This window comes from Acomys minous (genome assembly GCF_964271855.1).
Source record: "Acomys minous genome assembly, chromosome: 15".
NCBI lineage: Eukaryota > Metazoa > Chordata > Mammalia > Rodentia > Muridae > Acomys > Acomys minous.
Window position 1 is genome coordinate 99,702,401 of NC_140497.1, and position 116,622 is coordinate 99,819,022.

General features: G+C 51.3%; 7 protein-coding genes and 1 long non-coding RNA gene across 8 annotated transcripts in view; 3 read left to right on the forward strand and 5 right to left on the reverse strand.

Annotated features, from left to right (window-relative positions):
• Window positions 1–1,406: 1,406 nt before the first annotated feature.
• CYP27B1 (cytochrome P450 family 27 subfamily B member 1) lies at window positions 1,407–7,668 on the reverse strand. The gene is made up of 9 exons (XM_084759174.1): window positions 6,431–7,668; window positions 5,632–5,822; window positions 4,988–5,190; window positions 4,696–4,896; window positions 4,430–4,602; window positions 4,050–4,222; window positions 3,783–3,861; window positions 3,065–3,262; window positions 1,407–2,735 (listed from the first exon to the last, which is right to left on the reverse strand). The coding sequence occupies exons 1-9, from the start codon at window positions 6,623–6,625 to the stop codon at window positions 2,622–2,624; spliced, it is 1,527 nt and encodes a 508-aa protein (XP_084615300.1). The 5' UTR covers window positions 6,626–7,668; the 3' UTR covers window positions 1,407–2,621.
• Window positions 7,669–7,799: 131 nt separating this feature from the next.
• METTL1 (methyltransferase 1, tRNA methylguanosine) lies at window positions 7,800–12,544 on the reverse strand. The gene is given in 7 exon segments (XM_084759195.1): window positions 7,800–9,013; window positions 9,015–9,143; window positions 9,300–9,401; window positions 9,559–9,672; window positions 9,775–9,959; window positions 10,964–11,127; window positions 11,988–12,544. Coding segments are annotated over 7 exon segments (1,245 nt in total). The 5' UTR covers window positions 12,518–12,544; the 3' UTR covers window positions 7,800–8,992.
• An 11-nt stretch (window positions 12,545–12,555) lies between these two features.
• On the forward strand, window positions 12,556–23,073 carry EEF1AKMT3 (EEF1A lysine methyltransferase 3). The gene is made up of 3 exons (XM_084759232.1): window positions 12,556–12,849; window positions 12,973–13,084; window positions 21,006–23,073. The coding sequence occupies exons 1-3, from the start codon at window positions 12,673–12,675 to the stop codon at window positions 21,413–21,415; spliced, it is 699 nt and encodes a 232-aa protein (XP_084615358.1). The 5' UTR covers window positions 12,556–12,672; the 3' UTR covers window positions 21,416–23,073.
• Window positions 23,074–23,366: 293 nt separating this feature from the next.
• Window positions 23,367–31,882, forward strand: TSFM (Ts translation elongation factor, mitochondrial). The gene is made up of 6 exons (XM_084759208.1): window positions 23,367–23,518; window positions 23,630–23,806; window positions 24,542–24,670; window positions 26,177–26,299; window positions 29,691–29,775; window positions 31,142–31,882. Exons 1-6 carry the CDS (start codon window positions 23,465–23,467, stop codon window positions 31,552–31,554), a joined length of 981 nt encoding a protein of 326 aa, XP_084615334.1. The 5' UTR covers window positions 23,367–23,464; the 3' UTR covers window positions 31,555–31,882.
• A 124-nt stretch (window positions 31,883–32,006) lies between these two features.
• Window positions 32,007–52,862, reverse strand: AVIL (advillin). Its single transcript, XM_084759149.1, is given in 21 exon segments — window positions 32,007–33,727; window positions 35,014–35,139; window positions 36,725–36,793; window positions 37,294–37,482; window positions 39,083–39,227; window positions 39,622–39,767; window positions 41,385–41,414; window positions 41,416–41,565; window positions 42,232–42,390; window positions 42,481–42,509; window positions 42,512–42,617; window positions 43,078–43,178; window positions 43,275–43,428; window positions 44,124–44,222; window positions 44,323–44,401; window positions 44,967–45,169; window positions 45,432–45,542; window positions 45,629–45,737; window positions 46,578–46,774; window positions 47,732–47,806; window positions 49,127–52,862. Coding segments are annotated over 21 exon segments (2,457 nt in total). The 5' UTR covers window positions 49,193–52,862; the 3' UTR covers window positions 32,007–33,613.
• Window positions 52,863–52,954: 92 nt separating this feature from the next.
• Window positions 52,955–74,046, reverse strand: CTDSP2 (CTD small phosphatase 2). The gene is made up of 8 exons (XM_084759222.1): window positions 73,426–74,046; window positions 61,019–61,164; window positions 60,069–60,107; window positions 59,608–59,709; window positions 58,763–58,819; window positions 56,901–56,993; window positions 56,631–56,816; window positions 52,955–56,489 (listed from the first exon to the last, which is right to left on the reverse strand). The coding sequence occupies exons 1-8, from the start codon at window positions 73,487–73,489 to the stop codon at window positions 56,364–56,366; spliced, it is 813 nt and encodes a 270-aa protein (XP_084615348.1). The 5' UTR covers window positions 73,490–74,046; the 3' UTR covers window positions 52,955–56,363.
• LOC311585335 lies at window positions 63,090–73,160 on the reverse strand. Its single transcript, XR_014775192.1, has 2 exons — window positions 72,229–73,160; window positions 63,090–71,983 (listed from the first exon to the last, which is right to left on the reverse strand). It is a non-coding gene; the product is annotated as an uncharacterized lncRNA (long non-coding RNA).
• Window positions 74,047–115,798: 41,752 nt separating the features above from the next.
• ATP23 (ATP23 metallopeptidase and ATP synthase assembly factor homolog) overlaps window positions 115,799–116,622 on the forward strand; it is a 55,624-nt gene continuing 54,800 nt past the window's right edge. The window contains exon 1 of the mRNA XM_084759228.1: window positions 115,799–115,849. The gene's annotated coding sequence lies outside the window, so the exon portion shown is untranslated. The remainder of the gene's footprint in view (window positions 115,850–116,622) is intronic.

Consider the following 116,622-nt stretch of genomic DNA (forward strand, 5'->3'; position numbering starts at 1 on the left):
GAGTTGGTGGAAAGTGGATGCGGGGACGGAAAATCAGCAACTACTAAATTAGTGCTGGCAGGAGGGACTTGGATAAGACACACCTGGGGCTTCTTGGCCAAGCCTAGGATGTTCCTCATGGTGGCTCTTCATGGCAGCTTGGACGTAGACAAGAACACACACACATATCTATGTGCACACTCTAGGTCCCAAAGGCCAGCTTTCCCCTCACCTCCAGCACGGATGGAGGTCTCGGCTTCGGGCTCATGCGCATCTATCGATAGAATCTCTGTTTCCCTTTTCCTAATTTACACAGACTCTCACCTAGGAAAGGGGTCGTAGACACCACTGCCTCTTCAAAGTGGCATCTCTGTCTAGTCACTGGGCAGCACAGGAGGGCTGTCCTGTACTCGAGGCCAGGCTTTACTCTCTCAACTCAGCTCTGCTAAGGCTCAGGTATTTTATGTTCAAGTTCAACTTGGTGGTGGGTGAGTAGGAGACACTGAGGGACCAGAAGAGATGCGAGGAGGAGCGAGGAATGTACAAAACCCCTGCCCTCTGCACAAGGCTCCCAGCATGCCTTGCTTCTCCAGATCATGCATGGCTTGATCCCCATGGGGAGTAGGCCGCCTGGCAGTTCCTGTATGCAGGGAGCCATGTCTAGGCTGGGGCAGGGGAATTGCAAAGGAGAGTCTGAACCCAGCTAATTGGAGTGGGAGGGAGGGAGGGAGGGAGGGAGGGAGGGAGGAAGAGGCAAGTCCTGACTAGGGGAGAGCAATCTGGGGTACAGCAGGAGCTGCATAGAGTGCTGAGAGATGCATTTGGATAGAGGATGAGTTAATGTGTATACATCACAAGGGGTGTACTGTGTGCAGCCTCTGAGGGGGCCAGAGAATGCTGACTCAGGGAGCAGGCTCTCTTGGCCCGGTCCCATCCTCCTGCCTCAGTGCTCCAGGGCTCCTGGTCTGGATAAATGAGGGGCAGGTTGAATACGATTTATGTTTTGTTTTCACCCTGCCTGGCTGACTCTGTTTCCCTGCCTGTATCCAAGTCTTTCTTTGAAGGTTGGGCCGAATGGACATTCTAGGATGGATGTCGAGGTTCCAAAAAGATCTTCTCTCCTCAGGAATCAGGCCGCCCCTGGCCATCTCTGCAAAGCCCTTAGCGCCCAGACCCACTTTACAGCTTAGCTCCCACACTCACTATTCTCCACCACCCTCTTAAATCTCTTCCAGGAAGCCAGACTAGACTTGGCTGTTTCCACTACAGATAGAAACATGTCTGGGTTTGTCAGGAAACACTCTTTCAGATGGATCATCATCCAGACCTCCCATTGTTACGGGAGTTACTCCCCAGGAGCTGAGAAGCCAAGGTGAGTGACAGGGGTCAGGATCTTGCCAGGAGTAGGAGAAGAGTAAACCCAAAGCCAAGGAACAAATGTTTTATTTTTAAAAATAAATATTAAAAAAAATTCAATATGAAAAGAAGACAGTCTGGGAGAGAGAGAGGGGGGCAAACCAAAAGATAGGAAGAAGCGGAGCAGACCTACTTTAGAGTGGCTGAAGAGCCAAGGGGAGCTTTAAAAATACCATCAGCGAGGCAAGGACAGGCTCACTTTCCTAGGGGCAAGGTTAAGAGAGAAGAGGGCAGTCTGGCGAGTGCCCATCCCTCCTGCCACATGGTCCGGATTCAATCTGAGAATGCGTGTGGCGTTGCATACCCAGGGATCCAGCCTGACAGGAGATAGAAAGACTGGTGAAGCTGGAAGTGATAGTTCTGCCTTTGACTCCAACACTTGGGGATTGTGAGTTCAAGGACAGCATGGACTACATAGCAGGACTCTCTCAAAACAACAGTAGATAGCCTGGTAGACCAATGAGCATCACCGCTCTTCCTAAGGAGTCACAGGTTAGAAAGAGATGGAGCAGGTGCAGACCAGATGCATGCAGCTCGTGCTATGATAGATGCTTAGACAGCACATCAGTGAACACCATAGGCACCAAAGGAACAGTGTTGAATACACACACACACACACACACACACACACACACACACACACACACACCAGCTGCCCAGGGTTAGTTAACACCTGAGTTGGCCCTTTAAAGATGTGTTAAAATCTAAGCTGGGCATGGTGGCGCACGCCTTTAATCCCAGCACTCTGGAGGTAGAGGCAGGCGGGTCTACAAAGTGAACTTGGGCTCAAAAAAAACAAAAAACAAAACAAAAAACTGAGGGCTTTGGACCTTGAGGAAAGACCAGGAGATGTACTGAGCAGAAGGGCAGGCCCTGGTTCTGTGAGAACCTAATGAGTCAGGCCGAGTACATATTTTGCACTAGGTTAGGTCCTCCTTCCTGAAGTTTGCTCAGCAGACAAGGGAAAGTGTGCCTCTTGTACCTAATTAAAAAAAAAAAAGTTCTATCCAGGTGTGGTGGTGCACGCCTTTAACCCCAGCACTTGGGAGGCAGAGGCAGGTGAATCTCTGTGAGTTCGAGGTCTACAAAGTGAGTCCAGGACAGCCAGGGCTGTTACACAGAGAAACAAACAAACAAAAAACAACGAAGCAAAACACAAAAAGTCCTGTCTGGAGAGAGAAGGCCAAGGCAGATGAGGCAGATGACCATAGCTTCCTTCAGCTCGACTATCTGTCCACAAACTGTAGGTTGATGCTCCTCTCAGGCACCAGGACAGTCCGAGTCATAGGTTTGATTGGGAGAGCACCTGGCTCAGGCAGCACCTCAAAATGGGTCAAGATCTGGAGAGGGAGGAAGAAAGTTAGGTTTGTCACTATGGGTGGGTCTCAAATGGGGCCTTGATTGGCAAAGAACATTATTAACATCAGAATAGCCACTGTTGGGATGGCATCTATGGTCAGTAAGGGACTTCTTGGTCAGTCAGGGTAGGAGATTATGGAAGGGGAAATGATAGTTCAAATACCTTAGCTTATACTCCAGGCCTATAATGGGGTTCTCAGTGGGATATCCGCTGAGTCCTGATGTTTTGCTATGTTTGCAGCAGGTCAAGATGACCCATGCTTATTGGACCTTTCCAGTCAGGGGATTGTATAAGTTCTAGATCACTTACTTGGGCCAAAGCCATTTGTAGTTCAAGCTCTGCCAGGCGTCTCCCTATGCAACTGCGTTTGCCAAAGCCAAAAGGAAGAGATGCAAACGGGTGAGGGGCTGGACCCTTTCCCAGCCATCGAGCTGGATTAAAAGAGTTTGGCTCTGGGAACTGGGCAGGGTCCCTTGAAGTGGCATAGTGACACAGGGAGACCAGCGTCTGGTGGGAAATAAAAGCAAGCTTGTCAGTTCAGGAGCCACCCTTGCAATTCCAGCCCTCAGAAAGCAGAGGCGGGAGGGTTGTGAGTTCAAGGCCAACCTAGTCTATATAGTGGGACCTTACCTCAGCACTCTTGCCCTTCACCCTACCCCCCCCCCCCCAAAAAAAAGCTCAGAGTTACCAGTTTGAGCCCAAGAATGAAGGATGGGGAAATTGAAGAAGAGGGTCTGTGGCTTAGTTTAAAACTAGGCCCTGGTCTGTGGTAAAGAGCTTTCTTTTCAGTCGGGCTGTGGTGGCGCACGCCTTTAATCCCAGCACTTGGGAGGCAGAGGCAGGTGGATCACTGTGAGTTCCAGGCCAGCCTGGTCTACAAAGCAAATCCAGGATAGCCAAGGCTACACAGAGAAACCCTGTCTCAAAAACCCAAAGAGGGAGGGGGTGCTGAAAGGCTTTGGGGAGTGTGAGAGAATGCCTTGAGCGCACGGTGGTAAGGAGTGGCTCAGCAGCAGGGTTTACTCACCTTTGGAGGGATAATATAGTCACCTACGCAGATGTCTCTGTCTGGAACCCGGGAATTTCCAGGTACCACAGGGTACAATCTAGGTCACAAAACAAAAGATGGACTTAGGAGGCTGGAGAACACGCTCCTCATCCTCCTCGTCTCTGCCTTCAAACTCAGGAGCAGAGCACCAGTTTCCCCCCCCCTCTCTTACTGCTTCCTCAGCTGCCAGCTTCCCTGGCTCTCTAGCATTTCCCCCCCCTAGTTCTCGCTTTCTTTCTCCCTCACCTTAACACTTCCTTGATTACAGCCTTCAACAGGGGCAGCTGGGCCAGAGCAGTGGCTTGTGGGTGGGCACAGGAGCCAGGGCCCGCAGCAGCTGTGATCTCAGAGTGGAGTGCAGACTGGACTTCTGGGTTCCGGGAGAGCTCATAGAGCGTCCAGGACAGCGTATTGGATACCTGAGGGAACGGTGAGATCTGAGATGTTAGACATGGGGTAGCATAGGGGAAGAGGTCCTGGGGGGGGGGCGGGACCAAATAACTACTAAGGCTAAGCCTGGGGGTGGTGTCGGTGAGGGATGACGACGACAGGACAGGCACGGAGGAACAGACAGAGGGACAGGGACACTACACTCTGAAGTGGGACCAGTACAGAGAGAACCTCACCGTGTCCACTCCAGCCAGCAGTAGCTCTGTCACATTGCCCACAATAGACTGGACAGACAACTTTTCCCGAAAAAGGAAGTGGGTTAAGTGATGCCCAGACGGCACATTCTCCTCAGGCTTTCCCTGGTCCCTCGTGCCTGCTTCGCTTTCTCGCTGTTCCACGTGCCTCTGGGCTGAGAAGGAAGGCACACTGATGCCTCACTACCGTGGTGCAATTTTAGATACCCCAGGATCTCCAACCCCCACCACACACTTCTGCGCCTCACCAAAGGCAAACATCTGATCCCAGTCTCGGCAGAGGCGGGCCCAGGGTCCGGGTATAAGGCGGTGCAGCCAGCTGGGCATTGCCATAGTCAAGAGTGTAGACACAAACACAGAGCCCACAGCATGGATGAAGGTCTCTGTGTCCGGAGGGACTTCAGCCTCCAGACAGCCCAGACGCGAACCCAGCAATACCGCGCCTATGCCTAGCCGAAAGGGGGTGCAGTCAGTCATCGGGAGTCTAGGGCGCGGAAGGAGTCACTTACACCTGTCCCTAACTCTGTTTTAAGGACCCACCTTCTAGGCCGAATTTGTAAAACTCTCCCGCCACGTCCAAAACAAGGTCAGGTGGCCCAGAGCCACGTCCCCGCTGGCGCCTTAGTCTTCGCACAAGGTCATGGACTACGTTGTCCAGGCTTCCAGCATAGCGGGCGGCTGCTTGCGGACGGAGGAGTAGCGGGGCCAGGAGACTTCGGAGTCTCTGCCATTCTTCCCCATCACTGCTCGGGTGCAGAGAGGCCTCGTGAGTGATGTGAGCGTGTGTGAAGAAAGCTAGGGCGACCAGAGGTATTGCATCTGCTCCCTGGGGGTGTGGAAACCTGCTCCTGACTTCGCCCATCTCCCTTCCTCTTTACTCATTTCCTGCCCAGGCATGGGAGTGGGTTCCAGGGTAAGCTGAGTCACAGATGCGTACATCCAAATGCTAGTACCCTCGCCTGTCTCACGGATTCGTAGGATTCTGGCCTTAAGGGTGGGGCGTGAAGACTTGGCTCTACTTGAGTTTGGACTAGAGTACAGACTAAGTTTGGACTGGGTACAGACTGGAGAACCAGGAGATGCCAGAAGGTTGATGGGAACTGCGGACCTCCCACCAAGCCCGATTTAGCTGGATGTGGGGGTTGGGCCAGGGATGGGGAACTGGGGCTCAGGGGTCGACTCACGCCGTTAGCAACCCGCAAGCCCGCTGGTGGCGACGACGGTGCTCTGCCCAAGATGAGAAGCTGCAGCGCTCTGGACAAGGACTCTCTTGTCGCAGGAGCTGCTCCACAAGTGTAGGGGAGGCCACATACACTGTGCGAAGTGTTCCGAAGCTGGCGGACCATATTGGCCCGTAGCGCGCGGCGCCCTGTACCTGAGAGAACCAGCGCGGAGGACGTTTGAACACCTGGGCGAGTGACTCGCAGTTTAGCTAGTGCCAAGGCCAAGGGTATATAGGCTTGAGAAAAGGGGAGCTTTTCCGGTGCCAGGCTAGCGCACAGCCCCAATGTGGCTAACTTTTTCTTCCATCCCATAAAAGCTTGAGAGGGGATGGCAGAACAGAAGAACTTTGCATAGAGCGAACTTCAGGATTTCTCGTTAGTTATCCAGCTCTAGCTAAGGGGAAGCAGTTCCTTCAAGGCTCCTCTTCTGGGCGCGCTTCATCAAGAGCTTCCAGTAAAAGAAAGGGAACGCGCAGCTGTACGCGAGAGCTGTAGGACAGCAGCGCTCTCACTCCTCCCGCACTCTTGTGCTGGACCTACAGGGTTTCCTGCCCATAAAGTGAGAGTCCATCTATTTGCCGGGTGTAGACACAGACTCCCCGGCAGTAGAACCTTCTCTAGTCCCAGTGTGAGCTTTTATAACCCACAGGTACCCATCCTCACTAGCCCTCCTCCCTGCTCTTCACGGTGGTCTTTTCTGGCATTAAAGCCAGTTCTTCCACTTTGGTCCTACCACTGGCAAGGACTGGCCCCCTCTTACCTGCAGCTCATGAAGCCTGGACAGGCCCCCTTTGCAGAACAGGTCAGCCAGGAAGCATGGCACGGAGGGCCCAGGGATGTCAGACAAACTCCGGAGAACGGAGTTAGTGCCTCTGGAGCCCAGTGAGGCATCCAGCTGTGGAAGCAGGTGGAGTCCATGGTACACCCTGGAGGCGAGCTTGACCGCCCAGGTCATGTTTATGGCCAGGGAGTCTGCTCAAGATCGCTTCTCCAGAGCATCTTTTGTACTTGCCTGAAGCCCTATATAACCATTTGGTCCTGGAGCTGAGGACGCCCCTGCCAAGCTCTTCAGCCAATCCTTTTGCAGAGTGGAATGTGCTGTTCAGTACCCAGGAACAGTAGGCGGGGCAGACTCCCTGCCTCTTGGGCCTCCAGTTGCAACGACCCCCACAGGCGGGCGCACACTCCTTGCAGTAACGCCCTCCCTGGGAAAGCGAACTCCGTATGACTTCAGGAGCCAGTACCTGATATGCCCACCCCTTCCCTTGGGAGCCAAGTCCCTTCAGACCCATTCTTGTGAATTCTCCATCACCCCCTGAATGGAAACTAGGTAGGAGGTGCAGCTCAAGCTGTCCCCATAGTCTTGGGTTGTCCCTTCTCGGCTGTGGGGACTCACAGGCACTAGCTGCACCTTTCCTCCCATGGCTATAACACAAGGAAACACAGCAGGGGGTCAGCATGGCACTAGCCTCTTCACCTTCAAACTTTGTTTTGTATTGTAGCTATTATTTATGGGCATCCTTAGCGTACCTCATGTCTGAGGCCAGTGGATGTCAGAAGAGGGAGTTGGGTCCCCTGGATGTGAGCCATCGAGTGCTGGAACTGAACCCAGGTTCCCTACAAGAGCAGCAAGTGCTCTTCTATGTGTGTATGTGTACAGGGGTACTCGTGTGTGCATGAACACACAGTAGCAGCTGCCCAGAGTCCAGGAAAGGCCACCGAGTCTCCTGGAACTGGAATTGTAAGAAGTTGTGAGCCACCCATCTCGGTTGCTGGGAATTTGTTTCGGGTCCTCTGGAAGAAGACTGAGTGCTTTTTTCCAAGTCCTCTCTCCAGACCCCATCTTTGTTCCCAGGGGAAGGAGTCCCTTCAAGGATCCCCCTCCTTTCAGACATGGGGACTAGGGTTTGAGGGGGCAGAGATGAAGGAGTGTTTTAGGGCCACAAGGTGGTTCAGCAGGGAAATGCACTTGACACCAAACCTGATGAGCTGAGTTTGAGCCCAGGGGCCCAATCGGTGAAGAATGAAAACTGGCTCCATTGAACTGTCCTGTTACCCTCATATATGCACTTGTGTATACTGTCCCCTCCTACCCACAGACAAATGCAAATAACGATACAAAGGAGGGCTTTTGGTGGTTTTTTTTCTTTCTTTTTGTTCTTCATCAAAGTAGGTAAGCTTGGAGCTCCTATCTCTGGCTAGAATGAAGTCTAAGAGCATACTCTGAATCCCAAGCTGACCCTGTGGTCAGCAGCCTCTTACTGCTTTCAGCTGCCGAGTCCTCCAGGTTAGTGGCCGGAGAGCACTGGCTGCTCTTCCAGAGGTTCAGTTCCCAGCACTCACATGACAGCTCACAACTATCGGTAATCTAGTTCCAGGGGAACCAACTTCCATTTCTAGCCCCGAAGGGCACCAGGCTTATATGTGGTGCACATGCATACGTGCAGGCACTCGCTCACTTTGTAGACTGGGCTGGCCTCAAATTCACAGAGACCTGCCTGCCTCTGCCTCCCCAAGTACTGGGATTACAGGCGTGTGCCATTGCACCTGGCATAAAAATAATTCTTTTGTTTTGTTTCGAGACAGGGTTTCTCTGTGTAGCCTTGGCTGTCCTGGACTCACTTTGTAGACCAGGCTGACCTGGAACTCATAGCGATCTGCCTGCCTCTGCCTCCGCCGGGATTAAAGGCGTGCACGATCACGCCTGGCTAAAAATACTTCTTTAAAAAGGAATTTTCCAGCCCATCTCCTGCTCCTCTGCCTTCTCTCCTCCTCCCCCCACCCTCCCCTCAATAGGCACTACTATGCTGGGTCAGTCAGCTTGGAGATCCTGGAATCAAAGTCCAACATGGTAGAGACCCTTCTCTGCCCTCACGCCCTCTAGAGACTCTACAGAGACAGCAACAGATTGCCCAGGTCAGACGGTAAGCAAGGAGCAGCTGGGTGAGGCACGTGGGCACACACACACATTCTCCCCAGGACTGCAAGGTAAACATAGTGGAGGGCAGCCCGAGCCAAACACACAGCCTAAGACAGTGGGGCACTGCAGGCTTCACTCCAGCTACAGAAAAACCCCACCAAGAGGACAAAGTGCTGAGGGCGAACAAAATACCCACACCCTTCCAAACACCCGCTCTGGTCCAAGGTCCTCTGACCTTCTCAGTCAGCTTCATCTGCTTTCTTCTGACAGTGGAGGAGCAAAAAGACAAGAAGTCAGTGCACCCCAATTCTTGGAGAGATCATGGCCTCACAGCCCCGCCAGTCTGGGAAGGCCTGGGACGGGAAGTTGTTCTGTTTTCCAATCACTAGGAGAGGGGTCCGGCTAAGGCAGGGCGGGATTGGGGGGTCACTCCCTGGAGGATAGGATCCTGTATCCTTCGGAAGATGGCTGGGAAATTCTTTCCTCCATTGCGTAAAACTTTCTTTCCTTCCTCAGTTGAAGTGCCTAGATGTCCCACAATGGGGTCTTCACTCTGTAGAAAGAAGGTCCAGCATGTCCCCGCTCACCATTCAAACTGCCTCAGGGCCAGGAGGCTCCCATCCTCCTGGCTCTCAGATAAGTTCAAGGACTGGAGGGTCACTCTGAATGGACCCGCATTCTCGCAGTTTCCCTCCGGTGTCTTACTTACTAGTTCTTCCAAAGGCACACGTTCGAACAGTGGGTGCTCTTCGAAATGGGTGCACATCCATTCGTGTAGTTCGAGCACATCGGTGACGGTGTACACCAGGCCCTGTACAAGCAACATCATTCTAGAAAGGGGCTGCCGGCAGCTGAGCAGTGAGGTGACAAGAATGATAGTGCCTCTCACCCCACCCCCACCCCAAGATTAAAGTCATAGTGAAGAGGCCCCGGGTAGCGTACTCACACCACCTTCCTTCCCGACTCACCCCGACTCTCAGCACGTAGGCATACTCGGCCAGAAGAGTGGGGCTGATGACTCGCCATTTATGCTTCGTTCGCTTAAAATGTGGGTCGGGAAACAGGAAGAACATCTTCGCCAGCTGTGGGACAGACGCACGGCCAACAGGATTGCTTGTGAAGCCCGCCTTCCGCCTTCCGCCCTCCACCTGCCTCACCCACCCCGGCTGCTCCCCATCCTGCACCTGGCCCTTGCGGAAGAAATTAGGGAGGTGCTTCATGGCGTTACTGCGGAGACAGGCAATGTTCTGGAACCCGCCTCCAGGGGTTGCACGGAGGGCCCGAATCCTGTCTTGTACATAGTCTGACACCTTCACCCGAATCTCCAGACCCAGAATCAGGGTGTCTGGAAAGAGCGGTGACAGTGCCACTGGGGAAAGAAAGATCAGTGGGATCATCGGTGTCATATTTTGAGGAAGTACAAAGAAGTTAACACAGGCAAACAGTTTACATTTGTAGATATCTAAGTCGAGGGGGTGGGGGGGGCACGCAGCGATACCCCTGAAGGAAACAGGGCTGTGGTGGCTCATGCCTTTAATCCTAAGAGTTGGAAGTGGGGCATGCGGGCAGAGGCAGGCAGAGCTCTGTGTGTTCAAGATCCGCCTGCTCTATATAGGAAGCTCCAGACCAGATCGGGCTGCATAGTGAAACCCCGTCTCAAAAAAACAAAAACAAAACAAAACCCAAAAGACAAACAAACAAACAAAAACCCAAAATAAAATAAACAGCAAAGACTAGAATAAAAGGGCGGGAGCTACAGGTTCAGTCTGCATTTGCTTTCACAGTGACCACTACATCACAACACTCTCTGGTAGACTGCGAAGGTGGGGAAACAGGGTGGGTCAGAACTAACAAAGCAGAAAGCTGGGACTTGAGTCCAAGTCTTCAGTTTCCAGGAATCATGCCCCCTTCTTCTCTGTTACACTGTTATCTCTCTATAGGGGAAGATGTAAGCCTAGGCCAGTGGCTTGGCATGCATACTCTAGAAAACAGAGACAATGTAACAGGAACCCCAAAACAAGAAGAGCAGGAGAGGGAAGGTGGTGGAATCCCCAAGAAAGTCAGTTCAGGATCAGTGGCCACAGTGGACCATCTCTGACGCTTGTGCTGACCGGCTCACTGACCCAGCACAAGGCAGGCCAAATGGCTCATGTAGGGCCTGGAGCCAGACAGAACAACCCAGGTTCTAAGAAACAGTTGAGGCAGCCCCCTCCCTTCTCCAGGACAAAGGCCACACAGACCCAGAGTAGAAAAAAGGTGGTGGCTCTCCACACTGATGTCACTGGTGTCTAGTGCCAGGAGGAAAGGTCAACTATGGTCGCCTCCTCCAACCTGCTGAGATGGCAGAACCCCAGGGAAAGGGCTGGGCATTACCTAACAAACCACCATAGCCACAGCCTATGTCTGCAAACTCCACCTGGGGCCCAGATCGCTTTTCTTTTTTATCCTTCGAATCGTCATGGCTCTTGTTTTGAGTAAGCGGAGCAAAGAACTCTGGGTAAAGCTCAGACCAGTCCATCTCCTCTGGCTTCACAGGGCTATTGGAAAGAAGATATGAGATGAAACGAGACACTACTAGACCGTTGGGATACACCATGGCAGACGTGCTCGGGGAGGGGAGGGCGATGGTAGGTTTCTCAAAAATTCTGCAGCTGTGGGCCATGCAGTGTCTAGAAGGCATATGGAAAGTCCCCTGGCTCTGAGGGTGTGAATCACAGCCCCATCATGAGGCTATGGTTACTGATCTACCAAGCTATTTTTCTGGGTATTGATGTGTCAGGTAGTTCTCCTTTTCGGGACCCAAGTTTTCTCTCTCCCACAGACTGACTGCCTTCAAAATCAGGGCCACGGCTTTGTGTATTTTGTGTGGAGAGGATGGAGCAAGGAGTGACCAGGAGAGTGTATATGTTTATTTATTTATTTATTTTTATTAATAGAAAAAGCAAAATAGGAGAGGGTGTGGCGGCCCGCGCCTTTAATCCCATCGATCGGGAGTCAGAAGCAGGCCGATCTCGAGGCCAGCTTGAACTACAAAGTGAGTCCCTGGACAACTAGGGCTACACAGAGAAATCCTGTCTCGAAATCACAAAGCAAACAAAACGGAAATGACAGCTTGCTTTCGCTTCTTCTTTTTAGCGTCTGCAATAACTTTTCCCCCTCATCCTAGATCTGGTTGGCAAGTCCACGCAAAGTCTACAACGCCATGACCTCTCCTCGCCGGTCTACTCCGCTTTCTGCCAAATCTCCCCAACCCATCATCAACTGACGTGTCATCCGGACGACTCTCCCAGGTCCATTTCAAGTCCTAGCTCGGTCCCAGCATGGTCGCCTTCCCAGGCGGCTGCATGCGCCCTCCCTCCCTCCCTCCCTCCCTCCCAGATCCCGCGCGGTCGCTCACTAGCGCAGCGTATGGTCCGCCATGGGGTTAGAATGGGCGCGTTGCCGGTAGTAGCGCTTCTGCGGCTGGGGGGCCTCGGCTCCCGCCATGATGCTACACGATCCACGTGGAGGACTGAGACTTCGGGCGCAAGATGATGACGCACTCTGGGCTGCCAGCAGGCCCCGCCCCTTAAAGAACCGGGCGCCCATTCCGCTGAGCCGTAAGGAGAGGACCCTGGAGGGAGTTGGTGGGAGAGAGCCCTGCGCTCTGCTTGTCCCCAGCCTTGCGGCATGCCCAGTTCCAGGCACCCCGCCTCCTCTCCTGGCTCGCTTCTGCACTGTCTGGGTTCCCAAATGCCTACAGGCACCTGTGCGCCCCACAGGTGAGCGGGATGTGAGGGACCCGCCTCTGACAGTACAATCAAGCCTCATTTCTTTTCTCTCCTGGTGTCTTGAACCAAAGTCAGTCGGGTCTGACCTGTGTGGAGCTGCGTGCGTCCTGTTCTGTGTGCGCCAGGGACCCGGGTTCGGGGGACCATCCCCATCCATCTCCAGGAAGTCCAGCTGGAGGAAGGAGGGTGAGCTGGGGAGGCGGAGCCCGGTGCCTGAGAGCAGCCCATATGGCTGGCAGTCCCCCAGCCTCAACCCCTCCGAGGACTCGGATCTGAGCGCTGGCGGGGGTGCCCGCGTGCTCGATAAGCCTGATGGCCAGCTCTCGCCCGGATCCCGAACCAGAGCCCGAATCCGTGTTCCCACGCGAGGTCGGGCTCTTCACCGACTCTTACTCGGAGAGCAGCAGGTTCTACTTCTGTGGGCACGAGCTGAGCATCACGCAGAACTTTGGGTCGCGCCTTGGGGTGGCAGCGCGCGTGTGGGATGCGGTGAGGAGTGGGCTGCCCAAAGTGAGGGACCCTGAGAGGTCCACTCCTCGGACCTCACCCCTCCCATATGGAGCTATCCGTCGTGACAGTTTCCCACTTTCTCTTTCTTTACCCCCGTCGTAGGCTCTGAGCCTGTGTAACTATTTCGAGAGTCAAAATGTGGATTTTCGAGGCAAAAAGGTGATCGAACTAGGCGCGGGGACAGGCATCGTGGGAATCCTGGCGGCGCTACAGGGTACGTGAGCTGGGGTTGAGGTGGAGCTAGAGAGTTAAGTTAAGACGTGGACTGCTCGGGATGGGTAGGGCTTTTGAACTCAGCTCCTTTCTTGGTTTTTAACAAACCTCTACTCCTCTGCGAGGCTGACGGCGCTGATTGGCTTCAGAACACCCAGGATAGTTGTTTTGAGGGTGGCTAAAACAAATCAGAGAGGGATTCTGTGGAAAATGCTGGGGACGCTCTTCCTTAAAATGCTTATATGGCGGAGAGACCTGGGCCTCTTTGTATCTTCGTTATGTTAGGGCCTCTTAAACTTTCTTCCTTCCTTCCTTCCTTCCTTCCTTCCTTCCTTCCTTCCTTCCTTCCTTCCTTCTTTCCTTCCGTGTGTGTGGGGGGGAGGGGACGGGGGTCTGGTTGAGACATGCTCTATTGTGCAGGCTGGCCTAAAAGTCATTACGGAAAGGTTAGCCTTGAATTCCTGCTTCTCCGGCCTTAATTTTCCAAGTGCTGGAATTACAGGTGTGTGCCCTCATACTGCAATGCAGCCTTAGGTGTTTACTGCTCGAAGAAACAAGATTATGAATTTTGGAGCGCTAGGGTGTGAATCCGTATCATTCTAGCTGTAGGGTTGGTAATTAAACAGCTGAGACGTGGCAAAGAGTCAGAAAAAGTATGCTTCACTTTGAGCAAAAAAATAAAAAATTCTTTACCTTGTGCTCTAAGTCATGCAAACCAGGATGTCCCTATTTACAGCGACAGAACTAGGTCACATTAAGGGATGCCCTTGCAGAGGCAGACACTTATCCTTCAAGTCACTCGATCATACGTCCTCTGTGTTGCCAAGAGTCATTCTGAGGACTGAGGATTTGACATCAGATAAGAAAGATTTCAGCCAGACGTGGTGGCGCATGCCTTTAATCCCAGCACAGGGGAGGCTGGCGGATTGCTGTGAGTTCCAGGCCAGCCTGCTCTACAAAGCGAGTCCAGGACAGCCAGGGCTACACAGAGAAACCCTGTCTCGAAAAACCAAAACCAGGGGCTGGGGAGACAGCTCAGAGGTTAAGAGCACTGTCTGCTCTTCCAGAGGTCCTGAATTCAATTCCCAGCAACCACATGGTGGCTCACAACCATCTATAATGTGATCTGATGCCCTCTTTTTGCCTGCGGATGTACAGTGTGCATAATAAATACGTCTTAGAAAGGAAGGAAGGAAGGAAGGAAAAAGAAAGACCAAAACCAAAAGAGAGAGAGAGAGAGAGAGAGAGAGAGAGAGAGAGAGAGAGATTTCCTCTGCCTCAGGAGCGTGTGGTCTCTGAAGGAGGGACTGTGGGAAGATGCTGTGCACATACATGATAGTGAGGTATGTGGCATGGGTGTGCTCTGGCGAGCTACCGTGACTGCGGAGGGAATGTATTAATGGGACGCTCTGACAGAGGAGGAAAGTGGATGAATGAGAGCCAGAAAGTTCCATCACAAGGGAAGAAGCCAAGTGTGCTGGCATGTGCCTGTAATCCCAGCACTCAGGAGGCAGAGGCAGGAGGACAGCTGTAAGGTCAGGGCCAGCCTGGACTACCTAGTCAGAGCCTGTCTCAGGGAGGAAGGGCAGGAAGGGGAAGTGCGTGCAGGCACGTGCCCGTGTGTATGTGTGTACATGTGTGTGTGTGTGTGCGAACATATGCCTTTATTTACTGTCAGGCCAGCTGTTTCTCTTTTGGGCAGTGTTTAGTTGCCAAGTCCGAAATCTGGGTGTAATTTATTCCTTCACTGTGTGTCCCAGAATCAGCTGGCCCTGCCTCCTCCTCCTCTTCTTCTTCAAGATTTATTTATTTTGTATACAGTGTTCTGACTGCATGTACACCTGTACAGCGGAAGAGGGCGCCAGATCTCATCATAGTTAGTTGTGAGCCACCATGTGGTTGCTGGGAATTGAACTCAGGACTTCTGGAAGAGCAGTGCTCTTAACCACTGAGCCATCTCTCCCTGGCCCTGCCTTCTTAACACACAACCGCCCCTTGCTCCTTCCTTGTCCCACCATATTGAGTCCACTACTGATTCTTGTCCGGCTTTTCCTAAGCATCTTAAGGCTTCCCTGAAGCCTGCGAAAGGTTAGCACTCCCAAACTGACACTGTCATTGTCCCTTACCAAGCTTGCGTCTCCCTCAGGCTTTCATCTGCCTGGTGGGGAACATAGGCAGTACCTTGTCACATGCCTGCTTTCCAGGCTCATACCCTTCCTGTCCTGTGGGTTTTACCTCCTATAAACCTCTTAGATTTTTTTGTTTGTTTTTTGTTGTTTTGTTTTTCAAGACAGGGTTTCTCTGTGTAGCCTTGACTGTCCTGGACTCACTTTGTAGACCAGGCTGGCCCCGAACTCACATCAATCCGCCTGCCTCTGCCTCCCAAGTGCTGGGATTAAAGGCGTGCGCCACCACTGTCTGGCTCCTTCTGTTTTCTTGACTCCACTCCTGGAGCCGCAGCCTGAGCCAACACTAACACTTGCTCAGACTGTAATAAGTAGTCAGACTGGTTGGTCTTCTTGCTTTGAGCTCTGGCCCCCACCTCGATCCTGGCTCACACCACCCTACAATCAGAATGGCTTTTTTTTTTTTTTTTTTTTTTTTTTTGGTTTTTCGAGACAGGGTCTCTCTGTGTTAGCCTTGGCTGTCGTGGACTCACTTTGTAGACCAGGCTGGCCTCGAACTCACAGCAATCCGCCTGCCTCTGCCTCCCGAGTGCTGGGATTAAAGGCGTGCGCCACCACGCCCGGCTCAGAATGGCTTTTTCAAAATGCGGCTCTCATCACTATCATACCCCGCCCCTCTATGGGCTCTTATGGCTGTCCCTGTAACATGGCTTCCAGTGGCCTCCCTGTCTCGTCTCTCTCTTTCTGTGCCTCCCCACTTCCTGTTCTCCTTGTGTGTCTGGTAGCCCTCTGACTGCTCTGCACATTTGCTTTGTCTCCTCCCTGAAGGACTCTGTGGGGGCTGCACTTTCTGCTTGAAACAGTCTTACCTGGTTAATGCAAGTGTACTCTCCATTGCTATGCCAAGCTGCCCTTCCAAAAGAAGGCTTCACACACACACACACACACACACACACACACACCACATATAAACACACACAGCACACATACCACACACACACTACACACACACCACACACACCATGCACACACCACACACACCATGCACACACCACATACACCACACACACCACACACACCACACACTCCACGCACACACCACACACAGTACACACACCACACACACCACATCACACACATACCACACACACCACACATACCACACACTCCATGCACACAACACATACACACACACCACCACCACCACCACGACCACCCAGGCTGGCTCAAGCCTTCTTAGTATTCACACAGTTGTGCTAACTATACTCATTTTGTGCTGGTTTTCATTGAGCTCAGGTTTTTGTGTTACCCAACTAGGTTGTCACTTTTCCTTTGCTCATTTATTCTTCCTCTCTCCTAGACATCTGTTTCTTTTTGCTTTTTGTTTTTTGAGACAGGGTCTCTCTGTGTAGCCTTGGCTGTCCCGGACTCACTCTGTAGACCAGGCTGGCCTCGAACTCACAAAGATCTGCCTGGCTCTGCCTCCCAAGTGCTGGGATTACAGGTGTGTGCTACCACACCCACCTGACATCTGTTTCTTATTCTTCAAACTGTGCCATGACTCTCTCTCTCTCTCTCTCTCTCTCTCTCTCTCTCTCTCTCTCTCTCTCTCTCTCTCTCTTTAGTTTTTTGAGACAGGGTTTCTCTGTTTAGCCCTGGTTGTCCTGGACTTGCTTTGTAGACCCAGAGATCCACCTGGCTCTGCCTCCTGAGTGCTGGTACTAAAGGCATGTGTCACCATTGCCTGGTGAAACCTGTCTCTTATCTCTTCTGGGTCATAGGTACATTCTGTCTGTCTGTCTGTCTATCATCAAATACCTATATCTACCTACCTACCTACCTATCATCTATCAGTCATCTAGCTATGCATAGATGTGCATAGATGGTGTGTATGTATGTGCATGGTGTGTGTGTGTGTGTGTGAGATCCTACATTTCCTAAGTCATTTCTCTGCTGAGGAGAGAATACACCCATGTTAATGTCACTGCTTTAGTTCCTCGTTCTGGTTTTTTCTCTATCAATTGGGGTAGGTGTCTCCTCCTCTTAGTGGCTCCAGCTGAGATTGTGAACTTCACTTCCAAACCCATGTTTTGTTTTGGTTTTTTTTTTAAGATTTATTTATTTATTATTATGCATACAGTCCTCTGCCTGCATGTACACCTGCAGGCCAGAAGAGGGCACCAGAGCACATTAGAGATGGTTGTGAGCCACCGTGTGGTTGCTGGGAATTGAACTCAGGACCTCTGGAAGAGCAGCCAGTGCTCTTAACTGCTGAGCCATCTCTCCAGCCCCCAGCCCCCCTGCTTTGAACCCGGGAGTCAATTTGGCTCCAGTTGACTTAGCGTTTGATAGTGACACTCCCATCTCCTTGAAATGTCCTTTGCTTTCTGGGCCAACACATTTCTGGCTTCCACCTACATTCCTGGCACACTTTTCCATTCTTTTTTGTTGATTCCCTTTTATCCTTACAAGAGAAACTGAGTGCCCCAGTGCTCGGGAGCGGCCTTTGACCCCTTCTTTTTTCCTGGCTGTTCTTGCTCCTGAGAGGCCCATTGCGCTGTGGCTGTGATTATCCTTGTGATGGTGAGGACCATGATGCCCTCGTTCTGCAGCTGTGATTATCCTTGTGATGGTGAGGACCATGATGCCCTCCTTCTATATTAAGGCTTGTTTGCATAACCCACCGTCTACTCGGTATCCTCCTGTGATTGTCTGACAGGCATTTCAAACTTTGCTCACAAATGAAATCACACTCCCATTTCCCAGTCTGCCTCTCTCAAAGCCCTCGTCACTTACACAGTGGGCAATTTGGCCTGAGTTAGGCCAAGTGTTCAAAAACCATCTTGAGTCAAAAATCTCCCCCATTTTGTGTGTGTGTGTGTGTAAGAGAGAGAGAGCGAGAGAGAGAGAATCAGTTCATTGATGTTGACCGCACCTTCAGCATCTATGAAGGGTTTGATTACTTCTTAGTTGTCACTACGTGATTTCTAACCAGCATCATCGCTTCTCTTGGTCCTTGGAGTTGCTTCCTGACCAGTCTCACTGGTTCTGCCCTTGCCTTCCTGCAGTTTTTTGTTTCTGTGAATATTTAGTGTGTGTGTGTGTGTGTGTGTGTGTGTGTGTGTGTGTGTGTGTTCTGTCTGCATGTGTGTAGCACATGAGATCCTGGTGCCTGAAGAGGTCAGAAGAGGAACTGGGTCCCCTGGAACTGGAGTTAAAGATGTCTGTGAGCCACCGTGTGGGGGCTGGGAACTGAACCCGGGTCCTCTGCAAGAGCAGCCAGTGCTGAGCCTTCTCCCCAGCCCCCTTGGTTTTTTTTGTTTTTGTTTTTAAGACAGGGTTTCTCTGTAGCCTTGGCTGTCCTGGACTCGCTTTGTAGACCAGGCTGGCCTCGAACTCACAGCGATCGGCCTGCCTCTGCCTCCCGAGTGCTGGGATTAAAGACATGATGCTTCAGCACTGCCTGGCTCCCCCATGAGTTTTTTTAATCACAGCAATCAAAGTGCTTCTCCTAAGTCCTGAGTCAGTGTGTGCAGGCCTGGCCCTGTCTTCCCACGTCATAAGATCTGGCCCCTGTGCCTCCCACTCACCTGGCTCTTCATAGCTGCCAGGCACAGCTCTGCCACAAGGTCTCTGTGGCTGCTGACCTGGAGTCTGGTAGACTTTAGCCTGGGGGAGCCGCATGGTTTGCTCCATTGCTGCCTTCAGGTCTTTTCCAAGTGAAATGTGCTTAGTGAGGGTTTCCCAAGCACCTGGTAAAAGTGCGCTCCACGGCTTCTCCCTGCAAGGGTTCTCCTTGCTCTGTTGGTGCCTCACTGTAGCAAGCACTGTATTGCGTGTCTTATTTCATTTGCTGTGGTTTGGATTTTTTTGTTTTGTTTGTTGTTGTTGTTGTTTGGGTTTTTCTTTTTCTTTCTTTCTTTTTTTTTTCTTTTTTTCTGAGACAGGGTTTCTCTGTATAGCCTTGGCTGTCCGGGACTAACTTTGTAGACCAGGCTGGCCTCGAACTCACAGAGATCCATCTGCCTCTGCCTGATGGGATTAAAGGCGTGCGTCATCACCACCTGGCTTGTTTTCTTTTTTGAGACAAGGTCTAGTATAACTCTGGTTGACTGTCAAACTCCTAATATTCTTGCTTCCGCCTCCCAGTGCCAGGACTATAGCTGTGAGCCACAGGCCCTGTTTATATTTGGTTTGGTGACAATGTGTCTTGCTGTGTAGCTCCAGATGATCCTCCTGCCTCAGCTCCCCACATTCTGTGATCACAGGTTAGGTACCACCATGCCTGAATAGTTTATCTCTCTTGGTCATATAATCTTTTCTTGCTATTGTTCTTTTTTTAATTAAAACAAACAAACAAACAATCCATTTGGGTTGGGGGAGTGGTAGCACACAACTTGACTCCCAGAATTTGGGAGGCAGAGGCAGGCAGGTCTCTGTGAGTTTGAGGCCAGCCTGCTCTACAGAGAAGTTTCAGAACCGCCGAGGCTACACGAAGAAACCCTGTTCTGAAAAACCAAAACAAATTACAGTTGTTTAGTGAGGGTAATGCATTTGTCATGGCATGCATGTAGAGGGCAAAAGAACACTTTGTGAGGGCTGGACAGATGGTTCAGAGGTTAGGAGCACTGACTGCTCTTCCAGAGGTCCTGAGTTCAATTCCCAGCAACCACATGGTGCTGGGGCTCTCAGTCACTGAGCCCTCTGTTTTACAGCACTTGGCACTGTTCTGTGAACACCAGGAACGGTGTTCTCTGCCGTGTTCACTGCCGTGTTGCAGCCCCCTGCACACACACCTGTGATGAGGATGAGCGAGTGAGATCTTCCTCCTGTACGATAGCCATGCTGATGTCGTTTCTGTGCCAGGAGGCTGCAGTTGTGTTTTGCCTCCTGTTGTACCCCGGGCATCTAGAAAGCCCTCAGTGCACACGTTCGTTCGTTGTGCGAGGAAAGGGTTCTGCAATGCCGATCCGATCGTCCTCAGCTCAGGCTCCGCTCTTCAAACCCATTTCTTGGGCTGGGAAGGCAGCTCTTGCCGAATGCCGGCCTCGCGTGTGATCTCACGCTATCGAGCCTGGCTCTGTTCGCGGGCAATAGTCCTCGTTTTAGTCAATTTTTCCGTCCTCTAGACCAGCGGTTCTCAGCCTTCCTCATTCTGTGACCCCCTTATACAGTTCCTTATGCTGTGGTGACCCTCCAACCGTGAAATTACATTTGTTGCTACCTCATAGCTGTACGTTCTCTTCTGTTTTGAATCATACTTGTAAACCTCTGCGTTTTCCCGACGGTCTGCTGAGGTCGTGACCCACAGGTTGAGAACCACTTCTCTGGCGCGTGGCTTAACTATGCCATGACCTTTGCCCTGCCGGGCGCTTGTACTCCCTATTCCCTGCTCGGAGAGGCTCACCTGACTAACGTGTGCTTGTCCTTTTGGGCTCTGCTGAGGTCACGTCTTCTGAGTTTGTGTGTGTGTGTGTGTGTGTGTGTGTATGGGTGGGGGTTGGTAGAGCTCGTGCCCAGCTTGGTCTTGCCCAGGCTTTTGCTGACATCTGGTTGTTGTGTGCCGGCGAGAGAGGTTGAAGATTATCTCAGAGAGAATGTTGATGTTGTAGAATGCAGAGTAACGAGAGTGGCACCGGGTGACACTGAGGTCAGGGCAACTAGAAGCCAAAGTGTGGACTTGGGCTGTCAAGACGTGAGGCCTTAAGGTCTCTGGAGCCACCAGGCGGAGTCCTCATGAGCCCTTTCTTGTCGTGGTCCCTCTGACTTGGATTTCTCTTCCTTGCTCTCCCTCAGGGGGGGACGTTACCATCACTGACTTACCACTGGCCCTAGAGCAGATCCAGGATAACGTCCATGCTAATGTGCCATCCGGAGGCCGCCCTCAGGTGTGTGCCTTGTCCTGGGGAATCGACCAGCATGCCTTTCCTGGAAACTATGACTTGGTGCTGGGGGCAGACATCGTGTACCTGGAACCGACCTTCCCACTGCTGTTGGGGACCCTCCAACACCTGTGCGGGCCCCAGGGCACCATCTATCTGGCCTCCACAATGAGGGAGGGACATGGGACGGAGAGCTTCTTCCAGCACGTCCTGCCCCAGCACTTCCAACTGGAGCTGGCCCAGAGGGACGAGGACGTGAATGTGAACATCTATAGGGCCAGGCACAGGGCAGTGATGCCCAGTGGGCAGCGCCCCTCCTGCTGACCTCAGCGCCTGTCTCAGTGGAGGAATGCCATGTCTCCAGAGCCGTAGACGTCAGGACCAAAAGAAAAGCACGGATCTCTTGTCCTCTTTCTTCCCTCTTCCCTTTGTTTTCCCTAATAGTTCTTGGGGAATGCAGACTGCTCCTTAAGAATGGCAGAGCCCTAGACGCATTGAGTTTAAGGCACAAAGAGGGTGCCCAGCACTGGTCCTCACAGGAGAAGAAGGTATTCAGGGTACTCAGGAGTAAGGGAGGGTAACGGGGTGCAAATAGTAGCTGCAGAGAGATTGTCCCTGGCCATTTGGTCACTTTTAGTTCTTTAGCAGAATAGTTCTTTAGCAGAATAAAGACTAATTTATTTATTATTATTATGAATACAGCACTCTGCCTGCATGTACACCTGTGGGCCAGAAGAGGGCACCAGATCTCATTATAGATGGTTGTCAGCCACCGCGTGGTTGCTGGAAATTGAACCCAGGACCTCAGGAGGAGCAGTCAGTGCTTTTAACCTCTGAGCCATCTCCCCAGCTCTGCAGAATGGACTTTTAAAAATCACATTCTTTGATATTTTTAAGGGGGAAAATGAACATTAGTTATCTCTCCTGCATCTCCAAACATTTAGCTATCTAGAGGGATGGGTACCAAGATGCCCCTGAATACCTGTTTCTTGCCTGCTGAAATAAGACTGTCTCTAGGACAAGTCCTCCTATCCCTGAGCCTGGGGACAAGCAGCAGAACTGTCCATTTAGGCTATAGCTTCTTCATCCTTCGCAAAGTTCAAGACCTGATCACAGACATCATGTTGTACCAAATTCTGGATTCTTCTAATCTCTACTTTTTCCTTCCAAGGTCATTTTTTCCTTCTTAATTTGTCTTGTCTTGCCTTCTTGACTCTTTGCCTCTGGAGCTATCTGGTGAGGGCTCTCTTTCCTTCCCGTTTTAGTCACAACCATCTTCGAGGTGTCTGCCAACATTTTCTTTTTTTCTTTTTTCTTTTCTTTTCTTTTCTTTTTTTTTTTGGCCAACATTTTCTTAACCTCCAAGCCACTCTTCAAGTTCTTGCCATTTCCCCAAACCTGCTCTAATTAATTAGCATCTACTGCAAGCACAAACGTCTCTGCTTGGTTCTCAGCCTGCACGCGCATGCCCCCAAACTACTCGCATTTCCTACTCCGTTTGTATTGCACCTCTAGCCAGATTGCAAACTTTGCTACTCTTTGTTCGCTAACTCTATGCCAGCATTTCCAACTTCACTTCCTGACGCTCCCTGTCCAAACTCATTCTTTGCATCTGGGGGGAAAATCCCCCTTTTCCTGAGCTTTCCCTTTGGATGTGATTTGCTTGTCGGGAGATCTCTTAACTGTTTAGGGAGCCTTCTGTTGTCTTACCTGATTCTTACTTCCTCACCAATAGACACACTGGAGGACAGAGCTGTAGGCTATTCATTCCTAACTCTCCTGAAGCTGTCAACGGCTCCGGGTACACCAGTGCTCAGCAGATATTTTGCTAACTCCGTAATTCGGTTTGTAGAAGGAATTCCACCTCTCCAGGTGACCTTGGACAGTTTCCTGAGCCCACCCATCTTCCTCCCGTTTGTCCTGAGTCACAAAGGGACAATGAATATGAAAGTACATTGGAAATAAACATCAAGTATTACTTACATGTCTTGTGTTGTTGTTGTTTTTTGTTTGTTTGTTTTTATTTTTGTTTTGTTTTTTCCAGAGGGTTTCTCTGTGTAGCCTTGGCTGTCCTGGACTCGCTTTGTAGACCGGGCTGGCCTCGAACTCACAGTGATCCACCTGCCTCTGCCTCCCGAGTGTTGTTATTTTGTGACAACTTTATCATGCAGTTGTGTGTGTGTTGTTTTTTTTTTTTTGCCCCCGCCCCGCCCCCTTTTGTGAACTGTTTTAATAAGACAAACGAAAGAGGCGATTGCGTTCCTCCGGCCTGCAGGTGGCAGCATCCACGGCTCCACTCGTGCTGGGAGGCGTTTTGTCCCTCGCGCCACGCCGTAGGCCGCCGTCTCGCCTGTGCGCCGGCGGACCCGAGGGATGTCGCTGCTGCGGTCGCTGCGCTTCTTCCGGGCCGCGTGCACCGGCCACTCGGTGAGCGCCCTCCCCTCCCCTCCTCCCGACCCGGGCTCCGCTCCCCTCCCTCGCCCGCCGTCCTGCTCCGGCCGCTTCCCTCGGCTCAACCCTCCCTCGTCCTCCCTCCAGGCGAGGACCGCCCTGCTTCAGCCGTCGCAGCCATGGCCCACGTTTCACGCGGGCCCCTCGATGGCGTCGTCTTCGGCCTCCGGCAAGGAGCTGCTCATGAAGCTGCGGCGGAGGACAGGCTACTCCTTTGTCAATTGCAAGAAGGCTCTGGAGAGCTGTGGCGGCGATCTCAAACAGGTGGGAGGAGGCGCTCGCCGGCCGACGTGGTGCTGCGGCTCGACCTCGCACTCTCCTTCCCTGACCTGCTACTTGCCCAGCGTGGCTACGGCAGAGCCCAACGGGGAGAAATTTGGCCTCAACGCTAGCTTTACCCTTCCGCTTCATCGTCTTCCCTGGAAGCAGTTGACTTAGAAACTCAGCTAACTGTATCCCATGTTTCAGGGGTGGTGGGATATGCTGCCCGGAGATCAGTGTTTGGGTAAAATGTGAAGTCCGAGGCCCTCACACACACACACACACACACACACACACACACTCTGTAACTGTGGGCATTACAGCTAATCCTTTCGTGTTGTGTCAGTGTTGTCTGTATAATGAAAACCACGACACTCTCTCCCGTAGTGGGGTCATGAAGACTGGAGTTATGCATGACGCATTGTGTAGGGCACTTAGTGGTACGTGAGTTTGTTACAGGCTGTGGGGATGCAGAGAACCGTTGGGTTTGGCCATATCTTTTTTGTTTTGTTTTGTTTTTGTTTTTTCGAGACAGGGTTTCTCTGTGTAGCCCTGGCTGTGCTAGACTCGTTTTGTAGACCAGGCTGGCCTCAAACTCACAGCGAGCCACCTCCTCTGCCTCCTGAATGCTGGGATTAAAGGCGTGCGCCACCCGTTCGGTGGGTTGGCCATGTGTTAAGGCGTCATCCCTTTCTAGTTTCTGTGGCTGACTTTTTCCTCTCTGCGTTCTGTTTGTAGGCAGAGGCCTGGCTGCACAAGCAGGCGCAGAAGGAAGGCTGGAGCAAAGCTGCCAAACTCCAGGGGAGGAAGACGAAAGAAGGCTTGATTGGGTTGCTGCAGGAAGGGAACACAGCTGTCTTAGTAGAGGTGCGTCACCATGCTGGGGGAATTCCGCGTTCTAGAAACAGCTGTGTCTTAGAGCGTAAGGTTTGTAGTAGACCCTTTACCTGCTAAAGGAATCTGAGGACCGGAAGTGCTGGTTGGAGTTACGTTCCCAAGGCCTCCGTTATATGTTGGGGTTTAAGAAAAGAAATACTTAGGTGTCTTTGATGGGAAATGGCGTAGCAACCTAGACCATTTTTCCTAAATGTGAGTCCAGTGCAGCCTTGTTATGAATCCGTGGGCTTAACTGGTAGCAGGCTTCCTGAGACGCGGTGATGCGTGCAGCGGAGCTCTGTTCACTCTGCTTCCATCCTGACGCCCCAATGTTCGCTCCTGCTGAAGAACAAGTCGTCGGTCAGGCAGCTGCGCCACAGCCATGGCTTTTAAAAATACCGGAAAGACGCCCGTGGAGGTGTGGAGCCGTGGAACCCGAGGTGGCCGCCACTCAGCCAGTTCGAATCAGTGATGCCGCTGGAGAAGGTGTGTGCCGACTGGATCAGAGGCGCAAAGGAAAAGAATCTGAAAGTGAAAGGACCGGTGCGCGAGCCTACTGAGACACTGAGAATCATAAGAAAAAGGCCTTGTGGCGAAGGTTCCAGGACTTGGGAGTTTCCAGATGAGAATCCACAAGCGACTCATTGACTTACACAGCCCTTCTGAGATTGTTAAGCAGATGACTTCCATCGGTATCGAGCCAGGAGTGGGGGTTGAAGTCACTATTGCAGACGCCTAAGTCAACTATTTTAATAAATTGACTTAACCCTTAAAAAAAAATAGTAGCAAGGTGAAAACTGTGTTCTCAACACTTGGGAGGCTGAGGCAGGAGGATTACTGTGAGGACAGCAAGCCTACAAAATGAAATCCTGACCCCTTTACCCCTAAAAACCAAGAAAGTTAGTAGTTAATGGTATTGTATTACTCTGTGTATCAATGCCTAATAAGTAGAGGATTTGGAGGCGGCTGTGGGGTCATGTCTGGCGAGAAAGTGAGCACAGTAAGGCTTCAGTGAAGGACTGAGGAGAACACGTGATGGAAGTGGTCTGGCGGGAGGGCATGGCCGTGCATGGGTGTGATTCCAGGACTTGGGAGATAGGGGCAGGAAGGTCGGTTCAAGGTCATCCCCAGCATCAAGGCCAGCCCGGGACCTTTTCACAAACTAAAAAAGGTTTGGAGTTGGAAGAGAGTCAGGGCTGAAGTGATCTTGGGTGCGGCCACAGGCAGGTGGTGAATTCGTAGTGAGTCCTTCAGGGTGTTCTAGGATCCTCGTGGGTTTGCAGGCTGTGGCTGGCTCTCTGCCACAGCAACAAAACAGCTCTTCGTGTTTCTGCCTCCCCAGAACTAGGGACCTGCAGCTTTAAAGTCCCGGGCCGTTTGTTTCCGCTGAGTCTGCAGCTTGTTGAGGCAATATCACGGCTTCGTGTCCGACCTGAAGGCAGGTTTAGAAACTGTCAGTAAACAGCTTGTGTACAGCAATATCCATTTACCCCACAGGTAAACTGTGAGACAGATTTTGTCTCCAGAAACTTAAAATTCCAGCAGTTGGTCCAGCAAGTAGCCCGGGGAACCATGCTGCACTGCCGGAACCTGAAGGACCAGCTCTCCACGTACAGTAAGGTGGGTTAAAGGTCGTCTCCAGCTTGCTGAATTTGTCTTCCATACTTTAAGGGTTTTTGTTTTGTTTTGCTTTTTCTTAAATCTTTTTGGGGGTATGTAATGAAGGATCGAACCCAGGAACTTGTGCACATTCTACCAATGAGCTACACTCTTCTTTTTTGGGGAGGGTGGGGGTGGGGTCGGGAGAGAGGGTTTGAGACAGGGTTTCTCTGTGTAGCTCTGCATGTCCTGGAACTCACTCTGTTGGCCAGGCTGGTCTTGAACTCAGAGATCAGCTTGCCTTTGTCTCCAGACTGCTGAGATTAAGGCTTGCGATGTTCCTTTTTTTTTTTTTTAAATCTCTCTTCTCAGTTTCCTCTTTTGTTTAGATTTATTTATTTACTGAGCTTGAGTGATTGTCTGCATGTATGTGTGCGCGCTGTGTGCGTGCTTGGGGCTCGTGGAGGTCAGAAGAGGCTGTGGGATCCCTGGAACTGGAGTTCTATCACCTTATTCTGCTTTATTAACTGTGTGTGTGTGTGTGTGTGTGTGTCTGCGCACGCACACTTGAATGTGGAATCTAGAGTTGACACTAGATATCTCCCTCAATTTCACTCCATCCTCTTTTCTTTTTCTGAGGTGGTCCACTGCATAGCCTTGCCTGGCCTGGGACTCTTTGTAGACCAGGCTGGCCTCACACTCACCAAGATCCTCCTGCCTCTGCCTCTTGAACTCTGGAATTAAAAGCACGTGCCACTATACCTGGCTTCCACAGTATTTTTTAGGACAGGGCTCTGTGAACCTGGAGCTTACCCATGGCTAGTCAGTGAATTTCAGTGATACCCTGCCAAGTAGTGTGAGACTGCAGGAGTGTGAGACCGCAGGAGTGTGCTGTCTCTTCATGTGGTTCTGGGGATCCTGCCCACGCTGCCTTACTTGATGACCCTGAGCAAACACTCCCCAGGCTTCACTTCACTGTTGCTCATCTCTGCCAATCACCTCTTGGCCCAGCTGACAGCAGTAAGTGTTCCAGTAAATCAAAGCTTTGTGTTCATGGCACCCGTCTCTTGTTTATCACAGGCTCCTTCAGCCCTTACTAATCAGAAACCAGAGGCTCTTAATTCAAAATATCACATGAATCTAATAGTCTTTAAATAAATGATCAGGTGTGGGGAGGGAGGGAGGGAGGGAGTACAAGCTACACAGTGAGATCCTGTCTTAAAAAAACAAAAGAAACCAAACATACAGAGAGAGATCACACAAAGCTAAATTAGACAAAATACAAATAATGAACTAAATACATGTGCACTATTTCGCTGGGCCTGGTTGCACAGCAAAATAATCCTTGCACTTGATAGGCAGAGGTAGGTGGTTCTCTGAGTTTGAGGCCAGCCTGGTCTACAGAGTGAGTTCCAGGACAGCCAGGGCTACACAGAGAAACTCTGTCGCAAAAAAAAACAAACTAAAACAAAAGAACAGCAACAACAAAACCAGAACAGGCAAAAAAAAGGTAAAATATTTTGATAACATGTACTCGCTGGTGTGTGGGTGTGTACATGTATGCATGGGCAGGCATGAAGGTCACAGGGTGGCTCGCAGCAGTCTCTCCTGCTCTTTCCCCATGGCCCAGGCTGTCAGGCTTGCCAGCACATGCCTTCACTTACCACTGAGCTGTCTCTCTGGCCCCCTCTTATTCTATTTGAATCCCATTAATTTTTCCTATATAAATTTTTGTTTCATTTGTGTGCACCCAAGTGCCCACCAAGGCCAGAAGAGGATGTTGGATCCCTGGGGCTGGAGTTAAGGTGGTTGTGAGCTGCCAGGCGTGGGCGCTGGGGACTGAACTTAGGTCCTCTGCAAGAGCGCTGTGTACTCCTAACCTGCGCGCTCTCCCCTGCCTTGAGTCCCATTCTCTTCCTTTCTTATTTATTTGTTAATTTTTTGAGGCAGTTTCTCTGTGTAGCCTTGTCTGTAGTGGAAGTCACTCTGTAAACCAGGCTGGCCTCGAACTCCCAGATCTCCTGTCTCTGCCTCTGGCTAGGATTAAAAGTGTGTGCCACCACCGCCTGCCTTTTCTTTTTTTAAGATTTGGTTTCATTTTATGTGTGTGAATGTTCTACTTATGTAGTGCATCACACGTGTGCAATACCTTCAGAGGCCAGGAAGGGCGTTGGATCCCTTGGAGCTGGAGAATTGAACCAGGGTCCTCCAGAAGAGCAGCTGGTGCTTTTAACCACTGAGCCATCTCTCCAGCCCCTGAGCCTCATTGTTCCTTATTTATGTGGATAAGCAGGCTCCTGAGTATGGTTTTATCCTAACTTTATAAATGTATGTTTGCTTCAGGCCCACACGGTGACCTGTGGCGTGCTTTCTCACTCATCATGGGAACACTCTATAGCATTTCCTGCAGATCTCCCTTTGTTGAAACACCGTCTCATGCACACTTGGCCAGCCTTGACCACCTGTGTAGCCGTGGCTAGCTCCAAGCTTCTCATCTTTCTTTCTCCAGTAAGCCATGTTCTACCATGTTCCCCATCCTTTGTCTTTTTCCTAGCTGCATAATATTCTGTTGTGTGGCTGTGCCATAGATTTTTTTTTTAGCTGGTCTCCTGTGTTTGGGCATTTAGGCTGTTGCCAGAGTTCACTGGTTAGAAGTAATTGCTCAAGGAGTAATCTTATGTATACATGCTCTTACAAAAATTCATACTTTTGTGTCGTTGAAAGTTCATCACCAAGGACTGGAGAGATGGCTCAGAGGTTAAGAGCACTGGCTGCTCTTCCAGAGGTCCTGAGTTCAATTCCCAGCAACCACATGGTGGCTCACAGCCATCTGTAATATAATCTGATCTGGTGTCCTCTTCTGGTGTGCATGAAGATAGTGTACTCATATACATAAAATAAAATCCTTTTAAAAAGAAAGAAAGAAAAGGAAGTTCATGAAGCTGGCTGTGGTAGTGCTTGTCTGTACTCCCAGCACTGAGGAGGCAGAGGCAAGGAAGACTTCCAGGAGTGTGAGCTCGGCCTGGGCTACATTGTGAGTTCCAAGCCATTCAGGATTACAGAATGTGACCCTGTCCCCTCAAAACCAGCACTATAAGAGGGAATGTGTCCTCAGACTCCAGCAGTAGAGCTGGGGGCCAAAGGCGGAGTGCAGGCCAGCGTTGCTCTGTCCTTCCCACTGCGTGTGCAGCAGCACGCGCTCCTGGCATCTAGGAACCCCTAAGAAGGTCAGCTAGAGGATGAGCCGAACGCGCTGGGCTGCTGTGTGGCGGCGGCGTTACCAGTTTTGAGCGTCCTTGGCTTGCTGGAGGCTCTTCACCTACTTTGTTGTAACCAGTTTCCCAGACCGAGGCCTGGGCCTGCGCTCGGGTTTCAGCAGGGCAGAACTGCTCACACTTGTCTCCCTGCTCAGGGCTTCCTGAACTCCTCTGAGCTCTCTGAACTTGCAGCTGCCGACAGGGAAGGCTCGCTCAAGGATCACTTGGCCTTAGCGATCGGTAAGTATCTGAGGGTTCTGCAAAGAGGAGGTTACGATCTGCCTCTAAACCTGAGTCAATAGCTGTGATCTCCGCTCAGGAGGTGGAGTAAATAGGAAGAAATATGTCATGTGCATGTATGAAATTCTCAATAATTTTTAAAAGTTACAAGCTCATGTGTCTCTAAGGCAAGAGTATGGGAATATGGGTTGGCTTTTCTGGGGAGCAGTAGACACCAGAAAGAGCTAAAGGAGGCACCATCCGCAGGCTGTAACCACTTAGTATATCATCACTGTGTGACTAAACAAAGGCAGAGACGGTTGAGCACTTCTGTGTGTGTTGTGGGGAAAGGCGCGCTCCTGGTCACTGTGGGGGCCCCAGTGGGGATCTTGCCACCTTTTCACATGTCCTGATGGAGAGAGAGAAGCAAGCTGGATTGGAGTTGCTGGGAATTTTCTGTTGTCTGCAGCTGCTAGTCAGGGCATAGTTCTGTGTGAGCAGCCAGACCAACAGCTGTATTAAGACATCCTAGAAGAAATGGGGGTTTTGGCTTCGTCAGCTCTGGCAATAACTGTTGGGTAGAGTTCTGAACTATTTTTGTATTTACTTGACTTCTGGATCTTTCTGTGGATGGCTTCTAGCTGTAACTGGCTAACTCCGCATCTTCAGGACACCCTGCTGTTTAGTCTCCCGTCTTTTGGTTTCTTTAGGCTTCTCTTGAAAGGGAATCCTGGGGAAACAGGAGAAAATTAGGGTCTGTTTTTGCCTCTCATGAGGTTTTGTGACTCTCATCTTTGCACTTTGGTGAGCAGAGGGTGGGACTGTCAGGCGCCTGCAGTTGGCTTCCTGGTACTCTTGGTTTCCGACCTCCCCCAGGCACTGTGGCTGTGTGTCAGTTGTGCAAGGGAGTGATGGGGTTGGGGAGCTGCACTGCTTTGAGTTGTGATTTCAGCTCTGGCAGGTATCGCTGGGTGGCCGCTTGAATTCTCTCCGCCTGAGTCTAGTCTGGTGAGAACAGCTGGGTTCTGAGTGCCTGCTGTGCACGAGGCACACAGTGCCTTCCACTTGTCGCCTTCTTTATCTCTCCCAGTAACCCTGGGAGGAGGTAGTGTCATTTCCACTGTAAAGATGAGGAAACTAAGGCCCGACAGTTGATGAATGCCCAAGGTCACAGAGCCTCGAGGTGAGCCGGTGATAGCCAGCCTGTCTGAGTACTCCTGGAGGACTCTGCTCCCGTCCCTCCTCCCATTTCCTCCTCAAACTCAAGCTGATCTAGTGCAGGCACAGAAAGGTCACCATGCATACTTGGGCCCCTCTGTGCCACGTAGGTACCACCACAGTCATCACCTTCCAGTGGTCATTTTTTCCTGTTTTCGCTCTTTTATAGGGAAACTGGGAGAAAACATGACTCTTAAGCGAGCTGCCTGGGTGAAGGTGCCGTCTGGGTTCTACGTCGGCTCTTATGTGCACGGGGCGATGCAGAACCCGTCCCTGCACAACCTGGTGCTGGGAAAGTACGGGGCCCTGGTCGTCTGCGAGACCCCCGAGCAGGTCAGAAACCTGGAGGAGGTTGGCCGCCGCTTGGGGCAGCACGTGGTGGGCATGGCCCCTCTGTCTGTGGGCTCCCTGGAGGATGAGCCTGGAGGGGACACGGAGACCAGGATGCTGCCGCAGCCGTACCTGCTGGACCCTTCCATCACCCTGGGACAGTACGTGCAGCCCCAGGGCGTGACTGTTGTGGACTTCGTACGCTTCGAATGTGGGGAAGGCGAAGAGGCAGAGGCAGCGGAGGCTGAATAGGGTTTTGGCATTGGTGGAAATACTTAGTTTAGGTCTGGATCTTCTTATAAGAAGCCTTAATCCCAACACTCGGGAGGCAGAGGTAGATGGATCGCTGTGAGTTCGAGGCCAGCCTGGTCTACAAAGTGAGTCCAGGACAGCCAGGGCTACACAGAGAAACCCTGTCTTGAAAAGAACAAAACAAGAAAAAAAAAAAAAGGTATTTTCTAAGCCTCTTCAACCCTCATATTTTTTTTTGTTTTGTTTTTGGTTTATAATAAAAGTATATATTCATGGATAAAGTTATTAAATAGCTATGTAATAAAGCAGAACTTTTTCATTTGCATAATTCTGGACGCGATTTGAAATGTGTGTGCACATACACCAGGCATGTGTAGTAAGCACTTTTACCCAGTTGGCTGTCTCCCCGGTCCCCAGTGTCAGTTTATTAGGTTGTCCTGAAGTTTCTGGCACCCACTGTCTTATTCCTATGACAAAACTACCTCATATTCCTCTTTCATTCTGTCACATTTGGACCGTGTGTCTCCCCTGGAACTTCCCCAGCAATGTGTTTCCTCTAGTCTGGATTTCATATTTGCTGACCTTGCAGCGTGTTGGGGACAGGTGCTTCATTTGTTGGCAACTACAGCATGCTTTCTGTAGTGGTTCATACATACACTGATATGTACTCCTGAAGTGGCTGTGGGTGGCTGGGTCTGGGGATCTCCGGGATAGCTATGAGGCAGATTGTGACATTCTTGTGCCACAGACAGGAGTGACAGTGGTCCAGTTCACTATACAGCTGTCTCAACATTGCCATGCTCGTGCTCTGATGCTGGGCATCGGACCCAGGACTTCAGGCATACTGCTGAGCAAAGTGTGCTCTTTTCTTTTCCTTATTTATCTGTTTATTTAGAGACAGGGTTTATTTATGTAGACCAGGCTGGCTTTGAACTCACAGAGATCCATCTGCCTATGCTTCCTGAGTACTGGGATTAAAAGCGTGTACCACCATTCCTGGCTTTTTTTTTTTTTCTTCCTTGTTCCTTATTTTTAAAATTTTATTTATGAATGCCAGGCATGGTAGCACACGTCTGTAATCCCAGGACTCGGGAGGCAGAGGCAGGCAGATCACTGTGAATTTGAGGCCAGCCTGGTCTACAAAGTGAGTCCAGAACAGCCAAGATAACAGAAAACCCTGACTCAAAAAACTTAAAAAAAAATAAAATAAAATGAATTATTTATGTATTTATTTATTTGGTTTTTCAAGATAGGCCTTCTCTGTGTAGCCTTGTCTGTTCTGGAACTCACTCTGCAGACCATGCTTGCCTTGATCTCACAGAAATCCACCATATGGGGCCTGGGAACTGAACCTGGTCCTCTCAAGAATATCAAGTGCTCTTAACCTCTGAGCCATCTCTCCTGCCCTACATTGTGCTTTAAAATAGACGATTGAGGCAGAGTCTTCTAAGTCCCTCAGCTTGGCCTTGAACTTACTGTGTTACTACCCCAGCAGTTGGCAGCTGGAGTTACAGGCTTGTGAGCCAGGCCCAGCTTCAACATTGCCTCTCTGCTTCCTCAGCACCATAATAACTAAAGTCCCCATGAGAAAGAACCTGAAGACTGGCAGGAAAGCCTGTGTGCTCATGTGGCCTCTTTATTTGAAAAGCTGACCATGCTGTGGCACATGGCAGGCCTGGGCACTGGGATTCCAGCCTTCAATGAGTGTGCAAGTAACTAGTGCTGTGGGGGTTACAGGGTCCAGCTTAAAGCAAAGGTGAGTCCTGATGCACTAAATGTTGTAAGCTTAGTCTTCGGATTCCCGCCACCTCTCTTGATCATGCTTTCTGCTAAGGCTTTGGCTAAAGGGCCACGAAAGGTAAAAGCAACAGTCAGCTTCTCGTGTGCACCAACCAAGCAATGCCAGGATGGACGGCGAAGAGGAACATGCTGTGGTCTTCAGGTCTCCTGTATCTAAAGCAGCTGCATGTTGGATGCAGTTGGCAGGTGGGTTCTTGGGCGATGTTGGCACTGTGTGCTTGCGCTTTCCCGTGGTGGGACGGCAGACAGGTCCCTGGCGTTAGAAAAGGCCCCTCTCTTTCTTGAGCTGGAGCTGCTTCCAGCCAGGCAGAGCCATAAATTGCCCTCTTGTGAGGCCAAAAACAGACACAAAGTCTTTTTCCGAGAGGTAATTCTAAGAGAAAACAGAATTAGCAGTGAGAAGGAAGGCAGGGCGGTTCATCAATGCCAGCAGGTGAGGTGAGCCAGCAGGAGGGAAGGCCTGGGCCTGGTGGAGGAGCTGCACGGCTGTGTGCTTGTTGAGCATGCGAGGAGTTCTGTCTGGTTTTGAGCCCTAGAGCCCTAGAGTCAAGTGATAGGCAGGCCCTGGAAGAGGGGTGCTGGGTGAGTTTTCAGGAAGCCTGTGTCAGACTTAATCTGTTGACCAGCCACAGAGTACCATCCAGGCCACTGGATGAAGCCGACTGGGTTGTCTGCCTGATAGGTAGCAAATGGATCGTATGTTATGGGTGAATTATAAGCATTTGATTTTGCAAGGGGGGAGAACTGAATGGAGTGTTTTTCCTTGCCTTGTGCCCTTAACTACCATTGTCACTGAGTACTTATTCTTGGTGCTAGGGAGGGAACCCAGGACTCCGAGGAACCTGGGATGGAAGACTCAGTAGATTATACTAAGTGCCGTGCTGAGGTCATTGAGGTATGGCCTTTAGGTATTAGTGTCCTCTGAAACAGCATCTCACCGCAGCCACGCCTGTCAGAGAACTCCCTATGTAGCCCAGGCTGCCTTTGTCCCCATTGGGATTACAGTCATAAGCCACCAAGCCCAACAAGCCTGTGGCTTCTGCTTCTAAGAACACCATAGTCTAGGTGCTTGAGACTTGGTTAAAGAAGACGTTACGGAAAATTCAGTCCTTTAACCAACTCTTCCATGTTTTCATCTATCCTTTCAATATGAATATATTAACTCATTGAACTAAAAGCTAAGACAGGACAGTGAGGGAGTCCAGGAGGAATTGTGATGTGGGGAAGGGAGTGGTCACAGGAATAGAGCCAGGACACTGAAGGAAATCCAGCCAGAGCTCAACTCTAAAAGGCAAAGAGCTCTGAGGTAATTGTTTTGTTTTGTTTTTCTCAAGACAGGATTTCTCTGTGTAGCCCTGGCTGGCCTGGACTCGATTTCTAGACCAGGTTGACCTCGAACTCACAGAGATCCACCTGCCTCTGCTTCCTAAGTGCTAGGATTACAGGTGTGCGCCACGGTGCAGGCTGCTTTGAGGTATTTTAGGAGCAGAGCACTGACACAGGAATAACAGTGAGCGTAAAGACTCAGTGGCTGTGGTAAGCAAGTTCAAGGATAGAAAAGCAGGTACAGGCGGGGGGGGGGGGGGGGGGGGAGGAGACTGTCCGGAGCCATTTCCTGAGCTTGGTGCTTTGACCTATGGGAGCGCCACAACCACACACCTCCTTTTTGGCAGGGTTCACATCCTCGGGCAGCTCCTGGTCCTTACTTTTCAGTAGAACTTCTATAGGGTAATATTTTGGCTCACTCTCATTAGAATTTAGGGAGAAGGTGGCATTCTTAATGTCCTGGATAAGAGAAGAACACAGACACGGGTAAAGGCCAATGGTTACGTGTACAAGGTTTACATTTCGGCGTATACTGTTTCACTCTGTAGTCTTTCAGAATGGTGGTCCCCCCTGGACGCATGTCAGAATGACTTTGGAAAGCTGATTCAGCAGGCCTAATCTGAGTCCTTAGAGCCAGATCAGCACACATTGTGCTTAAGTCTTTCTATACTTATAATTGAAGCCAAGGCCTTGTGTGTGCTTGGCAGATACTCTGCCACTGAGCTATGTACCTCCAGCAAAAGCCTTGTTTTCCTTTTCTCCTCCTCCTCCTTCTTCTTCAGACAAGGCTACAACCAAGGGTAGCCTTGGTTGTCCTGGACTGGCTTTGCAGACCAGGCTAGCCTTGAACTCACAGTGATCCGCCTGCCTCTGCTTCCCTGAGTGCTAGGATTAAAGGCATGTGCCATTGTGCCCCAACCCGTTTGAAAGTCTTTTCTAAATACTATGATCACGTCCCTTCTCTTGGTACTTTTATTTAGGATGTTTGCAGTTGTAAAGTGCCTTCAGGCTGAAGTGACACTTAAGTACACTTTAAAGACACTAACTACATCCTGTTAGCTTTGGAGTCTGACTTTGGGAGCACAAAGGACAGCATGCAATGTTGGAGCACCCTGTGCCATACACCCTATCCTGAAAGGCAGAAAACGTTGAGTAATAAACTTAGGTGGTGGTGGTTGTTGTTGTTGTTGTTGTTGTTGTTGTTGTTGTTCTTCTTCTTCTTCTTCTTCTTCTTCTTTCTTCTTCTTCCTTCTTCTTTCTTCTTCTTTCTTCTTCTCTCTCTGTAGCCTTGGCTGTCCTGGACTCGCTTTGTAGACAAGGCTGGCCTCAAACTCACAGCGATCCACCTGCCTCCCGAGTGCTGGGATTAAAGGCATGCACCACCATGTGTTCTTCCTTTTTTATTTGTTTTGTTTTGTTTTTTGAGGTAGGGTCTCATGTATCCCAGGTTAACCCTGTACTCAATGTGTAGCCGTGGATGGCTTTTAAGCTCTTTATTTTGTAGATTATCTCTGTGGAAATATGTGTGCACACCAGTGCAGGTGCTCTGGGGGTCCAGCTGTAGTTACAGTCTCTTGTGAGCCTCCCAGACAGGTGACAGGTGCTTGGCATCTGGAAGAGCAGCACGTGTGCGCTCTTAACTGCTGAACCAGCTCTCCAGCCCCCAACCCCTGTTCTGGAATGCAGTAAATTAGGAACTTGGCTCTGATACCTGCGTTTTCCCGTCTCCTTCACTCCCCACTTTCTGTTGTTATTGAAATATGGAGGTCTTGGCTAGGCTGGCCTAGAACTTGCGATTCTCCTGTATTTCCTTCTCACGTGCTTGAAACCTGCTCTTCTGTTCAATTAAGATAACCTCCAAGGATGCGTTTAATTCTGAGGTAGAGCACTTAACAAGTTTGCACTCAAAACAAAAAGCAACAAAAAGCCCTTTGCATCCAAGCAGACAAGGAGCGGAAGTGGGAGAGCTTGCCCGGGGTTGCCTGTGCGGCCTCTGCAGTGCTCCTCTATGCCCCTGGGGTCTGGGGTGGAAAACCCTACTCACAGCGGTGATTCGCACGATCGCGGCTGCATCTCCCAGCTCTTTCTTTAACTGCTCATATGATTTTCCTGCCTGGGAAGAGACAGGAAAAACAGGATGAGGTTTTGATTGATAACAGGGAAGAGGCAGTGTAGGCCAGATGTGTATTTTCAGGAAAAGCAAAGTATGGTAGGCCATGGTGGAACCATGAAGCACGGGGTATAACCGAGGACCCCGTAGGGTCAGAAGGTCTGCACAGGTGACCAACGTCCTCTGGTGGCCAGAACCAGCAGGTGGCCGGCTGTCAGAAGCCTGATCTCTCCCTATTGGCCACTGAGTCTGCACTGATTGTCAGAGTTGTGAGCATGTGTGGACGGACAGTACACAGGTACTTTCATACTTGCTCACTGCCTCCTGCCGATGTAGCTGGGAACCATACACTGAGCCACGGGCCAGAGCCGGGTAAGGATGCAGTGGGAGGGCGACTGACAGCCTGCTTCTACTTAGCTCTTGAATTAGCAGCATCCCTCCTCCCCGGTGGGCTCTGAGCCTCCTGGCAGTCAGCAGAGCCTCCCCGTTCTCGGTTTCCTTACACTCCAGATGTGAGGGTCCCATGCCAGGAACCAGCCTGTGAAGGTGGGAGGCTCAAAGCCCTGTTTGACGATCAGGATCGGTGTGTCGGGATCTCGGCCACTGGGGTGTGTTGCCAGGTACTCCCGGGCAGTCGTCAGGGCCCCCTCCTTCTCTGTGGCGTTGGCCTCGGCCCCTATCCAGAGGAACACCTGTTGCACCAATTTCATACTGTTAGTGCATCCATGCTGGGGACTGAGTGCCACTGTGCACGCTGCTCTTCCCCTTAGCCAGTCAGAGCCGCAAAAAATATTCTCGGCCTCCTTTGTGCTCCTAAGATGAAGGTTCCAGAAGCAAATTGATTTTGTGATTTTAATTGCCGTGGCTATCTTCTAAGTTTTCACCCTTGAACCTTAACTACCTGAACTAACAGCCTACAAGATGTGCCTCATGCTGTCTCAGCGTAGCCAAATGTCCATCCATGGTAAGCCAGGCCATCCAGTCACATAGGACAGAACTGAGTCAGGTTCACATATCCAGTGAGTCACTGGACTTGCCAGTGTGACCAAGACAGTCAAGCTGTCAGCATCCCTTTTGTCCTGTTTTACTGCCTCCCTGCAGCCAACAGTTGCTCACTCTTTTTGCCTCTTTCTCGGCTCCCTTCCTGCTTTCTGATGTGATAGGTCAGGCTCACAGAGCCCATGGCTACTTCTCAGCTGTATCTTGGGTGTATCTTAGCTCTGTCTTACAGTTGTTGTTGTTGTTGTTGTTGTTGTTTGTTTGTTTAGTTTTGAGACAGGATCTCTCTCTGTAACCCAGACGGGCCTCAAGCGTACTATTTCCCTCTGTAGCTGAGGCTAACCTTGGACTCACAGGAATTCTCCTGCCTCAGCCTCCCAAGGGCTGGGACTGGAGGCATGAGGTGTTATGCCAGGCTTCTTTTATTCTCTGAGAGGATTTCATGTGTTGCTTTCCAGGTACCATTTCCTTTGTCCAGAGCCCTATTCATCCTTTGCCATTCAGCCCCTCTCCTCCAGGAGTCTTCTGAGAGCTCCGAACTGTACTGACTGCCCTACATACCTCATCATAGAACACTGATGCTCCTCTGCCTGCCTCCTCCCGCCCGCTGGCTAAGCTGAGCTGAAGGAAATGGCACACACAGGAAGACATCTCGTTCATATGCCACTACAAGACCCGTATTCCTTGGCTCTGAAATCTGTTCTCATCAATCCTCAAATAAAGGCAGGACATGGGCTATGCTTTGCTTTCCAGAGTGAGGTGAGAGAATTCCCAGGGTGGTGAGAGGAGTGCTTCGTGTTTGCTGGCTTTAGTTTTTGTAGTGTATCTATTTATTTCACATACATGGGCACGTGGGTGTGACAGGATGTAGGTGTGGCGGTCAGAGGACAAGCTGCAGGAATCGGTTTTCTTACACCATGCAGGTCCTGGGAATTGAACTCTCACTGCTAGCTTTGGTGGCAAGCACCTCTACTCACTGGGCTGTCGGTCTTGCTGGGCCGTTTTTAGCTTTTGAGACGAGGGCCCTGGCTGGTCTTAAATTTTGGATCTTCCTGCCTCCCTGGCAGCTGCTTAGATTCCAGGCACACGCCAGGATGATGCTGGCTGAAGGCTGGTGAGTCTTAAGATTTCTTTCTATTCTGACATGAAGCAGTAACCCTGGGGATACCCGCCTTAGAGAGTTGGTCCAGCACTAGCCTACTTTCATCCTGGGTGGGGGATATGCCACGCAGACACCAGCCCGGACTGTGGAGGTGTTTGCCAGCTGTCCCGAACCTTGCGGCTGTGTCTCACCTGGTCCCAGGTGTCCAGGAGCATCACATCACCTGGGTTCAGGTCGTCCTGGGTGAAGTCTGTGACCTCAGTAACAAGGAATCGGCCAGTCTTATTGGAACATTCAAAGAGCCGGACCTGGACGTCCAGGGTTTCCTGCTGCAGCCTGCAGTAGTCATGTAGAGGACAGAGCTGCACAGGAATCACGTTTATTGTGTGGGTTCCCGTGTGGGTTCGTGCATGCGTGTACATATGAGGACAGCGACGGCTTTGGACAGCTCCCAAAGCTCTCCACCTTAGATTTTGAGACAGAGCCTGGAGTACGGCCAGCAAGTCTGCAGGGTCCTGCAGCACCGGGAGTGCAGGCCTGTGTTGCTGTAGCTGGTTCTGTCTGTTTTGTTATATGCATTCTCATGGATGCTCACACAGGGACTTTGCTGACTAATCTGTGACCCCAGCCTGGAGGTCATGTTTAAAAACATGAGGGATCTTAGGATATGCACAGCTCACAAGCCTAGAGGCCAGGACAGCCAAGAGGGTGGGCTAACGTGTCCACATACCTTTTGTCATTAGCATAGGGTGTTTTTCCTCCCAGAAGGTCCCAGAACTCAGGTGGCTCCTGGCCCTCAGCCACCGTGTCCGCGTTGCCATCACAGAGAAGCTGGACCAGCTCCTTAGCCATAGCCCGCTCGTCCCCACTAGACCCCTGAGTTGGGTAAGGAGAGCATAGGTGTTAGAACACAGGCCACAGTGATAGGATGGTCTGAAAAGTGGGGAGGGGGAGAAAGGGAGGGAGGGAGGCCTGCTGCCAAAACCCACAGTGCTGACAAGCAGAAGTCACTTCCCCTCGCTGTATATACTGGTACTCAGCCTGGGTCTTGGATGTGCACATGCACAGCACATGCTCGGCCTCTACAGCAAGAGGCTGTCCCCAGGCCTAGCATGTAGTTTTCATTCTTTTTGTTTTGTTTTTGTCATTGTCTTCCTCCCACCCGCCACCCCCTTAGGGTTTTTCTGTGTAGCCTTGGCTGTCCTGGAACTTACTTTGTAGATCAGACTGGCCTGGAATTCAGAGATCCACCTGCCTCTGCCTCCCCAATGCTGGGATTAAATGTGTGTGCCGCCACCCGGATTCTTTTCTTTCTTTCCTTCTTTCTTTCAGATTTATTTATTTAATAAATTATTAAGTAAGCAGGGCGTGGTGGCGCACACCTTTAATCCCAGCACTCGGGAGGCAGAGGCAGGTGGATCGCTGTGAGTTTGAGGCCAGCCTGGTCTACAAAGTGAGTCCAGGACAGCCAAAGCTACACAGAGAAACCCTGTTTCGAAAAGCCAAAATAATAATAATAATAATAATAATAATAATAATAATAATAATAATAATAATTTATTAAGCATACAATGTTCTGCCTGCATATACACCTTTAAACCAGAAGAGGGCACCAGATCTCATAGATGGTTGTGAGCCACCATGTGGTTGCTGGGAATTGAACTCAGGACCTCTGGAAGAGCAGCCAGTGCTCTTGACCTCTGAGCCATCTCTCCAGCTCCATTCTTATTTTTTAAATGACAGTAAAATGGCTTTGGTTGGACTCCTCAAGGCTTAAACACAGGACTCTGTTCCCAGGTGCAATTACAATGAAATTTCCCGAGTCCTCCCCATCTCCTGCCTATCTGGAGTCAAGCCCTGAGTCCTGACCTCTCGACAAACATTAGGCTGCTCTCCATTAGAACAAGCTTGCCATTTCTAAACTGTCTTAAGCGGAAGCGTGTAATGTGCAGCCTTGGAGACTGGCTTCTTTCACATAGCATGATTGGAGACTCTCCCATGTTGTGTGCACGCATGGCTCTTTGATTTTTATTGCTGAGTAATATTCTATTGAATGAATATATCCATGTTTATCTATTTTCCAGATAGCTTTTAATTTGAGGGGATTGTGAGTAAATGTTTGTACATGTGGGTGTGTACATATATGTGAGCATGTGTGTGTGTTTACGCTGGGGTTACAGCTAGCAGCTCCCGCTCTCAGCTTTCACTGTGTCTGGGGATCTGAACTCAGGTGCACCATTCTATCTTTCACCCTGCTGACAGGGCTGAGGGTGGAGCCATGGGCTGAGGGGTTGGAGCCATGGCTGAGGGTGGAGCCAGGGCTGAGGGTGGAGCCAGGGCTGAGGGTGGAGCCAGGGCTGAGGGTGGAGCCAGGGCTGAGGGTAGAGCCAGAGCTGAGGGTGGAGCCAGGGCTGAGGGTGGAGCCAGGGCTGAGGGTGGAGCCAGGGCAAGCATGAGCTCCAAGGGGCTGGTGGGACCCTCGAGCCTTCTCACCTTGCCGTACCACAGGTAGTGCTCCTCCTGGAGTTCGCAGCAGAAAGACGTCGTTAGAGTTGAGCGAGGCAGCAAAGGCAGAGACTTCCACTGCTTTGGTGTTGGTTCTGTCATGCCCTTGGATCTGGAAGAGCCTTACTGGAGGGTCAGGCTCTGCATTTCCCTTCCTGGAAGTCCCGCCCTAGAGAGAAGAAACGTGGAGTCCCGATCTACAGAGTACCAGGTGGGCTGGCTGTTTTGGCCTGAGATGCTCTGGATATGAGCTTTACCCCTCAGGATCTCCTAAGCTAACTGGGGATGACATCCCCCGATGCCAGGAGCTAGAGCTGGGTTGTCCACCACTCGCTGACCTCAGGGTGACTCTATGAAGGAGGTGTTACTCCAGCGTGCGCACTGAGATTGGGAAACAGGCTTATACGGCAAGAGGACTTGATGTCAGACTTGTGTGACAACTATATGTGACTGTTTATTGCCTGCCCGTGCTTCTGCCCGGGCTCCATAGAAACGGGCCTTAGACTCTAAGAGAGGCACAGAGGGCCAGTGCAGTGTCAGAAAGGGAGTGGGGTGGGTGACTGATGCTACTGTCCCTGTGCAGGTGCAGAAGACCGTGAGCACTAGCTCGCTAGCAGCTTGGACTTGAATGAAGCCTAGGCACTTGAGATTTCCCTGTTGTTTCATCTAAGCTTGTCCTCTGTCCCTTCCAGCTAAGCTAAGCCCTGTTCCTCCCACCACGCAACACCCCCTTAACACCACCACCCCTCACCCCTTCTCACACTGGTGGCTCTTTACTGGCTTCTCAGCCCTGAGCACCTCTGCACAGGGTGAAGTGTTGACCGTAGGTCCTCACCTCATAGATAACCAGCTTGCCTTTGAAGATGGCCATGAAGTGGCGTGGCTCCTTCCCCATGCTCACCCGGACCTGCACAGGGGCACCATCAAACTGCTGATCCACCTCCACCGCCTGGTAGGCCGAGGCTGCCAGCTCATCCTGGGAGGCATGGCGGCCCTGCAGTGGTGAGAGAGGAGTGAGGGGCCTCAGCCCAGTGGCCAGGGAGGCCTCTGGGTCCCAACACTGAGAGCTCGCGCCCTCACCTACCTGCCAGATGTACAAGATGTAATGGGGTTTCCGTTTACGTCATATGTGTAGAGAACCAGATAGCAGTCTCCCCCATAGAAGAAGCCATACCACTGATGTTCCACAGGGACCAGCTCCAGGTTCTCGATTCTCCAGACCTGAGCACAAGAGGAGACACAGTCACCAGAGAGGGGCACCCTGTTCAGGAATCTCACCTGAAGGGAGCAGGGCAGAAGCCAAGCTGGGCAGAAGCCAAGTGGGGGGTGAAGTGCTAACATTCATCTCAAGTGCCCCCGCCCCTTCTGGGTCTTCTCGGCTTTGAAGGCCCATCATCACATTTGCATGCTTTGAATCCTGAGAACGGTCACAGTGGCCCAGTGCCTCCTATCATGTGACCCAGGTCTCAGATGGCTTAAACATATCTTCCAGGTGATAGCCTCTTGGGGGACCGTGTCTCATTGTCCTGAAGTACACTATGGGGGAAACAGCCAACTCCGAGCCTCTTAAAGAATATGGAAATGTGAAATAGGGAAAGAGAACCATGCAGAACAGGCTGCTCCCCCGACCCCCGGCATCAGGAGCATCCCACAGGCCTAGTGTTGCCCTCACGGGGCTCACCTCAACTTTCCCACTGCCGTCATCCACCATCCTCTCCTGAGCAGCCACTTCTGGCTTGGTGTGTAGCAAGGTCACATCAAACTTGTCCTGGAAATGTTTAGCTGCAGAGAAAGGGGTGGGAAAAGCCACGTGAGCAAGCAAGACACTCGTGCCTCTCCCTAGGCTCCCAGTGGAAGAACACACGTGGGAAATCTCACCAATTTTACTGATGCTGAACGCTTTTCCCAAGCCTGTGGTCTGGTCCTTCACTGACCATTTCTGGAACAGCTGCTTGAACATGGCTGACTCCGCGCCATCGTTGACGGCCTCCACGTTGGTGCTGCTGGGGTAACCCTTCATCTTGATGAAATCCTGCGGTCCCCACCCCCCCCCCACAGGAACGTGTCAGCCAGGATGTGTACTGTTTGGTCACCTGGCAATTCACTACCTGAGGTCAGGTGGTAGGATTCTCCCCTCCCTGTCCCTGGGAATCATTCTACGTCACCCCTGAGGTTCCAAGTGGCGTGCCACCAAAAGATACAGACACTTCTGTGTCTCCCCATTGGACTGCCACGATTATGGCCGTCGTGGACTGGTTCTGCAAGACCCACCATGGCGCTCTGCAAACTGTGTCGTGGTTATTTGCTCATCTGTTGCTCTTAAGCACATCACACTTTGGTCATGTGCAAGATCTGCAGAATTCAGCAAGTGCCCCTTGAGGACAGAGCCCCTGACATGGACATGCGATCCCTCCTTCAATAGTGACAGCAGGCTCTGCGTACCAAGTATGGTTCTGAGTACTTCATAAGTGGGTTTTATCTTTTGGTGGTTCTCGGAGACTGGGATGACCCTGTTAGTTATCTCTCAGGGAACTGGAGCTCAGTGGTCTTGCCCAGAATACTCGGCCGGAAAAGGTGAGACCTACACTTGTACCCCAACTGGTTGGTTTACTTTGAAGGCCCCGTATGTCGCCGTTCTGTGCTCAGGGGCCTGGTGTGTTAGGGCGCACGTGTCTATAGGGATACTGGCAGAATATTCTGGTGGTATCACACATCTGCAGCTCCTACCAGGGCTTTGGACATGGCTGCCTGTTTCTCAACCTTCGTGGCTCCTTTGCCTTTCCACACGTAGATCTTGGCTCCGCCTTGGTCCAGGATGTAACAGTCCTGCGTCAGCCAGGGATGCAGATGGTTACTGACACTCACGATGGATGATTTTGCCCAGGGCCTGCCTTCCTCAAGCAAAGCCCCTTCCAGCTCAACTTACATCGTGGTTCAATAGGTCCTGGACCAGAGGCCTTGCTGCCACCTCTGTGACTGACAGCTGCCCAGCTGAGTCGGAGACCCTGGTGAAGGGGAAAGATTAGCCTGTGCCTTCTCCTCTCAAAGCACCCCAAAGCTAAAGTGGCACTTCTAGGGTACTTACAAAAGAGGGAGTCCATTACTGAACTACGATTCCACTGGGACTTGAACCCAGGCAAAACAGACGTGATAACCACTACACTATAGAACCCCTCGAAAGGGGCACTTCTGGACAGAGTTTAACTTCTTGAGATAGACACGGCTTGGATACAGAGGGAGACTGTCTCACTCCCAAACTACCCTGTCCACATCCCTAGGCATGGACACACTAGACTACAGGAAACGTCTCACCCACAGGCCAGGAGATGTCCTAACAACAGAGGATACTGCCTCCTCAAGAGGGGCTACTCCTGAGCTCCTTGTAGGAGGCACATTTAAAAGGGATGGACCAGCCGGGCATGGTGGCGCACGCCTGTAATCCCAGCATTCGGGAGGCAGAGGCAGGCAGATCGCTGTGAGTTCAAGGCCAGCCTGGTCTGCAAAGTGACTCCAAGCCGAGCACCTGGTGTTCTAGGGGACACCCCTCCACCCCCAGGCTTAAACACTCACTGATACAATATGATGTTTGATTTCTGCTGCTGATCCACGACTTCATCAGGAACTGCAGGCTTGATAACGGAGCGCTGGCCGAGGGTGTCCTTCAGGACTGTCATCAGCTCTGGGCTGGCTGCCTCCTTGTCTCCTTCAATCACCCCAATTTCAGCACGGCCCCCTCGCTCCCTGTCCCGAATGTCCCTTGCCAGAAGCATAGCCTGCCAGAGAACACAAACGAGGTTGCTTAGCCATGCCTTTCCTTCCTAATGGCTACCGTGGATGCTACCGGGACCGCAGACAAATTACCCAGATGCTGAGGAGCGAGCCATGCCTTTGGCCTGCCTGTAAGACAGGGTCTACTCTAAGGCAGGGGTCCCCCTGGACTCTTGGGGGTCAGCCAGCATCGGAAGGCAAAGGGAGAAGGCACCCAAGGGAGCCCTGCTCGACCACTGGCCTGGAGGAGAGGAGACGGAGCTGGACCTTGAGACGTTCCCCGCTGTTGCTCTCCGGGCCGTTCCACTGGACGATGACCATCCCAAGGTCCAGCAAGAAGACATCACCTCGGTTGAAACTGTCCCAGCTCATTTCCACCTGCGTGTGAAAGGTCGGTGCCGTTGAGGGGAGAGGTCTGAGGCGCAGGGGCAAGAGCATTGGGACAGCCACTGTGTGGGACTTACCTCAGTGGCCCTGATGTTTCTTTTCCCCTTCACATGTAGCAGCCGCTTCACAGCGTAGGTGTTCGTCTCCACGTGCCTCATCCCAGAGGCCACACCCCCCTTTTTATAACTGAGGGAACATCGATCCGGTTATTTGTTGTGTGCCTGCTACGTGCAAGGTTCTGGGAGACTACTGGGGATTAGATACAGTAATAACATACAGGCATCGGTCTCTACCCACGTGGATTGTAACAACCAGGTGAGCAAAGTAAACACAAACACTGCACCTGCTGCCCAAGGGTAGGTTCTGTGACCTGAGGCCGGGGTGGTCATTATAGTGACAAGTCCCAAGAACTGGAAGAGCGGTGCTGCTGGCAGAAGGGACCTCGTAGGCTGAGATTACAGGCGTGTGCCTCACCCCTCGTGTTAAGCGTCCACGCATTCTGGCAGTCTGATGTGCCCCCTTCATTCCAGTAAAGCGTGTCCTATGGCCTGTGTGCATGACTTGCACACACAGACGTCTTTCTGTTGTATAACTCAGTCTGGGCTCCTGTCCCTGTGTGCTAGGAGGGTGTCTGATCTGCTGCTGTCACCAATGCACCAATACACATGTGTATATCTACATGTGTCCGTGGCAGACACCTACGCTGACCACAGGCGCCTCCCACCACTAACGCTCTGGGTCACCGGCCATTATGGGCCTGGGGGTTTTGAGTTCTGAGAAGTGGGGTTCACAGCTTGTAGTCCCAGTCATGCTCCAAAGTGCAGTGCTGTCCCTCACCCCCTCCAGTGGGCCCCATACAGCTTGGCTCGAGGCCCCACCCGCGCTGATTTGCAAGGCTCCGATGGGTGCAAAGGGACAGCCTGCCTTGCTTTGCATCTCTCTGGTTACTCGTTCGAAGGCATCCTGACCCTTTCTCCTCTCCCGGAAGTGGCTTTGTCTGTCTCTGCTCTGCGCACAGCTACTCACATGATGCCCTGCTTGAAGTAGCCACGGAAGGTGTCAGACTCATGGTACTGGACCTCGCGGTGCTGCACAGGGCTTCCTCCTAGGTAGTCATCCAGCTGCGTGGTATAGATGGCAGCGCAACCCTGCTCGTCCTGGGAAGAGTCCTTCCCGATCCAAAAGTGGATGTTCTGGGACAGAAGACTGCCCACTCTCCGTGTCTAGGATGTAGCCAGGGAGGCAGGGTCAGGTCTCAGCTCACCTTCGCTGTTCTGCTGACTTCTCTGGTGTGGGAAGGCTCCAGTATGCTCTGCCCTACAGGCTACAGGGCAAGGCCCCCCCTTCCTTATCCGTAAGTGGGTGCTTGAGCCAGCAAGACCCATTCACGGCCCTGACAGCCTTAGTTCCCGCCCACGGATGGGGAGTTGACAGCTGTTGTTTCTATAGTGGGGAGTCCCTCCCCAGCTGGATTTCAGGTGCCCAGCACTGACCCAACCGTACAGCTAACACTGTCCAGGTGGCGTTATTTCCTCCACTAGAGCTCTTTTTTTTTTTAAGTTTTTTTTTCTTGAAACTGGTTATTGTTTAGCCCACGATAGCCCAAACTTTTCAAGGTTGGCTCTAAACTCCTAATCTTCCTGGTTTCACCTCCCAAGTGCCGGGATTATAGGTGTGTGCTGCCGTGTTCCACTCTTTTGGATTTTGGTGACAGAATATTTGCCTGTAGCTCAGGCTAGTCTGCCTGTAGCCCAGGCTAGTCAAGAACTCATTATGTAGTCCCGGCTTGAATGTGTGGCTTGAACCCTAAGAGGGAGAAATGCTTGCTCTTGCTCTGTCTGTCTGTCTCTGTCTGTGCGTCTCTCTCTCTCTCTCTCTCTCTCTCTCTCTCTCTCTCTCTCTCTCTCTCTGCCTCCTTCTCTCCCTCCCTCTGTGTGTGTGTTTGGCAGCTTGAGAAAGTTCAGACCAAGGGCCCCATGTTCCCCATCTGACATGCAATCATAACCCAAGGCCCTGTGGTGGCCGTTCTCAGTCTACTTGAGACCAACACTGCATGGTGTGGGGAAGAATCTTACTTATACTGGGAACCCCACGTCTCTCCCCATCAGGGTTTCCATAGCTGGGAGCTGCCTGCTGGGGTGGGGGTGGGGGGCATGTTGGTTGTGGAGGACGTTGCTCACCGAGAGGATGATGTAGCAGTCTCCCTCATAGAAGCTGCCATGAGCACTCAGGGGTACCAGCGCCAGCTCCATTTTCTAGAAGGATTAGCAGAGAATGCAGCAGGGGTGTGGGGGTGGGGGAGCAGCTTCCCTCCTGCCTTCCCCTCTCCTCTGTTGCTGGCACAGGTGGCAGAGATGTCTCCCTGTCCTCACAAGGAAGGTGGGGGACACAGGATGGGCTGCTGCTCTGGCTTCCAGGGGCTCAGCCCGCATCACTCTGCATCTGGGTGCTCGGGTGTCCTTGTTTACGGCCTGCCCATGCTCCACTTGGTTTCATCACCAGTACTCTGGGAAGGCTTGTGAAACCCTGAAGCCTACAGCAGGGCAAAGAATAACTCAAGTAAAAGCCCCCCCCTGAGCTCTGTGGGCTCTGGCCTGTGTCCTGACCAAGCAGCCAACTCTCTGCTCCCCACTGACCACCAAGAGCCACCAGGCTGCTCCAAAGAAGTCTGGGAACTAGCAGTGACAGCAGAGAGAATGCCGGTGGTAGCGTGTGGCACTCCAGACTGAGGGTCCTGCATTCAGCGTCTGGGTTGGGGCTCTGATTTGCTCATCCCAAAAGAGCCAATTCACATAGCTCCAGATGCAAATGACACTTCCTCCTTTCCAAGTGAGGCTAACCTGTAGCCTTTTTTGTGTAGGTTCTATCCAAAATCGGGATGTTAAGTGTGAAAAGATTAAGTACATTTTATGAGTCCAGTTTAGTGCCCGGCCATTACAGTCTTTTACATTTATTTGTTGTGTGCCACACTGTGCGTGTGAAGGTCAGAGACAGTGTGGGGTCCTGGGCTTGCAGTCAGGGCCATCAGGCTCAACACCCTTATGTCCACTGAGCCGCCTGGCCAGCTCTTCCTGTTCACTGTGAAGTGGGGATCCCTGAAATAATGGGCGTAGACTGGGAGTCTCACAAGCCTTGGGAGGTCTGCCAGAGGGCTATGACTCATGCGTTTGGGGTGGGGGTGGGGTGCTATTTGCAGGGTTCATGCTGCAGCAACTGTCTAGGTAGAAGTGGGTGAGTCCTGATAGGCAGGTGCACCCAAACCAGAGCTCAGAGCCACCCAGAGACCAAGCCCACAGGTGAAGGGTAAGGCGGTGGCTATCTGTGCAGCTTGCTCCGCCCTAAAGCTGGTAGGAACCAGACAGGGTCGTTTCTCTGGCCAGTAGCCAAGAATCTCTAGGTAAGGGACCTGTCTTTCCAACATATTTACTGGAGGTGTAGCCGTGCCAAGGACAAGCTTGGTTCTGCTTGGTGACCTGCACTGAGCATGGGGATGTTCGAGGCCGGAAAACCTGCTCTTTGATGCTACAGGATCAGGTCCCAGCTGTCAGGGTGGGTGTGGCTCCCACTTGGTTCACCTCAATTCTCCAGGTGATGATCCCAGGGTCATTGCCCACGGTCCTGAAGGCACTGCTCAGGGACATGGTGTCTGTCTTCCTGGAACTGAAATATCACAAAGCTGGTGGTGACGCCCCTCAGAGTGGAGAGGGGACCACCACTTCTCCTACGGCACCTGCCTGTCTAATCGGCTGTCATGCTGCATGCCCTTCTGGAATATTCCCCCACCCCCAACACCACACCACTTCACCATGGTAGTTCAAGCTCACACAGTGAACTGGCTGGGCCATCCCTAATCCACAGGTTTGTTTCAGCTTTCTTGGTTAAGAGCTCTGGTTAAGAGCCAGGCATGCTGGCGCACGCCTTTAATCCCAGTACTGAGGAGGCAGAGGCAGAGGCAGGTGGATCGCTGTGAGTTCAAGTTCAGCCTGGTCCACAAAGCCAGTCCAGGGCAGCCAGGACTAACGGAGAGAAACCCTGTCTCGAAAAACAAAACAAAACAAAACAAAAAAGCTCTGATTAAGCCAGGCACAGTGGCACACGCCTATAATCTCAGCACTCAGGGAGGCAGAGGCAGGAGGATCTCTGTGTGTTGGAGGCCAGCCTGGTCTACAGAGCGTGTCCAGGGCAGCCAAGGCTACACAGAGAAATCCTGTCTTGAGGGTGAAAAAAAGCAACCATTAATAGCAATAAGTTTCCTTTAAAAAAATTATGTGTTGGTGTGTTAAATTCCCTGAAGCTGGAGTTACAGGCAGTGTGAATCAGCCGAATCACTGGGAATCAAAGTCAGGTCTCTGGAAGAGCAGCCTCGGCCATCTCTTCACTGGGAGCCAAGTAACACGTATTCCTGAGAGTGATAAATGTTAAGCCTGTGTTGACCGCTGCATTCATTCTCGCCCTCTCAGCTGTTTTCCTCCTGTCACCTTGTAGCACAGACAAGGCTTGGGCACTAAATATCTTGTCTACGGGCACACACTAGAATGAGCTCTGCATCTTAGCTGTTGGGTGTTTTCTTTTTGTTGTTTGTTTGTTCTTGTTTTTTTAAAATTATTTATTTACATATACAGTGCTCTGCCTGCATGTACATCTGCAGGCCAGAAGAGGGCATCAGATCCCATTATAGATGGCTGTGAGCCACCATGTGGTTGCTGGGAGTTGAACTCAGGACCCCTGGAAGAGCAGTCAGTGCTCTTAACCGCTGGGCCATCTCTCCAGCCCCTTGTTCTTGTTTTTTGAGACAGGGTTTCTCTGTGTTGTCTTGGCTGTCCTGGACTCACTTTGTAGATTAGGCCTGCCTCTGCCTCCCAAATGCTGGGACCAAAGGCGTGCGCCACCATGCCCGGCTTAGCTGTTTGGTTTTATTTTACTTTATTTATCTAGGTTTTTCCAAGAAAGGATCTCTTGGCTCGGACATCCAGGCTGTCCTGGAACACAGAGATCCACCTGCTTCTGCCTCCTCAGTGCTGGGATTGAAGCCCACCACTGCTGGCACATTTTTATTAACACAGGGTCTATGCACATAGCCCAGGCTAGTCACAACGCCTGCCTCGGCCTCCTCAGTGCTGGGATTACAGGCTGCTACCACTAGGTCTAGCTCCAGACTTTTTGTTTTCATATCTGACCTTAAAAAGCCTGTGTTTTAGCCACCTTTTCATGCTGCTAACCTTCCCCAAACTAAGTTCAGTGGCTCATAGAGAGGAAATCCAGTCAGAAAAAGTATTTCCAAATGAAGCCCTATTCTCCCAATTTCTTAAACTCTTCAGATTCTTGGCAAGATCTTGTCACCACCCCACACCCTCACCCCAACCCCTTTTATCAGCTTTTATCTTTAATTTTGTAAATTATCCTAGAACAGTAACAACCCCTTAACGTGAATAATGTATTAACTGGTCTTCAGGAAGAAAAGGGAAAGTAGAATGGCCTGGGACAAAGGGCTCTGGGTGCCAACAGGGAAGGTGGGTGTGGCCTCCCCGCCTGCACCTCCTCTGTGAACTAAGACTCAAAGCAAGGATGCAATAGATGGATTTATGAGAAGTTAAAAGCCAAAACTGCCTGGGGGGCTGCGTGGCCCTGGGGGGCTGTGTTTGGTATCTGGTGATATACCCTACTTGTTAAGTGTAGAATGTCTGGGGGCTGTCATCCTCAGCTGTGCTCCACCCTTTAAAAAAAAAAAAAAGGAGAGACTCTGGTTTGATCATTCTTTTCCTGAGTCTTAATGGATAAAACCAGGTCCCTTTGTGTGCGCTGGCAGGAGACTAAAGCAGAGCTACAATGCAGAACTGCCAGTGTTTGAGTATTTAATTTGGTAACTTGTATTGCCTCCACCCTGCTTAGAATCACCAGGAAATACCCAGGTTTCCCTCAGACCCCTCAGACTTTGAAGTCTAATGCATGATCCACTCAGGAAAGGAGAGCAGAGCCAACACATTTCTATTAACCGTAAAGCGGAACCTACCGGCGTTAGCATGGTGAGTCCCATGTCCCCACGAAACCTCAAAATCCAGCTGACTAGAGACCCGAAATTCAGTAACTGCCACACCCAGAAAGCCCAATTCTACCCTACCACATCAGAGACCCCTAAACTGGGTCTCTCTTCCCAGGTCCTAATCATCAGCACTTTTGGATCCTGAGGGCTGCAAAGACCACAGCACAGGGCGTGGTCTGGGGATTCCAGGCTAAAAGCTAGTGGCTTGTAACCTACTGGGGTTTAAGTTTCTCTCCGGCCCCACTGAGAAACAGACGAGAGGGGTCCTGGTCCCCTCAACACCTGAGCCTTGAAAATGTGCCCAACCTACTCAGAGTGGCTCTCTGTAAATTCTCTTTCAGTAAGTTTGTAAAACTGGCCCCAAATTCCTGGCTCTTACCTTTCAACATTCATCCCAGAAGACAAAAACAAAAGATCCAACTTCCCTCCCTTCACTTTCTGCCTCATCGGCGTTTGACAAGTACATATACAGTAACCTACCTGGACCTGTGGTCTTCCAGCAAAGCAGCAGGTGAGGTACTGATGAGCTATCCCAAAGCAGAGGCCTCGGGTCCTTCCTGCCACCTCAGGTCCTGCCGCCTCCTTTCAGCAATGGCCAAAGGCAGGCACCAGGTTATATTTGCTTGTGTTTGCATCATAACCACATTTTCCTAGCTCTGGCCAATCACAGGCAAGCTGGCCCTGGGCTTGACTTATTCAAACCAGAGGGGAAAGCTTTATCTGTTCCTATTCAAAACAGCAGAAACAAGATGAGCTTTTAAAGGCTTCTTTTAACTCTAGCTCCACGCCCTGGTCTATTGATTTTTTTAAAAGTGCACGGCCCATCAATAATTCAGCAAGAGGGAGGGAGGGTATGAATTTGCCATATTGTAGATATGAATGTATTATGCTGATGACAAGACACTAGAGCTGCTCACTGTGTGCCTGGACATTCAGGATGGCAGGCTCTAGGAGGATTCTGGGTGTTTTTCAGGGATTCTGTAGTGCCAGGACGGCTGTGTTTCTTTGAGTCTTTACTAGTGATCCTACTATGTGCCAAGAAACCATGCTGAGCTCTGATCTCAGGGCTTCTGGCTTGGCAGCACCAGGAGTGTGCGCAGGAGCCTCCAATTCCCCCGGGCTTCGGTCTGTGCACAGCAGTCAATAGGACACCGAACATATGCTTGTTAAGCACCTGGGGGCAACTGCGCTTGTCCCAATCCGGGCCAGAGCAGAGCTAAGGTAGTGCCCCGCCAGTGACCTTGCGTTTGTTCTGCAGGGTGCTCTCTAGCTTCATGACCAAAGGGGTCGTAGGAGAAGGACAGTACCCACCCAATGGCTGAATGAGCGGCGCCAGGGAAGGACGGCAACTCCCACTCCTGGAGAGGTTTTTAAACCAGCCTTTATTAGCTATTTGTAATACAAATATTCCAAAAATATAAACAGACTCTTAACAGCATCCTACAGTTCAAGTTTCTGAATACAACAAATGTATCAAATTCTTAAGCAAGGTGGCCAAGGCCCCATCAGCCCCGTCACAGTGGGAAGCAGACCCCACCCCCATGGCATCTCAAAGGGGAAATGGGCAAATCTGGGTAATTACAGGCAAAGAACATCACCAGCCTACGGTGCGGTTGTCCCAGGAGCTGACCCCACACTAAGAGAGAGAGACCTCTTCTCCCCTGCATGTGCATTTACTAATGATGTTTTCTAGGAAGGATGTAGCTCAGCTGGTACGCTTGCTTATCATGCAAGAAGCTCCGGGTCGTCCCCAGCACCTCAGAAACCAGGATGGTGGCCACACCTGTAATCCCAGCACTCAAGAGGTGGAGGAAGGAGATCAGAAGTTCAAGATCATCCTTGGCTACACAGTGAGTTCAGGCCCCTGCCTGGGATTCATAAAACCCTGTCCAAAAAAAAAAAAAAAAAAAAAAAAAAGAAAGAAAGAAAAAGAAAAAAAGAAAAGGGAGCTGAAGATCAGCCTGTGGCCCACAGGGAGCCGGGCTCACCGTTCTCACACACTTAGCCAGGCATACACTGGATGCAGATACACAGCGTGACAGGGCTGTACTGCCAAGAGGCCTCTGGAACAGGGCAGGGCACGGCTGCCTGGAAGCTCCCATGCTTTCAGTACAAAGCTTTTCTGAGCCACTGTTAACAGAGGGGCTACACATTTACACAAAAAAATCTTTGGGAGGCAGGAGAGAAACAGGTCCCTGGCTAAATGAAGGCAAATTCACTCAACTCTCATTAGGGACCCATGGGCCTGCAGTGTCCCCTCTACAATGTGCAGAGTGGAAACCCTTACCTGGCCCTTTATCAAACTGGTCCTGTGTCCAAAGCTCCCCCTATAAGAGGGACACGAACATCAGGCTTTTGATTTAGAAGCCCAATCAGAGAGACACACTGTGTCCCTGAAGAGGCACCTTAAAGAGCTGAACCTGGCAGTGGGCAGATTCCTGGCATGGCTGTGTGGGTGCTGACACCTGGCATGTGGTCTATTGACTCCTGAAGACTAGTCTGCCCTGGGGAAGGCTGGTGGCAAGCCAGATGACAGGCTAGAGGTGAACAGGCTCTCCCAATCTTGCCCTGCTCTCAGTGTCAGCCTGTGTCCTCTCAGCAGCGCCTCCCAAGCACCACTTGCCCCAAGACACAGAAGTAGCAAGGGGACAGGTCAGCAAGGAACAACCTCTGGCTGGCTCTGGCTCACTAGGACAGGTCCTGTTTTAAGTTTGGAAAGAGGGGACCTGGGATGGCATCTCCGTATCCGAGTGGAGGTGGCAGTCAGGCCTGGAGAGCAGGGCCTCCCACAAAGCTACACTGGGCTTTGCTCAGACTCCAGTCTTGCACGTGCCTAACGGCAAGTGGAGGAGCACAGACTCTTCCTCCACAAGGTAAAGCACAGAGACCCAAAGGGCCAGCAAGGGACCTTAAAGTCCAGTCAACTCAGACTCTTATTGCTTAGCAAGGACTAGCCCGCAAGGGCAGCCTTGCGAGAGGATGGTAGAGACCAGGACCTGAAGCCACAGCCAAGCTTCCATGTTCCTGGCTAGCACCTGGAGCCCCACCCCTCCCCCAATCACCTTGGCAGGACCCCACAAGCACCAGCAAATGATGCTGGGGGAAATGGCAAGAGCTTGGGGACTCTGTTCCATTCTGTCACCAAAGAGAAATGGCCACAGCCCTGGCCTAGGAGAAGAACTGTACAGCCAGCTTCCACTCAGAACACTGATCCCACTACTAGGCTTTCTTGAAACTGGTTAGGTCCTGAGGCAGGACCTAGAACGTATCGCATGACACCTGAGTGGGTGGTGACCACACCTGAAACAACTCACAGAGGCGGACACCTGCCTCTGGGTACACAGAGCCAGGACTGGAACCCCACCCACCTCATCCAGAGGGAGGAGAACCTACCCAGCCCTGGGGCAGGCCTCAGCTAAGGCAGTGATGCTGGAAGGGGTGGGGTGGGGGAAGCTCTTCTCAGGGGCCCCATGTGCTCCCAGTGGTGGCAGCACCCCCCTTATTTTCTACCCTGGGGAAATTGCATTCTGTGACTCATTTTAAAACATTCAAGATTTGAGAACTCAGAGCCGAAGGAGCACAGGCGTTGTGAGGCCCTCACCTAGTTCTATTACCAGAGACAGGAGGCGTCTGCCCATGTGGCAAATAAGTAACAGCAAGACCTACAACTCCTCAGTCCTGGAAAAGGAGTTCTCCCAAGGCCTGTAGAGGAAGAGAAACAGCCAGGACAGGACCCTAGGGAAACAGGAACAGGCCTGCCGGGTGGCAGGAAGGCCAGGTAGGACAGCCTAGCAGCTGGCCCCAGCCTTTGGAGCCACTGGCCTTGCATCAGCTAGCACAGAACCCCCTAAGAGCACACTTCAGGCTCTGTAAGCCAGGAGACACACATTCCACTTTGGATATGTGTTTTCCCTGCACCTCAGCACCTCCCACACGCATCTCAGGCCTAGCACTGCAGCTCAGCCGGATACAAAACACTCCATGTTTAGAAAGAGAATTTTAAAAGAGTTAAACGAACAGAAATAAGCTGTCTGTCCTCTTCCAGGGCAGGGAGAAGAGCTCCTTCCCCATAGGAGTAAGACTATCATGGCTCCAGAGTGAGAAGGCTGGCCTGCTGCTGGAGCCTGGGGAAGCACAGGAAGACCACGGCAGGCACTCGGCCAGAGCCAGGCGCAGCCTATAGGCCACAGGGACCTGGTGGCTTTGAGTAATGGTTCTGCAAACATGCTCTCATCTTCCCAGATGTCTGCAGCTGCTGGCTAGGGTTTTGTTTTAGAGAGGTGTGTACCTGGGCATCCAAAAGCTGCCTCTGGCCTCTCCTTATCCTTGGCACAGGTCTTAGGACGCTAAGGCCATGGTTTGGCAAGGGAGCCTTTCGTCGCTGTGAAGCTCAGTAGCTCACAGGATAGCAGGAAGAGGGACCAATGACCCGGGGTGAGGCTTCATCTTTTAGCTTCACCCACTACTGGAACACTGGGCACCCTGGGCCATAGTTCACCGGGCAGGCACACACACACACACGCACGCGCGCGCACACATGCACCCAGACACCTGGGAACCAAACACAGGGTGCAGACAGCTCTGGACATCAGTCTGATTTGCCTGCTCTGCACCTAACCTGCCCTAAAGCTCTTGTCAGCCACTTCCTGGCTACTTCTAGACCCTTTGGCAAGGTGCTCCAGCATCTGCTCAGTTTGGTCAGTCAGGCTGATCAGAAAGGCACAGTTAGCAAAGTCCCCTACTGGGATGGCTGTTTCTTGGTAGCAGGAAGGCTAAGGGGCCCGCAGCTGCCCAAGGCTGGTGTAGACATCATCTGCTCCACTCAGCTCTTCAAAGATTGGAATCAGGTTCAGCAACTCTGTATCCGCCATGTCATCAAACCAGGACTGCACAGGCACCTGGGGCAGGAAAGGTAACGTTAATCTGACTTCTTTCCCTGAAGCTGCTGGGCACAGTGGGGTGGCACTCCTGCTGCTGGGCACAGTGGGGTGGCACTCCTCTGGTGAAGCCCATAGTCCCAGTCCCCAAGGAGCACTCACTGCATTCTCTGGGTGGAAGATGTAGGATGCAGGTGAGTTGTCCAGGATGAGAGTTTTCCTCAGGTCCCTTCCCAGGCGGCTGAGGTCCTTCACGTAGCAGCCCTGGTGGAACACACAAGACTCCCGGAACAGGCGGGCCCGGAACACCCCACACCGGTCCAGAAGGTCTGTCACAGGGTCAGCATACTGGAAGATGAGAAGAGACCTTAGCTTGGAGGTGGTGCTGGGTCCCCTGTGGTTGCCCCATCATCCCCTCCTGCCACCAGGTACCTTGGCCAAGCTGGCAGTGAAGAGAACACATTCAAAGAGCTCCCCCATCCGTCTCAGAAACTCATCCACGTGAGGCCTCTTGAGCACATAGACCTGGAGAGGCAGAGCGGACTGTTGGAGGTCCTCACGAGGCACTGCCCCTTCTCACTGACAGGAAGAAGCTATCAGGCCCAGATGCCCATGCCAAGACCCATCAAGGACAGCTCCACATGGTCAGCAGGCTTCTGCTGGCCCAACAGGCTTAACCCTAACTGCCAGGAAGGAGCACACAGTGTCCCAGGAGCCATCTTCATTCCGTGGGTGGACCATTAGCTGCCTCCAGAAACAAGTAATCAAGAATAGGCCTCACAGATGGAGACAGCCTATCCTGGATTACTTGAATCCAGCCACAGCCTCCATAGCAGCTTCCTGTACCGGACTCCAGCAGGACAGCCTGTGTAGGTCCCCACCTGGCAAGGGGTCCCCTCCGGGATCTCCACACCACCACCGTTGCGGGCCATGCTGTGCATGTTCCTAAACGCTTCTTCAGCTACGCGCCATCACCCAGAGAGTAGCTGCTGCTTCAGCCTCCACAGGGCCCCTTCCGTCATTTCCTTAAAGCTCCTGTTGTCAGCACCACACCCTAGCACAGGGTGTGCCAGCCTCAGTTCCCTCCTAGCCCTAATTAGCCACCAACCCAGCAGACCCCTCCCAGTCTAGCAGCTGAAACCCTCCATGCAGCCAGCCGAAGCTGCTCTACCAGCCTGAGCCCCTGCACCTTACCAGTGAGCCCACCCTCAACAGTTACTCTCCTCCACTGTTTTCTTAGAGCCCCTCAGCAGGCAGCCCTCCTCTACTCTACTCCCATCACTACCTAATGCATGCCTTTCTTTATCAGGCAGGAGTTCCCTGCACATGGCTGCCTGCGTGAAGGCATGGCCCATGGACTTTGCACATTTCTATTTCCTCATTAGACAGCAAGGGATGATGAACCTAGCAGAGAGCCACAGCTTTGTGGCACTGGTACAGAAAGCCGAGCCTGTGAGGGAGATGAGACTATGACGACAAACCCATGAAGGCCTCATGCTGCACTTTCCTTATGAGTAACTACCCGAGCAGTCCATGAAAACAGGCACCATGCCTGCTCTAGCACTGCACCTGGTCCCTGACTCTCAGGCCTTCTGGGCAAGAGCTCTCTGATCATGTGGTCTCTCACCAATGCCACACGGTCCCTAATTAGCCCCAGACAGCAAGGTGTGTATGGCTAGAGCGCAGGCTGGAAAAATGCAATCCTCTAGCTCTTCACTGGGCACGGGGAGGCCTCCAGGCCGAACACCACTACTTAAGGAACACAGAAAACACAGTGAAAACCCTGTTTGGCAGGGATGGTGATTAAGAAATGATGGCTATCATCTTTTTAAGGAGCTGGAGAGACGACTCAGTAGTTAAGAGCACTGGCTGCTCTTCCAGACGACCAGAGTTCAGCTCCCAGCACCCATAGGGCAGCCCACAACTGTCTCTAACTCCAGTTCCAGGGGACCCAACACACACAGACACACAAGCAGGCAAAACACCAATACATATTTTTTAAAAAGTCAAAATAATGACTATTATTTAAAAATGCAAACAGGTTAAGAACAGTGCTGCATGCCTTTAATCCCAGCACCCAGGTGGATCTCTGTGAGTGTGACACAGGACTAAATAAAGAGACCCTAACTCAAAGAAAAATGCAACAGTTCCCAAACAGTCTGACTGCACAGAGAGAAATGGCGTGCATGCTAGAGGGAGTGATGGCAGAGTTAGGAGACTCAAACCCTAACAGAGACAGTGTCACAAAGGCCATTCCCTGTTCGAGGCTGGGCCTAGGCTGGCAGACAGCTCACCTGGTGCGTGGTCCCCTCAATCTCCACAGGCACTATGAAGTCAGCATTGCTGATTGGCTGGAAGGCAAAGGCTGATGGTCAGCGCACAGGGAGCTCCCACTATCCCGAGACAGCCCACCACGCAGGCACAGCACCGTCTCTCCAGTTTTCCCTTCCCCTTTGTTGCCCTTATCTATCCAACCTGCCAAATTGTACCAGAGAAAGGTTTCAGAATTCTTTTGAGATGGGGTCTTGCTATACAGTCCAGGTGGCCTCTATTCCACGTTCCCACTAGTGGCAGACTTACAGGTGTGCACACTATACACACAGCTTCTGCAAGGCAAGCTCTTACGGTGCAGCTTGGGCTATTCTGGAACTTGTGACTTCCCTGCCTCAGTTTCCCAAGTGCTGGGATTGTGGAAGTGCCTCCACACCCAATTTAAATGTTTTGTTTTTTTGAGACAGACTTTCTCTGTATAGCACTGGCTGTCCTGGACTCACTTTATAGACTAGGCTGGTCTCGAACTCACATCTACCTTTGTCTCCTTGAGTGCTGGGGTCCCCGCTCCTGGCTCAAGGCTTTCTTTAGTTAGTAAATATACTGGTCAGAAAAGCAAATGTGCTAAAGGCAACTTTACTACTTTTTCCATGTTAAGTGGAAACTGACACAGCCTTTACGTAATTATTTGTGATGTGTGTTTGTACACGCACGTGTTAACATTCTTTAGTATGGCCTCTCCGATACCTGTGACTCCAGGGTGGTCTGGGACCCCCTCTATCGTTTCTACTTCATCTGTAGACCACCTTGTAGCACCTGTTGCGCAGTTCACAGAAGGCCCTGAAGGGCGGGCCACGTGGTGACTTACCTTAAAGGAACTGTGCACAAGGGTTTCATCCAGGTCAATGACCACACAGATCCTTCCTTGATCTTGCTCTGTCACCTCTGGGAGCAGGCAGGTCCCAGGGATCTAAAATCAGAGCCAGGCTGAGATGTGCCCACCAAGAAGCAAGCCCAATCGTTCCCCTCAGCAGAACGCTAGGAAGAGCCAGGCTGTGTGGAGACAGAATCATCAGCCCAGGAAGGCCCTGCTTAAAGGCAGAGAACAGAGGCAGCATGGTCTCAGGAGATGTTAAGGCAGCAGCAGGATTATTTGGTGTCAGTAGAGGCTGGTGTGGAACACTTAGCAGAGAAGGGCGGCCCCACAGCTTTACAGGGGGCCCTTGGCAAATACTTAGCACAAAGGGTCAGGAAGTGAGCAGGACAGTAAAGTTATCAGTCTGCCTGCCAAGCTGGCCAAGCTCTGCAGGGCCAGCCAGATTGACATACCTGATAAAACTGGTACTGGAGACATTGGAGCAGATCCGACTGTGGGAAAGGAAGGAGGTGGTAAGGGCCGATTCCTCAACTGCACCTGCACTAACCAAAGCCCCATCCCGCTGTTCCAAAACCCAGCCACCTAGAAGGTCCCCACAAAAGCAGCCTTCCTTGGGAGCTGGGCTCTCCATGAAGTGAGCACAGGACCCCAGGCACTCAGATCTGAACCCCGCCCCCAGGGCCTCCTGCTCTGGGGGCACATGCCATGATGCCCCACACTGAGCACACCACAAGACACTACCAGGGGCGTCCCAGAACCTGAACGTGAAGGGAGACGGGACACACACAGGTCACAAGGAGGCAACGTTAAAATGTTTCAAGAAGTACTAAATGTTCCCATTGTAAATATTGGGGGAAATTAATATTGTAGAACTTAGGAAAACCTAAGATTGTCATTTGAGCATAGGCTATCATTTTATCATGGTAATACATATTTTACATTCTGCCTTTAGCAGTGCAGATAAGTATTTCTTTTTTCCTTTTTGGTTTTTCATGACAGGTGTTTCTGTGTAGCTCTGGCTGTCCTGGACTCCTTTGTAGACTAGGCTGGCCTCGAACTCACAGAGACCCAACTGCCTCTGCCTCCCAAGTGCTGGGATTAAAGGCTGCGCCACCACACCTAACTGTAAGGCAGTTTTGAGTGTGAGACAATAGTAAACCTAGACTTCAGAGGCAGAGACTTGAGTTCTAATCCCACCATTATCAATGACTATAACATGGGGTACACTTTCTGTACCTGCACGGTACCTTTCAGGGGTGCCAGAATCTAGTGTTTGGACAGCCTACCCCACAGGTGAGAAGTATTAGAAAGGGCAGAGTACTCAGGGAAGAGAGCTAAGGGCCACCTGGGCCAGGGACCCTCATGACAGCAGGCCAGGCCAGAATGCCCACCCCACGGTTACCTTAGCAATGGTGTTGGTCTCCTCCCTGTATGTGAGCTCAGTGGAAGAGCTTGAGTGGCTACCATGCTGGGTGTGAAAACAGCAGAAAAGGGCCTTGAAGATGTTCCGGCCACGAGGCTTCTTGGGCGAGGACTTGGAGACTAGGCCTAGAAATGGCAGACAAAGGCATTAGCTACAGGGACACCAGTGTCTATCAGCAGCTACCACATGCCCATACGTCCTGAAGTCCAGGCCTCCCTGGGAGACCTGAGCTGCACAGATCACTCCTCATACTATGGAGTCTCAAGGTAGGCTGGGTATTCTATGGTGCAGTAGGGTGCAATGCCTCCTAAAGGAACGTGTGAGGCCCTAAGCTCCCCACAGTGGTTCTAGGAGTCGGCTCAGTGTCGGCTTCCTGACCCCCTGCAACAGCAATGGAACTCCATCCAAGTTGCCTAAAATCTCAGAAGTTACCAAGCGCAAAAACCTGAGTTCCATCCCACATAGTGGAAAGAAGCAATCCCTGCGCGTGCGTGCGCGCGTGCGCACACACACACCCTAAACTAAAGAGAAGGGAATAAATCCTCCCAAACCTCAGCTCCAGGGAAGAAGGAACACTGTCTCTCTCTCATGATCTAGCTATTCTTAATACTTCCTTGCCCGCCTGCCAACCCTCCTCTGCAGCCCCCACCCCTGCCCACCCTCCTCCTCTGCAGCCCCCACCCCAGGGAGCTGGTTGGGAAAGAGATGGATTAAGAGCCTAGGCCAGCACACAATGCAGTCTTCAGTCCTAGGATGAAGATGGCTTCATCATCTGGGCTTTGGAAATAAAAGTCATTTTAACAGGAAGCTCAGCAAGGCAGTCCCAGAAGCAATGGGCTTCAGATCACTGTGGCCAGGAGGTGGAGCTGCACAACCAGTTATGGAACGGTACCCAACAGCTCTCTGCTGGGGTCTGAGTGAGACAAGCTGGTCTCAAGCTCTAAAGCACTGTGCAGGCAAGTGAGTGCCAGAAGAGCCTCCATGAGGGAAAACAGAGTGACCGGGGCTCCCTATGTTCTTCCTGAGGGATGGAGCCAACAGTGGTGTGGGCCCCATAGGCAACTCTTGCTCCCTCTGCTGTGAGAGGTCCCTGATTGCAGTAGGTAATGGCATAGCCACACCCACTGACTGGGCTGCCTGAGACCCCAGGGAAAAGAGAAAAACCAAACAGTTGCCCAGGTCAAAGGTGGAGAAAGGGCCATTCTACAGCGGTCATCAAAGTACTGATCAGTAGTACAAAGGGTGGAGGGCCTCTCACCTGGACAGCTAGGCCCTCCCTAGTGGGTGATGTAAACTAGACTTTTCTCCCCTCCTGGGTTATGCCTGGGGTTACCCTTAATTTTGGTATGGCCACAGGGGACCTCTCCGACACTAACTTCCAGGAAGTTCCCTTAAAATCTGGGCATCACTTATACACACACACACACACACACACACACACACACACACACACGTATATGTGTAATATTTATTTATTAGACCGGATGTGGTGGTGCACGTCTTTAATCCCAGCATTTGGAAAACAGAGGCAGGCAGATCGCTGTGAGTTTGTGGCCAGCCTGGTCTACAAAGAGAGTCTAGGACAGCCAAGGCTACACAGAGAAACCCTGTCTCGGGAACAAAAACCAAAACAAACAGAGGAAGGGGCCGCCCCTCCCTACCTCCTGTTGGCCCACACCAGGGAGAGATGCAGACACAAAGCTTCACGACCAAAGCCGAACCTTTTCCTTTGGTTTATGGTTTCTTCATGCACAAACCACAACTGAGACTTAACCCGGGCAGAGTCTTTCTTAAAAGGCTACACAACCCAGGCCTTTCCTCAAGAGGCCACATCAGGAGTGTGCTCGACATTGTAGTGACAGGCACGCAAAGCTGAGTGATCCCAAGAGGCAGCTGGCTGGGGCCACGAAAAGGCCTTGCCTGTGCCAACCGCAGGACTCCCAGGCACAAGGGGCCTCCAGGCCTCTGCATCTCAGGAGATCGCAAACACACTGACCTTGAGGGCAAGCTTCTGAAGCAAATACCCAACACCCACAACTTTTTAAAAAAGATTTATTATGTACACAGTACTTTGTCTGCTGTATACCAGAAGAGGGCATCAGATCTCTCTTGTTGTGAGCCACCATGTGGTTGCTGGGAATTGAACTCAGGACCTTTGGGAGAACAAGCAGTGCTCTTAACCTCTGAGCCATCTCTCCAGCCCCACACCCACAACTTTAAGGCTAGCCCACCTCCCCTCCCCATCCCTCTCCCAGGCCCCAACTTGACAGCTTTCCTCACTTTTAAAAACACTCCTGAGGGTCATCAGGGCAGGATTCAGCTTCCCTCAAGATGGCTGCCTCCCCACAAGGCCAGCAACGGTCTCACCTATATTCTACAGCCTTTGGCCTCTGTATGGCAGGTGCTTAACAATTTCACCAACTCACTGGCCAAGTAACTGCAGGGCCTCTTGGGTCTGCCGCTCCTACAGAACCTCCATGAGAGGGAAGGTGGTACTAAGGGGGCGGAGTGACTAAAGGCTTTCTGGGCCGCAGCCATGTTTAAGAGAGTGCAAGAGCTAGAACACCGCCATTGCCACCTCACTAAGCCCTGAGCAGGAACTCATCTGTAGGTCCTGCCCCCAATCTGCAGGAGGACACTGAAGCAGACCGGCTCATCAGCTGCTGGGGTCATGCGGTGGCACAGCAGCTATGACAGCAGAGTGAGAACCTGAACCCCAAGCCCAGGCCCCCTGGCATTCCCCAACAGTCTCTCAACAGTTCAGACGCTGGGGCGCTTGTCCACGCAGCATGTGAGGGTTGGGCACACACATTAGTCCCCTCTCCACTCCAAGATGAGCTGGTGAGATCAGTTTGGAGCCCCACCCCTCACTCCCTTGCATTCTTGGGCAGGTCAGAGAGGTACAGGCGGTGACAATGACACGAAGCTGAGACTCAATTCTACTCCCTCCCAAAACCTTGTGTCAAAAGCCTTCCCATGGCTCCTCTATCTAGTCAGTGCTCTGCACCGCATCCCCAGCTAGAGGGCACCACAGCACCCAGGGCACAGGGGATTTTACTGTTCTGTCTGTCCCTGACAAGATGTCCCCACAGAGAGCTGCCCTGCCTCCTCCTCCCTGTCCCCAAGCCAGCCTCCACACTCCTGTCTGCTGAGATGCACCTGCTCTCCTTGCCCCAAACCTCTGACCGTCCAAATAGGGCAGCAAAGGCACAATGGGAGAGCCAGCTCTGAGTAGAAGGAAGGGAAGGGGACTAAGAGTAAAAGGCAGCACCCTTCCGCCAGCCCTCCGACTCAAGGCTGCTAGACTTCCTTCTGAGGCGGACTATGGACAGAGGCAGCCAGGGAAGTATTCCTCCACTTGGGGCTGTCTGGGCTGTAGTCTAGGCTCTGCCAGCTACTGATTCAACCATGCAGCCTTAGTTTCTTCATCCATAAATTGGGATGATAGCAAGACCTTACTCAGGATAAACAGAATGTGTGAGTAAGGTCCTGGACACCTAAAACTACACTAACTGCAACAGCCTCATTTGTAGGCCTCAATGTAGGTCACTAATGGACATAAGTCTCATTCCAGGAGACCAGCAACAGGGAGTTCAAGTTCAAGGTCAGACGAGGGCTAAGTGCCTGGAAGAAATCTCACACCTGCTCCCCAGTCCACCCAAGAGTCCATACCCACTCTCAGCTCCCCTAAATGACAAGCACGGCCTCTCCCCCGTGCACCCCACAGCCTCAGCAAACACCAGCAGGAACCTCCACTTCTAAGAACCATGGGCTGCACACACAAATGAAGCCTGGCCTGAGCAGATGACATTATTTTTAACCTTCTGAAGGTCAGGTCCAGATGTAACGGTTGCCAACAACACAGCTTTGTATCCCACTAGAGGAACTCCTCTCAGGAAATCCATGCAGCCCGATGGACCGGAAGAAGACAGCTCCTTGGACTAAGGGATTTTAACAAGACCATTCACAATCAAGGATGCGTTCTTGGTTACTTCCCCCAACATCCGTATCCCAGCTCCCATCCCCCCACAGCCAAGGGCAGGGCTGGCTCCCACTGTAAAATGGCCCCTCTGAGAGACCTCCCTCCCCTTTGCTATCGGAGGAAGGAGAGTATTTGGAGCATTTCCGGCCCTTCTTGGCCAGCTGCCTGGGCCCTGCAGCCAAGACACATCTGACTGGGGCTCCCTGTGGAGAGGGCTCCCTGTGGAGAGGAGTGCTCCCAGGTTGTCATCAAGAGGCATCTGTGCCTTGGCTAAGGGCAGGCACTAAGTGCCAGGGATGGGATAGAAGGGCTCCTTGGCCCAGCAGGCGAGTGGGCAAGACCACTAGAGGGTAGGAGATGCACAGGCAGCGCGAACGGTGGAAGGTGGGTCTCGCTATCCAGTGCCCAGCCACTGATGTGCTCTCCTCTGCTATCCAAGGCGGCAGGGCAGAAGTACATCTGTGTGAATCTGACTGCGTGCGCTGTTTTTTGTTCAAAAACCAGTTTGCATCACAGGATTTGGCTCCCACCCGCACGGCCTGCGCTGGGCTCCGCAGTCCCCTTCCTTGGGCAGGACTCCTCTTTTGTGTGCGTGCAGTTGAGGCAGCCAACTCCATGTGGCTCAAGCCAGCTTCAAACTTCCTGCCTCAGTCTCAGGATGGGCCAGTCTTACGCTACCATACCTCATAGCCTGCCTCAGTCCTCTCAGGGTCTTGAAGCTCAATTTTAGGGGCTTTCCTTAAAAAAGACATTGATTTTGGAAACAAGGATTCCCAGGCAGCCTGATTTCAGAAGGGTCTCTAGTTGGAGTATTAGCATAAAATATAGGCAGCCTCAATATTTAAAAATAATAGGGCCAGGCATGGTGGTGTATGCCTTTAATCCCAGCACACTGGAGGCAGAGGCAGGTGGATCTCTGTGAGTTCGAGGCCAGCCTGGTCTACAAAGAGAGTCCAGGACAGCCAAGGCTACACAGAGAAGCCCTGTCTCGAAAACCAAAAATAAATAAAATTAAATTAAAAAACAAACAAACAAACAAACAATAATTTGGGGCTGGAGAGATGCTCAGCAATTAAGAGCACTGGCTGCTCTTCCAGAGGTCCTGAGTTCAAGTCCCAGCAAACACATGGTGGCTCACAACCATCTATAATGAGATCTGGTGCCTTCTTCTGTCATGCAGACTCTATATTGCAAATAGAGTGCGCATATACATAAATAAGTATTAAAAATAATATAAATTTAAAGGTGCGCTGGAGATGGGGTCTCCAGGAACAGCAAGGAAAAACCTGAGAAGCCATTTGAAAAACTTCCCACCGCCGTCCCCCCCCCCCCCCCCCCCCCGAAACAGGGCTTCTCTATATTATCATGGCTGTCCTGGACTCACTTTGTAGGCAAGCTAGCCTCGAACTCACAGCAATCTGCCTGCCTCTGCCTCCCCAGTGCTGGGATTAAAGGTGTGCGCCACTATGCCTGGCCATTTGAAAAACTTTTAAGAGCTGGATCCTACCTTGCTGCACACAGTACCAGCGAGAGCAGGGGCAAAATTGTCAGGTACTGAACACCAGGCACATCAGCTCCCTCTCCCTCCTCCTGAGGTGCTGAGCAGACTCATGGGGGGGGGGGGGGGCGCACTAACAGAAACCCTGCAAGGAGGACACAGGCACCATCTGGATGGCCATTTAATGCTGGTCGGGATCTCTGCCCTGACTTCTGGACCACCTGAGCTTCACAGAGAACCAAAAAGAATCCAGGTCAAGGAGGCACCGGGAGGAGCCAGAGGATAAAGCTACTCACTTGCTCTGGGGACAGGGTTGTGAAGCACAGGTGTATGACTTTGGGTTGGGTTTCCATCAGCAAAAAATTAAAATAAGTAATTCTGGCTTTGGTGCAAGTACCAACTGTGGCAGGAGCCTCAGTTTTTCTACCTGTAAAATGGACAAAAAATGACTATCTCATGGGGTGAGAACTTAAAGGCTTTAGTGTGCCCTGGCCTGATGAGAGCTCCGTCAGCTGCTAAGCATTAGGAACAGGCACTTTCCCACTCAGTCTCAATCTCAGAATGGTCACACTACGAACATCACTGAGATTTCTTATTTCAAGACAGCACATAGAACCAGTGGGTCATGACAGGCCTGGGAAATGGCCTTTTCTGGGACTGCACAAAACCAGCCTGTGTCTGCCTCTGAGGCTGGCCAGTCTGCTCCTTCCTCAGCTTCTGGCCTTTGTAGTCCTGCCCTGCCCACTTCCAGGACTCCTGCTCTCCTTCCCACTCGCCCCTACTAGACCTGGCCAACAAGAACACTCTTGTGCCCTGAGCAGCTTCCCAGCAGCTCTGGTTAGTGCACAGGCCAATGGGGAAGGCCTTCCTGTGGGTTACTCGAGGTGGCTTCAGAGCACAGCGGGAGAGTGCAGGGCCTGGCAGGGGTGGCCATCATAGCCCAGGTCAAGCACAATGCTTCAGCAGGCTCCTCCTCCATCTGGCAAGTGGGAATAATTTCTCTCACATGCGGTTGCTGAGACAACTCTCACCACAGCACACTACCCATGGTGAATGTGCTGTAAATACTGGCTGTGACTGTTACTGAGCACGCAAGGACAATTACTTTATCCATTCACTCAGAAAACTCTAGGCTCCCCTAGAAGAAGAACCACAGGCTCTCGTAACTGAAGTCAATCTTGACCCTGAGGACAATCTTCTGCTCAGGGCGGAATAGGCAGTTGGCGCCTTCTGCCTGGCTCCTCTCCCAGGACACCTGTCAGAATCACAGGAGCATTTGGAACACTCACGCCTAGTCTACCTGCAGAGCACTGAGTCAGCGAGCCCTAGGTGTGAGGGGGGGGTTATTTTTACTGAGTGTCACAGGAGATTCTGCTGTGTGTCCTTGGCCGAAAGCCACACAAATTCTAACCAACCCCTTCCAGGACTAGAAGGTGATTCTGCCAAAGCCCACAAGTCCCTCTTCCTCAGATCTGAGGGGTTCCGACCCTCAGGCCTGGGAGCGGTTGGTTTGCCTCTCCAAGGCCATTTCCTAAACAAGACCAAATTTGAGCTTGCTGTCTGTCTCTCAACTCCGTTACTTTGAAGGAGGGGCCTTCCTGCCTCTGTGTGAGCAGAGGTGTAATGCTTTGTCCCTTTCCCACAGATCTCTGTCACACAGCCTTTTTCTCACTGGAGTTGGAGCCATGTTTGCTCCCTAGGAACAGTGCAAGGAGGAAGAGCAAATTCAATAGGGTGGGAGAGTTTGTCAAGAGCCTAAGAGGCTGGACAAGGTGGCCCTCCTGTGGTCCCAGCACTGAGCAGGAGGCTGGAGCTGGATAAAGCTCAGAGTCTCAGAACTACACGACCAAGGATGAAGGGTAAGGGGGGGGGGGGGGGAAGAGTGTTTTTGTGTTCATTAAGAACCACTGGAGGGGTTGGGGATTTAGCTCAGAGGTAGAAAGCACCAGCAAGCGCAAGGCCCTGGGTTTGGTCCTCAGCTGGGGGGGGGGGGGGAGGGCGGCGAACCACTGGAAAGAAAATATGCAGTCCACTCAGATCAGGTTCAAGGCTAGGGAAGAAAAGCTAGCCAATAAAAAGAGAGCACACAGTCCCGCCCAGAGGGAGGCTGCGGGGTTCACAGGAGCCACGCTGCAGGGAAAGGTCTTGGTGAAGCTTGCTCTGACTGGAAGGGCAGCCATGTACTCTCCCGAGCTCATTCTACTCTCGTGCTAAGCCCTCCATTCCAAACAAGTCCACCTTTCCCCCTTTGATCCCTACTGGTTTCTTCCTAAGATCTGCATGTAACATGTTCATCTCATGCCAGATGGGTACGAACTTTCAGTTCTGAACACGTGGAGAGCCGTATTGCAGCCACAATCCTTCCCTTCCTCTCAGACAGACATGTCAGCTTGAGACATGATGAAAAGCAGCTCAGCACTCTCCATGGGCTCTGTCCCACACCAAAAAACCATCAAGGAGGAGTTAAGAACACTGACTTTCTGCCACGTGTGGTGTGGTGGTACACACCTGTAATCCCAGAGATCTGCAGAGGCAGGAGGATCTCTGTGACTTCCAGGCCAGCCTGGTCTACAAAATGAGCCCAGGACAGCCAAGGCTACACAGGAAAACCATGTCTCGAAAACAAACAAAAGACCAAAACCTATCTATTTCTCTACAAAACCCCCCTCCTCCTTCTTATGAAGAGTTCCTAGCTGCATGGTGGTGGCACACTTCTTTAAACCCAGCAGAGACAGGCTGATTGCTCTGAGTTCAAGGCCAGCCTGGTCTACAAAGTGAGCCCAGGACAGCCAAGGCTACACAGAGAGACCCTGTGTCTCAGCAAATGCACACAAGCCCCTGACCTAACCCACCCAACTGGGCACTGCTTATACAGTGGGCCCTGGGGTAGGGGGAGAGGTGGGCAGAGGGGCAGTCAGGCTGCATGCAGGAGTGACACTGACCTCCACCCTCCTCAGGTCTACACTGCAGACAGACGGCACTACTCCCATGTCACAGCGGAAGTGCTCAGAACCACAGGTAACAGCAGGGGCTAGAGAGTCCGAAGCAACCAGTTTTGCTCCTGCCAACAACGGACCCTCTAACTTCCCTACGTAATTGTTGGTCCCACTTCTTTACCAATCCAAAAATCAAACACTCAAGATGGAAATAAGACAGTGCCCCAAACTTCCTCAAAACTAGCAGGAAGAAAGCTGAGGGAAACCTACATCAGACTACATATGTTAGTGCGTGAACGCTCACGCACAACCCCCACGTTTATATGTTGTCTCTTTCCCATACTGAAAACAGTTCTCCACAGAGAGGCAAGGAACATCAAATCCTGTTGTTAGGAATGTGTCTTTCTCTAGCATTCCCCCTTCATAAAATTCACTAAAGGAAGCCAGGTGCTGTGGTGGACGCCTATGAGTTCGAGGCCAGCCTGGTCTACAAAGTGAGTCCAGGACAGCCAAGGCAACACAGAGAAACCCTGTCTTGAAAAACAGAAACTACAACAACAACAAAAATCACTAAAGGGCTAAGTGGGTACCTTGTTTAACTTTCCCACCTTGAGCAGCTGGGAGGAAGGACATGGCCTACCCAAGCCTCTGCCATCCCCAAGGACTTTTCACCTCACGCTTAAGTCCTGCTTCATTTACTGGCTCCAAGTCAGCTCCCAGGCTTCAGGCTCTGCGCACTGTGGTGAGCAGCCCTACTCCTAGGCTCTTAAGAGTGAGGCAGACACTGGCTTACATGGCCTCCTCGCTGGCCCACTCAACCTAATTCCAGGATGGGGGATAAACCCAAAGACTGAGGTGAGGGAGCAAGACAGAGGCTGTCAGCGCACACCTATGCAGGCTGCCTGAGGCGGGCCCTACACACAGAGGAGCCCCTTTCAAAGCTTTCCCTGTTAAAGGCTTAGCTGCAGCTACAAGGAAAGCTGTTTGTTTGGACTCCCAAGGAAAAAACAGCAGAACTTCTCCCTTCTGTGGAAAGCAAGAAGAAAAACTTGTCACATAGGGGCTGGAGAGATGGCTCAGAGATTTAGAGCACTGGCTGCTCTTCTACAGGACCTGGGTTCAATTCTCAGCACCCACATGGAGACTCAGGACCATCTAACTACAGTCCCAGGGGATCAGATGCCCTCTTCTGACCTCTGCGGGCACCAGAGACCCACGTGGTACACAGACACACCCATGGAATAACAAAATCATTCTACGCTTTAGGGGTAGCAGTCTTTGAGAAGAACCCTGAGTAAAATTAGCCATCAGACCCCGCCCAGTTCCAGACGTGAGGCGAGCAATCTGAAGCTTAGTCATTCTTTTAGAAGAAAGTAGGCACAGGCTCTCTCCCATAACAGAAACTTCGGAACTGCCACCCCCCACCCCCAGTCTCCACAGACTGAGCTGCAGGAGGCCCCGCCCCCATCTATTGAGCATCCTTTGCTTTCTTTCCGTCATCTACGCCCAAAGCAGGGCACCACCTCCCAGTACCAGGGTGATGCCCTCACACCAGGCTGTGTAAATTCCCTTCTTGCCAATGTCATACTTTTACTTCTGACATTATACACAACCAGCTCCTTGCTGTACCAGGCAGCCATGTCCCCCGTCTGCTTGGAAAGATGATCCAACTTTAGTGCTTTATCGTCAGTGACTTCAGCGACTTTGTTCTAAATTACTTTTGAATCATCAACATACTAGGCAACCATGAAGCTCAGAGAATGGAACGATGAAAAAAATAAAGTCAGAATAAATCTGCATTGGTAAACAACTTCACCAAGCAACCCCTGAACCGAGAGGCAACGTGCTTCTTCTCAGAAACCAGCTGTTTCACACTCCTCTTCACTGTCCCAAAGGTGGACAAGGGTTGAGGAGGGGGGGTGGTGAGGGAAGGGCAACACCGGCCCCTCCACGTGTGTTAAGTTCCTTAGCTGGCTTGGCTGCTGGGAGCCCAAGCAGCTCACGCCTTCCCTTGGAATGCAATCAAATTACAACGGGAGGGGGAAGAGAGAGACCGAGAAGCTGCTGGCTTGGGACTTCGGATTCCTCCAGGGGTAAGTTTGAAGGACAAACCGCATACAAAAAAGAAAACAAAAATTTAACTCCAAGAAAATGCACCCAACACCAGCAACTTGACACTGTCAGGAAGCCAGCTGCCTGCTGTCCGCAGCCTGTCACTCATCCTACTGATAAACTTCAGCAGCCTCGGCACAGTCCAGGCTCCTCTTCGCCCCCAGGAGACCCCGCGTGCGATCACGGCTGTTCCGACTTATCACTACCCCCTTCTCTTACGTCCCTGCCCATCCACATTTCTTCACCTCTACCTGAAGCTTCGGTCCTTTTCCTGGGATGAGGCTGTCAAGGGAGTAAATCATCGACACAGGCAGCCTCCCTTTGCAGTGCTCAGCACAGCTGAGAGGCCAGGAGAGGCGGCAAAGCTGCTGCTTGGATCACACAGCTGGGTCAGTGATGCAGTAAGAACAGGGCCCCTGGCAAGGAGGAGGGGCAGGCAGGGTTTCATCTCCCCTCGGCACAGGCTCTTCAGAGGGCCAAGAAAAGCGCGCTGCTCCCTTCCCCCATCCCACTAAGGAATTCCAGAGAGCCTGGGACATCACCCCAGCTGCTTTGCCCCTAGGCTAGGCAAGTTGGGCAGACTCCTTGGGAAGTGAACCCCCCCAAAAGTGACCTGCTGTTTAATATTAATTAATACGGGGGTGGGGGACTGAGGACCTACATGCAGGCCCCTCAGCTGGCTGCCTTCCAGGCTCTGGGCCTCAGTCTACTCAATTGTGGTGGCACGGGCCTTTTACGCCCCGTTTGAGTTGAAAGGGCTGCAACGATTGGTCCCAAGAGCGTGTGCACTCCATTCAGCCTCGGAGCCAAGTGGCCACAGTCCTGGGGAGTTCTCTTGGGGAAAAAAGGGGGGAGGGGAGCGGGACAATTGCGGAAATTTCTACCAGCTATTTTGGACACAATGCTCAAGGCCAAATGAACATAGGGGAGAAGGAAGAGTTTCAGGGGACCCCACTGTGATCAAACCGAGCGATTCCATCTTCCCGGCCCCATCCTCCTCTCCGCCCCCGCGGGAGGCCGAGGCCTTCGCTCCAGTCCCCAAGAACACCCCCAGAGAGAGCCCTCGACGTCCCTGTCTTCTCCAATACGACTCCCCAATTAGGCGAGGGGGAGGGTCGCGAGCCTCTGCCCACAGACAACTCGCACTTTTTCGCTGCGCCGATTCCGAAACACGCCGGGTCTGATGCCATCCCGCGAATTATGTAACCAGGGACACCGCTCCCGGGCTAAACAAACGCGGCTGTGTGTGCAGCAGCGGCCCCGGGGGAGCGCACCGGGCAGGGAGGGGCTCCGGGCCGGACTTGTTTGCTCCGCGGAACCGCCAGAGTCCCGCGCCTAGCCGTGGCCGCGGCCCTGGCCCTCCCCCTCCCCCCACCGCCGCCCCCGCCTCGGGCTGGTGAACTTCGTCCCGAATCCACGCGCGCGCCGCCACGGCCGAGCGCCCGGGCGTCCCCGGGATCGCGGTCCTGCGTGAGAACTCCGGTCCCGGCGGCGTTCCAGCCCGAGACCCCTCGTCCCCCTCCTCCCCGAGGCCCCCGGGGCAGGCGCGCAGCTGTGGCAGCGAGGGGGTTGGGGGGGGTGGGGAAGTGACCACTCCATCTCCGCGGCTGGGGTGGGGGAGGCGCGGGTGACCTGGCGCGACGCGCGCCCCCGGGGGGGAGGGGTGGCCCGACGGGTGACAGCTGCGCGGATGACACCCTCCCGCTGGGCGCTGGCAGCCCGGGGCCTCGCTCAGCCCCCGCTGGGGTCGGAGTGCCAACGGGTGCGCCGGGACCGACCGGCCCTAGGGTCTCGCCGGATTCTCCCGCCCCCTCCCCGCCTGGGGGCGACGCAAAGTTTTGGGAAGTTGAGCCCCTACCTTGCTTGGTGAGCACCAGGGCGTCTTCCCTCCGCGCCTGGGTGATGATGGAGCCGTGTTCCATCTAACAATCCCGCGGGCCCGGGCTGGCTGGGCGGGAGGACGGACACGCGCGCGCGGGCGGGCGGGCGCGCGGGCGGGCTGGGCTGGGGGGCCTGGGCGGGGGCCCGTCGGGCTCCGGCTCCAGAGACTCCGACTCCCACAGCTGTTCACATCCCCGCCTCGTGTTTCCTCCCCGGGCTGGGAAGGGAGGCGGCCTGCACAGAGGGCGGGCGGCCCAGGCAACGGCTTTCCCGGTGCCCCCAGCCCCGATCCCCCGGTGGCAGCTCCGGGCTCCTCAGTTTGGGTCCAACATGGAGAATCCGGAGCGAAAACAAGAGGAGGAAATGGGACACGGGGCGGTTTCCAGGCTCCCCCCTCCCCTCCGTACTCCAGATAAACAACCCGCGGCTGCAGCGCCCACCCCCGCGCTCCTCCCAGCTCTCGAGCCGGCCTCTCCGCCGCCTGCCGGCGTGCCCCGCTCCGGGCCGGCGTCCTAGGACCGGGGACCCTCCACCGGCGAGCGGCAGGGGGTGCGGACCCCGCGAAGCTTCGCTGTTTTCTTACGGAAAAAGCGAAGCCCCGAGGGGGGTGGGGTGGCGGGCGGGCGGGCGGGCAGGCTGGCGGGGGAGACTTGAAACCGCTCCGGCGCTCCGATTGGCCGGCTCGCAGAAAGGGGGCGTGGCCCCTCCTTACTATGCGGTGCAAGGACCCAACAACATTCCAGTCGCGGCGGCCACGCCCCCGGCCACGCCCCGCTCGCTGGGCCGCGGCCTCCCAGCGCTCTCGGCCACACCCCCTTCCCAACTACTTAAAAGGCGGCTCCAACGCTCCACTTTGCCTGCTCGCTGGTGGGGTGTTTGCGTTTCCCTTCTTTCCCTGGAGACGGCTCAATGGTTCCGCCCTACGAAAGCTGGGAAAATGGAGAAGCTGAACCCCGGTTCGAGTCAGTTACGGTATTTCCTACTTAGAACCCAGCGTCTTACGTAAGAATATGGCTAATGACTCTGGAAAGGAGCGTGTAGGGCGCCGAATCAGGACTCCGGAGTGTGAGAAACGCAACTGACCTCGAGCCTGGGTGACCTCCACACTAAAATGACCCCTTATGTGCAAGGCCGGCCTAGGTGCCAGCCGCTCCCACTCAGGCCATCCTATCCTTCTAGCCCAGCCCCACCACCATCCTATAGTTCCATCCTCAGTTCGAGGAGGACCCAGCCCCCCCCCCCTCATTATTTAGGCCCCAGGCCCAGGTGTGAACTCTCAAACTGTTCAAGGGCTTCCACTTTTCTGCCAGGAGCAGCAGCTCCAAAGAAGCGCTTTCAACTCTGTATCTAGTTGTTTTAAAAAATTGTATATTGTGTCTGCGCCCCACTGCACTGGAGAAGCTCTGTTTGTATCCTTCCACGGTGCCCTCTGGGGATCAAACCCAGGTCATCGAGGCCCAGCCATCTCCTTGGAGCGTCTCAGGTGCTTTTTGGTCATCTGTCCTTTGGTGAGGTGTCTTGGGAGAAATGGATCTGCCCAGATCAGGGTTGATGAGACTGATCACGCTGTCTGATTGCTTCCCCCCCCCCATCTCCCCCACCCACCCACCCCCCCGCCCTCGCCTTGGTTTTTCGAGACAGGGTTTCTCTGTATGTCCTGTATATGCTGTCCTGGACTCCCTTTGTAGACCAGGCTGGGCTCCAACTCACAGCGATTCACCTGCCTCTGCCTCCCAAGTGCTGAGATTAAAGGCGTGAGGCACCACGCCAGGCTGTCTGGTTGCAATGGGTGACTTAAAGTAACTTACTGTGATTCCTCTGCTTAGGAAGACCAAGACCTTACTTAGTTCCTGGGGAATGGGGGAGCTGGTGGCCTTCCTGCTCTAGTTACTGTAGCCTGACAGTTGTCTCAATCTTATCCAAGCAGGGCAAAGCCTACAAGGTACTGCCCTATGCACCCTGTGTTCCTACACACACACACTCACGCACACTCACACACAGTCACACACACACACTTTTTTTATGTAAAGCCGTTTTAATGAAAATGCTATTTTTCCAAAATGAAAGTGACTGTTAACAGAAGGTCTGGATGATGCTATTGTAACTTTAAGCGCTGAGTTTGGGTAAGATTCTACCTCACTAGCGGGAAGGAAACTGGAGGAGCCCTGACACACTTGCCCCCCACCTTAAACAAGGACCGGTAAGGTGAGTCTTAATGGGTTCGACTCGACCCTGTTCTCCTGCGATCCTGATCAGCGGCAGTGGGAGCAGGTACGGCAAGACTGCGTCCTGAGGGAGGCCTGCTCTCCTGCCATTGGACGAGACCTCTCGTGTGCATGTCCTCATCCATCGACAGTCTCTACCCTCTGGTGTTTACAGAGTACATCCATATACATTCTCTGACTAGTCTGAGTTTTCATTTTAAGGTTAGCAGAATAGATAACGGTCATTTTAGGAAGAGACTTGGTCTGGGAAGGTTAACTGATTCAGCTGAGGTCTCAGCTTATGAAGCAGCAGCAGCAGCATCCTGTGTGTGTGTGTGTGTGTGTGTGTGTGTGTGTGTGTGTTGCCAGCACTGGGGAAACTGAGGCAAGCATGTCATGAGTTCAAGTCCTTCTACTCCCCTTATCTAGGAACTGCCTGCCCGTTAAAAGGCCCCTTGAGACCGCAACTGTCCTGTTCATTATTGCATCTCTATAAACTGGCGGAAGAAGTGGTCCTTGTATGTTTGTCCCACGTATGTTAACTTCCTGTCTTAGTATTCTTTTGTCCAGGGGTGCAGTGGCTCATAGCCATGAGACAACAGAAATAAATGCTTCATGAGACTGCTCATCTGTGGCATGTGCATACAGCCTGATATGTCTGTCCCATTGCATGTGTCGCCTCCTCCTTTATTTGTTTCATGGATTTTCAAGTCAGGGTTTCTCTGTGTAGTCCTGGCTGTCCTGGACTCTCTTTGTACACCAGGCTGGTCTCGAACTAAAAGAGATCCGCCTGCCTCTGCCTCCCGAGTGAGTGCTGAGTGCTGGGATCAAAGGCTGTGCCAATGAGCCCAGGCTGCTTTTGTGTTTTAAAGTAGGGTGTTGCCACATAGCTTGTCCTTGAACCTGCACTGAGCCTCCTGCCTCAGCCTCCTGAGTTCTGGGTATTTCTTCACGGCTTCTACTTCCTTTTTAAGGGTGCTTTCTGAATGATGTCACGATCCATCACATGTCATGTGTTTTCTGTGTGTAGAGCTTTGAACATGTCTAAGAGCTGCAGAGGAGGGGCCCTCAAGCACTGCTTGCTCTGAAGCCAAGGAAAGTTCATGTATAACTAGTGTGTGTTGGGGGGGGGGAGACAGGGTGTGACCACAACAGGAATGGGCAGGGAGTGGGGAGTGAGGGGGGAGGAAAAGGTGGATGAGGGAAGGTCTCTGAGAGGTCCATCAGCGCTCTTCCACCGTGGAGTCTACTGGCAGCCTCCAGTAGGCACACACACACACACATCTCCTTCTGTCCAGACATCTCCACTGAGAGCGCCCTCTGGGGTTTCACTAATGGGCCTCTTTTCTAGGGTGGTGAGAGAGGTGGGAGGCAAGACCATTCTGACTTCTGTCTATAAGACTTATAAATTAAAAAAAAAAAAGACTTATAAATTATCTCCTGCCTACAAATCCTAGGCCAGATGCCCAGGGTGTAGCTTTAACTTAGTTCAAGAGTGAAGGCGGAGGCTGGAAGGATGGCCCAGCAGTTAAGAGCCCCTGTTCTTGCAGTGGACCCGGGCTTGATTCTCAGTACATGTATGTGGGTTTATAACCATCCGTAACTCCAGTTCCATGGGCCCAGGGGCCTCTTCTGCTCTCGAGGGCACTGCAAACATGCAGGCAGAACATACATACATAGATACATACATACATACACACACACACACACACACACACACACACACACACTCTTCCCTTCCCTGACTCTGTAACTAGCGTGTTGAGAGGCAGCCAGGGAACAGCAGCACATCCCCCCAATACTGCAACAGAGGGGTGGGAGCACTCACAGAGTGTCTGCCTTGTCCTCTGTGGGGGCTCGGGGGCACAAGGGCCTTCTCTGGACCTGCATGCTCACCACACTCTTTTTCTATAAAAGCATGAGATTTAACTGTAAAGATTTTATGTCTGTACGAGGGTTTGTCCACATGTATACCTGAACACTATAAAAGAGCATTGGATCATGAGCTGCCACATAGGTGCTGGGAACTGAACTCAGGACCTCTGGAAGAGCAGCCAAGTGCTCTTAACCACTGAGCCATCTCTCCACCTCAGAAATGTTATATTTCAAAAAAGATTTTGGTTTTGTTTTGTTTTGTTTTTTTAGACAGGGTCTCATGTATCCCAGGCTGTCCTCAAACCTACAAAGGTAGGCCGAGATGAGCTCAAACTTCTTGCATATGTGTATATGGTGTGTGTGTGTGTGTGTGTGTGTGTGTGTGTGTGTGTGTGTGTGTGTGTGGCGACCAGCAGCTCAATACCAGCTGTCCATCTCAATCACTCAACTGTCACCTTATTTTCTGAGACAGGGTCTTATATCGAACCTGGGCGAATCAGTTCCATTAGGCTGGTGGCCAGTGAGCTCCAGAGATGAGCTCCTCTCTGCGCCCTTCTCCCTGCGAGCACACCACCTCAGCTAACTTCTGTATGAACCCTGGCGATAGCAGTGCGGATCTCACACTTACCTGCTGAGCCATTTCCCCAGCCCTGCATGACCCCAGTCCTTCCACCTCCATCTCAGTCTCCCAAATTCTGATTCCAGATGCATCGATCTCACTTTAGATAAGGCTAAAATGCCCTCCCAGATCCTTGTTTGACTTAGGTCCATAGCTACACTCTCCTCTCACAGGCTGGCACCACCGCTCCCTGGCTCTGAGCTCTGAGTCAGGGTGGCTGCTTTCCCACCCAGGACAAGAAATCTCTTAAGCACTCAGGAGGCAGAGGCTGGCAGATCGCTGGGAGTTGGAGGCAAGTCTGGTCTACAAAGTGAGATAACACAGAGAAACCCTGTCTCCAAAAAACAAAAGAAAAGAAAAAAGAAGCCAGGCGTGGTGGCACACGCCTTTAATCCCAGCAATCAGGAAGCAGAGGCAGGTGGATCGCTGTGAGTCCAGGACGGCCAAGGCTAAACAGAGAAACCGTCTCGAAAGACGAAAACAAACAAAAAACAAGAAAAGAAAAGGAAAAAAAAAACCTCTAGAGCCTCGGAGCTGAGCATGCCAACACCCTGCCTACCACTTAGGCAAGGGCCAGTCGCCTCAGAATCAGGTCTCCAGCAAATATCTGTATCTAGGCTCCAGCCAGCTGACAGCTTTGCACAGAAAGGGCACATAGGCTGGGAAAGGCAGTGCAGTGCAGAGATACTATCCCAACACTTGGTTCAGTAGGGGGCCAAGGGAATTGTGTGAGCTAAATGCTGGACTATTTGGGGGACGGTGAACCCAACTCCCCTCCTCTGTTCTGCACCTGTCAGAAGCAAAGTCTCTTCCCCCTCCTAGATTCTGGGCGACCACGTGACCTAGGGCCCTAGCAATGGGGACCTAGCGGGTTCCTAAATAAGGAAGCCACAGGAGCAGATCAAATTTCCCAGAGTCCAGTATTTACAGGGTCCCTGGACCAAATCAAACTTTCCTTTCCCAAATTGTTCTCGGCTTGGGAGTCAGGAAGGGATAGCTGAGGCCCCTTCTGCGCCCCACCCCCTCCTTCCAACCGGGCGTGCCTCCCCCTCCCTCCTGCTGCTCGCTGGCCTCCTTGGGAACGCTGCTCTCTAGTCCCTGCTGCATTCCAAAGCCAGGGCGGCTCTTTGAGGTCACGTGGTGCAACGGGGGTGAGAAGGCCGGATGCCCCGGACCTGGCAGGTGGCCTTGACACCCCACGGTGAAGCAGATTCTGGTTCCTCCTCCCCAGACCTCCCAGGGGCCAGCTTTGGTCTGGCCTCTCGCGGGCCAAGGGAGGTAAGTTGGGTTTTTACCCTTCTTGAGCCTGCTGCACCTCTGCTGGGAGCTAAAAACATGTAAACGTCTGCACCCCAGCAGTGGTCTGTGTACCTTTCCCATTCCAAGACCTTGGTGGGAGTCTGGAGCCTAAATCCTCGGCCTGGAGAGTGGGCAGGGAAGTGAGAAGACGGGTTAGAACCAGCTGCTTAGCGAAGGCCGAGATCTGTCCGTGTCAAGCAAAGTCTAAATCCGTTCCTTCTATTAAGCCCGACTGGAGGCCTCGGAAAGCACGAGACATCGGTTTCCTCCAAACCGGGCAGACAGACACTGCCGAGCAACTAACTCTAGTATAGCGTAAACCTAGAAAAGCCCTGCCCTAGAGTTGACCCGGTCACAGGAAGAGGGCCTGGTTTCCGTGCAGGGTTGAGGCGAGACTGGATTGGCTTGGGAGCTGAACCTTAGCCTACGGTCAACTTGCCTCAGAAGACCGTAGATCCCGGGATGGGGAGGAAGGGAGACCGTGGAACGCAGAGGGGTGGAGACCAGACTCGACAGCCACGGGGTGGGGGGGTGGGGTGGGGGTGGGGGTGTCATAGTTTCTTCCAGACATTAATTCACTCATTCGAATGTTAATTGAGCCCTTAGTGAAAATGGCAACACCCACTCATCCAGGAGTCCAGGACCCACCAGGCCTCTAAGAGACCTTGCCCTTTCACATTGGCAGATGTAAATTGAGCGCAATTAGTGTCCTGTGGGCTAAGGGCTGCAGCTGGAGGCGACAAAGGGAAACCCAAGTCCCTCCGTGGGGTGAGTGGAGTCGGGAAGCTGGGGACACAGTGCTTGCCCAGAGGCAAGGGGAGCTTAAGTAAGTTCTGCAGCCAGCCTGGGGCCGCAGGTGACAGGAGGAAATGGGGAAATTGCAATGGGGAAAGGGGGGGTAAGAGGAAGAATGGTGCCCACCCTGGAGGTCGGTGGGGACACTCTGCCCTCCCAGCTCCACTGAGGTCTGCAGGCATGTGGCAGGGGGCTGTGACGTCAGCACTGTAGCTGTTTTACAAAATTAATATTTATCTTATCAAAATAGCATGCTCACAGCTTAAAAATCAAATAGTGCCAAAAGGCTTCCCGGCAGGATCAGAAATCCTCCTGGCATCCTTCCCGACTCTGGGGACCACTCCTTTCATTTCTTAGCTGTTTCCTTCCCTGTTTCTGAACAATATATGTCCTGCCATTCTGGGTTCACCTCTTTAATCCGTTCCCTTCTTGTTTTGATAGAGGGCCTCTGGATCTCTGCTAGTTTCTTTCTCAGTGTCTGTCTCCTTTATGACTTCATCGGAATTGCATTATCAACTTGGTAAACATTGTTGGTTCTTGAGACAACTGTTCTGGCGACATTTTCTTTTTGATGTGACTTTTTGTTGTCTGCTCTGTTTACATCTCCTTTCTATGACAACTGTTTTAAATTTTTGGTCAGATGTCTCATTTTTGTTTTGTTTTGTTTTTTGAAGCAGGGTTTCTTTGTGTAGTCTTGTCTGTCCTGGACTCACTTTGTAGCCCAGGCTGGCTTCAAACTCACAGCGAGCCGCCTGCCTCTGCCTCCTGGGTGCTGGGATTAAAGGTGTGTCTCATTTTGTATTTGATTTCTTTGACTATCTGGCTCTGTCTTTCCACACCCCTCAGCAGCTCTGCAAAGTGCCCTCAGTACGATTTTGCATATGGCCAACAATGTCAGAATTATGTCATGTTTTCCTCCCCACACAGACATGTGTCCTGCGATACTCCATCCTGGCAATGTTTTCTGGGTGTGTTTAGTGGGTCTGTTATACACCTGTCTTTGTAGACATTGCCAGGAGCGAACAATTCTTCTTTTTTTTTCCCCCCTTTCTTCTTCTGATTTTCCTTATTTTTATTAAATAACCACTGAGAAATCACCCAGCGGGGGAGTGAGCAATTTTGTGTTCCCTTTCTTTCCTTCCTGCTATGGATGGAAGGAGAGGCCTCACGTACTAGGCAAATGCTCTCTGTACTGGGCTACAACGTCCTCTTTCCTGGGCTCAGTATTTTCTTCTTGCTTGTTTTATTCCCTTGTTTTAATAAAGCAAATCCTCCAGTAGCTCCCAGAGAAAGACTGCCTAAGAGGTTAACACTTTTATATAAAACTTTTACATATTTTAAATATTATTTTTTGCATATTTAAATTTTCACTCTTGTTCTTGATTGATAGTTTTGGCTGGGTAAGGAATTTTAAGTTGAAAATTACTTTCCTTCACAAATTTGAAGACATCATTCCTTTATTTTCAGCTTCTAGCAGTTGAGAAGTTCTTGTTATTTCCTTATTTTTGAGACTTTGAATTCTTCAATTCACCTCCTTTTAGTCTCTTTTTCTTTTAAGCTTTTCTTTTTCTTTTTTTAGACAGAGTTTCACCATGTAGCCCTGATTGTCCTAGAACTTGCTATGTAGACCAGGCTAGCCTCAAACTCACAGAGATCACCCACTTCTCCTCCTGAGTGCTGAGGTTAAAGGTGTGTGGCACCACATCCAGTTGGATGTTAAGATGCCATGGACACAGCCCATTTTTTCTTTTCTTACTTTCCATTTATCTATCTATTTGTTTGCTTGCTTTTTCAAAGACAGGTGTCTCCTTATAGCCCTGGCTGTCCTGGAGCTTGATCTGTAGACCAGGCTGGAATTGAATTCACAGAGATCCGCCTGCCTCTGCCTCCTGAGTCCTGGGATTACAGACGTGTGCCACCATGCAGGTTCACAGGGCTCAGGGACTCTCCCTGGGAAGCCTCCTTAACAGTGTCAGGAGCCATTTTTCTTTGGCTTGGTTTGCTTTTATTTTATTTTTTTAAAGATGTATTTATTTATTATGTATATAGTGTTCTCCGTGCATGTAACAACTGCAGGCCAGAAGAGGGCGCCAGGTCTCATTCAGGTCTCATTATACATGGTTGTGAGCCACCATGTGCTTGCTGAGACTTGAACTCAGGGCCTTCAGAAGAGCAGCCAGTGCTCTTAACCTCTGAGCCATCTCTCCAGCCCTTGGTTTGCTTTTTCAGAAGACATTTTAGCGTCCTCCCCTGCTTGCATGTTATAAGCTATCTACCTGCTCAGGGGGATTCATGGTAGGGTACTACCCAGCATGCTCAAGGCCCTGAAACACACGCATGCACTCACACACATATACATGCATGCCATGCATGCACATGTGTTGGTACACATGTACTTATATGTACACACATGTATGCATACGCTCTCCTGCATGCACGTATGGATGCCCATGCGCCCATACTCCTTGGGCTAAGATGTGAGCAACAGGCTTGTGTGCACACTGAGGACTGGTGATGTGGCTCAGGACACTGGCTTTCAGGTTTGGTCCCACTCCTTTTCCTCTGGTTTCACATCTCGGACCGTTCTTCCTATCTCTTATGTGACTATTGACTAGGGGCAGGGACACAGGAAGTCCCTGATTCTGCTGGATATGGCGGATTTCCTGATTCTCCAGCTAATCTTTAAACAGTTCTTCAGGAAGTCCGCATGTTTGAGCCTCACCCCACCTAGAAGAGAACGGTCCAGAAATACTTGAGAGAAGGAGGCGTCACTCTGTAAGCAGACACTGCTGTGCAGGTACCTGAAATAGGCGAGGGCACAGTGATGTTTAGCGATGAAATCGGCTCCTGTACAGAACGGTGAGCCGCATGCAGTGTAGAGCATGACTGTGAGCTCAGCAAGGCGGGATAATGGAAGGTCATTTTACAAGGTAGCCTATGTGTTTATCTCTTCTCCTTTCTCATTCTTTTCTTTTTGGGGGAGGGTTGGGTTTTTTTCAACACAGGGTCTCTCTGTGTAGCCTTGGCTGTCCTGGACTCGCTTTGTAGACCAGGCTGGCCTTGAACTCACAGCGATCCGCCTGCCTCTGCCTCCTGAGCACTGGGATTAAAGGCGTGCGCCACCATGCCCGGCTCTCCTTTCTTATTCTACTTCATTTCAGACAAGATTTTGCTCTGTAGCTCGGGCCTGGCTATGAACACAAAATCATCCTGATACAATTTCCCATATGTTATGGTATAATTAACTTGCCAGCTTGTTTTTGCACCGGTCTTGTGTAGCCTAGGCTGGCCCCAAACTTGCTATGTAGTTGAGGATGGCTTAGCTCCTTCTGCCTCTGTTGAGGATGGCTTAATTCCTTCTGCCTCTGTCTTGGAGTTCTGGAGTTACAGGCACATGCCACCATAGCCACATGTAGTTTCATCCAGTACCTGGGATACAACCCTGGGCTTTGTGAAGCCCTCCATCCACTGACCGCACCAGCCCTGGGTGGTCACTTTTGATAGATGCTTGTCAGAAGGTTCCTCTAAGGAGACACAAAAGATGCAAGTAGCCAGCCCATGAGAACCACACAAAGACCACAGAAGGCATTTCAGAGAGCAGCTGGCTCTGTCCTGCCGAGGATAGCTGGAGTCCAGTCATTCAAGAAAGGGGAAAAGATGCACAGAGGTCTGCCATCAAGGCTCCTGCAGGCGGAGAGTGACAGCAGCTGGAGAGCCTAGCCCCCAGGCCTTGTGTAAACTTAATCTCCCTGTGATAGATCAAGCTGGGCCCCTAGGTGTGAATAAATTCCCAGAGGCTGCAAAGTTTGAATGGAGTGTGGGGAGGAAGAGGAGCCTTCGTGTTGAAGGGGAGGTACTTGGAGTTAGCAGGTGGCCTGTCTCTGGGCCCCCAGCACCAACTGCCTGCCCCCTCCCTACCTGCCTGTCCATGTAGCCACACAGCAATTCGGAGACTTTTCTTCTCCTGGTGTTTGTGTGGTGCAGACCCTGTGACAGAAAGGCAGGAGCTGGCTTGTAGAAGCTTTCTAGGGCTGATGAGCAAGCTCAGCTCAGGGTACTGGTGAGTTCTGCCAAGCCAGATTCCTGAGTTCCACTCTCAAGACCCACACAGTAGCGAAGACAGAACCCTGCAAGTTGTTCTCTGACTTCCACATGCACGCGTGCACACACACTCTAAAAATGAGCCTTCTAGTCAAGATCCTATGACACTACATTGGGAACAGAAGACAGTTTGTCACCGGTGTGTGGTGGTGCTCATCAGCACTTAAGAGGTGGAGGCAGGCCAAGTGCAGTGGCGCACGTCCCCGTAATCCCAGCACACAGAGGCAGAGGCAGGTGGATCACTATGAGTTCCAGGCCAGCCTGGTCTACAAAGTGAGTTCAGGACAGCCAAGGCTACACAGAGAAACCCTGTCTCTGAGCCACCACCCCCCTCAAAAAAAAAAAAAAGGTGGGGACAGGAGAATCAACAGTTCATTGTTATCCTCTGCTACATATGTATGTTTGAGGGGGGTACAAACCCTATGCACAGATGTAAGCCATGGGTGGCCACCACAGGCTGCTCATGGTGGACGTCTGCTGCGTTGATACAACCTGCCAGCCAGCTGCCAGCACTCCTTCCCTCCTCCCCCACAGCTCCTCCCCTTTTCACCAGATCCCTTTGGTGGAATGGCAAAGTCTGGCGTGTTATTTCTGCTCATCCTGTGTTTATTTCCTCCATTCTCCTAGGAACGTGGAGAGACCAGTCAGCTAGGCAGGGTTGTCTTCCTCAAAGGCAATAGTGTCACAGTGGGCTTCACCAAAGTCAGGCAGTTTGAGGCTCTTCCCAGCACCAGACCCAAATTTTGGCTGTTTCTGTAGCTCAGCAGAAAGCTGAGCAGGAAGACATTGAGTGACTTTCTTGTGCCCAGCCCACTGAAGGTGTCGACCACCACCACTTGTAGTAACCTGTTCCATTCACATAATAGTTTTCTGTGGTGGGATCCCCCTCTCCCCTGCCCCCCCCCCCCACACACACACAGGGTGTTTCTGTGTAGCTCTGGCTGTCCTAGAATTCACTCTGTAGATCAGGCTGGTCTCAAACAACAGAGATCCAGCTGCCTCTCCCTCCTGAGTGCTGGGGTTAAAGATGTGCACCAGGGCAGCAGCCCTGTGGTGGGGTTTTAACTGTTAAGTTTACAGTAGGCAGCTAAGGGACTGCAGTGGCTCAGATAAGGATAGACCCTGAAGGTTCATACATTTGAATGTTTGGTTCCCAGTTGGTGGCCTATCCTTAGGAAGGATTAGGAGGTGTGGCCTTGTTGGAGGAGGTGCTCCACTGGGCTTTGAGGTTAAAAACCCACCCAGGGCCCAGTCGTGCTATCTCTGCCTCTCTCAGTCAAGCTCTTAGCTGCCCTTCAGAGCCATGCCTACCTGTGTGCCCCATGCTCCGTGTCATGGGAGTCACAGACTAACGCTCTGAGCAAGCCAGGAAGCAGCACCCTCCATGGCCTCTGTCTGCATTGGCTCCTGCTTCCAGGTTTCTACCCTAACTTCCTCCAGCGGTGAAGTGATGTGGAGTAATAAAGCCAAACAGCCTCCTTCCTTCCCAGCTTGCTTCCGGTCATGGTGTCTCATCCCAGGAACAGCAGCCCTAGCTAAGACATCCAGCGTACAGAGGTGAACGTCAAACAACCAGCCAGCGCTGGAGCTGAGGTCTTAGGGAACCAGAGCAGTCTGCTGCGGCTTCCATCTACCCATCGCACACACTGCCAAGTTGCTAATTCTAGGAATTTTCCCTTCTCCCTGCTGCAACACGTTAATAGCCGAGCTAGGGGCCATTTTGAGCAAGGACCCACCCCTGCTCCCCATCATGAAAGGAATTCCAGAAGAGACATTTCCACTTTGGCTGTTTCTCTTGAAATCTCCCCAGACAGAGAGTTCCAGCCTTCAGCTTGCCAGGCGTCTGTTGTTACAATGAACACCAGAGTCAGCGTTAGCCAGAAAGGATTCTGGCTGGAATCGGTGGCCCTGAGCTCAGAGCTCTCTGACAGAGGACACGGCTTGGGTGGGGTTCCCTGGGCCTCACCCAGAAAAGGCTCCAGCAAGACCCACCCTTTTTCTGGTGAACACTAGGGAAGCAGTGTGCAAGAAGAGGAAGAACAGAGCTAAAACAGTTCCTCCTTGCCTCTCTGGGTTTTCTTCCAAAATGCTGTCAGCAGTGCCAGTTGGAAAATATTCTTCTCCCTCCCTTTGTCTTCTTTCTTATTAAAAAAAAAAAAATGCCATCTGGTGTCAAATTCACTCCTGGCACATCATAAAGGGTAGCACTAAAAATGTCCCCGAAAAACTAAAAGCAAAACCGCAGCCTTACATGAATTTAATCTCAGCATCCCATAATTTCAGAGCTGATAAGAGCCTAGAGATTAAGCCCTTCCCCATACACAGGAAGAAACTGAGGCCAAGAGTCAGTAGGTCACTCAAAATGGTTTATTGTGCACCTAGTATGTTTAAAACGCGCAAGTGCGAGAGGTAACCGGTTAGCTTGAAGTCATAGCAATCTGCTGCCTTGGCGTTCTCAGTGGGAGGTTCCTGCCTAGGTCCCCAGTCCTAGTTCAGTGGCAGCAGCAATCTGTGCTCACATCTTTTGCTGCTTGTGGGCCCCTCCTCCAGGACCTGCCGTTAACTGAGGAGGTCTGCAGTCCTCTTGCTGCCCCCTCCCCTCCCCCAGGGCCCCAGTTGTCTCCCAAGCGAGCTTCCTCTAGTCTCAGTTTTGACTCCGCATTCCTCACGGTTGAGCAACTCTTACTTGCAAGGCCGAGGCCAGGCTAGGTTTGTGCCGGCCTCCTCTCAGGATACTGCTTTGGTTTTTGGTGCCTGGGTGATGGCTTGCGGACCAAAGAGCACAGCCATCAAACCCACCAAGGCCTGCTTGCCTGTTGGGACGCGGAGACTGTGCGTGGGGGTTGTGGGTGGGGTGTGGGGGCGGAGGACACTGACCACCTTTTCCTGGGCATTTGGTAGGATGGCTGCCCAGGCCAGTTGGTATGTGGGTTTGGCCCTGACCTTGACCTTGGAGTTGTTCTAAATGAACTGTCAGACCAAAGCCTGCTCCTGCTGGGGTGCCGGGTGAGCCCCAAATGTTTGTTTGCCTCAATTTTCTGCTCCAGTTCTTTAAAAAAAGAAAAAAGAAAGATTTGTATTTATATGAGTGCTCTGTTTTCATGAACACCTGAAGAGGGAATCAGGTTCCATTACAGATGGTTGTGAGCCACCATGTAGTTGCTGGGAATTGAACTCAGAACCTCTGGAAGAGCAGCCAGTGCTCTTAATCGATGAGCCATCTCTCCAGTCCCCACCCTTTTTTTGTTTGTTTGTTTTGTTGTTGTTTTTTGTTTTTGTTTTTTTCAAGACAGGGTTTCTCTGTGTCATTGTGGCTGTCCTGGATTCACTTTGTAGATCAGGCTAGTCTTGAACTCACAGTGATCCCCCTGCCTTTGTTTCCTGAGTGCTGGGTCCTCTAGTCCTTTTTGACAGCCAACTGGAGTATAGTCTCTCCAGAAGGGGGCTGCCTACCCAGTTTTTGGTTCTGAATCCAGTCACATGACTGCAACCCTATTCTTTGAGCACACCCTCAGGCCCAGGGAACTTCAGCGCATCCCTGGAAGAACATTGGTTTCCAGTTGCTTGGCTTTCTTTATAAATGAGCCTCTCTGACACATAGACCCCTGAGAACACAGAACCCTACCTGAGCAAGCTCTGGGGCTGCCTTCTGCCTTCAGTTCCAGGAGGCAGGCTGTGGAGTCTGGCGTGGAGTGGGGGGTAGATAGGGATTGGCTGGGACTCTGCAGCATCCCAGGCTGGAAGAACAATGCTGGTACCTCGTGGAGGCTCAACACTGCCGGCTGGCTGGATGAATATGCACTGATCTTTAGATTCCTATGAATTGGAACCACGGGGCTGGAGAGCTTGCCCTGAGTTTTGAAAGTGCTTGCTGCTCTCACAAAGGACCTGAGTTTGGTTCTCTGCACCTGTGTGGTGATTCACATCCATTGTTAACTCCAGTCCCTGGGATCTCACACCCTTTCTGGGCATGCATGTGGTACATGAACATACATTCAGACAAACACCCATGCATATACTATATAGGGTTTCTCTGTGTTTCCTTGGCTGTCCTGGAACTCACTCTGTAGACCAGGCTGGCCTCGAACTCAAAGTGCTCCGCCTGCCTCTGGCTCCTGAGTGCTGAGATTAAAGGCGTGCGTCACCAAATTTAGATTTTGTAGCAGAAGTAGTATACAGAGTTTATGCCAGCTTTTAAGCCAGCTTCCCCAAAGTTAACGTCTCATCCAGCCACGGTGCATTTCTCAAAATGGAGACACTGACATCGCTACAACACTCCTAGCCAAAATGCGGACTTTATTTGGATTTCCCATTTGCGCATCCATGTCTGTGTGTCACAGCATCCGCTCAGAGATACCATCCTCATTTAAGCCTCTGCCCCTGCCTCTGCCCCTGCCCCTGCCCCCGCCCCCGCCCCTGCCCCTGATGGTGGTAGAAGTGACAAAGTACTAGCTTTGTGTACTGGTAACCTTTGGGTTTCTCTTCATGACAGAAAAAGAAACTTCCATCTTGTCTTAACTTTTAAAATTTATGTTCACCAGTGCTAAACGCTAGCTGATACAGAGCCAGAGAGGACTAAGGAAGGGGTAAAGCCAAGGACGGAGAGACAGTCTGGAGGACTTCGCCCCTCCCCTCTCTCAGCCCTACCTTCACTTCCGCTTCTCAAGGGAGGGGGAGTCACCTCTAGCTCACCACCCACGGGGCAGGCGATGATGCCCATTCACAAGGGAGCCTGGCAGGCCACACGACCAGCATCCATTTGAAGGCTGCAAGCAACAAGCTGGCCCCATTCACAAACCCTGTCCTCCTTTGAAAACCAATCAGCACGCTAAGCGTGACTGGGTGGTGGCCTGCATCTCCGGCCCATCTGTCACGCCCTTTCACAGAGCGGGGGCACCAGGGCCGGCCTGGGATGAGCCAGCCCCTTTCCCTTTGTACCTCGGGGACACTCGATGTAAGGAGATCACAGCACCTACTGAATTATTCAGAAAGGCCCCAGTGTCAGTTTTATTATAAACATACAGATTGCTTCAGGTTGTAAACCTCCCAAACCTGGACTAAGCATCTCCCTCCAGGAGTCTGCTGCTCTGTGCCTGTCATTTCCTGGGGCTCCGTGGCCTAATTTGCCTTTGATTGAATCCTACTTGCTGCTAGGCACCAGGCCTTGGCACCCTCTCCCCCAGCGACTCCTCGGGCCTCATTCTTCATGTAGCAAACGCCCTGGCGGCCCACAGCAGTGCCGTCTGTCTTCCTACAGCCTCTTGCCTTCCGCCCCACCCCCTCTCCAGTCAGCGACATCCATTGGCTTGTTTTATGGTTACCAACAACGCCCTCTGGCTTCTGTGGCCTCAGTGTAAGCCACCTGCCCACTAGGCCTCCTCTGCGAGCCCCTACCCAACCCTCTGCCCTTCTCCACCTGCCACGGCGCCTGACTGCTTCCCGGGGTGGGTCTAGAGCGTACCCACCCACCCCCTCCTCGCTCCCCCCTCCCCCTCCCCCCCCCCCAGCTGGTAACGAAGGCATGCTGGTAATGCACAGTTAAGAGTAATGGAATGCGGTGATATTTCGGGCCTGACAGGCCTATTTCTGGCAGCCGTAGAATTAAAGTGTGAAGCTTTGTGTTGCAGCTGCTACTAGGAGCCTTCAGAGTTCTTCCAAAGCTGTGAATAAAGCTCGCAGGGCTCAGCTCATATCACGGTGGCTATTTATCCTGCTGCCGCTTTCATTGTATCCTTTTTTATTTGAAATTTTAGAGCTTTTAGAAGAGAGAAACGCAGCAGCCAGAGCAGAGCACACAAGTCATCCCAGTGGGGGAGAATTCCCTGGCTTTTTTGTTTGTTTGTTTTGTTTTTTGTTTTTGTTGTTTTCTCTCCAATTGTCTCCGCAGCTTAGGGGAAGTGTTGCCTGTCTCCCCTGTAGTGGGCTACAGAGTCCTTGTCCCACTGCTACAGGACAAGGGGCCCATGAGAGAGAGAGCATGCCACCCCTCAACAACCAACCTCTTTCTGTGCATTCATGTGTGTGTGCGTGTGCGAATGTGTGTGCATGCAAATGCGAGTGTGTGTGTCTGTGTCTGAGTGTGTGCGCGTGTATGTGCGAGTGTGTATGCGTGTTTGTGCGAGTGTGTGTGTATGTGTGTTCATGGTACGAGTTGAGCCTGGTTGGGCTGTATGGTAGGAAAGAGTAGGCCACCCTGGGCCTGCTGAGAGCTCTCTTCTACTCCAGCAAGGAGAGCTGGCTTGCCGGTTCCTGGGTTCCTGTCTCCTCACACTACTCCATCTATGGGTGCTGGCAGGTTAGCACCATTCATGAGAAAACAGGGCAGAGGGGTGAAGCATGCATCACTGTTGCAGGCTGCAGGGCCCAGGACAAGCTGCCTCCCCTTCCTGGACCTTGGTGCTCCCTCCTGAAAGTGGAAGAAGTAATAAATCCATTGCTTAGGTCACTGTGATGTGTGAGGAGGCACCATGCATGTCTAAAACCACAATGGCAGCCATGCTTGGATGGCGCCCGCCTTTAATCGCAGCACTCGGGAGGCAGAGGCAGGCGGATCGTTGTGAGTTCAAGGCCAGCCTGGCCTACAAAGGGAGTCCAAGACAGCCAAGGCTACACAGAGAGACCCTCTCTTGAAAACAAACAAACAAACAACAAAAAAACACAATGTCTGTTATTAAAACTGAAGTTATCTGGGAACTCAGGAGATCTGGGCCCCCTTCCTATGGCACTTTTCCTGGGCCAGGGGAACTCCAGCTCTGTTACAAGCTCTGTTACTTCCTGGGTTTGTGAGACTGGCAGGTCACACAACCAAGCCTCAGTTTCTTCATTTGTAATAAATACTCCCCTTGAAGGGTCATGTGTGTGTTGGTGTTGATAAGGAACCTGCATACAGGGCTGCGTGGGAGGGCTGCGTGGGAGGGCTGCGTGGGAGGGCTCACTGGGGAAGGTGCAGCATAAGGACAAAGATCTGAGTTCAAGTCTTCCTAACCTACTCCAAAAGTCAGGTACCCTGGTGTGCGCCTGTAATCCCTCAGCTGCGAGGAGGTAGAGACCAACAGGGGTGGGGGTGGGGGGTGGGAAGGGGGACCCCTGAAACTCTGGTCTGCCAATCCAGCCAAATCAGTGAGTTCTCAGAGACACTGTCTGAAATAATAAGGTTGAGAACTGGAAGGATGGCTCAGCAGGTAAGAGCACTGGATGCTCTCCCAGAGGACCTGGGTTCCATGCCCAGCAGCCGCGTGGCGGCTCACAGACATCTGTAACTCCAGTGGCATGGATCCTACCCCCATTTCTGGCCTCTGGGGGCACCAGACATGCACACCTATGCCCTCTTCTGGCCTCTGGAGGCACCAGGCGTGCATAGGATGCATGATGCACAGATATACATGCAGGCAAAACACCCGCACGTATAGAAATGTTTAAAGAGGTAGAAGGGGCCGGGCATGTGGCTCACACTTTTAATCCCAGCACTCAGGAGGCAGAGGCAGGTGGATTACTGTGAGTTCGAGGCCAGCCTGGTCTACAAAGTGAGTCCAGGATAGTCAAGGCTACACAGAAAAACCCTGTCTCAAACAAACAAACAAACAAACAAACAATCAAACAAACAATTCCTAGGCTTATTGGTGGAATTGGTTAGCATGTTCGCCTTCTTCCTATATTTCTTGTAAACTGATGACTGGACCTAAAAGATCCTTCTTTAATTTTTTCCTACACTAATTTTATTTTGTGTGCATGTGGAAGCCAGAGAACAAGCGCCGTTGTTGTTCCTCAAGTGGAATCTACTTTGTTCTTTGAGACAGAGTCTCTTCACTGGCCTGGAACTTAGAAAGCAGGCTGGGCTGGCTGGCCAGTGCCTCCCAGGGACCCACCTGGGACCACCACCCGGCTAAGACTGGGAATTTTATATGGCAAATGACTGCCAATGCTTAGGGTTGGTGTGAAATGTGAAAACTTTATTTTCACACTAATTAATACAACAAACCAACTGTGACCTTTAAAAAGGCCATAGGGAATTTTATTTATTTATTTATTTATCTTATTGTTTTTGTTTTTGGAGACAGGGTTTCTCTGTGTAGCCTTGGCTGTCCTGGACTCATTTTGTAGACCAGGCTGGCTTCGAACTCACAGCTATCCACCTGCCTCTGCCTCCCGAGTGCTGGGATTAAAGGTGTGCGCCACCACCGCCCGGCAGAGAGTTTTATATTAACCGAATGTTTTTTGATAACCCTGCCTGTTCTTGAGCTCCCAGAGGATTGCCTGTCTCCTCAGTGCTGTGAGAGGATTTGGTGAGGTGCTCTGTAGGGTGTGTGGATGTGCAGATGATTTTAGACATGTCTTGTTAAAGGTTATGAAAAGGCCTGTGGAAGAGGGGTCCTTCTCATGTGGGGAGGCCTCCTGCCTGTCCCCTCTGAGCCGCTTTCTCGGCCTCCCCTTCCTCACTGCTTGCGTGGACTACTGCAGCAGCTGTAGTCTCCGAGCCCTGGTCTCTCTCCTTCCAACCTTCCCATTGTGCTGCCAAAATTATCTTCCTAAAATACAAATCAGATTAGATTCTTTTCCTGCTTAAAGCTCCTCTGGTGACTTCCTGTTGCCAAGAATCTATTAGAGTATAAAATCTTGTAATTCTGATTCTCAGCTTCAGAGTGGCCCTCAGCTCCTGGCGAACAAACCTTGGTCAGCTTTGCCAATTCTGTGATGCCATGGTGACTTCTCTCACACAGTCCTGTCTGCTAGGTCCTCCTTTGGGCCCTTTTCTTTACCTTATCTATTGTAGGGTAAAATATTTGCTATGCGGGGCAGTGGTGGCGCACGACTTTAATCCCAGCACTCGGGAGCCAGAGGTAGGCGGATCGCTGTGAGTTCGAGGCCAGCCTGGTCTGCAAAGTGAGTCCAGAACAGGCAAGGCTACACAGAGAAACCCTGTCTCAAAAACCAAAAAACAAAACACAAAACAAAACAAAAAATTTGCCAGTGGTCAGTCATCCTTGATGGTCTTGGGAGGTTTCGCACAGTTAACCAAACCTCCCTGCTTCCTTGCTTTCTGACATATGGTAGGATCTGTCTTTCTGGCCCTCTGCTGTTCGATGGAGCCATCTGGCCAGTTTTCACCAGTGGGTTGTGAGTGGAAGGCATACATTTCACTTCTGGGCCAAGAATCCAACTGCTAATTCAAAAATGCTTCCGAGTTCTCTTCTCCTCTGACTCAGCGATGGGCAGTGTGCAGATACAGGCTGCTCTGCCAGGCTGGGTTCTGGGGTGAGGATGGTGCCAGTTGGACCTGCGGGGCATCCGTGCAGGCTGGTTGCAGGAGGCAAATCCATCCGGGCAGTTGTTTCTCCAGGATTTGGTACACGTTTACTGAATCATCCTTGGAGTTGGAAAAGGGCAGGTAAGCCTCCGCTCTTTACATGGCTATAAACTGTCTAGATGACAGGCCCTTCGGGTTACAGTGGCTATGCTGTGTTCTTTCGTTCTGAGCTCGGACTCCAGCTCCTATTGTGGTAGCTGGTAAGAATGGAAGAACAAACTGTATGTCCCCATAGCTGTGGTTGTTCATAAATGTGCAGGGGTTGGAATGTGTTTTTATTTTTATTTACTTATTTATTTATTTATTTTGGTTTTTTGGGATAGGGTTTCTCTGTGTAGCCCTGGCTGTCCTCCTGGAACTCTCTCTGAAGACCAGGCTGGCCTCAAACTCCCAAGTGCTGGGATTAAAGGTATAAGCCACCACTGCCACTGCCTGGCCTGGAATTTGTTTGTTTGTTGAAAATGATTTTCAGTTATGTGTAGGCCTGTTTATCTGCATGTGGATTTGTTCATGTGCATGCAGTGCCTGCAGAGGCCAGGAGAGGGAGCCCTATCCTCTGGAACTGTAATTACAGCCGATTGTGAGCCACCATGTGGGTGCTGCGAATCACTCCTAGGTCCTCTGCAAGAGCAAAATTGCTCTTTACTGAGTCACCTCTCCAGTCCAAAAATGTGCCATTTTGTGAGCAGCTCCCACACTCATTGGTTCTAGTGATGGCAAGCTCAGTCCCAGGGGGGAAGCCTGACTCTAAGCCACTCAAAATCATTATACCTTATAACTGCAACCCAGTCAGACCTGGGCATACCAGCCAGATCTGGACATTGGGGTGTAAGGACAAGGTTTTCTTCCAAAATGCCCCCTCTTCCTTCCTACCTCTAGTACAGAAGAGTAATAGATGAGAAACACAGTTAACCTTTTGCTTTTCTTTTAAATTTAAGTTTTCCCCCATACAATACATTTTGATTACGTTTTAATTTCCTGGTTTCGCGGAGGTGGTGGAGGCTAAGAGAGGAGCAATGCGCTCACCTTTCATATGAGATGGAATTCAGGAAGCTGGGAAGACAGAGGAAGGGGGTAAGAAGTAGGAGAGAGGAAAAACCAAGACTGGGTGGACTTTGGATCTTTTTATTTCCTCCCAGGGACACCTGACTTGTCTCTTCAGATGGCAGAAGGTGGAACATTTATCCCACTGGTCACTGGTCACGTGCCACACCTCAGCTTGCTGGAACTGGCGCTGCTTGATAGGAACCCGTTGGGTGATTCTCTGTCCAGTTCTGTCCTTGCTGGTCCTGTCCATGGCACCCCGTTTTCACAGTCTCGTCTCTCCTGGTGTCTGTCCAGTTCTGTCCTTGCTGGTCCTGTCCATGCACCCCGTTTTCACAGTCTCATCTCTCCTGTGTCTCTGTCCAGTTCTGTCCTTGCTGGTCCTGTCCATGGTACCCCGTTTTCACACTCTCATCTCTCCTGGTGTCTCGTCCAGTTCTGTCCTTGCTGGTCCTATCCATGGCACCCCATTTTCACACTCTCATCTCTCCTGGTGTCTCTGTCCAGTTCTGTCCTTGCTGGTCCTTCCCATGCACCCCGTTTTCACAGTCTCGTCTCTCCTGGTGTCTGTCCAGTTCTGTCCTTGCTGGTCCTATCCATGGCACCCCATTTTCACACTCTCATCTCTCCTGTGTCTCTGTCCAGTTCTGTCCTTGCTGGTCCTATCCATGGCACCCCATTTTCACACTCTCATCTCTCCTGGTGTCTCGTCCAGTTCTGTCCTTGCTGGTCCTTCCCATGCACCCCGTTTTCACAGTCTCGTCTCTCCTGGTGTCTGTCCAGTTCTGTCCTTGCTGGTCCTGTCCATGCACCCCGTTTTCACACTCTCATCTCTCCTGGTGTCTGTCCAGTTCTGTCCTTGCTGGTCCTGTCCATGGCACCCCGTTTTCACAGTCTCGTCTCTCCTGTGTCCCTGCCACTTCTCTCCCCTCGCTTGTCCTCCTCTTCCCTGTACTTTACATGGTGATCTCTTGGATTCTAGTCTAGTCTTCCTTGCCTCTGCCCACTCTCCCTAGGCAGACTACTCCTTAATCCACAGCCTCCGCTCCCTGCTGAGCCCTGGAAGCTATCATCTATCTATCTATTCATCTATCTGTCTATCTATCTATCTATCTATTCATCTATCATCTACCTACCTACCTAATTTATCTGCCTCCCTACCTATTGATTTATCTTTCCATCCAACATATCTTGATTGAGGAATATGCCAGGATTGGGGACAGAGAAGACAGATGTTTGCCTTTTGTGAGCGCTAGCCAACTTGGAGCTAGTGGATAAGATCCAAGGAAACCAGTCAGATATTTTTAGAGAATGATAAGTGTTTGAAGCCAAAAAGCAGGCCAGTGTGATAGGGTATGTGTGCATACACACCAGTTATTGGGGTGACTGTTCACGGGGGTGGCCTTGGAACTGAGAGCATGGGGCGGCACGTGTCAATCAATTCCTGTGATTTATTTTTCGAGACAGGGTTTCTCTGTGTAGCCTTGGCTGTCCTAGACTCGCTTTGTAGACCAGGCTGGCCTCGAACTCACAGCAATCTGCCTGTCTCTGTGTCCTGAGTGCTGGGATTAAAGGCGTGTGCCACCACTGCCTGGCTGTTTTGTTTTTTTCAAGACAGGGTTTCTCTGTGTAGCCTTGATTGTCCTGGAACTTGCTTTGTAGACCAGGCTGGCCTTGAACTCACAGAGATCCGCTTGCTCCTGAGTGCTGGGATTAAATGCATGCGCCAACATGCCCAGCTGCATAAGAGCTTTCTAACAAGTTTGGTTAAAGAAGAAAAAGGCCAGTGTGGCTGGGGCCATGTGAGAGCAAAGGAGTGTGGCTGGAAAAAAAGTCAGAAAAATAGGCTGGACCTGGTCAAGCAGGGTAAGGCAATGTCTATTTAATACAACCCGCAGGTAACGCTTATATAAACCTCTGCACATTTGAGAGCCACTAGGTAGATGGAGAAGAGGAGGGCAGTTCTGTGCAAAAGCTATTCTTAAAAACTATTTTGGAAAGCCTAAAGCACACAGAAGGCTAGGGCACCGTTCCAACCTCTGTGCACCCATCACCCAGCGTCAACGCCACCTACTGTATTTTACAAAGGAAACTGAAAATAGTAGCCAGGATGTGGGAGGAAACCCGGGCAAGTATTGTGTCAATAAAGGACGTCTCAGTGAGAGGGGTCATCGGGGGCAAATACCAGCCAGAGGTTCTGTAGTTTGAGCAAAGGCTGCACCTCTGCCTGTGTGCTATTACTGCAGTGTCTCAGTAGAGAGAGGGGGGCATGGGAGCTCCCCCTCAGCCTGCTTCTGTGTTTTCCTTTGCCAAAATGTCTTCTGTGTTCCTTGTGGGGGATGACAGCAGAGCCTGAGACTTGAGCTCAGACAGTTCGTTCGTTCGGGAGAAGTCTCAGGAAGCCAGAATGAGGGTGTAAGAGGAGTGAGCAGCGTTGGAGGAGGCGGAGCGTGAGGGTTGAGGGGTGGAGTTCTGGGCAGCTGTGGCTTAGCTGGCTGGACTGTGACGAGGAGCTCTGTGGAAGCATCTCCGACTTTCTGAAAAGCAGGAGGCTCAGGAGCCCAGCTCATGGTTTCTCATGCCGTTTCTCAAGATGGGGCTGGGCACAGTACGGCTAGGCTGCCTTGCACGCAGGCCGAGTGAGCTTCCCAGGCTCCATCCAAGATTGGGACCCAGCCACTAAAAGAGGGCTGCTGATGGCAGTGGTGGCAGTGGTTCGGACAGCATGGTGGTGGCGGCGGCTCTGTGGTTGGTGAAGTGCAGGACTCTTAAGAATGTTTTGTTTTGAGACAGGGACTCTTCCTATGCAGTGGCTGGACTGGAACTCACTATGTAGACCAGACTAACGTCACACTTGCATTGGTTCCCCTGCCTTGGTCTTTCGAGTGCTGGCGTTATTACACGATCAACCATGGCCAACGAAGCTTGTTATGTGCACACTAGAATCTAAACTCTATGGTGTGACACTGAGTATCCCACTATTGGCCAGGCCAGTGACACGTAAGTCATTGTAAGCACTTCCCCGCACCTGTCTCTGCTTAGGTGACCCTTCCTGGGAGACACTTGAGATGGGCCTCCTTCTCTAGATTTTGACCCCAAGATGCGTTACCAAGCCACCTGTAGAAGTTCAAGGTGCTGAAGCGTCCAAAAGGGGCCACCTAATCCAATATGGAGGCTCGGGGAAAACATCCAGGAAGAATGACATACACACAGTTCTGTGAGGACGGAGTGACTAGCCAGGCAGAGCGGTGCAAAGACAAGAGGTTCAGTCAGAGGGAAAGCACTCGGGAAAGCCGCTGGGGGGGGGGGCGAGGGGGGGGGGGAAGAGCTTGACAAACGGAAGGCACCACTGAAGCCATGAGGGAGGGAGAAAAGGAAGACGGATAACAGCAACAGCTTCGTGTGAGGCTTGTGAGCAAACGCCATCTTTATTCCAGTGGGAACGGAAACTACAAGGGTTTGAGTCCAGACTGTGATGTCACGGAATCTGAGCTGCAGTCAGACCACTTTGGGTAAGGCATGAGAGAAAAGTCAGTGCAACTCACCAACTTTTGTATGTCAGGCTGTCCCTAGCCAGTGTTGCCTTCCTGTAGGGGGAGCACAGCTCCAGCCATGCAGCTTGGGTTGGATGGAACCTTATCCCACCCGTGCCTAAACTGATCGGCACAGTGGCCAGAGTGGCTGGGTCAGAGTCATGCACTTTATCTTATTTCAAGTCAGTGAATCTCAGGGTGGTTTGGCAGCTGCTCAGTTGAAGGTCGTGGGGGGAGAGCTGGAGCTGCTGCAACGTGGTGTCTTAGTGTTTTATGGACGTGGGGAGACACCGTGACCATCGCAACTTTTATGAAAGAAAGCATTTAACTGGGGCTGGATTCCAGTGTCAGAGGTTTAGTCCTTGTCACCAAGGTGGAGAGAGAACATGGCGGCACACAGGCAGACATCGTGCTGGAGCAGTAGCTGAGGATTCTCCATCCAGACCCGCAGGCAGCAGGAAGAGAGAGACATTGGGCCTGGCTTGGGCTTTTGAAACCTCAAATCCCATCTCCAGAGATGCACTTCCTCCAACAAGGCCACACCCACTAATCCCTCTTAAGTAGTGCCACTCCCTGATGACTGCCCACTCAAGTTTATGAGCCTGTGGGGGCTATTCTTTTTTTTTTTTTTTTTTTTTTGGTTTTTCCGAGACAAGGTTTCTCTGTGATAGCTTTGGCTGTCCTAGACTCACTTTGTAGACCAGGCTGGCCTCGAACTCACAGCGATCCGCCTGCCTCTGCCTCCCAAGTGCTGGGATTAAAGGCATGCGCCACCACGCCCGGCTCCTATTCTTTTTGTTTTTGTTTTTGTTTTTGAGACAGGGTCTCTCTATGAGGCCTTGGCTGTCCTGGACTCCCTTTGTGGACTAGACTGGCTTTGAACACACAAAGATCAGCCTGCATCTGCCTCCCAGAGTGCTGGGATTAAAGCCATGCACCACCATGCCCCCTCCCCCCCCTCCCCCCGCACTGCATGGGAGCTATTCTTATTCAAATCACCACACAAAGTGAGAAAGCCATCTAGAAATACAGAGGCAGGAGGGAGGAGGAGACCTGAGTCTTTTGTGACTCTGTAAACTCTTGGGTCAAATTTGAAGCTCCCTCTTCCCCTGAACTCCACAGAAATGTGGCCTGCTGAGCACTCTATCTTTCTTTCTTTCTTTTCTTTTTTCATTCTTTTCTTTTCTTTCTTTCTTTTTTTTTTTCTTTTTAGACAGGGTTTCTCTGTGTAGCCCCTGGCTGTCCTGGAACTCTGTAGACCAGGATGGCCTCGAACTCAGAATGATCCACTTGCCTCTGCCTCCTGAGTGCTGGGATTAAAGGCATGACCCTAACGCCAGTTGAGTTGGAGTTTCTTGAAAAACAAAGCAAGGGAGCTGGAGAGATGGCTCAGAGGTTAAGAGCACTGTCTGCTCTTCCAAAGGTCCTGAGTTCAATTCCCAGCAACCACATGGTGGCTCCCAACCATCTATAATGAGAGCTGGTGCCCTCCTCTGACCTGCAGGCAGAATACTGTATACATAACAAATAAGTAAGTCTTTTAAAAACATTTTAAAAAGGAAAAACAAAACAAACAAAACCCCTGAAGAGTGGAAATACAGCACTGACAAGAGGATGCCTTGCAGAGCCAAGGCTACACAGAGAAGCCCTGTCTCGAAAAATGGGAGGGGGGGGAGGATGCTTTGCTTAAAAAACAAAACCCAGCAATGTGTGATGCTGCACACCTTTTGCCCAAGCGCTCTGGAGGCAGAAACTGTTGGATTCCTGTGAGTTTGAGGCTAACGTGGTTTACAGAGCTAGTTCCAGGCCATGCAGAGCTGTGTAGAGAGACCCTGTTTCAGAAACAAACAAAACAAAATGGCTGAAATCCTGACACCTGTCAGGCCTGTAGAATCCCAGAAACCTGGCTCCAAGATACGCTTGTAGGTATATGAGGGGGCACTGAGGGCTGAGAACCGCTGGCCTGGAGGACCAGCACTTTGCTTGTCCCGAGTGCACAGAGGACAACTGTCACCCCAGATGTATGGACTTGTCTCTTCTAGATATCTGGCTTTATATACTAGCTCTTGGAATCACACGGAAACAGACAAACCTGAAATCAGAGAGGGAGTTGCACTGCCAGAGAAATGCCAAGCCCAGATGGGCATTGCAATCACAACGCATCTCTCCGTTTCCCAGACAGGACGGGTCAGTCTTCTCAGGGCTGAACCTCTGAAGCTGTGGTTCTCACACTTTAAGGGCACAGGGAGTTCATTAAAATCCAGCACTTTGCAGCTGGGGTGATAGCCCAGTCAACAAAGTGCTTCCTGAACCGTGAGGATCTGCGCTCAATCCCCAGCACACGGAGAAAGGTAGGAGGTGTGCCAGCTAGTGACCCCAGCGCTGGGGAGGCGGAGGCAGTTAGTGACCCCAGCGCTGGGGAGGCGGAGACAGTTAGTGACCCCAGCGCTGGGGAGGCGGAGACAGTTAGTGACCCCAGCGCTGGGGAGGCGGAGACAGTCAGTGACCCCAGCGCTGGGGAGGCGGAGGCAGTGAGTCCCCAAGCTTGCTGAGAGACACTATGTCTAAAACCAAAGTGAATGGCTCTTGAGAAACAAGCTTTTGCCCTCAGGTCTCCACACGTGTGTGCACCCACGCATAAAATACACTCCCCTGTACACACACAAACACAGCTTCTTGGGATTTATCTCCAACACGTTTGATTCATTCCACGTGGAATTCGGCTCAGGGGTCTGTGTTAATGATCCACAGTCAAGTGGCTAAGGAACCCACCTTGACGGTCTTGCATTTAGGGCCATTACACATGCTTAAATCATAGGTAACAGGATTAGTATCTTGTCCTTGCAGAGGTATCTGTGCCTTATGTAGGGCATAGATTAGGGGTTCAAAAGAACCTTATTTATTGCCTCAAAAAAGCAGGAGTTACCCCTCATCAGGGAAATTGCTCTTTGCAGCAGACAGAGACCATTACAGAAAACTGCAATCAATTAAAACACAGAGCTGGGAAGCCCGGTCCTTCCTAATGGAGACATCTACAAAGCAACTCCCGCACCTGGAGCTCAGGGGACATTGCGGAAGGCAAAGTGGAAAGACTGTAAGAACCAGAGGGTCGGAGAGTTTGCTGTGAGACCTTCTGGTCTCCTCCTGTGAGAAGCTGCACCTCTCACCAACGTGACAGCCCAAACAGGAACTGACAACTGACATGCCAAAGTGGATTAGGAAGAAGACAAACAGGCCTCCCCCCTCCACAGAGAACGACAGGTAACTAAGGAAAACTGAGAGTGGAGATATAGGCTTCCCCGGGGAAGAGCACACTGAAAACACACACACAAGTAACATTATACAGACTGAGTGGTTATATTTAGGAATATATATATATATATATATATATATATATATATATATATATATGTATATTTAATTTGAAAGAGAGGGTATACTGGAGCATTTGAAGGGAGAAATGGGAAGGGAACAATGAGGTAATTATATTATAGTCTCAAAACAAAACAAAACGCTAAAAAAAAAAAAAACCCAAGCTGGGTAGTGGTAGTATACACCTGAAATCCCAGCCCTCAGGAGGCAGAGGCAGGCAGATCTCTGTGAGTTCAAGTCCAACCTGGTCTACAGAGTGAGTTCCAGGATAGCCAGGGCTACACAGAGAAACCCTGTTTTGACAATCCAAAACAACAACAACAACAAACCAAAACAACCAAAACCAATCACCCCCCCCCCAAAAAAAAAAACATAGAGATTCCTGAGCCCAGAGAGCTGGGAGGCGTGCACACCGCAGAGCCAGGGGCTCACCTGGGAGGCGTGCACACCGCAGAGCCAGGGGCTCACCCGCCATGAGTCTCAGGTCTTCCATCCTTTCACTCTAGTTCACTGTAATGGGGCTGATGGTTGAGCAACTGAGCAGCAACAAGTATGTCTGGAATCTTCGCTTAGTGTCTGTCCCTGCACAAGCAGAGAGTTCTAGCTGTGTGTGTGTGATGCACGCATGAGTATGGATGATTTCCATACTTCTCCGTGTGTATTTTCTTCTCTCCACCACTCTTCATGATAGAGTGTTTTGGGAGTCTCCGGGAAGCAGTTTTACTTTCTTGGCACCTTGGGTGTCTCTTCTTCTGTCAGCTTCACATGTCCTGGATCGAAGGCTGAAGGATTGTCAAGGTCAGGATATTTAAAGTGACATTCTTGGGATTGCTCTGGACTTGGCCGGCTTCACCCAGGGTGAGGTAGGTGCAGAGAAGAGAGCTGTCACTTGTTGTGGACTTAGAATATTTAATATTGCTTCATATAATTACTAAAGCATATGTAAAAATTTTTGTTTGTTTGTTTGTTTTTGTTTTTTTGAGACAGGTTTCTCTCTGTAGCCCTGACTGTCCAGGACTCACTTTGTAGACCAGGCTGGCCTTGAACTCACAGCAACCTGCCTGCCTCTGCCTCCCAAGTGCTGGAATTAAAGGCATGCGCCACCATGCCCAGCCATAAATTGCTTTATTAATATTAACTAATGCTGGGTATTAATACGGTAACAGTTCTTCCCTAACCTGCCATTTTATAAACAGGAAACAGAAAGTTGTTAGATTTATAATAAGTCTTAAAACTCTGGAGCGGGGCAGATGTCAACCCTCTAAGCTGTCTTGTCTGCTTCCTAGCTAAAATCTCCATAAATACTTCCACATGTTTCTCTTGGGCTGCTTCTGCTCCATCAGGCCAGTCCTCTGAGCGAGCTGCCCTTGGCCACGTGCTCCTGGTTATGCTAACCCATGGCCACCTGCTCCTCCTCCTTTCCTCCCTCCCCTCATGGCCCTTCTGCGACCCCACAAGCCTGCGAACCTCTCTCCGCCCACCTCTTTTCTGCCCAGTCCAGGCTATAGGCAGCTTCATTAGCCAGTCAGGGATAATTTGGGAGAACATTTTGTCATTTTGGATGCCTGGGAACTTGCTCGTTGGACAATAGGATCTTGGAGAGCAAGCAGTTAACATTTGAATACATGGTAGCTCCCGATCAACTGCAACAGTCACTGCTGCTGCTGCTGTTAGTGTGAAGGCCAGCTGCACACCTGGCCCAGGGCTGCTGTTAGTGTGAAGGCCAGCTGCACACCTGGCCCAGGGCTGCTGTTAGTGTGAAGGCCAGCTGCACACCTGGCCCAGGGCTGCTGTTAGTGTGAAGGCCAGCTGCACACCTGGCCCAGGGCTGCTGTTAGTGTGAAGGCCAGCTGCACACCTGGCCCAGGGCTGCTGTTAAGTGTGAAGGCCAGCTGCACACCTGGCCCAGGGCTGCTGTTAAGTGTGAAGGCCAGCTGCACACCTGGCCCAGGGCTGCTGTTAAGTGTGAAGGCCAGCTGCACACCTGGCCCAGGGCTGCTGTTAGTGTGAAGGCCAGCTGCACACCTGGCCCAGGGCTGCTGTTAGTGTGAAGGCCAGCTGCACACCTGGCCCAGGGCTGCTGTTAGTGTGAAGGCCAGCTGCACACCTGGCCCAGGGCTGCTGTTAGTGTGAAGGCCAGCTGCACACCTGGCCCAGGGCTGCTGTTAGTGTGAAGGCCAGCTGCACACCTGGCCCAGGGCTGCTGTTAGTGTGAAGGCCAGCTGCACACCTGGCCCAGGGCTGCTGTTAGTGTGAAGGCCAGCTGCACACCTGGCCCAGGGCTGCTGTTAGTGTGAAGGCCAGCTGCACACCTGGCACAGGTGTAGCCTTATTGTTTTATTGGGACAGCGTCTCACTGTGTAGCTCTGGCTGTCCCAGAACTCACTGTGTAGACCAGGCTGGCCTCAAACTCACAGAGATCTGTCTGCCTCTGCCTCCCGAAGGCTGGGATTACAGGTGTGAGTCACCATACCTGTCTTATCATTGTTTCTAGCTGGCAATGTCTATCTAAGTGATCTCTTGTTTCTCTTTATTCATTCTCCGAAATATTTCACTTGGTAGTGCTTTGTTTATTTATAGTTCAGGCTGGCTTCACACTAACTGTCTAACTGAGGATAGCCTTGAACTCCGCTTCTCCTCTGCCTCCTGACTTCTGGGGAGCACACCATGTCTGGGTCAGCACCTACTTAATGTCAGATACCAGGATATAAAGAAATGTTCATATGACCGTTCCACTCAGGGATTTGGGCTGGGAAGTGGTGGTGGGGTTGATGGTGGTTACAGGGAACTAGCCCCAAAAGAAGACCCTGAGCCGAGTACACAGATAGAAGTAGATGCTACCCAGCCAACTTCTGTTTCCCACCAAGACGGAATAGTGGGAATGGAATTCACGCTCTGCCCTGACGTTGTGCAAAATGAGCAAGGCACGGCTGCTCACACCTGCAATCTCAGCTCTTGAGAGGCCATGAAAGGAGGAGTCCCAGCGCGTCAGCCCAGCCCTAGACTGTAGGATAAGACTTGGTCTTGATAAATAAAACAACAAAACAAAACGTTGCACAAAACGTGAGAAAGTGCTGTCTCTGGGCACTGCGTGTCAGGAGCAGTCCAGGGCAAAAGTGACCGTAACTTAACGATGACAATCCCAAGGACTTGGCTGGAGGGTGTGTGGAGCCAAGGCAAGAGGGACCCAATGTGACAGGAAGTGGGCCTCAAGATGGCTCCCACTAGCTGCCTCCTTCAGATAGTTTTCAGGACACAGCACAAAGAGGCAGAGTCCAACAGTCTCTCTGAGTGGAGGAAGTGGTTCAAGATGAGCAGGGATCAGGGAGGCCGAGGCAGCTAAGCTGCAGGAGGGAGCTGCGGGAGGAAGGAAAGTGATAGTGGGAAGGAGACGGGGTTCTGAAACCTGCAGGGGCCCCCACTCTGCCTGAGACTCACCAGCATGCGTCAGGAAGAGGAAAACAACAGTCCTGGTGCTCACGCAAGACAAGGAGCAGATTGTGCTCTTACATCATAAATCCTGGTGTCAGAATTCTCAGAGGGCACCGTAGTCGTGGGCAAAATTGCCCTTATGCCAGTGGATGTCATTCCAAACAACAGAGCTTAAGAGAAGGCTGGAAAAGACCCAACTATTTCCAGATAACTGAACTGTGACCCACAAATTATTCAAGCCTAGTTCTATGGGAGCTGGAGAGATGACTCAGCAGTTAAGAGCACCCACTGTTCTTCCTGAGGATACTGGTTCAGTTCCCATCCCCCAACACAGAGGCTCACTGCCCTCTGTTACTCCAGTTCCAGGGGGAGCCAACACCCTCATCTGGTCTCCATGGACACCAGGCATACATGTGATGCACAAATGAATGCAGGCAAAAGACCAATACATATCAAAATTTAAAAAGAGCAGGGCATTGTGGCGAACGCTTTTAATCCCAGCAGAGAGGCAGGCGGATCTCTGTGAGTTTGAGGCCATCCTGGTCTAGAAGATGATCTTTCCTTTTCTTTCTTTCTTTTTCTTTTCTTTCCTTTTTTTTTTTCTTTCCGTTTTTTGAGACAGTTTCTCTGTGTAGCCTTGGCTGTCCTGAACTCACTTTGTAGAATTTGCTGGCCCCAAATTCACAGAGATTTAGCTGCCTCTGCCTCCTGAGTGCTAGGATTAAAGGCGTCTACCACCATGCCCAGCCTACAAGATGATTTTCAGGACAGCCAGGATTACATAGTAAGACTTTTCTCTCCTCTCCTCTCCTCTCTTCTCCTCTCCTCTCCTTCCCCCACCCCCCTCTTAAATAACAAAACCTAGTTCTAGGAATGTAGAAATATTCACGACTCAAAAAATTGAAATTTACAGCTGGGCTTGGTGGCACACACCTTTAATCTCAGCACTTGGGAGGCTGAGGCAGGAAGATCGTTGTGAGGCCAGCCTGGTCTACAAAACGAGTTTAGGACAGCCAAGGCTACATAGAGAAACCTGTCTAGAGAAACAAAACAAAAAGTAAAATTTACAAGGTCTAGTCAAATATTACTAGGCACGCAAATAGCTGAAAAAAAAAATGCGATCCACAATAAGAAATCAATCAATAAAAACACCCAGAAATGACATATAAGTTAGGAAAACGATATTAATAGATGAGGACATTAAAAGTAGTTGTTCTGGGTTTGGAAGATGGCTCAGTGGTTAAGATCACTGGCTCCTCTTCCAGAGGACCTGGGTTTAATTCCCAGCATCCACATAGCAGCTCACAACTGTCTGCAACTGCAATATCTGATACCCTCACACAGACATACATGCAGGCAAAATACCAATGCACACAAAACTAGAATAAATAAATTATAAAAAGTAGTCATATGCCCAAGAAAGGAAAAGGTTAAGCATATTAAATAATAAAAGACATAGGAAGGCTCTCAGTCAAACTTCTAGATATGAAAAGATAATGGGAAATTTAAAAATATATTGGGTGAGATGATTAGCAGATTACACATTGCAGAAGGATAAATAAGTGAACTTGGAAGATGTAGCCGTAGAGTCTTCTCAGGATTCAGTGGAAGGACCAGGACTGTAGCTCAGTGGCAGAAGACTTGCTCAGCATGAACAAGGTGTGAGCTTAAGTGCAAGAAGACAAGCCAGACAAGAGAAGAATGCCTGGCAAATTAGGCATGGTAGCACAGGCTTGTGATGCCAGAACTTGGGAGGGAGAGGTAGGAAATGGAGGCAGGAGGATTAAAAGTTCTAGTCAAGATCACTGAGGCAGGGAGGGAGAGTTGGAGTTTGGTCTGGGCTACAGAACCTGCTTCTCCGAAAATAAGAGATGGGCATGGTGGCACACATCTTTAATCCCAGCATTCAGGAGACAGAGGCAAGAGGATCTCTGTGAGTTCGAGGCCAGCCTGGTCTACAAAGTGAGGCCAGGGCAGCCAAGGCTACACAGGGAAACCCTGTCTTGCGAAAACCAGATGCAATAAAATAAGATAAAAAGCAGCAGGAGGGTGGTGGCACACGCCTTTAATCCCAGCACTTGGGAGACAGAGGTGGGCAGATTGCTGTGAGTTCGAGGCCAGCCTGGTCTATAAAGGAAATCTAGGACAGCTAAGACAACAAGGAGAAACCCTGTCTTGAAAAACAAAAACAAAAACAAAGAACAAAAAACAAGCAAAAAAGCAACTGGAGGAAAAAGGACATTTTAGGATTAAAAGGAATGTATTTTTTTAAAGGAATTTATTTTTTAAGATAACAAAAAACCGAAAGACAATGGAACAGTATACTTAAAGAACCAAAAAAGAAAGCTGCCACCCTAGAGTTGTATATTCAACACAAATGAAAGGTAAAACATAAGAATTTTCAGGTCTGGCAAAATGGCATGTACTTTTAATCCCAGCATTTAGGAGGCAGAGGCAGGAGATTGCAAGTTCAAGGCAAGATGCATAAGAAGACCCTGACCTTAAAAAAAGAAAAGAAAAGGAAAGGAAAACAAAACAAAACAAAAACAAAGCAAAGCTTTTGCAGACACACCGAGTATGAAGAAACTCATTGCCAAGAAACCTGAGCGATAAGCAGTGCTGACAAAATTCTTCTGGAAGGAAAACCATACATCAAAGCTGTCTGGGTGCTGGGAGCTTGGTAGCTCAGGTCTGTAGTCCTAGCTACTCGGGAGACTGAAGCAAGAGTATCCTGCCTGGGTACAGAGTGAGTCCCTTAGCAAGCCCCTGCGCCAAAACGAGAAGACGCGAAAGGGCAGGGGATATAGGCTAACGGTTGAATGCTTGTCTCCCAGCACACGTAAGCCCCTACATTTGGTCCCTAGCACAGGGGGCAAAATCTGTGTCTATACAAAGTAATAAAGAACGCCTTTATGAGAATTCCATTTAATAAATGAAGAAGAAATGTCAGAACAAGCTATCGTCGTAGATCTAGGGCTGACAATGACTAACAATGACAGATAACAGGACAAAAAAAGAGAGACGACAGGATATCACCTAGCGGAAGGAGACATGCCATATTTACAGTGATGTTAGGGGAAAAAAATCATGTGGAGATGCCAGTAAAAAGTCTGATTCTGGGGTAGACCAGATGGCTCAGCAGGTAAAGCTCTCAGTGCCAAGCCTGCTGACCTGAGTTCCATCCCTGGGGCCCACATGGTGGAAGGAGAGAACAGCGTCCTGCTTCACTGGCACAACATAAAGACAACACGAGTAAACAAAATCTAAGTAAAAAGTCTGAATCCGGCCCTGGATGTAACTATCAATCTACAGGATGCAAGAGGAACAGGGAAGCTTCTTTAATGAAAACACTGTCGCCTGGTGGTGGTGGCACACGCCTTTAATCCCAGCACTCGGGAGGCAGAGGCAGGCGGATCGCTGTGAGTTCGAGGCCAGCCTGGTCTACAAAGTGAGTCCAGGACAGCCAAGGCTACACAGAGAAACCCTGTCTCGAAAAACCAAAAAAAAAAAAAAAAAAAAGAAAACACTGTCTTTAAAATGTTTGTTTGTTTGTCTTTCAAGACAGGGCGTGGGGGAGCTGTGTGTGTTTCAGATGCAGGAGGATTACCAGGCTTGCTGGCTGCCAGCCTAGCTCTAGGTTCAGTGAGTGACCCTGTCTCAACAGAATAAGGCAAGGGGTCGTCTCCTGGCCTCTGATCACCACATACACCATACTCGACACTACAACACACACACACACACACACACACACAGAAACATAGTTGTATATGCACACCTGAAGGTGCACACATACACACACCACCAGCTGAAGCCAAACACGAACACATAGCCAATACAGCAGCATACTAAAAATGGGAAAATTTGAGTCTTAGTGGTTAAGATCGCCTACTGCTTTTGCAGTGCAGCAGAGTTTGGTTCCCAGAGTCCACCGTGGGCGGCTCTCCGTCCTTAGGCAGCTTGCCTTCCTGTGCAAGTGTATATACCCACATGCATACCTACACACATACAAGTAATTAAAAATAATAAGAAGAATAAGGTTTTTGGTGCTAGAGAGGTGACTCAGAGGTTAAGAGCATGGTCTGCTCTTCCAAAGGTCCTGAGTTCAATTCTCAGCAACCACATGGTGGCTCACAACCATCTATCATGAGATCTGGTGCCAACTTCTGGTGTGCAGGTAAACATGCAGGCAGGATACTGTAGACATAATAAATAAATACATCTTTTAAAAATGAAGAATAAATGTTTGAAGGAAGGAAAACACTTTGGGATATTTAGAAAATGTGAACACTGATAGCTATTTAATAACATTAGATAATTCTTGGGGGAAATAAAGCTATGCCACTCAAGAGAGCTGAGGGCCCCCTACAGGATCTTGGCATGTATTTTTTAAAACTATTTTTTTAGGGTTTCTTGAGCCTCTCTTTCCAACCCTAATCCCTTCCAACACCCCAACACCAGGTAGGAGAGAAAGAAGGTTAGCAGGGAGAAGGGGCATAGTGCTCTTTAGCTACTTCCTCATTGGGTTCCTTGGGGCAAGTCCAACCTTCGTAGTCAGCATATCCTCAACTTCTTCTGGTCAAACCGCATCAACAGCCGCCTTCTTCTTTCTTCAAGTCCCCTGTCTCTCTCTTTGGGCTCTGGTATTTATTCCCTCTCCAGAGTCCTTAGACTTGAATTGTCTGCAGCTGGCAAAGAGCCCCTCCCAGAGCCTGCACGAGGCAAGTAGTCTGCCGCTGTGGACGATCTGAATCAGCCCCATATCCCACACCTGGGATGAAAACAAAAACATATTTACATAACATAACTGAGTTTTTAAAGTCACCAAAACTCCCATTACAGCACTGTGCAGGAGTGCTGGCTGCGGCTTCATCAGTTGTAGCGGGATGAGGGGAAGACCTCAGGTGGAATGCTGCCTTCCCACCCCCACCCCACCTCTACCCCAACTCTAGGCAAAGCAGGAAGGAGAAAGAGAAGTGTGGTCAGTGACTACAGGCCAATCCTAGGGACTTGGCATTCGGTTTACCTGTGTCCACTCGAGGCTGACCATATGTGTGCTATGTTCCTTCATTTGTGGTGCTCTGCTCTGCCAATGCCACCTGTCCACTGAGGGGGGCTCTGCTTTGGAAAGAAAAGGAAAGCAGGTAAGGTGCAACCTTATGTGGAGGAATGTTAATTCGGAGTATGGCTGCTCTGGCAAGAGATCACATTCCAAAGATTTTTTTTAAAACATAATTTTAAATTTTTTAAAAAAAGATGTTTCAGGGAATAGCTGTTGAGGGATTATTTACATTGCCATCTCTAGCACTGAGGACTATGGTTCTTTTTTTTTTTTTTTTTTTTTTTTTTTTTTTGGTTTTTCAAGACAGGGTCTCTCTGTGTAGCCTTGGCTGTCCTGGACTCACTTTGTAGACCAGGCTGGCCTCAAACTCACAGCGATCCGCCTGCCTCTGCCTCCCGAGTGCTAGGATTAAAGGCGTGCGCCACCACGCCCGGCCTTTTTTTTTTTAAGATTTATTTATTTATTATTATGTACACAGTGCTCTGCCTGCATGTACACCTGCAGGCCAGAAGAGGGTGTCAGATTCCATTACAGATGGTTATGAGCCACCATGTGGTTGCTGGGGCTTGAACTCAGGACCTCTGGAATAGCAGTCAGTGCTCTTAACCTCTGAGCCATCTCTCCATCTCCCTCCAAAGACCTTCTAAGTCTGTGTGATCCGGCTGGAATACAAACAAGTCTTTAATCCAGAAGACAGAGGCAAACAGATCTGAGTTCAAGGCCAGCCTGGTACAGAGCAAATACCAGGTAAAGAAAAGCTTAGGTCCAGGCATGGTGACAAGATGCCTTTAATCCCAAAGGAAGATAAAGTTAGTTTGTAGAAGGAAGCACCCCTGTTTGAAAGTGATGTCTAATTGAGTGGCAGAAAAGGCGATGAATCAGAGATGATTTGACAGAATATGATAACCCCCAACTCTCATGAGAAGAGAGAGGAAAGGGAAGCTACTTAAGAGGCAGGTTTTCAGAGAGAGAGAGAGGAGGCAGGTTTTCCCCAGGACAGTAATAGAGAGATGGGTTACAGGGAGAGAACTCAAGTGAAGACAGAACAGGCCAGAAAATAAGAAAAAGCCAGAAGGTTAGAGCAGATTGCTAGGTTAGTTTGAGGCCAAGCAGAACTATCCCAGGCTGGGAGAGGTGTTTGAGCCAGAACAGCTGAGTTGAAGCAGCCAGCCCAGAGCTCAGAAAGAACAAGTAAGGGTGAGCTTATTAAGCAGTAAGTCTCAAAGGCTAAAAACATGCTTGACGTAGGTTAGATTGTACAGAGGCTAGAAGCTTCCAGGACTAGACCTAGGTTAGCAGACAGAGGCAGTAAGACGCCCAGACAAAAGTTGAACCAGGAGAATAAAAGTTACGTGTTTGTTTTTTGAGACAGGGTTTCTCTGTGTAGCCTTGGCTGTCCTGGACTTGCTCTGCAGATCAGGCTGGCCTCAAACTCACAGAGATCCACCTGCCTCTTCCTCTGGAGTGCTGGGATTAAAGGCGTGCACCACAACGCCTGGCATAAAAGTTCCTTTTATACCCTTAGCGTCAGTAGCTCTGAGCTTGGGTGCTAACCACACTGGCTTTCATCCCAGGGCCTTATAGTTGCAGGCCTTGAGTGCCACCATCTCAACACCCAGTGGCTGGTTGCTAACAGCGCTGTTAGCCGCCCTTCACGCCTGTCCAACTCAACCAACATTCTACTCTGGAGCTTTTCTGGTAGCACGGGCCTGTAGCACTTCTGGAGCCTTGTGTCTTCACAGCCCTTTGCTCTGATAGGGTCTGAATCCCACCGTTTCTGGAAGCTTCAGTCTCATCTAGCTGCTGCTGGATGTGCCCATGGCTGGTGAGGGAGAGAGGCGCTCTGCTTAGTCACCTGGTTAAGTATGTACTAGTGGTCGTCACGCAGAGAGGCGGGCCTTCCTGTCTAGACTGAGGACTACTATGAGGAAGTCTGGGATGGCCATGGGTGGGATCATCTGAGTGGGTGCGGGTGGGATTGTCTGAGGTGTCATTTGAAGGTGGTGTGGCCGAAGTGATGCTTCCTGAAGCAAAATTTGCCGGTGGAGTAGCAGCCATGACAGCCACAGTGGTTCCTCTGCTCCGAACCACCTCATCCACTGCTGGGGTGATGTCTCTCCAGTCTCTGGGAATCAGCCCTGAGACATCTGAAATAGCCTCCTGGGTCAAGGTGACAGCCTGGGCGGTGGTGGCTCACGCCTTTAATCCCAGCACTCCGGATGCAGAGGCAGGCGGATCTCTGTGAGTTCAAGGCCAGCCTGGTCTACAGAGGGAGTTCCGTGACAGCCAGGGCTACACAGAGAAACCTTGCTGCAAAATAAAACAATGAAACAAACAAAAGATGACAGCTCTAGGAAAAGGCCGCTTGACTGACAGGTCCCTTGCTGGCTGTGAAAATGATGGTGTTAGTGATGCAGGCACCATTGTCCCAAGGGAGTTTCAAAGTTGGCAGCAGTATCATTCACAGTCTCTTGGAACATGGGAACTTTGAGGGTAGCAGTACCAGTTGCCTCTGTTTCTTCCCAGCTGTGGCAGCTGCCCTTGCGGCTGACCATGGGATGGTCTGATAGCTGTCAATCAAGTGCCCACATGCCTCATGTTTGACAACTTCTGTTGTTAAAAAGAAAGAAAGAAAAAAAAATTCAAAGAAGGTTCTTTTAACAAAGATCTGTCATGGCTGGGCATGGTGGTGCCCGCCTTTAATCCCAGCACTCAGGAGGCAGAGGCAGGCAGATCACTGTGAGTTCAAGGCCAGCCTGGTATACAAAGTGAGTCCAGGACAGCCAAGGCTACATAGAGAAACCCTGTGCTCTTCCAGAGGTCCTGAGTTCAATTCCCAGCAATCACATGGTGGCTCACAACCATCTATACTGTGATCTGGTGTCCTCTTCTGGCCTGCAGATGTACATACAGGGCGGCAGAGCACTGTATACATAATAATGAATAAATAAATCTTTAAAAAAAAAATCACTCTGTACTTGAAGGGGCCCAAGGCTGAGGAAGAGTGATCCAAAAGCAACATCGAACGGGTCCTAGATCGGTGTCCGGCTTCACTGCCCTGGCTGGTCCGTGACTCTTACTAGTTCTGCAGTGCCAGCCTTCCAAACTCAGCCTGCGCCTAGACATGGTCCCCAGCAGCGCCCTGGCAGGGGGCGAGCTTGAGGATGCCCATATGTGAGTCCCAGCCTGGCTCTTGGTGGGCATCTGGGTCCCCTCCCCAGGTTCTGGCAGAACACCCTTGAACAATTTAGCCTGAAATAGCACAGTAACTTCTTTCCCAATTTTTTTTTTCTCCCTAGGCTTTTGGATGAAATTATATTTTACAAATGACTCATTATTATATTTATAGCTTCTCCCCCAAATGATTCAAATTGTGGTTTGTCGCCTCCCTGTCTCTTGGCTCCCCATCTCCACAGGAAGAGTTGCTGTTTACTGTATGGCCAGGTGTGGCTGCTGAGAGTGGCTTTGCCTCTCCCTGTAATTACGGTTGCCTAAGCCCTGACAAGCACCCCAGCACGTTTTGTCATGAGCAGCCTTTGTTCCAGCACGCTGTTGGGAGACAGTATCTGACATTAACTCTGCTTAGAATCTGTTCCTGTAGGAAGCACATGTGTGTGTGGGGGGGGAGGGGGCGGGAAGAGTCAGGGAGCCTTGGTGGTGGGGGGCGGGGGCGCTGTTCTCTGGGAGGCTGTGACAGAGGGGGCCTTTGTGAGGGCAGAGGCTGGTGGTGCAGTTCTTCAAAGCCCCCTGTGAGAAGGCAGGGTGGGGTCTCCACCAACCGAGGGGCCCCCAGGGCCTCTGAGGGGGCACTGTTCCTCCAGTGAGGAGCCAGGAGGGCAGAGGGTGCAAGAGTTAGCTGCACCCACATTCCAGGCTGCTAGTGTCTTTCTTTGGACCCTTTGTAGAGAGACTTTCTCAGCCCTTTCAGGACAGGGGCAGTCTGGAATTCTCCCTCTCCTTCCACAGAGCTCCAGGGTCTTAGTTTTGGCCCCCACCCTGCCTTCTCCCAAGGTGTGGTGAAACTGAGTGAGCACTGGCTTGCTCTTCCAGAGGCTGCCTGTGAGAGAAAGAGTGAAGAGGAGGCTGTGGCTAGACCTCCATTTACATTTTATTCCCCCCCAGGTGCCCCTGGGTTCAAAGTCCTCCTGCCCTGCCCTGACTGGGAAAAGTGGAAATCTTATAAAATGGGGACTAAGGGTGTTTTGCAGAGCCCTACAACAACCCTCTTCTTCTTGGGGACTTTGAATCCGGGATGTGGTGACCTGTAGATTCTCCCACGTGGCTGTGAATGGAGGATTTGGGGACCAGGCAAGAGCAAGGCCACCCAGAGCATTTATGGAGCAAAGGCTCCCTCTAGGAGAAAGGAGCCCACAGCCCCTCCCCTCCGCTAAAGGAAAGGCTGGCCACTGGATGCTGTGGCCTCTGGCTGGGAGGTGAGGCCTGTGTGTGTCGTAGGCTGTGCTGTACAAGGTAGGGGCCTAAAGTTGGGTATAGTCCAAGTCTTTTGGCCCACGTGTGTTCCTAGGTCTCCTGCTGAGTTCCTGCTTCTTGGCGCAGCCTATGTGAGTGGGAAGGGGACTCTTGGAAGGAGGGGATGCGGGAAAGGGTGTGGACAAGCATCACGTAATTATTGGTGAAGTCAGTTCAAAGCCTTAACTAGATGACTCCCATCTGCATGGAGTTGGGCCCCTGTGAGGTGTGGGAGTGTGTGGGCCTGAGATCAAGAGGAGGCCCAGAACCTTTTTCTAGAAGGTTCCATATTGACCATGCTCTCCTGAGGGAGAGGGCAAAACTAAGAAGAAGACCACGAGAAGGGTCGTGATGAGGCAGGGCTACCCAGGGGAGGAATGATGTTCTGGCACTCACCTGGGTCGTAGTAATTTGAACTTGTTTCTCGTGTCTGAGGGAAAGAAGGACTTTTATTGAAGAGCAAAGCTGCCGCCTACATCCTGTGGAAACACCAGGGCAGTAAACCCAGCTGGTGGGCAGACTGAAGGGCGGCCAAGACGGCCAACAGGAGCCACCTTTGGACCACCTTTTCATGAGATTTCTGGTCTAGCCACTTGACGTGTGTGGGCGTTTCTCCACTAGTCTGTTGACAGGCAGCATGTTAGGGTGCTTTGGGCATCACCGGAAGGTGTCGTTTCTGAACATGTGTTCTTGGGGTTCAGTTCCTCTCGGCCTATTATTGTCATACTCTACCCCCAGCTATGCTTCTGCAGCGGACTGTACGGTGGGCAACCTGTTGGCAAAGCTGGACGCTGGTTCAAAATAAAAGTTAGTTGTGGTTAAGGGGCACTGGCTGCTCTTCCAGAGGCCCGGGGTTCAGTTCCCGGCACCTGCATGGCAGCTCACAATCACCTGTAATTAGAGTCTCTGGGAATCCAACACCCTCTTCGGGCCTCCATAGGTACCAGGCACGTACATGGTACACATACCTACATACATGCAAAGCACTCATACACGTCATCATCATCATCTTCTTCTTCTTCTTCCTTCTTCATCACCATCATGATCATCATCATCACCATTACACACACACATACACACACACATACACACACACATACACGTGCAAAACCGATCAATATGGAGAAATAGTGTCTTGGCAAGCTGGCGGTTTCTGGCACAGAGTAGGAGAGGGTGTCCTTCTGTATGTTGGCTGAAGCTGTATTTACTGAGTGTCGCAGGCTGTCTGTCTCCTTATTTTCAGGTCTGAGCTTCCTCCCCAGGCTTGAGATACCTTCTTGTCTGATAAAGTGAGGTAAGGTGGTGAAACCAGCTCGCGCACACGTCTCCTGATGGGCGGCTGACTCTTTATCGTCCTGGCTTTCTTTATAAGCACATTAAGATAGATGATAAAATCACACAGGCAATTTTAATGACAGATCTAGCTGTAGAGCCAACAGCTGACGCTGCTCCAGTAGTCACTGCTCTGCACCTCTCATGTTTTCCTCACATTCAAAAGAGGGTCCCTTAGCAGGAAAGGCGGGGCTGACAAAAAGACGGGCAGGCCGCCGACGCTGAGAGCAGGTCCGGTGTTCTTACTTCAGGACTCTGCGCAAGAGGCTTCAGAGCTGTGCTTTACCCAAAGTTATAGAAGGAAGGCCTCTGTTTATTGGATTAACTCCAAGCCCTCGTGAGGCCGTGCTCTTGGCGTTGTTGTTAAACTGTAATAAAGGACACGCAATATGAAATTTACCGTTTCAAGTTCCCGTGTTGGTCACCACCACCCATGTTTTTCCTCACCTCACACCAAAATGCCAGACCCCTCTCCCTGTCCTGAGCGCCCTAAGAGTCTCTGGGGAAGGAGTCACTTTCTGTCCTTCTGTGTCTTAGACGCAGACTCGCTATCATTGTCTTTTTCAACAGTAACAGGGATTCTGATGGGCAAGCCTTCATCCCCAGAGAGGAAGGAAAGAAAAGAAAAAACAGAAACAAAGAACTTCCATTCCTGTATCCCAGAAGGAGAGAACTGACCCCCCACTGTTTTCTAACCTCCACCTGTGTGCTGGGGCACATCGGCGCACTTCCCAT

Coding starts and splice junctions, on each gene's coding strand:
- CTDSP2 (XM_084759222.1), bottom strand. CDS start 73,489: ATGGAACACGGCTCCATCATCACCCAGGCGCGGAGGGAAGACGCCCTG. Junction 59,710..60,068: donor TCCAGTACCAGTTTTATCAG/GTATGTCAATCT, acceptor CTCTGATTTTAG/ATCCCTGGGACCTGCCTGCT. Junction 56,490..56,630: donor TCTTCCACCCAGAGAATGCA/GTGAGTGCTCCT, acceptor TTCCTGCCCCAG/GTGCCTGTGCAGTCCTGGTT.
- EEF1AKMT3 (XM_084759232.1), top strand. CDS start 12,673: ATGGCCAGCTCTCGCCCGGATCCCGAACCAGAGCCCGAATCCGTGTTC. Junction 12,850..12,972: donor CAGCGCGCGTGTGGGATGCG/GTGAGGAGTGGG, acceptor CCCCCGTCGTAG/GCTCTGAGCCTGTGTAACTA. Junction 13,085..21,005: donor AATCCTGGCGGCGCTACAGG/GTACGTGAGCTG, acceptor GCTCTCCCTCAG/GGGGGGACGTTACCATCACT.
- TSFM (XM_084759208.1), top strand. CDS start 23,465: ATGTCGCTGCTGCGGTCGCTGCGCTTCTTCCGGGCCGCGTGCACCGGC. Junction 23,807..24,541: donor GTGGCGGCGATCTCAAACAG/GTGGGAGGAGGC, acceptor TTCTGTTTGTAG/GCAGAGGCCTGGCTGCACAA. Junction 29,776..31,141: donor TCACTTGGCCTTAGCGATCG/GTAAGTATCTGA, acceptor GCTCTTTTATAG/GGAAACTGGGAGAAAACATG.
- CYP27B1 (XM_084759174.1), bottom strand. CDS start 6,625: ATGACCTGGGCGGTCAAGCTCGCCTCCAGGGTGTACCATGGACTCCAC. Junction 4,897..4,987: donor TTACAAATTCGGCCTAGAAG/GTGGGTCCTTAA, acceptor CCTTTCGGCTAG/GCATAGGCGCGGTATTGCTG. Junction 4,603..4,695: donor GGATCAGATGTTTGCCTTTG/GTGAGGCGCAGA, acceptor CTTCCTTCTCAG/CCCAGAGGCACGTGGAACAG.